We start from the raw sequence: 144,179 nt of genomic DNA, 5'->3' as shown, positions 1-144,179 counted from the left end.
AAATGTAGAAGAAATTTTGAATTTTGACGTCAATTTCTGAATCAGCTGTTCTAAAACTCCCTGGCATTATGTTTTCTTGTACATTAAATTATTGTTTTCTGTGTATGCTTCGATACCACCCCTAACGTTCAAAGGGTAGTTTCTACCCTTAAACCAGCACCATTGCCGAAATAAAAAATAAAAAAAGTATCGATTATTTTTCGATGTTCTACAAATGTGCAATGTTTCATTCAAATCGGTGAGTGACACTTCCGTAAGTCTCCTTGTAAGTGATTTTAATCGTGGTAGTGCTGTTATTCGGCTTGAGACAGGTAAGTGTCACAGAGTGTGCACATGTGAGGGCGTATTAAAGAGTCTTGATCCGACTTTATAAAGCTGTTGTCACAAAGAAACAGCTATGCGTGTACATGATTGAGGTCGTGGAAAGTGTACAAAAGTTCAACAGAAACGATAAAGATTTGGCTAAATGGAATCAATCAGCCATTCAAGTCCAAATTAGTCAGGCATTTGCAGGTGCTTCTGTTGTTCATGTGTCAAAAACCATTACACGACGGTTGAATAGTGTTGGGCTGCATATCTAAAAGTCAGTGAATTGTGTTCTATTAATCTCAGTGCACTAAGTGGTGTAGGGAACATCGAGACTTGGATAAAGAGTAAGGTTGTCAGATTGAACTAAAGGTAAGCCCGGAGACATTTGTGTAATTGGATACACAATGACTCTTGACTTCTGCATGTTATTTGCCACCGTCACTTCTAACACTTAAAACCACTATTAGTAACATTACTATTACTACAAAGCAAACCTATCATGTATGAAACTAAATTAAAATAACTTAAAACATTAATGATTACATATGCCTACCTTATTTTTGTGGAGCTCCTCATTACATGAAGAAGTGTCCTGTTTTCCAGCACCCATTTTACGGAAATTTTTACAGGGTATTTTCAAGTTCACTTGACCATAAAGCTTTCATCACACTCGTTCGAAATGTGTATTATTGACTGGTATAGCGAGAATATAATGCATTATTTTGAACATATGTCTGCTTTCTCGGAAAACGCACTCCATAATTTATAAAATATATTATCCCTCCTAGCAACTGTTAATAATATAAATTCCAAATCAGAAAATTTATTGTAAATTCATTTCCATCGAAACTAATTTTAAGTTACTAATTTTGTAGCTGTTAAAACATTAAATGAAAACATTGTTGGTGCCATGTGATAATAAAAACACAACAATGGAAATAATTAAACCCAAATATCTTTTATCTATATATTAAAATGCTAGGTTTATACGAGGTAGGTTCAATAATTATTGTCCCCGGCATATTTAAAATACTTGAGCTGGGGTGAATGATGGGGGATATTGTAGCCTAATGTCTTAGATGCCCATATGCTAAATTTCAGAACCATAGCTGCTATATTAATATTCTTTTTTGTCGTTTCAGGTGTGAGAGGTGGTACCTAGCTTGAAAAATGGAGAAAACCGAACAACAAGCTGTCATCAAGTACCTCCAGAAAAAGGGGTTAAGCCCAAAGGAGATTCATGAGGACATGATCAGTGTGTTGGGTGATAGGGCTTCTTCCTACCAGGTGGTAAAGATCTGGTGCAGCGACTTCCGTTGCCGCAGGGAAAGCTGTCAACAGGCCCCTGATGCTGGTCCTCCAACAACAGCATGCACCCCAGAAAACATTGATGCTGTGCATGATACGATTATAGCAGACAGACAAATCACGGTGCAACAATTAGCAGATATTATGCACATCTCTGTAGGCTCAGTGGAAACCATTGTGCATGAACACTTGGGATTCAGAAAGGTGTCAGCGCGAGGGTACCCAAAATGTTATCTCGTGAAAATCAGAAAGACAGAGTTTGATGTTCAAGGGCTGGTTTGGAGGTTATGGGGGCAGACCTGAAACATTTCTGTGATAGATTTGTGACAGTGGATGAGACGTGGCTCCACCACTATGATCCCGAGTTCAAACGACAGAGCATGCAGTGGCAGCACAGCAGTTCGCGGTGAGGTGATTTTGAGTTTAACGTCCCGTTCAGCAGTTAGGCTATATGAGACGCGGACCTACTGATTACCGTGGAATCCGAACCACATGTGCTCCCGCCGGGAATCAAACCCGGGTCGCCTCCCCCACGCAATTTCAAGGTGCAAGCATCAGCACGCAAGGTTATGGCCACGATTTTTTTGGGATGCAAAGGGTGTTCTCCTTATTGACTACCTGGAGGTTGGACACACTATCACGGGGACTTATTATGCAGCCCTAATTCCTAAGTTACGTAAAGCAATCAAGGAAAAACGGCGCGGGATGTTGCAGCGAACAGTGATGTTCCACCAAGATAATGCTACAGCCCACAAAAGCCATCTCACTGGTCCCACAATCCATTCTGCTGGTTTTGATGTGTTGGAACATCCTCCCTGCTCACCCGACCTTGCCCCTAGTGACTTTCATTTGTTCCCAAAGTTGAAGGAGCACCTCAAGGGAAACAAGTTTCACTCAAATGCAGCTGTTATTGAAGCTGTGGAGGAATGGCTCCGGCTCAGCTAGAGACTTCCTTTGAAGCTGGCACAGTGGCTTTACGGCATAAGTGAAAGAAGTGCATTACTATGAAAGGAGACTTTTTGGAAAAATAATGCTACTTATAGGTCAGGGACAATAATTATTGAACCACCCTCGATTCCAAATTTTTGTTAGATTGTCCAGTTCTAATTGAATATCTAAAAAAAAAAAAAAAAAACATGGCCGTTATTTCTTTACTACATTTTTAGGGGTACACTGGAAGTGTTGAAATTTAAAAAAAGTAAGACATCATATCCTACGTTGTTATACATTCTAACACCACATAGTTGTCTACAGCGCTTGTATATTTCTCAGGTGTTTGTTCCATGGGCAAATGATAATGAAAAACGAAGGATAACCATTTATTTATCCAGTCTAAGATGAATCTTTATTGTTTGGAGCGTTTTGCCCAATGAACATATATCACTGACATTATAAATAATTTTATGTATAATGTATTTGCTTATTACATACTGCATGCAAGAAGAAAAAAACACTGGTCATATATGAATTAGAAACTCCAACTGGAAGTAGGCTCAAATCTTGCAATCGGTGCGAGAGATTAAAAAAATAATCGAAAAAATTCCTCTTTATGGTACCCGTTGCCGATATTTTATCAAGACGTCTTTCACTTATATCTATAAAGGGACTTGTACAGATGTTGTGAGGAATGACAAAGGAGATTCATGCTCATATGTGAATGATGCGCTGTATAGAGAGCGCAGGTTCAGCTAGTTACAATAAAGATATAATGCTTCTAAATAAGAATGGAGTACAGTATACCTAGGTATAAAGCATAAATGGGATAAGTAGTTAATTAATGGGTTATTTAAGTTCGTTAGCCCGTAGTCTCGTAGAAAATATTTCCAACCCAGGTAGCCCTACCCGCTGGTCTAGTGGCTAGCGCATGTGCTGTTGGTACACATGGTCCCGGGTTCGATTCTCGGTAGCAGAGCACAACCATTTAATTTCACAATCATTCACTTTCATTAGCATATTTCTCATTTAGCCTTAAGGGTATAACCATGGTACGTTAAACAAATAATAATAATAGAAACTCGAACCCAGGCGGTGCCCGGAGATTTAGCAATCCCATCCAATCACGATTCTGTGCGACAAGAAATTGTAGACTTCACTTGATGACCACAGCATTCGTGAATATGAAAAAGATGGAGATCCTGGAGTTGAAACGAAATCTTTCAACTTTACGTCCCATGATTGTGCCGTGTAAGCTAAAGGAGATGGTGATGATGAGAATGAATAAAATGGTGGAATGAAGAAAGGAGGAGGAAACGGGAGAACACACGCACACGATGTATATCCACAACAAGACCCACTTGGCGCGACCTAGTATCGAACCAGCGACACCTCACACCAGAAGTGAACGGTCTAGCACTGAGCTATCGCGACCACGGGATCCTGCAGTTATGGGTGGATATAATGAAAAATGGAAAAACACTACTGTATATCGACGCAGAATCTGGTACTAGAGAACGGTGTCTACCAAGATGTTGAAAGAATTATGATGATATATTATGTGTTTTCTTATGAACGTATGCTTGGGATGATCTCGGAACACGAGTTTACAGTGAAACTGCCCAAATTCTTTTCCAAGATTAAGTTAACATCCAGTTTTTCGATGATTATTCCTCAATGGTATGGATTATGTGTGACCCACTTCCATATTCAGCGGTGCTCTGGAATCACCATATCGAATTTGGTTAAGTACGGTTCAGACATCTCGGAGGAGCTTCACTTTGAAATACTGTGTCTCCAGAACAAAACAAAAAGCGTTTCGCCCTATTTAATGCTGAAAATTTTATTTGTCATTGTTTACAATGAGAATTCTTGCGCCAAATGCCTTTCCAATGAGTACCCAGTTTTTTTTTTATGTGATTAATCCTCAGTGGTATGTCAGAAGTACGGATCAGGCATCTCGCAGATCCAGTTTTTCAGTGATTATTCCTCAATGGTATGTCCGGTCAGGACATGCGACCCTTTACGACACTCTCGAATGACCATGTCAAATTTGGTTAAAAACGCTTTAGGAATCTCGGAGATGCATCCGGATAAACAAACGCCCAAATAGAGTAAAGAGAAGCTTCGCTCCAGTAAATAAAAATATGGATTATTACATTTTATATACAACTAACAGGGCCGGATTTAGGGGGGTGCACCAGTGCACGTCCTTTCATTGTAAATATACACTATCTAGCCGTGAATGTAGCAACACTTTCCGAAACTTTCTGCCACCATGTGTCCATTTGGGGCTTAAAGAAGGCATAGCTTTCCAAAAGTAATAATTTAAGTCGATTTTCAAAAGGTTGATGGAAAAGGATTCACTAAGCAAAACAATATAGCATTTGTCAAGTAGGGAAGAAAACAGAAGCCAGGAGGAGAGGCGAACTTTTTTTTTTCCTGCATAACACTTGCGACCCACTTTAAAATACTTTCCTCCGTTCTATGCATCAGCGTTGTCAGGGATAAAGAATATTGTCACATATCACTTTGAAGAGTTTCAGTGTGATTGGTTATGTTGGTAGTTATTGGTGCCCCCCCCCCTCAGACAGTCCTGGATCCAGTCCTGATAACTAATATATTCTAGCAAGTTATAAGCTAACCGCCCTTTCACATTATCCGGCGATTTGCCAGATCCGTTTCCGACGAATTGCCGGACAAGGTAGAAAGACATTGCAAGCTCTTCACATATGTGCGGCGGTCGCCGGACATTTATCTGGCGAGCAAAAACAGCCGGATCTCCCTGCTAGAATCCGGTGCGGCAGATCGCCGTGTATAGCCATGCGGGACATTACAAGCAATGAAGTTCTTCATATATATACACGGCAAACTGCCGGATAGATGTTGGGGGAGGAAGCAAGTGTAGGGATGCGCTCGAGTCGAGACATGTCTCGAATCTCGACTCGAATTCGAGTCGACACACACTTTGTAAAATTCGAGACAAACTTATTTCTCGACTCGAATTTTCCAGTCGTGACACGAGTCGAGTCGAGACGGCTCTTAAAAATCTCGACTCGACTCGAATGTCTCGAAAATCTTTCTATAATTTTTAATATTATTTTGAAGAAAGTATTCACTCAGAAACAGCCTTGAAACCAATTCCAGCTTTTATTCCTTCAGAAAGGTACAGAACGCGTAAAATTAATAGTTAATCTTTAAAGATCAAGATTTAATTTTCAGGTCAATTCAGTTAATTAGAACTAATAGTTAATGTCGTTGTATTTGGTTGTACTGCAAGTATAATGATAATAATAATAATAATTGATTATCCAGTTTGTATAAAACTATTATCCGTAGTCTAAATCTAGTTTGTATAAAACTATTGCGATAAAGTGAACTTCATAAATTCTCTGAATGAGCAGTTGGTAGTCTATAGTAATTTAGCATAGTTATAATTATTGTGTTTTCGTTCCCATGAACGCAATAGGGTTACGTAACTTCTGGATTATTCGCTTTCCCAACTATTCTGAGGCTTTAATATGTTGCAGCATATCACGAGCTACGGATAATATATAATGTAACATTTGTTGAACATCACATATTATGATACGAGACTATTTTACATAGTATATCTTATCTAATATAAATAAAATAGAGTGTGTTTGCGTGTTTGTCTGTCTGTCTGTGTGCGACCTGGAGACCAGACGAGTGTACCGAGAGTTCCCAAAATTTGGTCACGGGTACCTTAGTCCAGGCCCCAGATCAAGACGAAGCGTTTTTTTTTTCGAACCAGGGGGGTCTCGGGGGGGACGTTTACTGGGACCGACCTGGGGACTAGACAAGTTGACCGAGAGTTACCAAATTTTGGTCACGGATACCTTGGTCCAGGTCCCAGTCTAAGGCGAAGCGTTTTTGTCAAAATTGGAACCAGGGGGTCTCAGGGGGGCGTTTAGCGAGACATGTAGTAAAAGTAATCCAAATTGATCGACATTAGTGTCAAATCCATAGTTTTCACGGTCGCTGAGATCAATGGTGACACTTCCATCAGCGATGACTTGCAAATTCAGCTACTACTGTATGCGGGCCGGGTGTCAGCGGGTGAGGAATACCGAGACATGTATAAATAGCCCATATTGATTGATACTAGTGTCAAATCGATAGTTTTCGCGGTCACTGAAATGAATGGTGATACTTCCACAGGTGTTGACTTCCAAATACAGCCCCCATGCGAAGAATGGGTATATTAAGCTAGTATTACAATAAATGGACTGCTTGGATGCCAAGAACTAGTACAGATAAGTACCATTCACTTCTATGAATAGGTATTTTTTTAAAGGATTTTTGTAAACACTAAGTTATAAAACAATGAACTACATACAGTAGTTAATGGTTTTGGTTCCCAACATGAAAGAAATAGGGATTGTTCATGAGATATTGAACTTCAACTTTCACTCCTGGAAAATTTCAATTTTGGAGTTAGGCCACTTGGCATCAAAGCAGTTCACTGTAAGATAAATACATTCCGCACATTAGTAACATAGTTGTTCAGGGGCCTTCGATTTCCATCCTCTCAAATGAAAGCTGAACGATTGCTTGATACATGCTGACTATATAGGAGAAATAGTGTATTAAGTTTTCGAGCTTTGGTGCGTATCCGTATTTACACTCTGATATAACTTTAAGTTCACACTCAAATCGAGCTAATTGTTTAATGCCTTTCGAAAGCTTTTGTTTTTATGCAGCTCATTAAGGAAAATCTATTTCATAATCGTAACATTTATGTACTAAGAAACTCAGGGCCTAAAATTCAACGAAATCACAGCTCCACACTGGTAAAAAATTTTATATAGTATAGAAAAACTAGTTTAGTCAGCATTTGTTTTGACATATAATCAGTGTTCTGTCCAGTACATCATGTTTACCTGCGACGAAATTATTATTATTATTATTATTATTATTATTATTATTATTATTATTATTATTATTATTATTATTATTATTATTATTATTATGTAGGAAAATTTTGGCATATTTAATTGTATTGTATTAAACCATAAAATACAGGAAACAAACTGGTAAGAAAAATAGTCACACTGGAAGAAAAAAGTCACTTTTTCTTACATAAGAATTTCACTGTCATTTTTCCGTGATCATCACGCTGTCTCAGTTTGTTTTCTGCAGAGGCAAATATACCGTTATACCAGGGCTGTTCCTTTGACTTCCTACCAACTTCAAAACGCCTTTCCTTTCTGGCCAGCCATTTCATAACAGCAGGGGTTGGGCTAAAATCTTTCAACGGACTCATATTTATATTAACGTGAAGGTAATTTTTCACATTTGTGGGAGCCAAAGAAAGACTGTTATCCATTTTCAATATGTTGTAGTCACTTATAAGTCTTTCAAAATCGGAAGAAAATGGTTTCGAAGCAACAACTCGGGCTAGACTTGTTGACAGAGCATGAAATGACTGATTTCCTCAGATTTTCATGAGAAGGCTTTTAGCGTCCAGACATTTCAATGTACTGCACGATGATGCCTCTCTATATTGCATTGCGAACTGCAAAAGATTTGTATCAGGACAAATAACTTTGTGGCGACTTAGGAATGGGTTTTCAGATTTGACAGGTATTATACTGTTTGCGATTGTATGTTGTACAGTCAAAAATTCAGATTTTTAACTGTTTATCATATAGATTTTAGTAATTTTGCACTTATTGTGTTTTTGCACTTACATTGATATATGTTGTTTTCAGCCTGTAAAAACACAGTAAGTGGCATTTTTTGAAGTAAAACCATTAAAAAACACGTAACAATATTTAACAACACTTGTAAACTCAACATGGGCCTATAATTTAAAAAAAATGAAATATATAAAATAGGCTCATAAAAGCGATACGGGGGGTCTAGTCTACAGCATTCTACTTACTCCCCATTATCACTGTAGCATACACAAAACGATGGAAAGTAATGACGAAGAAACAGAAACAGATGTTAAGTTTCTTATGTTAGTAGGCATACCTATTTTCAGGAATCCCTCCACGTGGGGAGTCGTTTTCCGCACTTAACATCGCCGGGACGCCGCCCCGCACCTTACCCGCACTTAAAATTTCCGCGTTAATACGTGAAAAGAATAAAAATACTCCGAGTTCGTGAAGTATTTCTCCACTGACAAGATGATGTACTCTTTTCCCCAACATGCCCAACTTGGCTCAAATTTACTGCGTTATAGGCTACTGCCTTCTGTACCTGTTCATACTGCTGTGAGCGCGATTTCTCAAAACCGGGTAATATTTAGTCAGTAGTGGGTGCCCACACTAAGAAATTCCTGGAGGGATCCCTGTATAATTTTACTGAGGCTTTAAATTTCAATGTTTCATATAAAAATAAATAGACCTAATGTCCAACGCTCAGCAACATGAAAAATTGAATACCCTATGCTGCTTGTAGGCACAAAGTACCGGTAAATCAACTAGATGAGAACCAGGTGTCGTGTCTGCAGGCATAAAGACGAGGAACACTGGCTTACTTTTTGTTTCTTTATTTCCTTCTTCTGTTCCATTTTCGTTATTGTTTCTAAAGTAATGAAATTACTTTACCGAAGACAACAATGCATCCAACACTGATCAATAGACAAAAGAATTAACCCGGGCCGCCTAGTGAGATTTTTTCCCCATGCAACTTACGAACGGATAATATTTCCTGTGTTATGATTGGTTGTTGAGAGTCTACGGTGCTTCGGCTAAATTTTTGGCGGTTATTGATGTATGTTATCTCTGGTAGTACATATTTCTATAACGGATTCAAAGGATCGTGTAATTTTTATCTACAAAACAACATATTTCATTATATCGGAAAAGTGTAATGTCCTATTGAAACAACAGATAAACGTGCAGTTAGTTGCATATTTTAAAACTATATGAATGCAAACGAAAACGTTTGAAAACTAAATATAGTTAAAAAGTTCCTTCACTTCAAAATTGGCAATGGTTTTCCCTGCCATCTAGGAGACACCTATACTTATTAACTCTGGCTTAATGTCATATACTGGCAGTTATATGGAATTGAGTAACCCATTGCATAATGAATGAATTGAATCAGTAAGACTTAGTTTGCCACACTAAACGCGTTTAAATACATAATCCGAGAAATGTAAGGTACTCACATTAATACCACTCCACACTTTAAGAATTATAGTTCCACACTCCTTTCCTACAGTTCCACAAAGTGTGGAGTACTCCACTCAATTTTAGGCCCTGAAGAAACTATGAACGTAAAGTAGACTCGACCTAGCCCCGTGGCCGCTGTGACTCAGTGGCACAGCTCTCACCCTTGGTGTGTGAGGACTCTGATTCTGTGTGTGTGTGTGAACTCCGCGGCTAGTGTACGCGTCTTTGCCGCGGAAGACTCGGGTTCAATTCCCGGCGCGAACTCATGTAGTTCGGATTCCACGTTAATCAGTAGGTCTACATTTCATATATCCTCGCTGCTGAAAGAGACGGTAAAGTCAAAATCAACTCAACAATATATATGTGTGTGTGCTTATGTGAATTTCCTCGTGGCTGTATGGTTAACACATACGCCTTGATCGCGGGTAGTGTTGCCACGAGACGAGACGAGACGAGACGAGACTTCAGGCTGTCTCGTCTCGTCTCGTGCAAAGCATGCCTCGTCTCGTGTCTCGTCTCGAAAAAACGTGCTCGTCCCGTCTCGTGTCTCGTCTCGAGAGGTTCTGTCCCGTCTCGTCTCGTCTCGTTTGTCTCGTCTTGTCTCGTAAAAAAATATAGCAGCATACCATGGGAACGAAAGTAAAATGTACCAGGCTGCACCATGCTAATCAAGATACAACTAAGTTATTACCCAGAACAAACAAGACAAGAAATGTCACGGTCATAGTTGGCGTGTGTCAATGAAAACTTGACCCACGACCCATTGACCCACCACCAACCGTGACCCACGACCCACTGACCCACTCTGACCCACCATGACCCATCACCCACGGTGACCCACCACCCACGGTGACCCACTCTGACCCACCAGCCACCGTGACCCACCACCCACCATGAACCACTCTCATCCACTTTGATCTAGTCTGACTCACCAAAATCTATCGTCATGAAGTCTGAACACGATCCACGGCCTCTTCTGAACTGACTAAAGAGTTTACACTTGTAATAAAACAAGACTGACATTGTCACTAATCGGAGTTTGAATTTCTAGTCAATTGCTCAAGCACCACTCTGTTACAATAACGGTGGATCTGACCTTTACGATATAAAAAGGTAAAGTGTTTGTCAGTGAGGAAACAGTTTGAGGTGGGGGGAAATTAGTGTGTGCCTAAAATATACTTGTACTAAGAGAGTATTGTTGCTATTCTTGCTAAGAGAGTATTCGTTAAATTTAAGTTACAAATATGCATAATTACAATTATTATGAATATTTATTGAAACGTAGTTTACCTAAACCAAAGAAGAGAGTTACTAAAAAGTAGGTACAAAGTTGAATAACACAAATAAGCCATTAGTAATACAAGTATACATTTTCCGTAACTCGTAATTTTCCACCTTAAAACAAATCTGAAATAGGATTTATTTCCTGTTGGTAAATTTCTGGCGGTAAATCATCCGCAGTGGAATGATGTTCATCCTTCAGCCAAGAAATAACTAGCTCGTCTACTTTGAGCTTGTCTAGCGGTGGGCCATTAACATTGATGAGCAACAAGTTAGACAATGTTTGAGCACTTAATCTATTTCTAATATCAGTCATCTGTAAATTCATAAGGGGAAATCCCCGTTCGCACTCTGTTGTGGAAATTGATAATACTTCTACCCGATTTCTGCAACTTCTCATCGACAATCTACTTGTTAGACTTAAGTCTGATAACGATTTTTCTCGGTCAGTTTTGAAATACTCAGCAAGAAGTATCATGTCTCTATCACCATACAACATCTTTTCCATATCGACCATGTCAGTTGGCAATGTCAACCCATGTAGAACAGAAACTTCATATACCACGCCTTTGATGGGGAATCTTGTGAATAAATTATCAATTAAAGCCTGATAAACTGATGATTTCTTATTTGTTTATAAATTTATTTTTTGTAATTTCACATGAAGGTTTGATACCATTACCAAGTTCGTTCCCCCGTCTAGAAAGCGAAAGGGAACGAGGTTTCTGGAAAGTATTCAGAGGTGAATGGGAATTTCCCTCCTTCTTCAACTTCAATTACCACACTGCTGTTTGCCATGTGCCAAATTACGATGAGTTTCAGTTAAATTATCATAGTATAATTATTTCCTTGTTGAATTATCAATACTTCTCAATGGAAAAAGGATGAAATTTCGAAGTTCCAAATCAAAGTAAGTAGACCAACGTAAAGGGAAGAAAGTAAAATTTTCCATACAATTATGCGTACAATCCAAATTTCAAATTTCCGTGTAATTAAGCTTACACTACAAATTTTATGCCTATTTTTCTCACAACTTTATGGGTTGATTACCCTGTGCTGTGAGCGCTCCATATAATAAACATAAGCTTCAGCAATTATTATAGCAGAAAGCAATTTATATATGAAGCCAAGCACTGTATTTTTTGTTTCTGATTTTTTTTTCCGAAACAACATCGATCGTTTTCGATCCTTTTTACAAACCAATTCACTACCAATTTTCCATGTATAGAAAGTGCGCCCCCCTCCCAGGCCCGTGCTGGTCCACCGGGACACCGGGACGTGTCCCGGTGCGCCCTCTGAAATATAACACTATAAATAATGGTACAAGTTTTTAGTAATAAATTCTTACAGTTTTATTGGTAAAGAACTCGTGAAAAGTACAGTGCGCCCTTTACATTAGGCGCCCTTCCGAGACCACATCAAAGATGAACGATTTTATTTACTCTTCTGTATAGCACAGAACTGTCAGCAGTAAATACAGACAGTTACTGTTGGCGAAGAACCCGTGAAAGGTACAGTGCGCCCTTTACATAAGGCGCCCTGGCGCCCTTTACATAGGATGCCCTGCGAAATAACACATTATTTTATTTTATTTTATTTTATTCTTCTGTATTTCAGTTTTGCATTATAAATTCATACAGCTACTATTGGCAGAGAACAGCTAAAGAGTATAATCACTTACAAAAATATTATAAAGTTATATAGCTATAAAACGAAACAATGTGATACATCAAGGATAGTTCGGATAATCAAACGTACGATGCATTCATGTAATACTATATTGACACGAGTCTCTAATTTACATTTTTACGGCATCGAAGCTTTCACAGTCTTAATATGCATCCATATATTCGAGCATATTGATTGTTCATGTGCGTTTTAAAGCAATGTTCGGATAATCAATACCTGTTGTATTTCTGAAATATAGCTGTATTAATTTCCGTAAAATGTGGTCTTCCTGTCACCACGGCACGGCGCGTCCTCAGGTTGTGGAACGAGGAGAAGGCCTCTGGGATATAGAGGTTAGCTGCGAATATACTGAGTAAGCAGTTGCGGACAGACAAGGGGTGATAATCCAGCTTTGAGAATTTGGTGTGGGGCTAACAACCTCATCCTGTAAAAAAAGGATTGTTCAGATAAGTTCGCAGAATCCTCGGATCAGAACTGATAACTTGGCACGAATTCCGCAAAGAAAAATCGACATAAGATTCGGAGCATGAAATGTAAGAAGTCTCTATAGGGCAGGAGCGTTAAAATTTGTAATAAATGAGTTTAGAAATAGAGGTTGGACCTAATGGGATATCAGAAAGTTAGATGAGAAGGAAATGGAGGAGTCAAGTCGGGGAACAAATTAAAAATTACCAATTAGAAACCGGGCTTTCCGTTCACAAACGAATACGTAATATCAGCAATTACATAGTTGAATTTGTTAATGATATATTTTCTTTTACTTCTCTTAAGGGTCGGTGGTGCAATATTATTTTAAATGCACATGCCCCAACAGAAAATAAGGATGGCGATTTAAAAAATACAGATTTTACGAAAGAACAGAACGGGTATTTGATCATCTCCTGCAATAACATATGAAAATTCTGTTAGGCGGTTTCAATGCGAACGTAGGACCAGAAGGTATTTTCAAACCGATTATAGGGAATATATATTTGCATAAGGAAGGTTGTGACAATGGCATTAGACTCGTGAACTGTGCAATATCCAGAAACCTTATCGTGAAGATTACAAAATTCCAACATCGCGACATTCATAAATATACTTGGACTTCATCAGATGGAAAAACACATATTCAAACTGATGATGTTTTAGTAGACAGAAAAGAACAGTCTAGCACAACTGATATTCGGTCGTTCAGAGGAGTTGATTGTGATAGTAAGAGAGAGACTATCGTTGAATAAAGGAAATATTCAATATCTGAAAACGAAGCGGTTTAATTTTTTAAAAAATAGAAGAGAGTCAGGTGAGACAGGAGCCAGATTGTAGTGTCGAATAGATTCTCGGTTTTTTAAGGTTCGGAGTGCACTAGTGTTCACGATACTTGGTTGAAATTAGAGATAACATTAAAATTTCAGCAGAAGAAATATTGGAGCACGGAGAAATACGCAGCACGCATTCATGGTTCAACCAGGAATGTACTAAAGTAGCAGAGAAGAGAAATCAGAAGAAACTGCATTGACTACAAAATCCGAACGAAATAACTACATAAAATTTAATTGTCATCTGGCAGTGACTTCTAAAACTTCTAAAACTTTTAGAACAAAGAAACGCGACTTTTGAAAGTTAAAATTAATTAGCTTGAAGATAATAGTGAAAACAAAAACATTCCGGACATGTATAAATGCATCAACAAACTTAAGAAAGGCTATCAACTTCGTGCTTATATATTAAAGAAACCTAAAGGAACAGTTCTCTCTCACTGATACAGATAGCATCTTAAATAGATGGAAAGATTTCTTTGACGATCTGCTTAACACATAGTCAAAAACTAATGCACGTGGAGAAAGTGAAATGCATGCAGCATGACCGTATATTCCAGAACCTAACCAGATAGAAATAGAAATCGCTATTTAAAAAATTAACACACATCTCCGGGTGTACACGAAATTCTGGTTGACATAATTTTAGCTGGAGGGGAAAAATTGTAGAGCAAGATACACAAACTCATTATCTGGAACAAGGAGGAACTACCACAAGATTGAAGAGAATCAATCATTGTTCCAGTTCAGAAGAAAAGCAACAAAACAGATTTAATAGTTATCGAGACATTTCTCTTCTGTCAACATCCAATAAATCCTCTTAAACATTGTATTAGCAAAATTGACTCCATACGCAGATGACATTATTGGAGATTATCAGAACGGATTTAGGTAAAATCGATCAACTATCGACCAGATATTTACCATTCGACTAATACTTGAAAATAAATGAGAGAATACAACATCCTGGCATATCAATTATTGACTTTAAACTCTGGTAGGAGGGAAACATTGTACAACATGCTTACAGAATTTGCAATACCGAAAAAGGTAGATTAATTAAGATATGTTTAAATGAATCCCAAAGTAAGGTTTGAGTAGAGAAGTTCTTGTTCACGAGCTTTGACGTTGAGAAGGACTTGAAACAAGGAAATGCGTTGTCGTCATTATTATTTAACTTTGTTCTGGAGAACACGATAAGGAAATTTAAAGACAGCAATCAGGTCCTAGAGCTGAATTGTATTTGCCAGGTTATGGCATATGCTGATGATGTAAATTTAATAAGTAATGATAGAATAATAGAAAGGAATGCAGAAATCTTAATTAACGCTTGCAGGAATATAGGCTTAAAAGTAAATGCAGAGAAAACTGAATAAATGGAAGTTTGTCGAGATCGTAATACTGCATTTTATTCATGCGTTAAAATACCAATTAATATTTTCTTTCGACAAAGTGGATACTTTCAAATATCTAGGATCATTATTAACAGACCAAAACCATAATCACTAAAAAAATTGATGTCAACTGTAAGCAGGGATTTCGTGCTGTTATTCAGTTAAAAATATTTTGTTGTCGCTAATTCTGTTCAGGAATTTGTAGCTTAAAATATAAAACGATAATCATACCTGTTGTGCTGTATAGTTGCGAAACATGGTAACTGACAGAGGGAAAATCGCAGACTGAAAGTATTTGAAAACAAGATTCTTAAACCAATATTCGAACTCCAAAATGAACGGGAATGGGGAAAGGGAAACTTCATAAGGAGGAACTGCATAATTTTATACCGTTTACCAAACATTGTTGGGGTCATCAAGTCTAGGAGACTCAAATGGTCATTTTATGTAGCCAGAATGGAAGATATCAGAAACGCTTTCGAAGTTGTAACTGGAAATCCAAATAGGAAAATGACCGTTAGGAAGACCGAGGCGCAGATGGGGGACAATATTAAAATGGTTCTCGCAGAGATTGAAATATAAAATAGAAACTGAGTTCAGTTTTCTAAGGACATAAATCAATGGAGAGCTTTTGTAAACGCGGCAATGAGCCTCCTGCGTCCATAGGCGTGCTATATTAAGTTGTTGATACATTTAGCTTCTTTTTATTTGACAGAAATGCTATTACAGGAACTAAAACTTTTTGTTTGTTTGTAGTAAAGAGGATTTCGATTCGACGTTAGCTATTTACGTTACTACTAAAACAAATTAGCACCCATACTTTCTTTCAAAGTCTCTGTTTCTCTCTCTCTCTCTCTCTCTCTCTCTCTCTCTCTATATATATATATATATATATATATATATATATATATATATATATATATATATATATATATATATATATATATATACTGTATATACTCCCGTTTGTATAGGCGCCCTTTTAGTAGACTTGTCCACCGCCCTCATTAGTATCCCAGCACGGCCCTGCCCCCTCCCCACATAAAGGAGCATTTAAAAAAATGCTAGGACACATTCTGTTTATTTTCAATAAAGAGTTAATACACTTAATTTCAGCTCCGTAAGTTTAACGGCTTGCGAGATACTCATTTTGTTTCGCAAAAATTCGGATCCTCACTACCTCCTTAGGATATTATGCATTATAATAAAAGCAGTATAACATCCTAATTTGGATTAAGGCCTAACTATATACCAAAAGTAATTTCATTTGACTTTGCATTTTGACCGTGATGATCAGGTACACATAGTTACATTCATTTTTTTTATAAATAATTTATATATTACAGTGATTCAAAAGTGATTTTTTCCAGTAGTTAGCTCTAAAAACCCACAGGTCTTGAAAGCCAAGTTGTAGTGTAAGTCCTATTGCTATTATTACTATTAAAATATTAATATCCAAAAGTGCCCGAAGTTCTTTTTTCACTTGGTTAGATATACTCACCTTAGGGAAGTAGACAGAAACAAGTGGAAAAGAAAGGGAAATGAAGGTCTTGAAAGTAAAACGGAGACAAATTTACCAGTCTTCAGAAGATACTCTCTACAATGCAGTGAGCAGAGAGGGTCGGTAGATCATACTGAGTCGGTAGGTCGCAGTGGGTCACGGTGGGTGGTGGGTCGCAGTGGGTCATGGTGGGTGGTGGGTTCGCAGTGGGTCACGGTGGGTGGTGGGTCACAGTGGGCCATGGTGGGTGGTGGGTCGCAGTGGGTCACGGTGGGTGGTGGGTCACAGTGGGTCATGGTGGGTGGTGGGTCGCATGCTGTTGACCCACGACCCACTGATCCATTTAGAAAACTTGACCCACTTGACTTATTGATCCACTCCATCTCTGGTCACGGTAGCTACACCGTGAAGCATTTACCTCTGGTGTGTGTGGTAGTCGGTTCGATCTCGGTTAGTGCCATGTGAGGTTTGTGGTGGACAAACATGGAGTGTGTGTGTGTGTGTTTTCTCGAAGTTGTCTTGTATCCTATCACTTTCTTCATTCCACTAATTTCCCCATCATCATCTATTCGGAGTGGGCCAAAGTTGCCTGAAGGTCTTAAAAATAAATTCAAATAAGCTGACAAAGTAAGGGCAAATAGTTTACAAGATAATATATCTCTGCTGTTAGTTGTCTGAGGCTTCTCGACCCTGGCCTTTTTTTTTTTTTTTTTTTTTTAACATTTTGAAACATTGAAATTTGTTTTACCAGTTTCAATACACGAATATATAGTAAATTGCTCATAGGTACGTGGAAGATGAAGACACTAATGTCAAATGATGTTTTCACGACAAGCAAAGTCCGATGTAACGGTGTCACCATCCCCGACACTACCGTATACTACCAACCACCATATAGAGGCCCACTTGCTTTATAGTGTCGGTATATATATATATATATATTAGATAGATAGATAGATAGATGTGTGTGTACACTTTGATTTCATATATTCCAGCCTTTAGGTTTCACAGTGTTAACCCATACCAATCCAAAAACTACTTTTCATTTTAGCATGTTTAGATTTGTTGCAATTATTATATATATATATATATATATATATATATATATATATATATATATATATATATATATATATATATATATATATATATATATATATATATATATTAAAAAGGCTTGGAACCAAATAATTTTATTGAGTAATGGAAAGTATTTAATTGAAATTTTATAGGTTACTGCACAGTAAGCTCTATTTGACACATCGGAGGAAAGAATGCTTGGGGCCAGTCTACACCTCCATGGTACAAATCTCTTCCCATACCCGCGGGGTGTGTGCCCCTATATGGTGGTTGCCCCGTTTGTGTAACAAACTCATGACAGTATACCCAGATTAGCTTGTGGTCTAAAAAAAGGATTTTTGGGTGGCCATTTTGGATTAAAGTTTCTTATATTGTCGTGATCTATTCGTAATCATACAACGTACATCTTCATACCAAACCGAGCAGTCTGCGGTGATAGACCATCGGCTTTAAAGCCACGGGTTGAGTCCCGGAAGGGTCATGTGTATGGATTTTAACAGCATTTGTTTTTCCGTATTGTGTCAGGGGGCGAAATCGTACGGAATAAACGGATTTCAGTCTGAAAAATTTGGAGAGAATATCCTGGCCAGGTTACTTTCATGGGAGTACGGAATTAGTAAAAATATAGGATATACATTTTATAGCAGGGTTAAAAATATGGTTTGGGTATCCTATTTCTTTTCTGTTAATTATGTTCTTCAATGTTCGAATTTTGATCATTGTCATAATATTTTCTGCTTTCAACGGAGTTCCATGAATATCATACCAAATGTTCTTTACATTTATTAAGTTCGAAAGGCTTAATGCGCCTGTAAGAAAACATTTTTGAAGATAATTCAGGTCCTAATGAATATTTTTCACTAGGAAAGTGAAGTATTCTTCTCCTCCCAACATAGAAGCAGAGGGCAATTTCGCACTCTGGTCAGATAAAACATTTCCGCGTAACAAAAGGAAGGCCCCCCTGTAAAACCTCTTCAGCTCCAGGGTTATTGTTACTATAGGGGTACCATAAATTTGCTGAAAGCAAACAATTTGAAGGGTTCGTCGACGATATGTTTGCTTTCTTTGTCCTTCGCCGGCTTCCAAACGAAGATGTGAATTTTTCAACATGACTGCTGTAAGCGGGCGATTGGTAAAACGGTAAAAGTGTATTTTTAAGTGTGTGTGTGTGTGTGTGTGTGTGAGGGAGGGAGGGAGAGAGAGAGGTCAAAATTTTAGTTGCAAGATGTACTTCAATTGCCGTTTTCAGTTCATTTAGTAAAAAGAATACCGCCGCGCCACCAGGGAATAAAGACAAGTGTTGTCTGTTTCTTTTTGCCACCTCAGCCAGAACTTTCAACTACAGCCTGTGATGAGTATAGACCTTACCCAGTTTTCAAATTGAATAGCTGGTGGTGGTAGTTCGGTTTCTTGACCTTGTAAAAATCTTCCCTGTCTTTGTTTCGTTTGTCATCATTCCAGCCAGAAACGAAAAAAAAATGAGAAATCCTTGGTTTACAGCAAGGAGAATTTGGGACAAGAGATTAAGGATGATATTCCTGGAAGCTCACGTATCACGATTGTTTCATTCAATAGACAGAGGACACTTTTCTATGAAGGCTTTTCAACATGTTTTCTCACAAAGGGGATTTTCCTTTTGCAATCTATATGACCACTGGCAATTTCAATCTTGTCCATTCCCGCCAGCGTTTTGATTTTCGAGACACGAGACGAGACGAGACATTTCACGAGACGTCCCGTCTCGTCTCGTGTCTCGTCTCGTGTCTCGTCTCGTTTTCGAGACGAGAAAAGTAGTCTGTCTCGTCTCGTGTCTCGTCTAAAAGGGTTCTGTCTCGTCTCGTGTCTCGTCTCGTTTACGAGACGAGACGAGACGAGACACGAGAAATGTCTCGTCTCGTGGCAACACTAATCGCGGGAGACTCTGGTTCGATTTACGGTGGAAGCTCATGAAGTTGTTACCGGTATCCCACTTTAAACTGTAGATCCATGCCTCATATAACCATAGATATAATATATATGCCTTTGATACACTTATTTTCCGACTTGGAAGCCATCGAAAATTTCCGGACACAGAGTCCTATAGACCGAAAATGAGAAACATGGGTACAGAGTAAAACAGCCATAGAAATTTAAGCTTTTTTAGGCTAACTTAATCCTTACATATAATGCAATAGCTTGGCCAAGTTATAATGGAGGAAATTCTATCATTGCAACACTCTGAGAATAGAAAATGTTCGTCAGGTATTACAATCCCCCCCTCTCCTGCAGAATGAAAACCCTGACTAAAACTCAATATATATATATATATATATATATATATATATATATATATATATATATATATATATATATATATATATATATATATATATATATATATATATATATATATTTTGTGTAATGTAACAAACAGTGGCGGATAGTATTCATGTTTCCTTGCAGAGGTCCTTACGAAGGTTCGCTTCCATCTTCCTCTCCCCAAGAACTAAGATAAATTAAAAAATTGCTATTACTTGTTAATCTTGTACAAAGGACGCAATTAAAGTCCCAGTGTAACACCCCTTCACATTTAGATTTTTCCCCTGGAAGAAAACCAGTTATTATTGTTTCTCGATTTCTCAGTCTCACCTACATAAACATACGAATAGAATTACAGGATAGGACATGTTTAGAGTGCTTGCACGTGACATCTAACTATATTTCTCATCAAATGTGTCACAGATGAAAATTTCCGTTTGTACTGCCTCTATTTTCTGGTACAGTGAAACCTGTCTATGTTGGCCCCCATCGGTTCCATCGAAAAGTGGCCAACTTAAAGAAAACAAGTGTGATTTGTGTATTTCTAGAATAGGATTTCTAGTATTACTTGCTTGTAAAATTGTAATAAGCAGTGGCACGACAGCTACTTATAAATAATGCATATAGAGTAATCATAAAAATATACAGTACTAGAAAATATTACTATAGTATGTTTAATATATATATGTGCATACTTTTCTCTTCCTGAAAATTAGTCTGATACATTGGATTATTCGGATTGAAAACACAATAACACAAACAAGCATGAAATAGAAGCGTATGTACGCAGTGTATTGAAACTGATATTATAGCACACTGAGTTATTCAGATTGTAAACAAGAAAAGCTAAGTTATAAATTGAGAAATTCATATGCAATTTATATTACTTCTTTTCAGTTGTTACTGAATGGTGGTTAATTCTAGATGTATTTGTTTTATTCTTTTGGCAAATATGTTAACTAACTAACTAACTAACTTTCTGGCCTATGGAACCCGGAGGTTCAATGCCGCGTTCACAAAAGATCTCCACTGACTTCTATCCTTAGCTAACTGCATCCAGTTTCTACTTTGTATTCCAATCTCTGCGAGATCCATCTTAACATTGTCTTCCCATCTGCGCCTAGGTCTTCCTAATGGTCGTTTTCCGATTGGTCTTCCAGTCAAGACTTTGAAAGCGTTTCTATTTTCTTCCATTCTAGCTACATGACTCGCCCACCTAAGCCTCCTAGACTTGACGACCCCAACAATGTTGGGTAGACCATATAAATCATGTAGTTCCTCGTTATGAAGTTTCCGCCATTCCCCATTCCCGTTCCTCTTGGGTCCGAATATTCGTCTCAGGATCTTGTTCTCAAATACTTTCAGTCTATGTTCTTCCCTCAGAGTAAGCGACCATGTTTCGCAACCATACAGAACAACAGGCAAATATGGCAAATATGCACATACTAATATTGTAGTTAACTACCTCTTGTTAATGAGCTAGAAGTGTTTCCCTCGGAGCAAAAGATGTTTTGAGAAAATTTTGAGGGAATTCATATCTCAAAAACTCCGCTATCTTTTGACAAGCCGATAGGTGCCAATAGTTGACAATTGAGATGGTTAGTTTTAACCTTGAGAATTTTTCGGAATTACTAAAGTTCCCCACTGATGAGAGGAGTTGATATAGCTAATGGTTTTACCAAAACAGACAGGGTAAACAAATACGTACATCCATTTCCTGAATTCCTGTACGTGATTTTTCTTATTCACACCTTCCTTCACCACCCCTTTATGAGGGTAGCGTTCTAGCCATTGATCTCCAAGAACAAATCGTGCGAATCTATGCTTCTTTGTGTCCAGTCACAAATACAGAACATCTGCCTTTCATATGGAATACGAAAGAGTTAAGAAAAATAACAAAACTGTGTTTTGCGTGGCCAAGATACGCAGGTAAATTTATCATTATCATCATAGGATAAACATTGCTTCAGTGTGGCCAACTTCCAAGATAGACAGGTGGCCAACTTATAGAGTAGTAACTAACGAATGTCTTATGGGAAAATGCAGGTTCAAGACGATCTAGGCTAAGATAAACATGTGGCCAACTTAGAGAGGTGGCCAAGTTGACAGGTTTCACTGTACATATGTTTCATTTATGTTATGTTGCTAAAATTCGTTAGGAAACAAGTACAGACTTCGCCTGTGTGCCTGACAAAGCGTAAATGTACTGGATAATTATTTCTTCACTTTCTTCCAAAAAAAAAGTAACCCATCTCATGTCGGCTAACCAAAGGAGGTAGCGGACCAAAGATAGCCGTTGTTTACCTAAGATCGTTACACTGCAGGGGTTTCATTCAGTCAGAGGGAAAAGAAAAAATAATTTAAGGTTTCTACATTTGTTTTGAACTGCAATATACTTCTTCCTTTTATTTTAAGAACCATTTCCTTCTCATTTATCTGCATCAGAAAAAAAATGCAAAAAAAATCTCTAGAATGTGCCTATTTACCCAAGTACGTACTAGATTACTAGTTCAATAGTAAAATCACTAAATCTAGTACGAAATCATAAATGTGGCATCCCTGGGTTGGAGCGAAAGTAATGGTTGGAGTAAAAACTAGTCCGTATTTCTACTGCGTTCTGTTGTTGAATTCACAGAAATGTTCAAAAATAAAATCAAGAAGTATAACACGATCCTACAAAAGACTGTTTACTTGCTTACTTTTAGTATTGTGAACTGAAACTCAAGTGCGCAGTCATGTTGAATACTTCTGTCCCTTTCTACTTTACAACTTGAGGTGGGATGAGTCGGAGTCGGAAGTGGTATGTATTGTTTATACTACTTACAACGTTACCCCCCACATAAAATATAAATTCACCCTTTCTCCCTTCCCTTTTTCGAATACAATGAACCGACTCTTTGCTGAAGAAAGATGCTAAAAGAAAATTGAAACATCTGTGTCTAAACTTTCTTTGAAGCGCAGTCTTTTGTATTTGTAAGGTTTTGCGAGTGTTTTCGAGATAGCCAAATCTTTTACCATGGACTCCTGCTGCGAACTGACCGTGAGTAAACACCCGATCTCGCTGTGCTCAATTTCTCTCGCACACGTGAAATAGGTTTGTTGTTTTCAGAACAAATAGGAAGTTACCTTGTGCTTTTGCATTTCTGCACGCACACAGGTACCATTGTTGTTTTAATGATCAGAAGAAATATCAAAACCATTCGATATATATGATACGAAACAGCTAACAGAGGGAGGTAAATATAAAAGTAGGCCTATACCAAGTTTTACGCGTGGTACCATTATGGAGAATAAATATTTGATAAAGTCACGTAGATGCGCTTAAACCTATTCCATCTGTCCCTATAATTTTTCTGGTCTCATCAGTTTCTCAGGAGAATACGTACAACATATGTCCAAATTCCATATATACTCTTTCTAAACTAATGAGTAAACTCATTAAGAACACCAACTGATATCAATAAACAGGAAAGAAAACAATACTTTATACTTCTATCATTTGGTACACATCTCTATGAAGCACAGCTTGTTTCTTTTCAAAATAGCTCCTTCGTGTCACAGCTGTGGCTAGTTTTGTTTTGTGTTAGGATGAAAGAGAGAAATGCAACATTTGCTTCGCGGTGAAGTTATATATATTATTAAGATGAGCGGTGATAAGCGAGGTTTAACAAAGAGTGCCTTTCGGATGCACAATTTAACGGGTAGTTGCAGTCCGTGTTGAGAATCGAACCAAAGCTATGTAAGACATGTTAATATTGAGCTCTTTTGTGGTAAAAGTGAACTTCAGAAACACACAAAAGACTTGAAACATCAAGCTAATGTAAAGCAATTGAAAAATAGCCTACCTATCGCTGCATCTTTTCTGTGGCTAGGAACATGCAGTGTGTAGCAACAAGAATCGTGTTAAGGACTTTTTTTCGAACATAACATTCCCTTCCACACCATAAAAGACAATTTAATGTTTGTTAAAAGAAAGTGCACATAATATTTTAAAATTTTGTTTGTGATCCTATCATGCATAATTATAAATAATGCCTTTCATGCTACGAGAATGAGTTCAACTATACGTCATGGCCCCTCTAAAGCAGGGCCGCGGGGGCTCAGTGGGAGATCGTTCACCTCTGGTCCTTGGGGACCGTGGTTCGATCCCAGCTCGCACCAAGTGAACTTTGTGGTGGACAAACACCGTGTGCGTGGGTTTCCTCGGATATCTTCCGTTCCTCCCACTTTCTTCATTCCACGATTTCACTAATTTCTCATCATCACCCCTCTCCTTTAGCCTAACCGGCATAACCGTGGGACGTAAAACTCAAAGGTTTCACTTCATTTTTTCCCTCGAAAGCGATATCTTTCAAAATTATTTATTGTTAGATATTGTAAATTTACGGTATCTATTTTAGTGGACGGGAAATTTTGCATCTAATCGGATAATTTCATGGCTTCTAACAGGAATTCGCAGTTACGAAATTTGCATCACTGTCTTTTGAAAGGATCCCTAGAAAAAATACTACTAGAAAATAACTGAAAACACAAAATGGATTTGATAGCCAAATTCACGTCATCTTGGTGCGTCATCATTTTTCTTTAAATATTTGTATTTAGTGTTAGATTAGAATTTAGTGTCCCTTTCAGCATCAAGGCTATATGAGACGTGAACTTACAAATTAACGTGGGTTCAGAACCACAGGAGTTCCCATCGGAAATCGAACCTAGGTCTCCCGCACCAAAGACGCGTACGCTAATCATATGGACAAGGGTGTTCGATATTTAGTAATGTGTACATAAAATTGTGAAATTGCGCTTGTATAATGGAATGCAATTCCTTCTACTGACATAAACCTTCACAATACTTAGCTGGACAAAGTATCTTTAAAAAGAAAATGTCACTCTTTATGTTTCAGTTCCTGGTTCGACTGAAGAATGGAACAAATTGCAATGAACGTTTTTGGATCCTACTTTGCGTAGTTGATTCATCATAAACTTGGTATTTGATACGGATATGAACTAAAAACGTACAAATATAAATTTAAGTCATTCAAATACCTTTAAACAAAAATTGAATATATATATGAAAGAGTCATGTTATTTCTTTAATACAAGTACATGAATACAGTTAGCTCCTCTTAATGAAAATAAGTGGTGGTTGGTCTTTAAAACTAGTGTGGAAATATTAGTAAAGAATCTGGCATAATTTAGAAAAATATATGGTAATTCAGGCCCGTGTTTGGCATCATCGATTGTCTCAAGAGTGGCAACCCTGACTTAAAGGTTTCTCTTCGAGAATAATGGATTATCTGGGATATATCAGATATACAACTCGAGTTGGAGCAGTATTCTCTATAACAAACTTTGAAGCAGGCAGCATATCTGTTGAAATAAGTTATTTCTGAGTATATGAGTGGAATTCAGAACTACTTTGAGTCAGTTCGACTTGTTTCTAGTTAAGGCAAGGTAAATCATTCCCCGGATAGAGAAATAGATTACTCTTATGTTATTTCTTTGTAGGGAACATCTAACATTTTCACGGGAGACAGTGTCTTTTTATGAATATTGACATTTCCACGTATATTTAGAATTGCTAGCAATACCTGGTTTCCATAGTAACGGAGCAAGTCGTAGGGATTTTAGAGTGAGAGCCTTATTTGAATTGTGAGCAAGAAGGATGCTTGTTTACGAGGTTCAAAGACTGTTTTTTAACCACAGTCTGACTGTATTCAACTGAGTGTGAACTTATAGAATACTGGACTAGTTCTCGATGCGAACCTAACCACAGACGAAGATTCTGCTGAAGGCACTTCACTTCTCTGGTGAGAGGAATTTTCTTATATTCAACCAACTCAATCCTATAAGTAACAGAATTAGCCTTTTTGATGGAGAGTCTGTTTATAGACCATTCCATGTTTAGGACTTTAGGCCAGACAGCTTTCTAATTATTGAAATTGTCTTTTAGATGTGAGGGAGTATGATGTAAGAAAACACATGTTCTGCTCACTCATGATTGAAGCACAGCTTAGCTGCGTTAAAGAAAATCGATTTGAAGTTATAGTTTCATGAAGGCTTAAGTAGGCGACTTCTTCTCCGGACTGAAAAGTTGGTCTTTTATTTCATGGCAGTTAAAGGAAATTCTTCTCAAATCAGAGCACCATTCTTAAGCACCAAAATATCCTGTATGGACTGTGGAAATGCTTTATTTATCAAAGTTTCCTTAAACATGTGGTATGTACTACTCTGTGCTTGTTAATTACCCTAGACAAACTTACCGGGCAGTTCAAATTTTTACAGTTAAAGAAAAGATTACAAGACTAATAGTTATTTACTATATGTTATTTTAAATGCGACACTAGTAGCAATAGAAGCCACGAACTCATTTTCTTTTCTTTTCTTTCTTTCTTTTTTTAATCGCACACACAAGAACACCTGTACACCAAAACGATCATGTTCGACAATGTTCCTGGGTTCATTGCGTGTTTCTATCTCTTGGTAGATGAATGTTTGTCCAGAATCACTATTGGAAATCGGGTTGCAGACCGCGAAATGCATGTTTAACCCTTTGAGACCTGGTGGTAACATTTGCGTACATCATATTTGCGAGCACAAAATACTACTTAGTAAATAACCAGTGGATAGTCTTTGTTACTACTTAGTTTATTATCTAAACAAATTAGATGGAGCACTATGGCTCAGTGGTAGAGCGCTTACCTCTGGTGCGTGGGGCTGTGGTTCGATTCCCGGCAAAGTAGTTTTGTAGTGGACAACATCGTGCTCTGGGTTTTCTCGGGATACTCCCGTTTCCTCCCACAATTTCATTCCAACAATTCTTCCATCATCATTCACTTACTTTAATCATTATCTCCCTTAGCCTAACAGACATAATCCTGGGACGTTAAACTCAAAGATTTCATTTCATTTTTAAAAAAAACCAATTAAATCAATTAAATTGAAGGCTTATTCTTTTAGTATGAGAAACATATTGACACCCATGGCCGTAATCAGGCTTGAAGATTAGGTCGGACAGACATCATTTAGGGTCAGGCTCTTAAGTATTCTTTTAATAAACAATGCTGAATAAACTAGACAATCGTGTTTTAGAATTGTAGAAAACGACCGTGAATTATGTTCAAACACAATTATTATTATATTTATTTCTCTGACGATTGGATCTTTATACCCTACATTACAGTGTTAAACAAAAGAGAATAATTGTTTGTATAATAGTATTCAAGAGTTTTCTCATCATGATTAGTTTTGTAAACAATTCAATTACACTTATTTGGTGTTTATTTCTAAATAATAAGTCCTAATACAATTTCATAAAGTTGTAATTCTTCTTAAGTTTGTATCACTTTACACAATGACAAATCCAAAAGGTGTGTTGTATCAGTGCAGTACCAGTTTTTCACGTTTTTCAAAATGTTCCAAAACCCAAAGAATAATCTTTAATTTCTGATATTTTAGTCGTCACAAATTACAATTTTATAGTGTAGTCAATGTTTATAATTACTGGGCAGTTGGGCGTTTAAACTAATGACATCATAATAAAGTCAAAACCATAATTTTGAGTTGAATTGATTCTGAGTTTAACGTCCCGTTCAGCAGCGAGGCTATGTGAGACGTGGACCTACTGATTAACGTGGAATCCGAACCACATGAACTCCCACCGGGAATCAAGCCCAGGTTTCCCACGCCAAAGGCAAGTATGCTAACCGTTAGCCACGAAGGAGCTCCACCATAATTTTAGTGGGCGATAAGAAATATCTCGCCAGTGCTTTTACAATAAATAAAATTTTATAAGTATTAAAGAATAGTGGTAAGAGATTTTATAATAGCTCTTTTATTTATGAGATATGAGTATTTAAAAAAAAAAAACTAAAGAATAGGTTGGCGGAACCACAAAAGACTCGTAAAATAAACTTTCTTATAAATACATACGCATCTTACTCACTTTTTATAATTGCTATGCTTACGTTCTCCATAAAAACAGAAATTCTCTTTTAGTGATACTTTACACAAGATCATGAAGTGGGTTCAAATTTAATTAAAGGCAAAATACAATACAATAATCCACAAATATTGCCTCAAGTGAGTTTAAAGATTTCTAAACACTAGTGCGAAACCGGGCTCTGCCGTTGCGATCGATTTACAGGTCTTGAGACGAAAGTAAGAAGGGACTTAAGCACATAGTAAGTAAAAACAATTAATATGCCTGTAACTTTCCACGAAATGGATGTATCTTAAAACTAACCTCACCATTGTTTTCCTAATTAAATTCTAGCCCGAAATTATGTATCATATTACCCTATCCCCATTTTGAAAACTTGACCTTAATTCAAAATGGCGGATTACAAGATGGCTGCCATCAAGGTCACATCTACCATACGACTTCCCCCCAGGACTTATATGTATCCACATGGTTTTTCTTCACTTTTCTTCATAAACGCTCCGTTTACAAAGGGTAGTAAGGGACTTCTGTAGTAATCTCTAATAACCACATCACAACTCTTAAAAGTCAATTTAAAAAAAATAGAAAACATGCACCATGGCAAAAATTTGTCTTCACAAGTAATGATGCATACATGCCTTCTATCAGCAAAAAAAAGTTTCATTGAAATTGGAGCCGGACATTTGAGTGATGTCCCTTGTGGGATGTGATTGAACGTGACGTCAGAACACATCGCCCCCCTTCCCGGAATTTACGGGAATTAGGTGACCTGAGTGAGCACATGTGGTGCCAGCTCTCTCCAGCGACCTATCAAGGATCATTGCGTGTATGCCAAGACGTGTCGCCGTTTTTATCCATGCCAAAAGTCGACATACTGACAATTAGGTAGGTAGTCATGATGGTCTGGCTGATGTGTGCGTATATTTTAACTCGTATATTTTGTCTCGACTCGAATTTCGAGACGTCTCGACTCGAATTCGAGTCGAGTCGAGACAGAGACTGTCGAGTCGAGACAGAAACATATTTTCGAGTCGAGACACGAGTCGAGACAACATTTTCTCGAGACGAGTCGAGACAGGCTTAAATCTCGACTCGACTCGACTCGAATGCATCCCTAAGCAAGTGTTGCAAGGAAAGAGTAGAGAGTGGCTGCGACAATATGGAGTGTGTGTGTGTGTGTATGTGTGTGTGTGTATATGTGTGTGTGTGTGTGTGTGTGGAGCGTGTTTGTGTATGTGGTTATGTTCTAGCCCAGTACACCTGGAGTAATTTAACCAAACTTTTTACATACAATATATGGGAAAAGATCACATGTAAAAATAATCGAAAACGACCGATACTACCGAAGTGTCGAATCCATAGGTCGTTGATTTAAAGAGTCCAAATCAACATAAATTATATTTTTCTATGTAATAGAAGATTATGAAATAAATGTTCAGGTAGCACTGGGCAAATGAGCTTGTAATTCTATAAATTTGTGGTGCCCCAAAATTGAAATATATACTATCAAATATTTCAGCAATATTATTTATTTAGTAATAATACTTTTATGTAATTTCTGAAAGCAAGAGAGAATTCATGATGTGATATTTGATAAATATACCGTACTTTATATATTTATAATTATCTTTAACACTTTTCTGGTTGTAATTTCTTGAATAGTCCTTTGAATACAGGGACTAGAGCAGTACTTTGAAGAGAGTTGAGTCAATAGTCGGAAGGCCTAAAACAAAAGAATAAAACCGAAATACTATAATAATAATAATAATAATAATAATAATAATAATAATAATAATAATAATAATAATAATAATAATAATAATAATAATAATAATAATAATAATAATAATAATATAATACCTACAGATCTGCCTTGGGCTCAGTGGTTGTGTTGACTTGGGATTCTGGTAGTGGCGGATCTAGCCCGGGGACGAGGGGCCAAGGCCCCCCAGTTCTCAGGGTGACGAAAATAATTTAAACTATTATTTATATATTTTTGAAACTTTACAGTAAACTCATGATATATTTCTCATAGTCTGGGATCTGGCAGCCCTATCCCCAGTTTTTACCTTCTAGATCCGCCACTGGATTCTGGGATAGATCTCAACCACCGACTATCCTGAAAGGACTTTATCTTGGTTTTCCCAATCACGACAGGTGAATACCGGGGTCGTACTTTAAATATCCAGAACCTGGCCGATATTTTGCTCATGGCTATCGATTGTGGAAACAGTATAAAAAAACATCCTTCAAGTTACCACTTCTCTAAAAGAGGGTGAACCCATATGTGTCTCTGACTATTTTTTTTCTGTCTTAACAAGGCGAGTAGAAGACACATTTTGCATCTGTCCATTGCAACTACCACAACACGACAAGAGTCACAAGGTTTTGTTTCTTCAGTTGCACAGCAACTCTGCTCGCATATTTTTTATCCACGGCAGAGCGCCGGATAATATGAAAGGGTACACTTCTGATCCGGCAAACTGCCGGAAACGGATCTGGCAAATCGTCGGATAATGTGAAAGAAGCCTAAATTTAAATATTTGCAACATATCCAGTAAAATATGGGCTCCAGATTATAATTCTTATACGGATTGGGCTTTATGCAGAGTCGTTCTGACGTGCGATTAATGACATACTAAAGAGTTCGACTAAATATGTTTCCTGCCGTAGTCAGCCTTTAGTATGATTCTAATACTGCATAAGGCGGATTAATTTTTCTGTGCTGTAGTTTTTTTTTTTTTTTTTTTGCATGGACATTATCTTTGTTGGTTTTATTGATAACAAGCAAATTAATTAATTAATATTGCTTTTAAAAATGAGCTATTGGACGTTGTTTAAAGTATAGCTAAACACAGTCAAATAGACCTCATATTGAATATGTTACTTACATCATTTTATACACTATTTATGTTAAATTTACTGTTTCAAGTAAAACTGAATTGTTATGGTAAGCTTTAACTATAATGGGTCTAAGAACGTCATTTCCTGTTTAATCAAAAAGAGAAAAATTGATGGATTTTTATCGTATACAAAAGGCAGGCACTTTTGAGAGGACTAGCTCAGGAAAATAATGCTCCCGGAAGTAGGAACGAAAAACACAGTTCTGATTGGTTGGAGTTATCCATTTCTTGCCACATTGCATTCAAATAGCAGAAATCAAACATTTGCTCCTGTTTGTCTTCGTAGCCGAGTGGGCTAGCGCTATATGTAACGAAAATCTCTTTTGGCGTGAGTTCAAACCCGGCCCGAGGATTTTTTTTTACTTTATAACACTTTTTAATTAAAATATGAAAATAATACTCAAAAAAGTGATTTACTTACTTTTGTGCAGATAAATAGTAGTAGTAGTAGTAGTAGTAGGAACAGGTTAGAAGCCCCGCTGGGCTCGTTTTGTTCCCCTTGTACTCCATGATATAAATTTTGTGACCAACTTAAAACAACTGGCTAGAATAGCGCGCGAAGAAATGTACTTCCGGGAGCACTACTCTCCCGAGCGGGTCTTTTTTTGAGGGTTATATCACCAATGGCTACATTGGGGATACTACCTACCCTATCTTCATCTATGTTCATAGCATTTAGCGGACTTTTTAAGGTAAATTCTAAAAGACCTACGTAATCAACACTAGTGAGCTAAGCTGTATTGACGGCTTTATTGAGTCATCACTTAAAAATATACAGTGAAAAGTATTTTAAATACTGAAGAAATTGATTAAGGAACGTTGAATGATTCTTATTCTTTACATAGTTCAGGGCATCGCAAACGTATTACAGCACAAAAGGTAGGAGGGGGGCACTGCAAACTGAACGCGGCTATAAAACATGAGTTGGGGAACGTCAAGAATAAGCGGGGAAAATAGTCAGGAAACAAATGAAATAAAGAGGGTAAAGCCTGTATGTTAATGCAAAGTTTAATAGAGCATTAGTTCAGAAACGGAAACACATCAAGGCTAGATTCTAAATTAAAAATATGTAAGAATGAACAGATTAGGAAAGTTTGTGGTATTATTCGTGTATATAACACTATACCTTCAAAAACTGTGAACCACTATGTACCAGGTACATACTTCAATATTTTTCATCCGACAAATCATGCACTTTTTATCCTCTGAGTTTAAGAAACATGTGGCTTATAACAAATTGTATACCATTGAAAATCATGAAACTTTTATGTTGATGGACAATATTACCCCTCTACAACTGGTAAATTCTGAAATAATACTACTGATCGGAATGACAGTTCCTTGGATTTCTGGATTGTTGCAAACTAAGGGGCCTCTTCTGTACGGGTTTGAGTCAACGCAATGCAAATTAAGCTTTTTACTTTGCGATAATCGCTATTGCACTTACAATTGCTTGTTCAGGCTTTCGGGTTGCGTTGCAGCTCACTAAATTTTGCGAAGATTGATGTGGAATGACTCCATAGATCTATCAAAAATGTGTATTTTTTTCTTTCTTTCAAATTCTAACAACGTTCTTCTAATTTCAACCATGTTTGTACTATAATTTTTATTCGTTGAAAAAACTTACTTCTTTGTTGTTTGTTTTTTCATTCAATTCTTGATAAGATATCCCAGAATTTTCCAGTTTCTTTGGGGTTATTCTTGCGTTGTCCCGGTATAATACACAATTGTGCATCAACGGAAACTATGACAAGAAGGTACATGAAAACTACGACATTCCTTTCTACCCGGTTTCAAGCATCATTTTCTTCTCGAGTTACGTGTTTTTTTTTTCGATAAATTTTTGACTATTATAATGGTGAAAGGAAGCTTTTTTACCACCTGGTCGGTCTTTACTTTTTGTCTTATCTTGTCAAGAATCATCTCCCAAACCTTGTCGATGACCTTTAGAAATATCCTGTATGATGGTAAACCAAATGCCTTACAAAATGATGATGCAAATATTTGAAATCTTTCCCATCTTTTAGTTCACAAAATGATGCTTTTGTGCAAGCGTGCCGACAATTGGAATCAAAATGGCGTATGTGACAGAAGTTATGTTTAAAGTTGTTTAAGCTTTTGAAAACAAATGGGGATTCTTGTAGTTAATTCGCCATTTGATGACAAATTCCACGCCGCAAAGTGAGACATCTAGCGGAGTATTTGTTAATTTAAACCCATTAATTTGTGTCATTAGTGTGGCTGTGGATCGAGGAAATGAGGTGACTGTGAGATGTTAAACCAATTTGTTACATGCAGCAGGACTGCATCCATGTATTATAAGTGTGTGGATTCGTTCAAGGAATTGTTTTAAAGTAGTCAATTTTAGAAGTGTGTGATATATGTATTTTAAGTAGCGTTGTGAATAAGGACTAGTCAAAGGTAAGTAAATCAAGCGCATAGGAATCTCTTTGTATTGGTTCAAGCGTAGTTAACACCCCAATCGTCTCTAGTGAGTTTACGTTTATATTAATTTGTTGGGTGGGAAGATGCCATTATTTTTCTAAAAGGTATTTGTGGGAAGTGTAAATATATACATTAACGGAAGAAAGGCGTACATTTTGAAAAATGGCATGTAATGCAACTTTTTATGTAGTAAATTTCATTTGAGTAGAAAGTAACAAAACACGTAAAGCATATTTACATTTTCGGAGTAGAACTGGTTAGAGATTGTAAGAATAGACCTGATGTTTTATGTGTATTTTGCGACGTCATTTGGCGTAGATTGTTAGTAGATGTAAAAAGAATAACAGATACGAATGTTTAGGTTTTCAAAAACATAAAATACGCTGTTGTTTATTTTGTAATATAAGAATAGGTATGCCAGTGTACGGAAAATTTGGGATAAAATTATTTGTTCACAAACGAGAACAAATGTCTTGAGTACCGTGTTTATGCAAAAGACTTATCTGTGGTTAAAATAATAAGGAAGAGAGATCATTGAAGCGTAATTATCATGTAATTGTGCGAGAGAAGTGTTGTGACTTGTATATGCATTAAAACATACTATTTTCGTTAATTCACTTGGGAATCGTAGTAAACACAAGTCAGTGCCCACCCTTATGCCTTATACCCAGTAATCTGTGCTCGTCTTTTTTCACTCTTCTGCTTACTCAGGTTTCCATACTGCAGATGATTTGATTACTGAAGTCGGACAGTGTTTAGCAGAAGGGGTTCAGCTATTTTTTCAGGAAAGTGTTACAATTTCGGAAGTTTCTGTTCATTTCAAGTTAGTTAAGGTTAAGTTAGTTTGTTAAATTATATTAGTGTAGGAATCCAGCATAATTTTCGAAAAAATAATAGAATTTAGCTTATTTCTGTTAATATTAGGTTAGATTTGGTTAGGTTATCTCACACCTAAGTACTTGCATCTTCCATTTCTTCCGTAAATTTTGCATTTTTTACGTACTGTACTTCTGGACCCCTTCTGCTAACCATTTAGCGAACAGTCCTCTGATGCAGGTATTTAATGTAGTAAAAATGGAAATTACCTAACACCATGATTTTCTGACGCGTTAAAAGTTAGTTTTTTTAAAAAAAATGTTTATAGTGAAGATTTACTGCTAATCGTGATCTTAATATGCATGCCATTTGTTTTCTATTAAGAGTTGTGATAATAGCTATATACTCTGTTCATTGATCAGAAGTTTGTGACTTAAAGAACGATGACCTTGCATGTTACTTCAATAATTCATACTTAGGCAAAAATAAATGATTCCTTTGTTGTCTTATGTGATGAAATAAATGAGCCTTTCAGTTGAGATTTGCGACTTTACAGATATTACAAACTGTTCCAGATATGTAGGCTAAACTATGTTAAATGTTAATTTGGCAGCAACAGATTTATTTAGGCCCTATCTACTTTCTTTAGCGGAATGCTGGGATAGAGTACGTTAGTTGGCATTCCGTTAAAATAAATAAAATTTCGGATGTTTATCTCAAACAATGATAATTTAATTATATTTCTCAAAGAAAATCTCCAAAATTAAAAATAGAAAGAGGTTCACTCAAGCAGATTGTTCTACCAAATGGAATATTTACGGAAAAATACGATGTAAATCATTTTTCGTGAAGGAATGAGAGAGTGAGTATAAGTAATTACTGTCAGTACGCGACATATTGAAATGAATTTTGAGTGATAGTAGAAGTATTGTATGTTTGGATGTGGTCTTCCACTATCCTAGTTTATGCGTATAATTCTCGTCGCCAACGCGCTTGCTTCCTACAGACGCATCCCATCGCTACCACTCGGGCCCTCCTGCTGCGTTCCTGTTCTGACTTTTGGATCGTGCTTTTTAGTGGCCACCCAGCACAAGTTGGTTCATTTTCTATGCCATACTTCCGCACTATATTTATCCTTAGCCCTCCTGAAATCAATCTGCAAGTAGTAATGGATCTCCTCATTTAGTGCATGCCCTGCTAAAAGAAATACAAAGCTCTAACCTAACCTGAAATGTATCAAAATTTGGTAGAACCGTCCGCTCAAGTAATGCAATAGAAAGAAACTAAATATTTCCAGGTAGTGCAATGCAAAAAGTTGTAACGCGGCAATGACGTAATCCTAATTATTTTCATTTTTATCATTTTCCTTTCAAACATACAACTAAAATACCACTATTTCAGTATTCAAATATCCAATTGCAGCTCATGCGCATTACGAATAAATTAATACATGCGTTAAAATGTGATTCACAATATTATATCATCCACTTGGGATAAGCTCTAAAAGAAAAACCACATGCTAACTGTATCCCTGACCGAGTAGCGCTAATAGTCAGCACATGCGCAACACTTCACATGTATCGTACAACAACAATACTGCGCCAACCAATCACAATGCTTAAAACCATAAGTTATAGTAGAGGTGTGCTAACAATTCATTTCAACCAAGACAAAACACACCCTCTCGATGTACATATTAACCTGGAATCAAAACATTCTGTGTAGAGTGACGGAAATAATACAGGTCGATGAATAAACACAAATCTGATCTTTATATTGAATTTCTTATGACACGAACAAATTGACAAAATGCAAACTGGTAATAAATAAATAATAAAAAAAAAAAAGACCTTCTCGAATTGCATATTCACTAGACAACAAAACATTCCCACATAATAAGAGGAGCAAGTGAAACAGTAGATTTGATCACAAGGTAAGGCAAAATTTAAAGTAAGGAAGTTAGACATTCCAATCCTATTCGAATGTGCGAAATTTCGTAAGACATAAAACATAGATGTTGCACTTGTAAAAAATATATTTGCCTTACAATGCTTTCTTATGAAATTCTTTCCAGCACGTGGCATCTCCGTAACATACAACCGCCTGGCATTGCATGCACATCAACTGCAAATCTTTTCTTTCCCCCTTCACATAACAATCTTGCATCTTCAGGAGACTTGTTGAGCAAGAGCGGGAAGCGACCTGCTCCAGCTAGCTCCCCATCCTCAGCTGAGACGGACATTCACTCTAAACTTTCCCAAATTCCACCAACTGATACAACTGGTCTTTCGGAAATAGATTGTGTTTAAATCTTTTCTTCATCCCATAGCTCATTATGAAACAATTGACGACTACGACGTCGAGCAAATGGAGGGAGAATTTGGTTGTTTATTTCATCGTCCTCCTTTTCATACCTTTAAAACTGCACATCTGATCAGCATTGCCAACATATCCCATGCACTTGCTATAGTCCTGAGTTATCATCGGTTTGAGATAATTGCTAAGTGAACGCGATAGTTTCCCCTAGCTTGTGATGGGTGCATATTCATCAGCATGTAGATCTCCCCCTTATCCTTCCAGCACATGGCGGACAGTTCACCTTTCTGGAAGGATACAACGTCGCCTCACTTTAGTCTCAATTGCTTGGGACTGAAGTTACTGCATTCCCTTCTGCCTACAGCTGACTGTCCCACAGTCCCGGATTCCCGATGACTGTAGTTAGTTACAGAGGGGAGGCAAACTTAAAAATAATTGTCAATAAAGATTTTATGACCAACACTTTTCAGCTCTTCGGCCAGTCTCAAAACTAGATCATGGGTGACTGAACATGTGGCATGCATGCCAATCAAGTCATATAATTTCCGAAAGTAGACAGACCTCCGTCATTAGGTATATCCAGCAGCATGAGTGACTTGGAATATCTTCCAAATCACTTTGGAATATACTGATTGCATGCAAGCCTTCCTTTGTACAATAACCTCATCGACAGATGTACATTGAGTTGAGTTGATTTTGATTTTGAGTAGCGTCCTTTTCAGCATGATAAGTACACTGCGAGAAAGGCTCACAGTTCTTCTACGGATATTGGGCTCTCATACTGCCTCATGGTAAACAGATTGAAGAACAGATCAGGTTGGTCTTACATCTTGCCGAAAGAGAGAGCGTTTCTTGAGTTCGCATGTACCATGAAAAGAGGGTTGCGATTGGAGTCAAGAAATTCCAGTTACCCTGATTAACCAATCCGTAGGGTGAGGGGCGTGCGTATTTGTTGATGGTTGAGCGGGCTTATTTCTACTTTATCAGTCAGACATATGCACTTACGCATCATTGCCTTTCTCACTTTCAACACCGCTAGCATCTTCCTGCTCTATCTCCTCTGCGCCATCGTCAAGTTCACAATAAAATTCTTCATCCATTTCAGCCTCTTCATCTGTCAAAAGATTGCAGCGCATCTCGAATGGCGGATGGAGAAAGATAAGCAATTTTTTAATTTTGGAAAGATACTATTGCACTATCAAATCAGAGAACAACCATTCAGTCCTTGATATAAAATACCACACCACGTCAAACAATAAATAATTAGAAAAAAAAAAATCTGATCAACGACCTAACAAACAATTTTTACAAAAAAAGAAACCTTTTTTCGTGCTAGGAAGGTCCACAAACACCACACGAGAAAAGTAGAATTCTTTCTGTCACAAAATTCTCTACACTAACAAAGACAAGAATGAAAGTTCCTTCTAGCGAGTACTAATACATCCTTCACAACGAATAGTTTATCACTTCGCTGATTTTTTTTTTCTCCCCAAACAAAGTCAACATATGCCTAGGATGGGGAAAGAGGGGCAATATGTTCAATTTTTTTTTTTTTTTTTTTTTTTTTTTTTTTTTTTTTTTTTGTATCTATGCTTATGAACCCATGCACACACAAATTTTCACCACTTTTTGCAACCAGTCTTTTCGGAATTAGTTATAAATAATCGCTCTGAAACAAGCAACACTTTTCAGCTCCTCGGTCAGTCTCAAAACTAGATCATGGATGACTGAACATGTGGCCTGCATGCCAATCAAGTCATCTAATTTCCGAAAGTAGACAGACCTCCGTCATTAGGTATATCCAGCAGCATGAGTGACTTGAAAGATCTTCCAAATCACTTTGGAATATACAGCACACAATTAAGTGTGACGTAATCGCCCACCCGACGCGAACACGTGTACAAATTACTTTTCTTTCGCTACTTTTTTCAAACAAGTTTGAGTGAAGTAGATAGCTGTTTCAGTTGATTGTAATACTTTATGACGCGACGTGTAGGTCATTCGCTTCGAAAGGGTTAAGGGATGAGTTGCGTTAATAAATGTAGATTCACTTAAGGAGGGATGAATACAGCTTCTGAATATATGGTATAAAAAGTACAGTACATAAATAACAAACCAGCTTAAAATCACAAAGCAACTTGTGCTAGATGGTTACTAAAAAGCATGAATGCTATCGAACGAAGTCAAGCAGGAGAAGGGCGCGCACAGTAACGCGAGGATGCGTCCGTTGGGAGAAAGCGCGTTAGGGTCAGTAGGCATACGCTTAAAAGAGGATGGTGGAAAAGACTTCATGTGGCATCTGACGCGACATGTGGGTCATTCGTTTCGAAAGGGTTAAGGGATGAGTTGCGTTAATAAATGTAGATTCACTTAAGGAGGGATGATTACAGCTTCTGAATATATGGTATAAAAAATACAGTGCGTAAATAATGAACCAGCTTAAAATCGCAAACCAACTTGTGCTAGATGAACACTAGAAAACATGAATGCTATCTAATCCAAGTCAGGCAGGAGAAGGGCCCGCACAATAATGCGAGGATGCGTCCGTAGGGAGAAGACGCGTTAGGGACAGTAGGCATACGCATAAAAGAAGATGGTGGAAAAGACTTCATGCGGCATAAAAGTACATGTCTTGTGTGTTGGGTTATTTCATAGTTCCTTCAGGAATAATCAAAGAGTGACTTTTCGACATCAAAGTATTGTCCCATTTCAGGCACATCAAGCTGCATTCATGAATTAATTCTTAACTACATTTGGTTAAGATGCAACTTCGAAAATGAGATTTCCTTCCGCTGTACACTTTTTATCCCTTCATTATTGCAGCAAATACGTCCTAGGTTAGTTACTGAGACAATGGATTTGAAACAGTCATATTACGCACTGTTGCCTCTTTACCTAATACTACAAATTCATATACTCCACTATTTAATTGCGTTTTTCTCAATAATTACTCACCGTACATTAATGACGTTTATTCCTTTTTTTTTTTTTATGCTGACATTTCGTCTGTTTCTCTTCATTTCTTCGTGTGTGTGTGTGTATATATATATATATATAATATTTCGAGACCGCAATCTGCAGCAGTAATCCGAAGTCTAATTTGACATTATTTTTAAGATAAGGCAAAAAGGGTTAAAACTTTCTTTACAAGAAGTTCGGAGGCCAAAGTAAAAAAAAAAAAAAAAAAAAAAAAAAAAAAAAAATCCTGAAAATATTGTAGAATTGGAGCTGTCCCCTCCACCGAAGGCTTCAGTTTTAGTCAAACCTTTAAAGAGTTAGAATCATTAAATAATAAACTATTTTAGCATATATGAGTAAGGAATCATTACTGACAAGAATTTGAGTGCAAATGAAGTTCGGCGTGCGGGAATGATGATTTCTTGCGTGTTATTCCTTTTTACACTGTTTTAATCAGTCGTGATCGATGTGTGAAATGATTTGGTGTTAAATAATGTGGCTTTGCGAAACTCGGAAAAGGAATTTCGAGTTTATCAGATGGACTGGCATAGATATTGTCTTGGCTGATGAGAACTTCTATTTATTTTTATTATTCTAGTAGAAATTGTGCATTATGATATCATGGAAATCTTACATTAAAAAGCTAAAGCTTCGGGTGAGATCTCTCTTCAGAAGTTCAGGTGTTTATCCTTGAAGATACGAGCATTTATGGACACTCACAAGCTTGCTTTGCTTAAGAAGTTACAAGCGTTACGTAATAAGAAACTGTAATATATGAATTTCATAAACAAAGCTATTATTGTGATTATGTTATTTTGTTGTGGAATTGAAAAAAGTTGTTGATTATAAAGTTTCGAAAGTCAGAAATAAAGATTTCAAATATGAAGTATCAAGATATGTTATGACGATCCATCTGAAATAATAAATTTAAACTTTCCTTATTGAAAGGTACACACCTGAAAATCTTACATTTATGGACATACATTATTTCATTCTTAAGTAAGCTATGGTATTGTGTGGGAAATTAGTTCGTGATTAGGTGTTCATCATGGTGCGATGGTTTGGTACTCTTTCGTATCTTCGTTTATAAAATGTAATAATCAAAATATTGAAAGAAATAAAAATTAGATGTGTGATCATCCTTGTTCGAAGGCAGTGCAACAGATAAAATCGGTATCATTTGAATGAAATATATTCTTCGCTTTTTGTGTTGCAGGTTTCCTCTGTTGAGATCCAACTGACAGCGTCATAAGTACCGTTCTTGCAGTCTGCATTTTGTTTTAATTTTTACAGGCTGGCGTCAACCCAAGGAGAGATTCGAGTGGGATCATCCCACCAGGCAAGTAGCTCTTTCTGTCTTTTTTATGTATTTATTAAATAGTATAATTCACAATGACAAGGCAGAAAAGTGAATTAAATTTTATAGCGTAACGCGGTCCCATGGTTATGTCTTTTAGGCTAAAGGAACGAATGCTTGATGAAAGTGAATGATCGTGAAATTAATTTTTTGTAGTCTCCCGCCAACAGTAAATCCCGGTACTACGTGCTACCCACTAGACCAGCGGGGAGGGCAATGAGAAGAAAAAGTAGCTTGCTTACGAGTTCACGTCGTAAATGAATGTATTGTTATCTCAAGTTACACGTTGGTCGTGTAATATTAGCAATTTACTAACAGTTAATTGTTTGCCGTAATAGGGGTCCGCCTGCGAAAAGTAACAAAGCCCTCCACACTGGTCTAGTGGCTAATGTGTGTGGCTTTGTTGTACGTTGTCCGGGGTTCGATTTCCGGTGGGAGAGCAAAAGAGATTAATTTCATAATTATTCATTTCAATTAATCATCTGTCTCCTTTGATATAAAGGTCGTAATCCTCGACGTTAAACATATATTTTCATTTTTCACTACTAAGCATTTTTTTAATAAATAAAAAATTGTTACTTTATACTTGCGTAGATATTAACTTCAAACACTTGCTTTACTATTACCGTCCTTTGGGTAGCCTTCTGTTCCAAGAGAGTGCAAATCTTCTAGATCTTCATGTTTGTCTCCTCTTAAGATATTACTAATAAAATGTAAGATCTAGGGACCGCAATAGTTCATTGGTAGAGTGGTCACTTATGATACGTGACCATATCATCACTGTCTCTTTTACCCTCGGTACATAATCGTGGAAGATTAAACTAAGGCTAAATATTCTTAACATGGTTCATTTCAACAAGCTTCTGTAAGGGCGTAATTTAAGAATAATTTACTGTAATGATCATTGTGTTATGATTGATCACCAGCTAACTTTCAGTGAACATACTATTGTTATTACAGAAAAGAATATGCGAATTTAGAGAAATTCAAAATGTGATAGCGTTAAGTTACTTGCTGCAAGGCCTTGATCCTCATGTACTGGAATACTATTCGCCGATTTGGCTTTTAGCCGGTCTCACACATCTTTCCAAGGTAGACACTCTCAATCTCTTTTTAGCTATTGTTCGTCATAGTGTCTGAGCTACGTAGGTTAAGTAGTGAAATTATCATGAGCTCTGAATATAACATCATACCGTACTCGTCAGACACACACACACCCACAAAAAACTGATACTTTGTTTCTTCATAAAGTAATTAATGAAATATTAAATTGCCACTTTCTACTTCTACATTTAATTGCAGAGCATCCATTTGCATTTCATGTAATACGAGTGTTCTATGTTCCGAAACCTTGATTGTAATATTCCAAAGGTCGCTCATATACAGGCTTCTTATCGAATTCAGCAGACTCCTATCTACCATATGTATCTTTACCCCTGAGGGTATTTTCCGATCCAAATTGTGCAAAGTTAAATTATGTAATTTTTCGTTATTATTTTATGTTTTTGCTTTTGTTTCAGTGTAAAGTGACCAACATTCTGTATGTAGAAGGAACTATACTAATATAGAGGGTGGACCATTCATCGTAACTTATAAACTGATAAAAAAAAATGTACCACACAAATATCAACACGAGGACATTTGACATACTCTGCGATGCCACCAAGCTAACGGTGTTGTCGACCTAGTATAGAGTTATGTTTTTTGAAATGACAATGTCAGGTTATTTTACATTTCAAATCTTTATGTCAAAGGAAAACTGATAATATTGCGTTTATTGCGCAGTGTTGCAAATTTAGGACAATACTGTATCACAAATATCCAAATTTTGAAAGCCTCTGCAACAGTAATTAACAAGTGCATAAGCTGAACGTCCGTGGGAAAGTTGGAATTTTCAAACCACTGACTACTAGCAACAACACTTAGCGCGAAGAAAAATGTGCCGAGAACGTGTGGAGTTGACCGTCGATGATTGGAAACGCGTAATATGGTTGGATGAGTCCTCTTTCACCTTATTTCCAAGAAGTCGCATTTATAAATGGCGGACGCCCAAGAACCTTATGCTCTAAATTGCGTCATCTCTACTGTGAGACATGGTGACGACTCTGTGATACCATGGTATTTAATGAGTCCTCGGATCATTAATACAATGATTATGTAAGCATTTTGGTAATTACATGCATTCTATGATTCAGATGTTCCCGGCAGGTGACTCAATTTTCCAAGTAACATTCAGCTAGTTCATACTGTTAGAGCTGTTGGGGTGCTTTTTAATGAGCATCGGGATTAACTACAATCCACAGGATTGAACATTAGTAAACCTGCAATCTGCTCTGGAACCCATAGTCCAGACCAGATATTCTCTTCCATTCTTGCTGACGAGATAGCCCAGTCATTTTAGGTTTGAACGTTGAGAAAAATCGTCTAAGGCTGAAAATTGGCAGATTTGTTTTATTGAATATCCTGAACAACATATCAAAAGTCCCCTAATCTGCCTTGCCGCTTCCTGGAATTCCTGACGGTTAAAGTCGGGAGTGCTGGAAAAGCAGAAGTTATCACTGGAATGGCTGTTACATATAAACGGCTAAACCCACAAATCTAAATTAGGTCTCAAATAAAAGATAAATAATAGGGCTTTAGTTCAAGTTGTATATTGTTTTAATTACATACCATCCAGAGCCGCACGGATCGATTGAACCCCTCAAAAGTCGAGAAACGAACTCTCTTTTTCTTTGCTTGGTTACGGACGTTTTGCTATCGCTGATATCGTACAACTATACGAATAAAAAGGTTTCAGTAAACTTTCATCTTTCCATCGGTATCTTTCTAGTGCATGTATGACTAATAGTTACGGAACTACGTGCGTTTAAGTGACGCGCGCTGCACTATTGCTCGTCATTCATGCGTCCATTGTGTGAGCACCTGTAGGCCAGATACTTTACGTAAGAATATTATAAATAATTGTGTGAAACAGAAAATTGATACATTTGCTCTACTTTGTCGTCTTGAACAACATGTTGAAAGTCCTCTAATCTCCCGTGGTCGCTTCATGGAATTCCAGGCAGCTGAACTACTGGAACACTGGAAAAACGCAATGAATCGCTCTTTAAATCCAAACGAATAGGCCTACGGAATTCAAACCGATCTCGAATGAAAGATAAAAGAATTTGCTTTATTGTGAGGTTTTCATTTGACATCAGGAGCTGTCGCACAAAGACATAAAACTTATAAGAGTAACTGAAATAACCCTTTTAGTCGTCCTTTTAAACTCTGGAAGCCTTAATATCGCAGGTATTGCACAAACTCGATAAAAATCCAATGACGTACCATTCCGATGTCATATATATTTTGTATGTACGATCAGTAGTAAGTGCATATAAACATTTAATCAAAACACGTCACGCTGTCACGTAATTCGCGTGACCACTGATCTCCCGATTTTATCTGACGGTAGGTTACGTTATCTTCTCCGCCACTTCCTCGTTTCTATATGTTATTGCTAAAGGGTATATTTACATTCATCATTAGGTAGTTTTTTTGTTATTAAGTATTGGGTGCTTTATTGTAATACAATGGGTGCTTACGGAGCACGATTTAAATTAAATATGATCTTTTTAAAGATAAGTATTTTCTTACCTTGCCTCCTTCATCTTCATAGCCCACTACTTTATTTGAACACAACTCATAACATCGTCCACACATTTTGGAGCATGGAAGTCCAGCCGTTCTGCATTTGCAGTTCCTTCTTACGGTGCAACCTCCCTTGCAGTTTCAGGATGTAATGTGTAGTAACTCCTCGGGTGGATGCGGTAATATGGTGAGCTGAGAAATATATTTGACATTTAGTATTCTCCATCCTCATTGTGAAGCGTCCAAGTTATTTCCTAGCCACTGTTGTATTTGGTGGTACATTCGGAGGAAATATTAGCGTGCTTCTTGGCAGAGCTGCTAAATTAATTGAGGTAGTTATTGCGGTCTTGGCCACAAGTGTAGTGTACTGGTAATCCCTCAGTTGATCTAATGATTTAAAATCACGGCCGTTATAAAGTTCAATAAGGAACTTCTCTGACGCTTCTGATACTCTGTCACAATCTGCATCAGTCGTATTAAATATATATCCACTGTTTCCTGTAGTTGAGGATTGTTTTCGAGTATACTCCAAGCCATTTTTCCGCCTTTCATTTAAGTAGTAGAACTAGTTTTTAAATTTCCAAAATTCTTCCCAACCATTCTCTACACAGGCTTTTCTCAAAGTTACCACGGAATCGCAGTTAACTAAAGCATCACTTCCACTCATGGCGTGCACAAAACGTATATGTTTTTTTCATACCGCCAATCTTGTTTTGGATATCTGAAATATTGTATAATCGGGCCGCATGTGACCCAACGCTGGGTATGAGGAGATTGATGGTTGTTTCATTAGGGATCTCGTAGCCACAAGCATTACCAGAATGTCACTGTCTGAAGCTACAGTCACTTTGCGACTACATTCGACTTTTTTCCGAAGCAGTAGCAATTATCAAGGTATCAGCATCTCTTTTGGCTTCCTTCACGTGGATTCCTTCCTTCTCAAGGCGAATTTTCGATTGTTTTATTAGTTGTATTTTGTTTGAGCTGTTTGACAGAAAATCCCCCTGACTACATGTAACCATTTTTTCACCTTCAACTAAAATATTTGAACAGTTACGTTTTGCCCTTTGGATTTGTTCTTGCTCTTTTGTGGTAGCATCACCATAAACATCGAAAACTATAATTGATGATTTGGTGTAGTGAGTTTTCACTTAATTCACATAGGATTCAAAAACTTGTTCGTACGTAGCTGAACTTGTTCAAACACCTTTTCGAGGCAGCGTACCTCCACCCACTGTAATTTCATATTCATGGGACAACATTTCTTTGATATCATCATCACTGGGAGTGCTATACTGTAAGAGATCACAGATTGAAGACTTGTTTGTTTTTCTTCATTCCGTGTTTCTGAATAACGGGCTAACTCTTGTTTAGATCTTTTGTTTTCATTACACATGCTATCCACATAAACAATTGAATCGTATCTGCCGGGGCCACATTTTAATGCACTTAATACAATATATATGCACCATCAATACAATACGTACGAAATAGGTTTTACTCAGTCAGATCTCTTCAATTTTAAATTTCCAAAATCCTTCCCAACCATTCTCTCTACACAGGCTTTTCCCAAATTGTCCGCGGAATCGCAGTTAACTAAAGCATCAGAAACAACTCCAGTCGCGGTAGAGAAAATAAAATTTTTAATATCAACGTCAAATGGACTATGGTCATTGAGCCATAGAACAAACTTCTCAAGATCCTTGTAGTCGCGTCGTTGCCGGGATTCTCGGAGATAGACATGTTGTTTGGACGACGATGAGATGCCGCTGAAGTTTTCGAAGGCTTCATACATCTGCGAAGTTCCAGGTAGGGAAAGCACCCACTGGGCCAGGATATTATTAGTTATACCTCGGTCTCTCGTAAGTCCTCCAGAGGTTTTAATTACTCGCATTAATTTGTTCCACAACCATATAACTTCATACTCCATTCCAGAATTTGTCACTTCATCTTATCGGGAAGTAAACTTGATTTTGAACACCAAGTTTTGCATCTCCTGAACGTACAAATGCTCACATTTAGCATAATTTAAGTGACCTGCAGAATATAGATGAGGCAACATACTTTTTACGCTATGAAGGTGCAGTTCCCAATCTTCAGTTTTTTCAGCTCTAATAAAGAGGCGAATCAAATTCGCCTGCCAAATTCAAATTGGTACTGTATCCAAAGTGCTGAAATAGGGCTGTCAGATGATAGGTCGTTGCATGCATTTTCCAAGATAGATGAAAGAGTTTATAGTTCTGCAACTAGTGGTCTTATATAAACAATATGGATGTCATTGGAAAGCTAAAGTTTGCTTCAAAAGATTTATATCGAGTTTTTGCAATACCTACGATATTAAAGAGTACGATATAAGGCTTCCAGAATTTAAAAAGGACAAACAAAAGGGTTATTTTAGTTGCTTTTATAAATTTTATTTCTTTGCGCGATAGTATCTGATGTCAAATGAAAACCTCACAATAAAGCCCTATTTTTTATCTTTCATTCGAGACCTGTTTGAACTCCGAGGCCTATTCGTTTGGATTTAAAAGCGGTTCCAGCGATTCATTGCGTTTCTCCAGTATTCCAGTAGTTCAGCTGCCTGAAATTCCATGAAGCGACCACGGGAGATTAGGAGACTTTTGATATGTTGTTCAGGACATCAAGTAGAGCAAATGTATCAATATTTAGCTCCACACAATCATTTGTAATATTCTTAAAGGTAAAGTATTTAGCCTACAGGTGCTTACATAATGGTCGCGTGAATGGCGGGCAATAGTGCAGAGGATATTAACGCATGTAGCTCCGTAACTATTAGTCATACATGCACTACAAAGATACCGGTGGAACGATAAAATTTTGCTGAAACCTTTTAATTCGTGTAGTTGTACGATATCAGCGATAGCAAAACGTCCATAACCAAGCAAAGAAAAAGAGAGTTCGTTTCATTTCGACTTTTGAGGGGTTCAATCGTTTCGTGCGGCCCTGGATGGTATGTAGTTAAAACAATATACAGCTTGAACTAAAGCCCTATTATTTATCTTTCATTTGAGACCTAATTTAGATTTGTGGGTTTAGCCGTTTATATGTGACAGCCATTCCAGTGATAACTTCTGATTTTTCAGCACTCCAGACTTTAACCGCCTGGAATTCCAGGAAGCGGCAACGACAGATTAGGGGACTTTTGATATGTTCATCACATCCAATAGAGCAAGTGTGCCAATTTTCAGCTTTAGACTATTTTTCGCACAGTTTGACCCAAATTTTGTCTAAAATGATTGGGCTAAGACTGAATGCTGCGTGAGAAATGGTACGCATTTCTCTTTAAACAATTCATGATAGCATTCCTCGTATACCTCCATTTCATGACGAATCAAAGCTGCTGTCCAAGCTAACGCCGGCCCACCCCTTATTAATCAAGGCAATTATATTTTCTTCAAGTGTTTCACTATTTTGATGACCATCTGTGTAAGTTATGCTTTGTTTAACTCCAGTAGTGTCTTCTTTCACAGTAGCTTATTTTTCCAGCTCTCCAGTCGAAGCGTACCTAACATGTGAAGCATTTAACTTATACGCAGCCAGAACATCTAACTCGAATATCGCGTTCATATAAATTTTTAAATCTTCATACTTTTACTTTCTTTTTTTATGGTTACTTTCGAATAGCCCAGACACGTGAAATAAGAAGCAGGATACGCAGAAAAGAACAAAAGTTCAGAAAATGTGTAATTTCCGCACATTCCGTGACCATCACCTCAGGGAGGAAGGCAAATGAAAAGTGGTGTCCAAGTATGGTTCTCATTTTGTTCTGGTTTTCAGTCCGTTGTAAATTTGTCATCTCAGCAACAGAGAATAGGTAGTTACTAACGCGAGCCGCGGAGGGGGCACATCCTCTGATCACAAAGAAGTTAGTGTAGGGCTTTAAAAGTAACATGCTTGTTACATGTTCTTGTATTTATACATTAATGATACGATTTTCTTCATCTGTTTCCAGTGCTTGTAAATAAATAATAGGGTGCAGAGAATCCTGCCTCAGTCTCCAGTGGGAAGTGTATGTAATTAGGTTTTATTCTAAACACTAAGTCCTTAGATCCGTGTCTTAGATAGAGCTGTCGCTGCTGAAATGTAGTAAACTAAAGAAAATTGTAAAAGAAATCATTAGATGTTAATAACCTTCTTTTTAATTTTCTTGATATTTCAGGCACGTTTGCCGGATTATCAACCCACTGTTCCTGTAGAACTTGATGCAGAATGTTGCAAGGAGCGAGAGGATTTGCGCTGGGTGCCAGGAATGGCCCTGGATGGGGATCTCCTTATGTACTTACGAGCTGCTCGTTCAATGGCTGCATTTGCAGGCATGTGTGATGGGGGCTCACCTGATGATGGTTGTATTGCTGCATCAAGAGATGATACGACAATAAATGCTTTGGATGTTGTAAGTATAAAAATCCCTGTTTGCCTTCTGTTAAAATGGAATACATTATTGAAGAGTAATTAACTGATGTGCACTTTTACAAACCTAGTCTTGTTTTCGTGATAGTTTCTGAGCTCGGAGGAAGAAATAAGACAGATGCATCTGTATCAAAGTTCATTTATATTTCGGGTTACCATACATTGACCTGAACATGTGAGCATCTGCATATGGGGGTATAACTTACTTACATGTGCTAAAAGTATCCCAGAGACGAAAAATAAATCCATCAGTTGGAATTCACATCCGCTTACGATATTAAATCATTATAAGGTGATATATAGAATCAGCAGTTCTTTGCATGAATGTTGTGCATCATCATTTCTTATTTTTGTCGTTTGTTTTGCGCGGCTAGTTCTTAATTTGGATGGCACTTACCGCTGTATCAAGATTTACTTTATCTAAGTATTATACATGGCTGTACAATGTTCAATTCCTGTCCACAATTTTGGGTTTAAGTTTACGCAGTGATTTGCTCGAAGAATCCTACTGTCAGCCTTTGTCAACTCTGATAACATCGTATGCTTACGAGAGAGCAGTAGTAACACAATAAAAACTGAGCGATTCTGTTCAGATATATTCAGATGCTTGAACAGCAGTTCACACAGGCGAAGTTTATATGTAATTTTATTGTGTTTTTTAGATTGATTGAGAATCAAATGACAATATGAAATTTGGAATCATGGAATCATTCCGCGTGTATTATATTTAAAGATACTATGAGAAGAAAATGATCGTCTCGAAGCATTTTTTATTGTAGAAGAATTTGAATGTTCCGTTTATAATGTCTTACGTGTGTAATTGACTGATTACTCAATAATAATTATCATTTCAATGACAGTGACCCATTTGCTGTATGATATTACTTAATGACGCAATAGGATACATATTAATAATTAAAAATTAAAATTGCGCTCTGTAAATAATAAGCGGCAATGGTTAATTGTGATTTTCCTCAGACGTGCTCCTTAAGAAGTTACACTGCTTACAATACTACATCTAACCGTGATCAGTCCAAATAATTAATAATTTTTAATTGTTAGTATACATCCTGTTACATCATCAAATAATTTTATGAATTGGTTGCACACAAAAGCAACTGTACAAAAATTTTAAAAAATTAAAGGTAGAGCTCATTAATCTTGACACTCAGTTCCTTAATACGTGAGCGGAAAAAGTCTAGTCAATGCATTGAAGAATGATGTTTAGTTGATATTCACAAATAAAACACCTCCCACTCGGTGTTGACAAAGGTAAAATTAACCCGATATGGAGCAGCCTCTTAACTGCATAGTGCCGCCATTTGGAAAGACATAATAGTAACCGTAAACTGTGGCTAGCTAAACAGTGATCAGTGGCGGTTCATTTGCCTTAATTTTCTGTGACGCGAAATTGTGTAGTTACTTCGAATTGCGTTTTATCCCCTCACCTTTTCTACTTTTTAAATCTTTTTCAGACTTATATAACCTTATAATGAGGACATGATTCTCGAAAGAGTTCCTTAGTTTTTCACAACCATTGCAGCGAGTGTAAAACATTTACTTCTATTTTACTGATTTGAGTTTCAGACAAAACTCTGTGGCAAATTTCTGGAGCTTCATTGTTTCATCCCATTATCCTAGCTGCGAGCTTTACAGCACACTTCATATCGTTTCACAAGGTACTACGTCATAGTTCCAAAGTATAAAGTTGACACCTAAGAGTTAATGGGAGGTGATGGTGAATTTTGTTAGTTCATAATATACCTAGCTAGAGACGTGATTTTATTGATTTTAAACCTATGAAAAATATAACAATTTCGCTGAAATAGACCTGAACCTCTATAGACCTTTCTCTTACGAAGACTTGGATTAGCATAAACATGGTATTTCTACGTGGAAATCGATAAACCCTTTGCAAATATATTGAATTATTTTTTTTAACAAACATATACTCGCAGAAACTATCGCCAATATGTAATAAATACAGAACTTAGATTATCTTCTTTCAGGTAATCAAGAATTTTACGCGCGCGCTTTAATTCTGAAGAAGTGTGTATTAAATCCCACTTTATGCCATTAGGCTACACGTAATGAAACGGAATTACATAGGTAGTTATTACTTTTCAAATATTAGAGTGATAGTTGTTTCCGAAAAAAATAAGTAAGTATTAAATGTTTTCATTAATATGGTTTTGTTCTTATTTTCGTGATTTTGAACTTTACTCTGTAAATTTACTTTACTCCATTACCTTTAACTTTACTTTACTCCAGTTACCTTCTGCAGTCTTTATGTAGATTTCAGTGAGGTTGAGAGTGAATAAAAATTATTCTACTTAACAATACTGGAGTTTATGTAAACTAAAATCCAATAATTTCTCAACTTGATTATAGCTATATTTACACATGAACTTGCATAGTCTTAATCACATTATTGACTGTAACCACGAACTTAAGAGAACATGACTCATGCTGCTGCACCTTTCGATTTTTCCAGTGTTGGTAAGTCTTGTAATTGAACAATCAGGATACAATTCTAATGAAACGTAGAGAACACATTGTACATAATACAAAATGGTACTGGCCTTTTTATATTCCTTGCGGGCTAATTTTGTTTATATATTTCGAGTATTTTTGTCGAATACTCTTTCTAAAAAGTCAAAGACAGCTTAAATCATTCTAGATGAAAAATTCGATACATGCTTGTGATGTAATAACAACTTTGGAATTATGAATTTAATAAATTTGGTAAATCGATATAGTGTTACGTATTTTAAACTCCCAATTGTAATTGGGGCATCCACTCCACAATGTTGATGCATCAAACCTGTGACGAACTTATTACCAAGGATGATTTGAGCTGTTTCCCGTTCCTGAGAAAGAGGTTTGAGGAAAATACTCGAAATATAGAAACATCATCAGCTTGGGAACAAATATAAGAAGGTCAGTACCATTTTATGTTATGACAGTTGTAGAATTTGTAACTGAAATTGAGAACTTTTTTTTGAAAATTAAAATTGTTTATAGTAATATCCTAACAAGTTGATTTATGTAAGATGAATATGTACCTTATATTGTACTTTATATTGATTGATGTAAGAAAATGAATGTTTGGACAGTAACTGTAGTTTCTTATTAAGCTTTAATACGTTCAAAGCTGAACAAAGATAAGCACACAGTTGTACTTACAAGTACACTCACCTCTGGAAGCACCAGTATGAAGACTTAGAGCTCCCTCGTGGCTACGCGCCTTTAGCGTAGGAGGCCCAGGTTCGATTACCGGCATGAGTTCGTATTCGGATCCCACGTTAAACTAGAGGTCCACCTCTTATATGACCTTGCTGCTGAAAGGGAAGCTAAATTGAAAATGAAATGAAATCAGACAAGTATAAAGGTAAATTTATGGTAATGGCTCAGAAACCACAATTTCTTTTCTCAGGGCTAGAAAATATCATTGTGTTTGGAAATTTCTTCAAGGCATCTTGTTCACAGTGTTCCGGCTTCTTTACTAAAAGATTGTTTTAGAGACATAGTATAAAAAGCAATTCATAATTAGCATGTGGACATGCAATTGCTTTTCACTGTAAATTTTATTCTCAAATAAATCGGTCCCTAAAAAATCTCCAGAAGTTTTGTAATTTCCAAGACGGAGACCTTGTTAATTTTTAGTTTACTTTGTATTCAGGGTAACTAAGTAATGCGAATGGAAAGTGGGTAACAGGTAATAGCAGCTTCATTAACAGCCACAATCAGTTATGATTTGAGAAGCTGACATGTGTCTAGTCTTGCTCAACGTGGATTATCAGTATTTTTGCAGTGCTACTTTCACCCTCTGTGTATTAAGAGTCTTCTGAATTCATCAGTGGCTACAAGATAGAAATTGCACTCGTAAAATTAAAATTAAAAATGGCTTAAAAGAAACGAATGTTGGTTTAGGTCAAATAATAGAAGCATGTCAGTCATTCACAATGGTGACTACAAAACAAATTATTACTAAAACCAGAAAGTACGAACTGTATAACTTTAAACTATAACCCATTACTGGAAATAATTGAACGGGAAACCACAGTAAACATTGCTTAATGTATGAAAAATTATAAAGTGTTTACATATAGTTGCATCTTCATATCTTATGTTACATAAATTATCTACAGTACTTGAAAATGAAGTTCCATTAGGATTCGACTCTTTCAGGAGAAGCTATTCGGTTTATTTATTGGCAAAGAAGTTAACCGAATATATTACTAATAGTATTGAAAAATTCAAATGTACTGAAAAATTCAATAGTTATTCAGTTAAAACGAAAAATGTATTGTTTGGTCAATACACAAAAAATAAACTCTATAGATATGCACTCTATAGTCTATATGCACAAGTTTCATACCTTTAAATTTAGCGATTATTTGCACATGAAATTAACTAAAAATTGTCAATTTCTCCGCCGTGGAAATTTATAGAGAAATAATGATAAAAATTGAGACTGGTGTAGAGATTCATTCAGGACAAGGATGATTGTCTATAGATAACCTCATGTCTACTTCGTTGGTAAATAGTAGTGAATTATTTTGTGACTAAAGTTCTCGAAAGTGGAGAACAAAAATACATAATAAATTCCCTACTATTACCAGATGGTTCCCTAATTATTTACAGAAGGATACAGCTATGATTTCTTTATACAGAATAGTAGTACTTGTAATGGCTTGACACTAGTAACCTCACACTTATAAGATATAGGCTTCCTACAATGTACAGAAATATTCCGCCAGTGAAAATTAATATCATAGACAGTCCTCTATCGTATGCACTCACTCATTTCAACCGTAATATTACCATTTTTTGATTATGTATTGTAAATCTGCGCTGTTTACTGAAGAATTAAAATCAAAAGTTGCGATTTTCTCGAACAGTTCTAAGTGTTTTGTTTATATTTCATTAGCAACTGGGGAAAAATCCGGAAAAGGTACTGCTATTTTTCTGGGAAAAATTCAAAAGGGATACCTTACTACTGGGGTGAGTTTTCTCGGACGATTTTCTTTGTGTTTTATAGATAAAAGATTTATTATTGTTAATAACTACAATATATGCCATAAGTTTGTTCATGAAAATGGTCCACAAGGGGTAGTTGACTTCTGGGGTCTTAAGGTTTCCTCGGAAAAAGCTTTCCGTAAACGCCGTGTAATTTTAGTTGTATTTCATTAATGATTATTTCAGTAATAACTCCAGCATAACTTGATTATTGAAGTAAGAAAATTTAGTGTGGTGGCCCGTACCTTTTATTTCGTATTCTTTTTCTATTTTATGTATACGAGAATGTTTTGTTGTAATGAAGCAAAATTAGAATAATTTGAATCCAAAAAGCAATGTTAAATGAACAAATGAAGTTGTGCGTACCTTAAAATAGAATAAAAAAAAAGAAAACCACGCTCGTGAAAGAGTTTGAGATATTAATAATATGCGGCAATCTTCCAGATTAGCGTCGTGAATTAGTTCACCCCGAATTACAGTTGTATGCATAAGTATCACGACGAATTTCTTGCTTTTTGGTGCTTGTTATTATCTCATTGCATAGTGAGACATAGCGTATAAATAAATGTAATCCTCCAGGGGTGTCATTCCTTCGTGTCAACAAAACCCAAAATTTGCCTTTTATGTTGCGATAATCGGCATATTATTTGTAATTGATTTTTACACATTTTGTGTTGCGTTATGATGCACAGTTTTTGCGTAGGCTGCCTAGGAATGAGCTCACAGGCATCAGTTTGTCTCTTTATAGTCACGTACTTTTAACTTCCAATACAAGTTATCAGTAGCTCTATTTCCCCTCTTGTAAAGTCGAAAGTACGTTTTTTTTTCTTTCTTTCTTTCTTTCTTTCTTTCTTAAGTTAACGCCAGTATTTAGTTCCATTTCTCCTCCCAAATAACAGGTCAAAAGACAGCACCGCTTATATACATTCACTTGCTTTAGTTAAGCTTCATGAAATAGCACAAGGTGGCAGATAAATTGAAAGGGTTGACATTACTAAAATGCTGAAGCTGCAGCATAATTTGGGAAACTACTACCTAGGTAGTTACGAATACATTGAGAAACCAAACTTTTTGTTAAAGTTCCGTTTATAACGAAAAGTTCCGTTACTTGTACATTAAGTTGAGATGGAAAACTAGCCCTAAACGTAGTATAAATACTAGAGTAAAGGAAACCATTAGAATTTCAAAAGCAGGAAATACAATCACTTCAAATTTTTCTAGTCACTTTTTTATTAATCACTGCTTGAAGGACACTTAAATAAATAATAAACAGAAAGAAATGTTTGAATCTTTCTACATCTGGCCAAAAGTTCCAGAACTCAAAACGGATAAAAGACGTTTAAATAAAAATTGGGACATTACGATCAGTAATTTATGTAGAGCAAATATTAAACCTTACAATTTTCGATTTCAAAAACTGGCACGATCTAATTCTTGGGCCAGATTATTCAGTTACAAGATCTGCTACAGAAAAATTTGAATGTAGAAGGTGCAAAAATGGTCATATTTTTTCCGTTGATTGATTGGTTGATTTGGAGTTTAGCGCCCCGTTCAGCACCGAGGCTATTTGAGATGTTGACCTACAGGTTAATGTGAAATGCAAACCACATGAACTCCCATTGAGAGTCGAACCCGGATCTCTTGCCTCAATGGTGCGTACGCTAACCATATAGGCACTAGGGACTTCGATATTATCTTAAGTTTGTTTTCATAATTAGTAATGTGTAATATTGTTATATATTTATTTCGTAAATATTTCTACAATCAAGGTAATAGTGATTGGATTTTAGTCTACATTTAAGTATTCCTTGTAATCCGAGTTTTGTAAGTGCAAATTTTTTCTCTTCACCTCACCAAATTCCAGATGAAGATAGGATTGAAATTATTAAGTAAACTACAAAATCAGGAACACACACTTATACACAAATAGATTTATTTGCTTGTGTGTGTAAATTTAACTCCCGCACAGTTTCTTAAATACAGACGTTGATTCATTTATATTGAGCCAAATTTGAATGTACAATTTACCTAGGAAATTTCGTGTTTCCACCACCTATTGTGTGCGATTTGTAGGCCTCTTCTACTGACTGTTGTCCGTCATCGGAATTTCCGTTGCAGGAGACTGCGTTGCAACTGGACTCCGGTTGTTGCATCCCACTCCTCTTTACTGGCTTTCCACAGACCGGGGACGGTGCGGACTCTTATGATGGGACAGGCGCCCTTTGAGGAATCCGAAAGCACAATAGTCCATTAGGCTGACTTCTAGACTTGATAGGAGTGTCAGAGAAGGGAGTTGCCAAAATTCTAGTTTCTTCTTCCATACTGTATTAGAATTCCAGCAATGTTTTCACCGTATAGCTGGATGCCTTGTCTTGGTGTAGTTCAACCTGGTTCACATCTTGTCTCAGTGTTGAGATTTCATGCTGGTACATTTCAGTCAGGACATGAATCTGATAGTACGCAGCATTGATTTTACCCTGTTCGAGACGCAGTTTGCCCTTTGTACGAGAAACCGACCACAATCGTGAAACCTTTTGGGAAACTGTTTGCGCACTGGCGGAAGAACGTACTTTGGCCCTTAGCGTCAACAGGTCTGTATGTAATGGCGTGAACTTTACCACAGTCTGTAAGGTGAATCAAGGGTAACAACAAACTTCCACCAATGATCTAAGAGATGATGTTCATACAGCCTCGTGCAGTTCCTTTTCGCTTAAGCACATGACATGATTTCAGGGCGTGCACACTGCTCTTGCAAACGACCGTAAGACGTAATTCTCCGTGAATGGCACGGTTGATTGTCGCCTGCGATGTGCAGCATTTGCTGACCATCGCACGCCGTGGTGGGGGCTTTTCCAGATGTCGCCATACGCCGAACCACACGCAATAGCGGCGGGGTTCTCTTCACGGGAGCTCGGTTCCTACCTGCGCGCGTCGGTGTAGTGAGCCCAGGACTCTGTGCCACTTATTTCCGTATAATATGATTCACAGTGGCACGACCTACATGAAAATTACGTACTTGAACACATTTCTACGATGCACGGCGGCGTAAACTTAACATCGGACAGAATCACAATGAACCCCTGTCAGAATCTGTTTAGTTTTGACGGCATCAGGCTACACTCCACCACAGTTCTTTACTGCGTGACTAACAAGAAACTGTTGCTTGTATCTTTGCCATGTCAGGCGATGAGTTGCGCATGCGCGGTACAGTTCCACATTGACGTCGGCTCAGTATAAATGAATCAATCTATACAGGGTGGTCAAAAGTAGGTATACAGTCCTACAAAGCATGACAGTCTAGTTTACTAAGATAATTAGTTTATTTGCTTCTGTTTGTTCCAAGCTTAAGGCATGAATGAAGAGAGATTAAGAACAAATATTAAAGAATCTAAGTCACTACCTGAATGGATAACAATAAGAAAATTATATAAAATGTCATGAGCCGGTTAGTATGGGTGTGTATACCTACTTTTGGGCCACCTTGTATATGTCCAAAAGCAATTACTACAGTTATGAAGAATTCGGATTAATAATGTCATGTGTAATGCGTAAAATAAGTAAACATTATTTATATGGATTTTACTTTTGTAGCTTCATGATTCAGGCTACGATCCAGGCAAAGCACTCCAAGCACTCGTAAAGTGTCCAGTGCCGAAAGGAATCGAGAAAAAGTGGTCTGAAGAGGAAACGGTAAGATTGCTTTTTTATTTTTCTTGTAGACAATATAAGTATGCATAAATTGTTACACCAGCATTGATCATCTCAAAGTCTTAAACAAACGTGTCCAAGGCCTCGAATCAGTAACTATTTTATCTATGCAAGATTGAAAGTAATTTTATTTCATCGACATTCCTTTAGATGAGTAATTCCCAACTTCTTGTGACAGGCGACGCACCGCCCACAACATTGCAACACACTTAGGGTAGGTACTGTACTACTGATTAATAATATCGAACTCGAGAGCCTCAAAATTGATTTTAATGTATTATTAAAGGTTTTTTTATGTATACAGCCTATAGACTTTTAAGTCTCTTGCATGGGATAAAATTTATTTTTAAATCCTAAAATTTCGCGACACAGCTGTTGGGAAATTATTATCCATATGTTCTAACTTTTATTCTATTGTAAGTTTTTACTTTTCATATTGCTGAGTATGTCATACTATTAGGAAATTGACAGGTCAGAAGTAGAAATGCCCTTCAGAATAGGTCATAAGGCTCAAGTGTGGGATTGATATTGATACGTTGAATTCGAATAATTAAAAATTATATATAATATAATGCATTGTGTCTGCTATCGACAACTGTTGCAATCTGCTTTATATCGTGTACTTCTTACAAGAAAGTGTTAAGCCTTGGTCGGTTTCGTGATTCTGTAAGCCAACTCCTTTGGAAGCGATATACTGTGAAGGCGAATGATCTACATTGTGATGATGGCCCTTGCCCCCGCCAACTTCACCCGATTCAATACCGGGTGGTTTTGAACTCACATTAATAGAAGGTCCTATCTTCCATAACTCCGTGTTGCATAAGAAGGCAAAACAGAAAGACTTGAAAATCGAAATAACTTCCTAGTCCTACAGCCCATGAAAAACTATGGTCGATCAAGTATGGTGCATTTTTAAATACGATCATGCGTAGTCATCGCATCAGCTTCCAGTGCCTGTATTTCGTCTTTCTACATAGAAGTTCGCTATTCTCAATTGAAATAGCTCCCAATTTGTTTCGCGATACTAGCCCAACACCCAAAATTTATGTCTCCGCCGGGAGTCGATCCTTGTCAATGCTCACTAGTCATTCGTCTATACTAGAGCTCACACTGAGCTTCTGGATTTCATCTAAGCGTGATAATCGTATGATGGCAATGTTTAAGAATATGGCGCCTGAAAATTGCTCTGATAAGCAATTCGATGCTGGATATAGACACTTGGAGATGAAGTGGGGCTTGACGTAATTTCTTCCTGTATGGGAGTGCAACAGTTGAACACGTCTCATCGCAACTTGATATGTGTTTTCTAAGTGTAGATTCGAGTTGTAAAATAAAGCGTATGTGGTAGCACTTAACTATTTCTTTATTTGGATATTCAGTTCTTGAAATAAGTATTATACTGTTAACTCAGTACTGTTCCAGATGACTTCAGGCATTTGCTAAATACCTCACCTCAAAATAAATGCATTATGTTTGTTATTTCCGTGTAAATGAGATCATAGTAAAAAAAAAAAAAAAAAAAAAAAAGCATACTTCCTGTAACTGTTTAGCATATACTATTCACAGCCTCGTGAATTTTTTTCCCGCTTGTTACTATTTTAATGATGTTTTATTTAGTTCTTAGTAACATATTGATTAGACAAAAAATTGGAAATTTGTACTTTTCAAATTTAACTGTTCGTTGGATCTTTATTTTTGCGTATTAAATGCTTCAGTATGACCAAATATGTTGTAAATCATTTTATAGGAGCGTGGCACAGTAAGGTACAATATCTACTCAAAATTTGTTTTCTTTTCAAATCAGATCAAAGAAAAACATACCATAAAAATATTCATTGTTATAGTAATCAGTGTAAATGGCTGGGATTTTCGATTAATCCTATTTCAAAAGCTAAATGAGTATAGAAAAAAATCCTTGTAATTTCATACTTCTTAAAGGAGGCGGAAAAGACAGATTAATTGGCGGGTAGGTGTGTAAAGTGCGGTAAGTCAAAAGTTAATGTTCTAGAGAAGTTACATTTGAAAGTTCAGATGTAAATCGTAAAGTCCGGTTTTGTGTTTCGAACATAAATCCAAAAAACAGTCCTATTAACATGAAGAGCTACAACAGCTAATCATTTTCCCAAAACCGGATTTTCGATTTATGTCCGAACTTTCAAAGGCGATTTCTCTGAAATACTAATGTTTGACTTAACGCATTTTACACAGCCACCCGCCAATTATTATTATTATTGTTATAGGGAAAAAACTTTTCCTACAGAGTTTTATGTAAATAACTTGTGCCTAAATTGAACTCTTCCACTTTTCCATTGCGAGTACTCGCTACCCAACTATGATTACCGACTGTACTGAACAGACTTTAGAAATATTTGTTTTTATTTTATTTTATATTTTTGCATTGATAATGAATATGTGAAAACTGAAATGATTCATAATGAAATATAGCAACTAATTATTTTGAAGATTCGTTATTATTATTATTATTATTATTATTATTATTATTATTATTATTATTATTATTTAATAATAATAATAATAATAATAATAATAATTAGAGCAAAATAAATTACATATTGCACATATTTTGAATTTCGTTATCACCTAACAGCTAATTTTACAGGAATGTGAAACATGTACGATTGTCTCATACCTTTTCCTATTATGTATAAAAAAAAATTCGAAGTAATTTTGGGATATTTCATTTTGTGTATAAGCTGCTAATGTATTGCATATTTTGAAAGTAGCATTTACTTTTCAGAAACGATTCGTGAAAGGTTTGCGTCAATTTGGTAAAAATTTCTTCCGAATAAGAAAGGACCTGCTTCCTCATAAAGACACTGTAAGTTGTTTAAATGTTGCTTTGTATAAAAGTGTTTACAAAACCTGAAAAATGATTTTACTTGTAGAGTTACCTTTGAAGCCTGTCAGTTCTTATGTAATTTGTTTATTCAAATAAATTTAATTATTTAAATGTGTACTTGAAAGCAAGGTTGGCTGGTTTAAACCAGCTTTTTTTTTTTTTTTTTTTTTTTTTTTTTTTTTTTTTTTTGTTTACTGGTTTAAACCGAAAAACCAAAAATGTTCGTAAAAGTTTGTTTGTAAAATCTTGATGAACACACATTTGTGGGTTATCACGTTTCACTCCCGTATATTACTCGTATTATATTCAGACTAAATTCCCCATTCATTACTCAAAAAGATTATACTATCAAATCAACTTTTTTTTTTTTTATAAGTTTATGAATGTTTGTTTTGTGATTTTTTTAATAGTTTGTTATTATTGTTATGTAATTGCAATCAAAGAAAAATTCTAAATATTGTTTCGTTTCAATTATGTTTACTATTGATAAAATACATCGAAATGCCGTACTTTTATGTGGCTGGGGGGTCATACAAATCCCACGAGAGGCATTTAGTGAAATGAGAAGTATCTTTGGTACCTATTTATGTATAAATGAGTCTGAGGCAAAGTGGACTCAAATAGTTCGTGTCTTTATTCACTTTTCTTACTGATATGCAAATTAAGTCGTTGTATTTCTTTAACTTGGACTAATAAAAGCCTTTGTTAACTAACTTGAACTAAATTAGTTGTTCTGTACTCTGTAGTACTTTGAAATTGTCCATATGTAATTCTGTATGGTTTCAGTTGTGCAACTGTTTATCTCTTTGTCCTTCTGAAACGACTCTTGACAATTATATTAACAAGTATGTAAAGATAGTACAACGTATTTTTATCAGGAGACCTTCTTGAGTGAGTCGGCAGACGTATCGCATTTGTGGCCAATTAGTCTTGGTTCCGAGTTCAAATGGAGGACAATTTCTCTCGGATGTAAGTCGAGAAGCGGTTTGAATTCCGCTTTAAGCTTATGTGACCCCTTCCAGCATAAGCCGGTTGTTGTATAATAACACCAAGGCGAAAGAAACTTATTTCTGTTCATATATGATATGAATACATAGAGCAAATTATTTAAACAACAACAAAACTGGTTTAAACCAAAAAAAAAAAACTGTTTTTTGGTTTTTCAATAAAAATCATGGTTTTTGCCAACCCTGCTTGAAAGCATTGAAAATGACGAAAACAAACACATTTATATTGTGCGATTTAGCTGGCCGATACAAAATGGATTGTACTGGATCCTATTCTTGAATCAAAATAATGCAATTTTCTTTTAGTAAATTCTAGTGGAATTTCCAGAATTCACCTATTATCTTGAACGCAAACATGGAAAATATGGAGATTTCTGATTTTAGTTATATATATATATAAAAAAAATATAATCTTATTTTGTAGTGTAGCACCGCATACCGTAATCGCTGACGCTCTCCCCTTTTGTTCGAGCGGTCCCAGCTTAGATTCCTGATAGGTACACTCGGTCGAACAAGTGTAAAAGCTTTTTTAGCCCAGCCATCGAGAGTGAAATTTTCCTGGATTTTCCTCATTCACACCAAGCATATGCCGGGATTGTACCTAGCACATTGGTCCTAGGCCTCTTCCTTCTTTCCCCATTCCTTTCTTTTTCTCCAGTTTCCCGGGTAGTGTTAATGCCGAGGGACGTCATCCCTTACATGTCACGGGCTAACATGGCCAATGCCGAAAGCCCAGTAATCTAATTCCTAAACCTAATCTTACTTTGTAGTTTCAACGTATTTTGACATATTTTAACAAAAAAAAAAAAATCTTGGTTAGGTTATCTTTCGTGTAAATTTATTCTGAGTTATAGAATTGGAACAGAAATAGTATTGTTGGTTAGGTGTTCTCTTTCTGTAACTTAGTGCTTTCGCATTTGCCTGCTATTTACTGGCTCATACTTAGTAAATGATCTATTTAATTCGTATACATCTTAACGCCAATGTGATCTCAAATTATATATTGGCAGTTGGTAAAATTAGGAATTAAAATATATATTGTAGTTAAAGGTTCCTCTCATTTCGAGACGGAGACATCCAAAATTAATATAGATATTTCCGTTTACATTTACAATTATTTTCATTATTGATTTTTTCTTCTTCAGTAAGTAGTAAGTTACGAGGCCTGTCTAAAAAGTATCCGACCTTAATTTTTTCCACGCAAAGTAGTGATTCTCAGGCGGCGCCACCGTGCACGGTGGAAGGAGGAACCTTAATGCGCATGCTTGAATTTTTTCACCGCGTTCGCGTGTGCCAGTCGTGAGCTGGTGGTCGCGAAGTGAGGTGCTGTTGGTAGTGTTCGTCGGATTTAGTGTTTCTCGCAAGATGACTGAACGAACTGAGCAAAGATACTGCATCAAATTCTGTCAAAGGCTGGGTGATTCTCAAAGCCAAACAATTCGTAAGATTCAGCAGGTGTTTGGAGAAGATGCGATGGGTGTAACACAAATTAAACAATGGTTCAACCGATTCAAAGATGGCCGCACATCAGTCGAGAGTGAGCAGCGTAGCGGCAGGCCCCAAACTGCTCGGAATGCAGCTGTTGTTGAGCGGGTGCGAAATTTGGTGATGGCAGATCGCCGTTTGACAGTGCGGGAGATTGCAGAATATGTTGGAGTGAGTAAAGATTCTGCACATGCAATTTTGCGTGACGATTTGAACATGAAACGAGTGGCTGCTAAATTTGTACCCAAGTTGTTGTCTCAGGAACAAAAAGACACCCGTTTTGACGTTGCACAGGACCTTCTGGACACCACCAACACTGATCCTGGGTATCTGAATTCCGTGATAACTGGAGATGAGTCATGGGTGTACGGGTACGACCCAGAAACAAAACAACAATCGTCTCAATGGAAGCATCCCGATTCTCCAAGGCCGAAGAAAGCGCGGCAGGTGCGAAGCAAAATCAAGGTGTTGCTGACTGTTTTCTTCGATGCCCGTGGAATTGTGCATCACGAGTACGCACCGGAAGGACAAACAGTGACAAAGGAGTACTATTAAGATGTTCTCAGGCGACTCCGTGACGCAGTCTGGCGCAAAAGACCAGACATGTGGACAGCGAAGAACTGGCACGTCCATCATGACAACGCCCCAGCACATTCATCCCAATTGATCCACACGTTCTTAGCCAAACATGGAATTACAACCGTTCGCCAACCTCCCTACTCTCCAGACCTGGCTCCTTGTGACTTCTGGTTGTTTCCAAAATTGAAGACGCCTCTGAAGGGATCCCGTTTTGAGAGTAGAGAAGACATAATGCGGAACACGACGACGGAGCTGAACAACATTCCAAAAGAAGACTTCCAGTGGTGTTTCCAGCAGTGGAAGGATCGGTCGGCTAAGTGTGTGGAAGCACAAGGGGCCTACTTTGAAGGGGATTAGGGTCCCAAATCTGTCAGGTATTCGCAACTATTTTTCTGGCCAAAGATCGGATACTTTTTAGACAGCCCTCGTATATTAAACTTTTTTTACGTTTGAGAAGAAGCAATAAAATTGGTTCTAGCGATACGTTCAGTAAGTTTGACAGAGATTCATTATCTAACAGTGCTTTTTTCAAGTTGGAACTCTGCTAAAGTTAGGTACTGGAATAATACTCCATTTGCTTAAAAACGGAAACACATCTTATCTTCACTCTTCCTCCCTGTCCCTCCACACATATATGATACAAGCAAAATTATATTTAGACTAGAAATTAGTATGCATTGTTGTATTTTAAAAAATGCAGAGTTTCGGAACTTTTGTCATTGTAATTGTTCTGAACGGAAATGTAATAATAATGAGATAAGTAATAAATACAAATATTTTAGGCGGAACTCGTGGAATTCTATTATTTATGGAAGAAAACTCCTGGAGCGAATTACAATCGAACTCATCGTCGAAATAGAAGACAAGGATCTCTTCGTAGAATACGAAATACACGGAATTCGCGAGCACCGAAAGAAGATTCTTGTGAGTAACTTGAACTTGTAATTCATTATGCATGTTGTATTCTAGTTTGTAGTGTTTTAATACAAGTAAATGTTCTTTTGTGTGTGAGTAAGGTAAGTAAAGTGTTTCGCATGTAGCAACCAAACATTCAAGAAGTTTTTTTTATTATTATTATTTATTTATTTATTTATTTTTACAATGAGATGCTGAAAATTCTTTCTGCAGAGATGTGCCTTAAAAATTCACATGTCAACGTAAGTATATTTGGTATGTGTAATTTTTCTTTTTCTCTGTTTATTTAGGGAAATGGATTTGGTTACCGAGATTCTTCCAAATATTTTATGAACAAGGATTTATAATGTGAACTGTATTTTATTGTCTTATTTTTTTGTATAATGTACTTTTATACTTCGCTAGCAACAATGGCTCTTGCGATAATTAGTAGCTTTATTCTTTAGGATAGCAAAATAAAGCACGAAACTGGGTTCAGGAACTCAAATGATCCTACTCATATATGGCTTCCGTTTGTTTATTTATTTAGTTAACTGTCATTATTGCTGTCACTTAAATGTACAGAGTTGGGCAGAAATAGTAGAGTTAATGAGTAACCGTTAACGTATGGGTATGCTGCAAGATTGTTTTCTATGCAGTTTCGTATTGAAAAAGCAGAGACAGATAATGCAATTCTTCCTTTTCCTCTTCAATGTTACATCATTTTTCTTATTGGATGAACATTTGATATCGTGGAATAATGGAAGATGGGAAGAAATTGAACATTTTTGGATTTGACATCTCAGATATTTTTCATACAGAATCTCTCAAAAGAACTCTCATGTTTCGAATTCTATCTTCAGTGCGGTATACGTATATGATTCGAATCTGATGTTAAACTCTAATTGCATATCCTTATACAGTTGACGATGAATGGGGCTGTTAAATTCAAATTAGCAACAAATTGAAGAACTCAGTTTGATCTACGATACCCTACTCCATTTTTTGAAATTGAAGAAAAGATTCTTAATGCTTGTTCCTCAAAATCAGAATTGATTCGTGTTATAAAATAGACTAGTGTTCTCAGATTTGAATTGAACTAAATATGTATGTAGTCAACAACTCAAACTCTGTGTTCAGTGAGTAAGCTGTATGTACAGAGATGTGAGAAAGGAATGCTTAATTTAAATTTTGTAAAAGAACGCCAAGTTGCTGCCCTATTATTTCCGGTCACCCTGTAATTATAGGTCGTGAGATATAATTGATGCTGTTAACTGAAAGAAATTCTGGTGACTTAATGTATGTTGAAAGTTATTTTTTTCTAATGTCAGATAACGATATTTTTTTCCTAATATCAGATAATGATCATGTTCCTGAAAGGTAGGTTATGTGCCCTTTTTTAAAGCCTATTGATACAGGTTCTGGTACGTAGACTTCAGATATCAAGACTTAAGAAATAAAGTATAAGAAAACTGTTTTATGGGATCTAATCCTGGAAAGACAATACAATAAGTGGGCAGTTTTTTTTGAACACGAATGTACATTATTTCCTTTAGTTCTTTTTTAAGTCCTGGTGTACTTACGCAGTCGTAACTAATAACTGAGTAATTGAAAATTATATACTTAAAAATCATGTTAGGTATGCGTGACGAATTACAAATATAGAAATTACTTTGCTTTATACCACATGCGATGACATTCCAAAATAATGCTTAAATTAAACGAAAAATTTTGTGCGTTGAATTGTTTAGGACCGCTACGGGTTTTGTTTTTGCAGCTTGCTTTGTTGCATGGCGTGAACCTGCGTTACATTTCCCAAACTGAACGTTGTATTTAAAAAAAAATCTTATGAGTAAAGTGCAATAGATAATACATATATATTCCGAATAGGTAAACATACATATAAACGTTTATATATATATATATATATAAGGAAGGAAGGAAGGATACAACATTCCATTTTTCGAAGAAGAAAAGTACGGAGATACTAGAATTTAAATAAAAATACAGTAGTATATAGACATTAAAGCTCAATCAAATGTATGTGCTTTTTGGGAGATTACATAAATTACAGTGTTTAATGTGGAAAACTTGTTGTTAAATATTATATCAAATGTTTTGTATTGTTGCTTTCATTCTAACAATGTACAAAATGACTAGAGTTTCTAACATGTGTATTTATTTGTGTTTTCTGAAATGTTGGGTAATTATTCTTAAAAAATATTTCATTCCAAGGAAACATTTAGGAGGAAATTACTGTGTTGTGAATGTTGTTTATTAAACAAAAATTGCTTATGCTGTTACTAAACTTTTGACAGTTGTTTAAACATTCTTATTATGATAGGCTGATGTTTATTATGTTGAATCATTAAAATTCGGGTATGTATTATCAGAAGTGGGGTTAGGTGGATATAATGTTGCTTGATTGTACGTTACTTGATGCGAGAGATTAAAAGACCGTTATTTCACCATATTAATCAGTCCATAATTACTATTTTAAATACTTTTTAAACTTAAGATTACAGTATTTAATAAGCATTGGTAGTGTTAAAAAATATAACGGAAAAGTATTTTCTTAACGTTTGCAATTAAACTGTTTTGACGTTCTAGTTTTGTAATATGAACAATAGATAACAAACAACTGGCCTATATAAAATTTTCTTCGATTCTTATTTTTCACACTTTTACTATATAGGTCTTACCTAATGATAATTTATTTAGCGCCCGTGATCTCAAGTAGTGTAATAGATTTAACATAAATAAAACCTAAACAATATATATATAGAGAGAGAATATTCAAACGTTTTGCTTTTGCTGAGTTGGATCGTTTATTTCCGTGAGCAGATCATATTTATTATCGAATTTTAGTGTAGACTGGCGTAACTATTTGCGTGGGAGATTAACATGAGCGAGAATTTTATTCGAATTAGATGTATCTTTATTAAAATAAAAATACGTAATTAGTAATTAATGGAGTTGGCATTTATCTCATTCCGAGATCGGTAGTGACACACATGAGTCGTATCTATTACACCATATTCTTTTTCATATAACGTATGTACTGTGTGTCAAATAGACATTACTTGTCCTATTTTAGGTACATTTTCTTGGCAAAAGAAATTATTTTGTATATATTTTCAGTTTTCCAAATGAACAGTATGTAAATATGGTAAATTTTATGAGTATTAAATTGCCTATATTAGAAATAGAAATAATAATATAATAAGACGTGAAGTCCCGTCAACCTGAGTAGATAGTATATATGATATGCTAGTTGACTGTCCGGAGTATTACTGTAAATTTAGCCAGCTCAGAAATACAGCTCTCTCTTTTCTAAAGTGTATGGTCACATATTTCGAACAGTTAGATTACACATTTAGTTTTGTACCAGTACATTCAGAACACTTGCTTGCTTTTATGTGAAGAAATCATTCATTTAAACTAATATGATCATTTTAACGACATAAACGCTACTAGAAACGTAATGAATTTACATATATATATATATATATATATATATATATATATATATATATAGTAACATTATATATATAGTAACTATGCAACATTATACGTAAGTCTCATCATTGCTTTTAGTTTTTAGGCCACAATGAGACACAGTGGTATTTCTCAGCACATGTGTATGTAAGAGCTTCATGTCTGTCTGTGTACATTAATTTATGTGTAATGGTAGTTTCAGAGAGTGTAAAGGAAAAAGAAAGAAGAAACAAAGCAATTTGTGAAGATAAATTATAAAATTGAGGGGTTGGCTGGAATAAGGGTGTATGAACAAAATTATTTTTATTTATGTAAGGGCGTGTAAACTGAGATATTTGCAACTGAAAATTCAAAAAATGAACAAATGAAATATTTGAGAGGTAGCTATTATGTGTCTGATATATTAATGCAGACGGCAAGGTTACGAACTAGTTTCTTAGGCTATGAGTAACATGAGACATATGGCAATTTGCTCAAAGTGCTGCTTTTAAGTGCGATCTGTGTATCTTTGAAGAAAACGAAAAGGATTGAACCTAATCAAATTTGTGTACATATTTTAAGTCCTACGCAGAATATAGTAGGCTGTTTAACATAGAATCAAACATTAAACCACTAAGAGTATACTAATTTAATTTTCTTATATGGAACTTTAAACAATAAAGATTATTTTTATGAAAACATTAAGATTAACCCGTCTATAGTATAGAATTTTTCTTTGCTACAGAATTTCAACGCTTTACATATAGTTTTTCTAGTATCTGATGATTTTTTGTAAATTCATTTCCTCTTCAACTCACAATAATCTTCCAACAAAATAAACCTATTATTGGGCTATGCCTACTGACTTTGCTGCTTTTGTATTTGGCAATCCTGTAAAGTAATGCAGAAGACTATATACATCTACCCTCGCAACACCTTCTTCGCCTTGTTACTCCACTTCAACACAACAGCAGCGACTCCACAAAACAAATACATCAACTCTTTAAATACATAGTACTAGGAAATAACTCACATTCAAATGAAAAACAACTAATTGCTTTCGTATTCGATATAAAGAGCACCATTACTATTGCTCTCCAAAATAAAACTAATCCTTATACGCCTTGCTTACATATAACAATTTCTTTGGACATTTCAAAATATAATTTATATTAAAATTTTGTATTATTACAAATACGAACCGAAACACTTGTGTAATCATAGCTGAACTAATTACAGTAAGTAGTTACGAACAAAAGTTCTTCACCACCTTAGATTTTTATTTTTTATAGTAACTAGCGAGCAAGTTGCTGGTGGTAATAAATCTAGGGCCGAGTTACATAATGAATTTGCCTATACCGTAGTAACGAATGAAGCTGTTGTAAGGTTATATACAGCTACACAGCAAGGAAAAACCGGCACTAAAAACAAACTTACTTTTTCCAAGTATTTCTTTATTACAATTTACAGAGTTTAGTCCATGTCACTATTACACAACCACACATACACATTACATTCGACAATCAACTTGCTTTTTGCATTAACTCAATTCTGTATCCAACGATATCCTATATTTTCAGAGTATCTTCTTTTTGTACAGTAACTATTTCATTCGCTCAATCTCTAAGCAAGTACACCAAGCTAACACATTTTCCGCCCAACCTCTTCTCCCTTTATTTGAATAAAACTACAACTGCATGTATAGCCCACAATTCTAGGAGAACACATCAGAAATAACTTTCATTTCTCGTTCGCCAAGAGCAGACCTCCTCCCTAATAGCTTCAGCGGCTGCGCTTAACCCAACGAACCTATCATGTCTCTTCTCCAGTTCTTTCTTAATGTGTATATACACCGTATCTCCTTTTGATTTTCTATTAAAACTTGTAACTTTGTTGTCATTCTTCTATTCTTCGAGCTCTTCTAATTTCCTGATCATCGTATACCATTTATCGACTTCCTTAGATAGCCACCTGCGTCACTCTTCTAACTTAATAGACTTAGTCTCAACAATTCCTTCTATCTTCTGCTTTTCGACCACAAGAATTTCTTCTCCAACCTTCTCATTTTCACGATGTTTCACAACTTACCTGGGTACGACCTGACACCGTTTGCTTTCTCTATCTGTAGATTCTCAGCATTCCAGTTTTACGTTATCTACTTTCTCAGTCGTTCCTTTTTCTCAGTTTTATGGACACTTTCCTGTTTGATAGTTACTAGATGCATCCCTCTGTATGTGAAGTCATTGAGCAAACTTCACTGACTGCTACCAGAAGTGCTTTGTCCGTTCTGGATGTTAACGTCTGCAGGATAACATCTATTGGAGGCTAGAGCACCCAAAACCATTGAAGTTTCTGTAAAATTGTAATAGCTATTACTCGAACCCAGATCTATATTCCTCTTTTCACACCTCCGTATACCGTTTAATTGTTCCAGAACCATACACACATATTTCTGAAACTACGTTCGACAGTCAACTTACTTTTCGCATTAACTCAGTTCTGTATCCAACAATATGCCAAATTTTCATAGACGATCTTTTCTTTGTAGCAATTCTTTCATTCTTTTAATCTGTAAGCAAGTACACCAAACTAACACATTTTTCGCCTAGTGGATGGAATATTGATTTTCTGCGTTCTTGGCGAAGTATACATGCTATTATACCAAGAAATATTAAAGGCCACTAGTATTGTTGAGCAGCCAAAAATGTACTGTCAGTTACAGGATAGAACGCTGTTACCTGAAAGGATTTTGAGCTCGCAGATACAAACTGTAGAAGTGGTTCAGATCCCCTTCCATAACAGGCACTGTTGCCTGAGAACTTAAATCATTGCCAGTAAAAGCAACCAAATCGCACGTGAGGTGTGGATGTTTTGTGGTGATTTTCACTACTAATTTTATGATTCATCTGTTATCCTATCATTTAGTTCTCAAGGCATAACAGGGAAAGAAACTTGAAAAAATAAAAGAAGTTGAGAATTCAGTTAAATCAGAAACGATAAAAAATATTTTCATCTTAACTGTTATTATACTTTTGTTCAAGAACACAGTGCTTTATATTGTAAAAAGAAGATAAACAGTAACATTGTTGTATAAATACAACAGCAGCAGCAGCTTACTAATTTGGTGCTGACTTTTCTCAACATACTACAACTGAAAGTTCGTTTTTACCCAATTTTGAAAATAATAAATGTTACATGAAAACATTTCGTAGTAGAAAAACGTTTGGATGTACTTAATTCTTACGTACATGAGCATAAATGGAAAATAAAATAGTAACATTGAAACAAAATCTGCATAATGTAAAATCATACTGAATAATAATAAGAATAATTTTCACCTTGGGATTGTTGTACATAATTCTGTATACGGAAGTAATATATATATGCTAAGGACCAACGTCAGTTCGAAAATATTGATAAACACGTGTTTTTCAACTATTTTCGTAATTTGTGTCGTATATCCGATGAACAAATTAAGTAAAACATTATTTATCATTTAAAGTGTGTTACCGAGGAAAGGCGTAGAAGCTCTTCTCCCGGCCAACGCCTCAAATTATCTTTTAAGATTCTGTGGTATAGTTTGAATAGTTAATAGCGAGTAGTAAGTAAAGTATAAGTATGTTTCTTGTTAGGTGCAAATAATTAAATTGTTGTGTTGCGGTTAAATATTATTCTGTGAACAATGACAGACATACGTTAAATTTTACTATGCGGTCATTATGTATTAGTTATACTTTATATTTTAGTGGTATACCCCCGAATCGTAACAGATTTACTGTAATAACGAAGTGAATTATATTGTCCAACGCATAAAAGTATTTAGACGGAGCAGTAGTGAGATTTGTCTTAAGTTGACATTCCACTTATTGAATAGCTTGTACTTGAGACTGGTTACACTGCTTTGAATCCTAACATTATTTTCTCTGGTTTCATAGCTGTGGGATCATCGAGACCAAATTCCAAGGAACAGGGTAAGTCGGCTTGAAAAGAACTTTGGACAGTAAATAGATTTCGAAATGTGCAGTATACAGTAGAAGGCATTGTAAAAACCCATAGGAGGAGGGGACTATTCTGTTTTTGCACAAAAGTGTTCAGTAGCTAGATTGCACCACTTTCGTATACAAACAAAACCAAAGAATATTCGTTAAAAAAAAATAAATAAAAAGAACAACTTGGAGGCTATGTTGTATGCATGAAATCAGCTGATAAGCACAACTTGAAGGCTGATAGACAATAGGAGGCTGGTATTGCAAATAGCATGTCTGTAAGCTAAAAAAAAAGAGATAAGATACATCTTTTCTGAGGTCAGATAAGTGAGCATGTTGATGGCTAATTAATAAAATTTCAGTAGCAATATTGTAGATGGAATGTATATTACGATAAATCCAAACCTGTTTCAGGCACAGGCCATGATAACGAAGTACAGTTAAATTGGTGCGATTACCTGAAATAGAACCTTTGTTTCTTAGGGCTGTACGCCACTTTCTTCTATTTCTCTTATTAAAAGAAGTATCTTCAGATAAGCAACCCACTTGTACAGAACAAACTGCATGCATTTGTAAATAGTATAAAGTTGAGTATGTTTCGTAAGTACTATACATTATTTAAAAGGAAGAAAAGGAACCTCAGATAAAAAATGTTTTCTACATAATTATATTTGTTCATATTTTGCGTCCTACCCAATTTCGTATGTTCATCCCTTTCTTGCTTAGCTTCTAGAGCTTTTATTTCAACACAATTGTCATAGTATTTGTTGCTTTTCATTGTGGGGGTGATAATGGGAGTTACTATATTTTTGTCGTGTGTTTTCTTAACAGGATAAGTACATGTGATGTCTACATTTGAAAGTCTTGTTGGTTACATAGATCCCCTCATTAAATGTTCGAATTCATAACCTACTGCTTTAAATTTTGTTGATAAATTTTATTTATTCAGTGTTTCCACAAAGTAACCAACAGAAGTTACCATTCTGTTCAAACTTTATATCAGTGACTTTATATATTTTTATTTATAAATTTGATTGAATCCTTAATCAGAACTTAACGAAATGGAAGAGAGAAAATGGGGAGGGAAGGTAGAACTGGTAAGTAAGGACAGTTTAAAGGATATAACATCGAATACCTCGCAGATTATTTTAATAAAGACTACGTAAAAATGGTTTTTCGTTACTTCCATGGATAATCAGCGGAATCTTTGTTGTATTCTTGTAAGTATCTTAATTACTAGTTGTCTTTCTCACTGACTTTACAAAAAAAAAATAAATAAATAAAAATAAAAAAATAAAAAAAAACTCCGTCAGAGTTCGAAATAAAATTTAAACAGACCGATAACTTCAAATTTACGCTGTTTCCCTGTAGATTTTTCACGTCATAGTGAATCTGACATGAAGGATGTACTTCAGAAGTGCATAATTTCTGGTGGAATAAAGGTGGTTTGAATTGCGAAAATTAATGTTTTTTCAAGAAAAATGTTTAAGGAATTAAGTTTGTGTATAATGCTGTTGTGCCTATCGTGAAGATATTTCCGAAATATCAGGGAAAAGATTGGAAATAGAAAGTTTAAGTAAAATATAAAATAAAGGCGAAAAAATGCATCCGTATATGAGGATATGTATCCAGAGCTGAGTGAAGAGATCCAATGCCCGACATTCTCATGCGCTAATACATAGACGTTTTCATCTGTTTTATATTTTATCTTAAACTGCCCTGTTTATATTTTTTGTGTCTTCAAATATTGTAGGGACAATAAACGAAATACGAATGTTTGTATGAATATGCAATCAGTTCCTCACACAATTATTAAGGAAAGACTATAGCGTTCTCGTCGCTCTCAGACTAGAACGGAAGGTATAAGCCAATTACATCGAGAACTTTACTAATAATAAAACAAAGAGTGTGAGTGGCCGTGTCTAATTGTAAAATGTTCTTTATTCCTTTATAAATCTAACTTTCTTCAATATTGCTTGTATAATGATATTTATACAAAAGCACATTTCAGCTCTTACGGTTCACTGTACCGGACTTTGGTCAATGCGGATGTTATCAATTATTGCTGTTCGTTTTGCCATGCACACGTCTTGTGTATTGTCGCCTTAAAATTGATACCGCATCCGCATGCACGTGTCCTTGATTTGACAGGTGATACGAATGGAGGTACGATTTTATTTCTGTCTGTTCGGAAGCCTTTGATTTTTTTCCAGAGTAACAACGAACAGAAATGACTTTGATTAAGCAGTTCTCATGCTTCAGGTTGCATCTTGTTTAATTAGTTGATAAACAAGGAATTGAAACCGAAAGCAATAGTAAATTTCACTCTTGAATTTTAAATTTATTCGAGATTGGAGGAGTTTTGTAGTGTACAATTAACACTTCTCTGTGGATTCTAATGAATTCTGCTCGCAGGGGAAATTACAAGTCTTTCTTCGTTGGTCTAATAACTGTGCGCCTTCGGTACGTGTGATTCTGGGTTCGATTCCCGGTGGGAGCGCATTAAAAATTTTTAACTTACTACGGTGGTTTGAATTCCATCTTAAATTGAAGATCCACGTCTTACAGCCACGGTTCTATAAAGGGGTACTAAACTTCAAGACACAAAGAAAGAAAATATACAAAAGAATGAAAGACGAATAAACAGAAGAAAAGAGGGTGTTACAGAACGGATAACTCCATATTATATATTGCGAGTACTTAGGTTGAGGCGTTTAAGATGGATATGACACATGTCTACAAGATATACGAGCATATAATGTTGATAGGGAAGCCGTAGCTGTCTTTGGGTGGGCCGAAGACATGATAGAATAATATAAGATAGGGAAAAGTGGCTAATAACAAACCTAACTAGCAGAGGATAAGATCTAGTAGACTTTTATTTCTACCGTGTTATACTTGCGGATATTTAAGCCATAGGTATAATTATCGATATCACTTAATTCCATTGTAAGAGTTGACAAACCAAGCCGTTCCAGAATTTCATTTTTTCCTTCTTTCTTTCAATGAGATTCGTTCTTTCTCTGGCAGACATCTTTTACAAGCATTGAACCAACTAAGTAACATCCAAATCGTTTCTTTACCATAATTCTGTGCACAGAATTTTTCTAGGAGTTTATTTCTAGAACTCTCTCCTTCCCCCCTTTTCTTTTACTGCCTTCAGCTTGAGAAATTAGAATGTTTTATTAGATAGTAAATAAGTAGCTGTCATGAATCAGTTGTAAGCTTGAAGTTCTTAGTTATTGATTCCACTTAGGCTTATTTTTCAAAAAATAAATATAATAAGTACAGTACTTAAAAAAAAAAAAAAAAAAATAAGTTTCAAATGCAAAGTTATCAGAGCATTTGAAAAATATCTCGAAAAATTTTGTTCCGGGTTGGAGTATAGTTTCAGTACCACCGTGGAAGACGTTTCAGCAGGTTATATATATATATATATATATATATATATATATATAATCAGGTATATACTATATATTTCTGTCTCACATGACAATCTAAGTCGCTGAAGCCAGAAATATAAAAATGGAAATTAACTATGAACAAATAACGTTTTACAGATATGAATGTTATTGCAATATCATTATCCAACTTTTTTTTTAAGTTTGTAGTTGTTAGAAGTAGTGTAATTACTCTGAAGAATAAGATTAAGTACTAGCTGTCATAGTTAATATCTTGTTGATACGTGCGAGATCTTTTATTATATATATAAATCAGAAATGACTGTTAGTGCAAGATAACGATTGTTTGGAGATTCGATTGTGAACCTGGATCCCAAATCACATTCCCACCGTTTTTCTCTCCGTGTATGGTATTGTTACGTATGATAGCAATAATGAGGGTGTGCAGGAAGAAAAAAAAATGAATGAAAATAAACACACGTCACCTGCCAATAGAGAGAATAAGTAATTATTTATCTACAAAAACATGTATGTTCTAGATAGAACAAAGTGTTCTTCCAAGGAGGTAATTGAGTATCAATATATTGCTATGTTGCAGACATATTGTTCGGCAGGCGAAAAATGTTACGTCTACCTTACAATATACACTGCTGTAAATTTTTGAGTGAATTTAGTGTAATATTTTCAGTGCGGGCGCCATTTCGTAATGCATTCGGTATTATAGGTAAATGAGCCTAACATTGATATTCATGCTCTTTGAATATTATTCCTTCCATCACTGTCCCTGGGAAGTAAAAGAAAATGTTGTGAATGGCGTTATTTTGCTCTTACCAGATCGAATGTTCTGAAATGGTAATAGTGTTTTTGCTTCTCAGTCATCACGTTAGTGGTTCGTTCCTAAAGTATGACCGTTCCCAGATTTTTACCTTCGATGGAGCAGCATACCTTTCAAGTTAAAAACTTAAGCTAAAGCGATTACTTAAGTTTATTAAATAAATATTATTCTTCCAGCCTTACCACTAAAATAGAAATCAGAATTCCAATTGGTGATTTAAATATTAGTTTCGTGAACAGCTATTATTTATGTCTTCCTATTTCGTAGATAAACAGGTGTTAATTATTTTAAATAAAAATTTTGGGGAAATTGTAGCTGGTGTGAGTGTATATATGTGTGGCAGATTGTGTGTGTATGTCCGAAATGTTTTGTCAGTATATGTGTGTGTTTAACTCTTCCAGAATACTTTCTTTTAGTATCATGTAGATACATCCATTGGTGTGTGAATATTATGTTCGGTATGCTTTACGGTAGTATGTGTGTGTGTGTGTATATATATATATATATATATGCGTATCCTTCATTAATTTACATTTACTGTACTCAGCATGCAAGGAAGTAGTTAATTTTTGAAATGTAGAAACATATTAGCATTAAAAAACAATTATTAGAAAATAAAAACGTTACAGGTAAAATGTCATTTGATAAGTGGGAATATTTTGGTTATTCGATATATAACAAAGATTGTATAAATATTGATACAACTGAGAGTCAGTACAAATTGAATACATAGTGAATGTACGATCAAGATAGTGAATGCATTAATCTTAGTTCCATATCGTATCTAACCAACAGTAACATCTTTGTTCCAGAATTTAGATAAAATTTTTATTAGACAGTAGTTAGCTTCACAAGATAATAAATGATATTGGATAATTGAAAAGTCACAGAACTCAAATTTCAGTACGATCTTTTTATTATTTATTTATAATTTATGCTGCATTACACTATATTTAAAAAAAAAAGAAAGAAAAAAGAGAGAGATTAGCACTTTGCAAACGTATAAGTGCTGAAAATGTTCATTCTGGCAAGTGCATACATTAACTTGTTTTATAATGTTGGTACAACTTTTCGTAATGTGACTGCATTAATACACGAAATTGTATCGTTAATCTTGAGTTTATAAAGTGTACATGGGTTGTTCGAATATAAATTCTAGTTTTTCACAAATAAAAATCAGAAGAAAGATCCGATAGTCTAGGGGCTCATATACTCAAGAAATGTTGTAATCATTTAAGTAATCCTCAAAATTTGCGTACTTCATGATGCTGTTGTTCACCTTAAATCCAACAATGACAATCTTTCTGTAGTAAAGTTGGAAACTATGAAATTAAGTTGTTGGTAGTGGATGGCTATCAGTCTCCTCAAGAGAGACAAAAGACCGTATAGATCTCGATTTTCAGAGAGGCTGATTAATGTTTGGTTACCTCAAGGTAGTTCTCCGAAGACTATATTCTGTAAATATGACTGTTCATACATTTACTCGTGTAAAACTAGACTTTGTGTGGGGGAAAAAAAAAGTACAAAAAGAAACTGGCAAGCCATGTTACTCGTACTTCAAATAAAAACTCTAATCATAGCATTCTTTCGTCCTGTGGTTTTTGAAGTTACCAGGTTAACCCGGTATGGATGTAACTGTAAAGAATTTTTGAGCTTTATGAACACTGCCGCTTTAAATGATGAGAAAGTTTTCAAAGAGACGGAGAATGAAAGTTTATTATTATTATTATTATTATTATTATTATTATTATTATTATTATTATTATTATTATTTTGTAAATCTCATCCACTCTACGGTCAGATAATGCAAAAAAAAAGTGAACGACGCTAGTGGTAACGAACGGTATCATACCCTTCCCCTAAATTGCATATAGTGTATTTCTTTGATGCCTGGTATTTGGAATGGAAGAAGATAGCAATTGAAATTTTGTCTGTGATTGTAATTTGAAGTAACAGCCAACAAGGAAGACGAGTTGTTCTTCCGTGAATGATACCTGTACACAAACTAAACACTGTTTATATACACTCTGCGTACTAATGATCTAACAGAACTGTCAAATATACTAATGCAGCAGAAATAAACCAATTTAGAGAATTGTTTTATACACTGAAAATGTTTACACTGAATTGTTTAGTGTACTGAAATTTGAGTTGCATTAACTTTTTAGTTACTCTAAATAGTAGGCATAGGAAGAATAGAATTTAGATTCATAAAATAATTTCCGTGCATTTGCATAAAGGAGAAATAACTCTAAAGTAGACAGAAGTCTTTACAAATAAACTATTGCGAAAGTGATTTTGATGATTACATTAATTGTATTGAGACTATATTTGATTTATTTTTAAATGAAAAATGTTAAAGTTAACCTCTTCGACATTTTCATAGAGTTGTTGAAAATTTGTTGTAAGAATAAGTACGTTACATGGTCTATAATTTACATAGTTACAGTTTATAATTGACATTTACTAAATGTAACATTCACAAATTCAGAAGTGTTTTCATATACTTTCTTGAAACTCGCAGAATTTTTTAAAATTCTAAATTATTGTTGAAATTATTTCAACACAGAAAGGTGTTCTTTGAAAAAATATATGAATTTTTAAAGTCTTATATACAAATTTTCATATTTTCGTAAAAGAAAACAATGGGAAAATATGTTTATTCATGAAAATTCAGTAAATTATTTTAATAAATGGTTTTCTTTTAACGGAACATTAAGCACATATTGGCAAAGTCGTTTTATATTCAAGATTCTTATATCAAATGTAATAAATCACTTACAGTTTATGCCGATTTTACTTTTATAGGTGAAGCGAGTTCAGCGAGTGAAGATGAGAATTCAGAAGACGATTCTGATTCACGGGATAATGTCCAGTACCAGTGTCAAAACTGCTTCACTACAAGTATGTACTGTATATTTGATTAATATATTCTTTTAAGTAACATGTGATGAAACTAGTTACCATAATGCTATGCGTGATATTCCTTCTGTTGCTAAGTAGAAAGTAGTTTGAAGCAGAAGAAAATGCTTTATTTAACGAGTTCATTTTACTTATAGTGTTGTTACTGTTCAGTAAATAATAATAATATTCCATATACTCTTGTTTTCAGCTTTTTCATGGATGACAAGAGAATAGTCATCACCTTTTCTATGTATGATAGTAGAAAAATGAAATTTTACGTCCCACGGTTATGCCGGATAGGCTAAAGGAGACGGTGATGATGAGAAATGAAAGTGTTGGTGGAATGGAGAAAGTGGGAGGAAACGGGAGATCTCCGAGAAAACCCACGCACACAGTGTTTGTTAACCACAAAGTTCACTTGGTGCGAGCTGGGATTGAACCAAGGACACCAGGCGTGAACGCTCTACCACTGAACCACCGCGGTCCCTGGATGACAGGAAAATAGTCATCACCTTGATTTAGAATCAGTAATTATACACAGAAACTTCATAGTTAAGTTTAAAAATTAGGCCTCATGCATTAACTTTATATATAGAGCTCACTAATGTAAAACACCTGCAGAAACCCGTTGTATGTATGAAATACATTAATTTGCCATTACTCTCCCGTCATATTGTAATGACCCATAATTTAAGCATATAGAACATATGTAAATGTGCAATTTCATTTCTTTCAAAACAACTGAGCTCTCCATTTGCTCAAAGGAATATATGACACGTGTCTATGCTGTATTTCTTCAAGGGGGAAGAGCACTATAGCTTACGAGTTGTAAACAAAAACCAGTCAGAAGGTGAATGCTGGATAGGCATTAGTTAAATGTACAAGAAAATAGCATGTCCGTTCCCAACAGGCTGGAACCCGCACAACGGAGGACGTCATTAGAAACCATTATCATACTATTTATTAGGTATTAAATAACCTATAACAATACTTGACGTTCATTTTTTAATTGCTGTATTATCAGAGTATCGGGGCTAATTCTGTTAAGATTAACAACATCCAATTCAAGGATATATATGTCAGAAATCCTCCATTTTACAAGAAAGTCTGTGTGAAATGCACCTGTACCATAGTAACTTATTTATTCTATTCTTCAATAATCTAAATATTCATAGGAAAAATATTTACTCAAGTACATGGTACACTCATGTCCAAAATGATTGTCGCATATCTATAACTGTCTTCTTGTAAGAATATAATTTGATAATGATTTTGCAGGGTACTTTTAATACTGATACTATGTGTATAATCGGGAAATGTAAATTTGTGGTAAATTTCATAGCAAAAGAATTATAAATACGAAAATTAGAATGAGTAAAATAAAATGTTGCAAAATAGACAAGAAAATTTTATTTTCGTTTTATTGTTCTTATTTACTGCTCTTTTGACATGAAATTTATCACACATATGTCTTTGCCGATTATACACATACTAACATTATAAGAAATACCGGGCGAATTCGTTATCAAATTGTATTCCTAGAACAAGATATCTATAGACATGCGACAATAATTTTGGACATGAGTGTACATGCATATTAGAATCAAATCTCATTTCATAAAACATTATGATAGGTACTATTATTTTCAGGTTAAAGATAGAACTGACTAATATTAATAGCAACGTTGTTTTGCCTCACATAATTGCCTAAAGCAATATTGATTATTTCCTGATATATAGCAGTGATAAAGTCTCTGAATGCACAGGGCATAGCTCCGATTGAAACCCATCGTCAGCTGTGCCAAGTCTATGGGCCTAACATCATGAGCAAGCAGATGGTCCGTTGCTGGTGTAGACAATTTGGAGCAGGAGGTCAATCGTCATCACAGACGACCTTGTGGGGGAACGCATCATGCAGAATCGTCGCTTCAGAATAAAAGAACTCAGCTGTCAGTTCTCGCAGATTTCCCTCTCCTTATTGCACACCATTGTCACGGAGTGCCTGTTATTCAAGAAGGTGTCTGTGAAGTGGGTGCCGAAGCAAGTGACTCCAGAACACAAAGCAAGGCGCGTGGGGTCAGCATTGACATTTTCGCAGCGATACAGCTGACGATGGATTTCAATCGGCACTATGGCCAGTGCATTCAGAAACTTAATCATTGTTCGCACTTCATCCGCGGCGGGAGCTGGAATACGAATGTCTATCTTCAAGCACTGCCACGACGCTTCTAAGAGCACTAGAGAAGTTCCACTGGCGCATGCGCCATGGTAGGACCTTACTCTTTCCACGTGCACGCAGTCGATTCGCGCAATATACGGCTTCCTAGCTATGGGACGCGTGGGAAAATTACTTTCTGGATGCACCTCGTAAAATAACTAAATAAATTTTCTTGAATGATTTAAGTTCAAGTAACTTATTAAATACGTTTAAAATTGTTAACTCTTAGCGTTCTGTACCCTTTCAGAAGAAACTGCTGATTTACAGTTAAATACTTGTAGCTTCAGCTGTATTTGTTATTTGTTGTTTTGACATAGATTATATATATGTGTCATGCCCTCCCTTCTGAACCAGTGGCTAGCGCACACGCATTTGTGCACAAGGTCCCGATTTCGAATTTCACGTGAAACTGTAGGTTCGCATCTCATATTGTCTTGGTGCTGAAAAGGGTCGCTTAAGTTTCAACAAACAAGTTGTGTATCGTTCGAATTACAGTTTACTAAGATGTGTTTGGTATCTGTAAGATACATTTCAGTTTTACACGTGGTAAAGAAGCAATATATTTAAAATTATATTAAATTTAGACAGGCCATATTTCTTTGAGACAAAAGCGGGATGTTGGGAACGAAAACCACCAACTACCATGGCACAAAACTAGTAATTGCTATACAAAGCTATGCTAAGCAAAATAATAATAATAATAAACCTGGTATGAGAAGCGGAAGTATTTTAACATGTATCAGTTTCTGAATATATATATTTGAACAATTCAACTCTAGTTATACAAATCACTTTTATCCGTGTTATTGATACATTTTAGAGTACGGCTTATCACTAATATAAAGCTTATCAGGAAGATAAAGATACAAACACATTTGCACATTAGGAGAAAATGTGTACCAAAGTTGGCATTTGCAGTGACCTTGATCCATACTATGAGAATTGGAAATGATTCGTCAGTATTGGTACTGGATCTTGTGCATGGAGCACACGTTGGAAATAGCAAAGTGGTGCCATGCCTTCGTAGAAGGTTCTGTTTCTTTACCTTTAAAAGAATCATTGTGGAAAACACTTTGACGATGGCAATGAGATCAGGGAAGAAGTTACAACGTGGTTACAGATGCAGGCACCTGATTTTTACTATTCTGAGATTTAAAAAAAAAAAAAAAATCTTCGTTTGGACATTTGCGGTACTTCTGTAGAGAGGTAGCCTCAGTACCAATATAACTTTCTTTGTACCCAATGCATTTCATGTATATCTTATTTTCGTTTGTATCTTTACTATTCTGACAAGCCTCGTAAATTCAAAAAAATATTTGCTTATTTGCTTAACCTCAAATTGTGATGAAAATTTTTCTCCGTCAGGATTTCAGAATCAATTCGGATTCCATCTTGAGGACACCAAATGAGATGAGTGCTTGTAACTTGTTATTTATGTTTATTCTTGAAGAATAAAATATTTAACCACTATTAGAAATGTAAGGAATGTTATAAAGATGAAATGTCAATGGTTATGTGATCAGAATACTCAGTTCTCTTTTTATAGTTTATGTAGAAGTTATTTAGCTATTAAGTGTAGCTTCCAAGTTTCTTGATCACTTTTGCTAATTGTGCTGGTATTGATTCTCTTGCGAAGCAACACTGGCATTGCTGAAGCAACTGAGCAAGTACTGTTATTGTCACGTCTACTCAATGTTATGAAGCGAATATTAATTTTCATTTCACTATTGATAATGTATGACACATTACATCCGAAAACGATTAGTTAATACATCGCATTAAGAATGAGCTGGTGAATTGTGGGAGCAACTGATCTACTTTGCTACAACATATCACTTCTCCGCTTTAAATGAATGATAATGTTGCCTAAAGAAAACAGTTTGAACATGTATTGAGAGATATTCAATAAAAAAATTAGAAACAATATATTTAAAGTTTTTTTTAAAGTACGTGTTGGTCAACAAAACTGAATTAAGAGGCCTATTACAAAAATTAACATTCTCAAGATCGACTTTCATATGATGAATAATTATTTTAATTTGTCGTTTTGTTAGACTCGCGGGACTGGCAGCATGCAGGAAAGGACAAAACACTATTGTGTACAGATTGCCGCGCTCATTATAAGAAGTATGGAGAGTTGCCAGCGAAAGACGTACGGGAATCACCTTATATGTTCCGACCTGTGCAAGTGGAAGAAGATGGACGAATGCGCACAAGGACCCGAACAAAAGAGTTGGTGAATTCTGACGTAAGTATTGATTCATTGACCCATTTCTTCGCTTTAGTCACTAGTTGTATATACAGTGTTTTCATGTATTAAAAAAATTAAAAATGTATTTCTAATAAGACGATGATATTTTACTCTTCATCATGTATATTACTTAAAATTTATGTAAAAGCTTTATTTGAAATACGGTGTTACCTCTTCATATCAGTGAATCTTCATTTCTTAGAGAAACTGAAGAAATTTCATATTTTTTAGATAAATATTTACCAATATAGAGATAGAGTTCAACTTTGTTCACTTGAACGAACAGTGTTTGTTCATTTATATTGTGCTTTCAGCTTTCATTTTTAGTTAATTGAAAAACTGAAAAAGCTGATGTCTAAATTCTGCACACATATACGTCCATTGGCGACATCTCTGAATTATTTCTCGTTGAGGAATAGTGACCCAGAACATTTTAAAGTTCCTTAACATGGAATATTGCATTAAACACGTAAAGGTTCGCTGATGAATAAATAAAACATTGAGAAAGAGAGAGTGAGTTAATTTAACTACCGCAGGTGGCACAACAGTAGGGAAGCGAGACCGAAAGTGGGAAAGTCGTTTTTTGTACACTGTCATTAAGGACAAAATAGAAAATACGTGAAAGATCATTAGTGAATAAGTTCTAAGTAAATACAGTAGATGTAGAACGCTAGCTTTCTTGAGATCTTCTATTCAGGTCGCCCAACACGTGACGAGCGCACTACTCTTGTGGGAGTACTCAGGCACCTTTCTTTCAGCAGTAGTACTAGCTCAGGAATTATAACACCACGTTCCTTCGGGGAGGAATGAAAATAGTACTGACAAAATACTGATAGAATGTCGCTAAGCACGGTCGGAGATATTCACCGAGGGAAATTTTGTAGCTTCGTGAGAGATAGTAATTTCCCCGGGCCTTGAAATCATCATTAGTTCAATCAACTACGAAAATATAAAGTAGAGAATCTAATATCACAATTGTACCTGAACCATTGGTCACTTCTTTCCAGAGGTGTGTGTTCCACACTGGATTGAACTTGATATCACGTGTACTGAAACTATGTTCAGCATTCTGCTATAAAAAGAGAGCTTGATTGTTTAAATAAAGCCGTAGCAGATTTTAAATTGTGTTAGCTGTGTATAACGAAAAAATCTATTGCATATTTCAATATCGATTTTTTAAATGTAAGGGTGTGCGTGTCTTTGATACACTCTTTTTTTTTAAAAAATGCGTGTCTTTATGATACACCCTTTTTTAAAAAAAAAGTGCGTAATCATAGTCAATTTTTGTTATCAATAGGTTCTTCTCGTTTTCATATAATACTGCGCTCAGTTGGTGCGGATATCTTAAGCTTCGAAAAGTGAAGAGGGTATTCGCTTTCATTTTATTATGCAAAACGAAACATAACTGAACACATAAACCAATATGACGTAGCATACCCAAGTCGCGATCACTAATGTTTCCCACGAGGCGAGAAAAAAGGTTGTCCCGTCTCGATTCTTGGAAAGCTTTTGTCGCCTCGCTTCGGAAACTGGCTATTCTCGTTTCGTAAATTTATGTATAAAATCTATACTTTCCGAGAATAGTATAGATTTTTCTTTTAATTTTATCTTGAAGTTACAAGAAGCCTTCCGCGTCACGAGAGGTCCACAAAGAGTGTGTTATAATACATTGAAACCATATTTATTATTGGAGTATTCTGGGTAATGACTTGCATATTTTTAAATATTGACAAATGTTCTTTATTATGTTAGTAAATCATTTTACCTATTTACATTTTTATAAATGAATCATAGTGTTTGCTATCTAAGAGTTTAATGCACTAGTTTTGCCTACAAGTCCCGAGAAGCTACTTGTCTCTTCTTAAAAAGAGACGAGAATTGTCTCATGTTTCTCATCGTCTCGAATTTTAAAATGTACTTCTCATCCCGTGAGCAACACTAGTTAAAACTAACCTTATTATTATCATCATCCTGTTTTAGAACTGAAGAAAGCCTGAACAGCGATTCAAAAAAAAAAAAAAAAAAAAAATCCTGTCCTGTTTAAAACGACAGCTTCAGCGTCGTCAAAACAATTATAAGGTATTAAAAAAAAGTTTCAAAATTTAGGGAAAAAAAGTCCTGCTGTTCTATGAAAACTTATACTGTTTCTGAAAGAATGTCCTGCATTTGATAATGTTTATTTGGTAATTCTAGCTTGCTGATTACTATTCAATATGGCTGGTTCCAGTGAATAACCGGCTAAGTCGGGAAAAGTAAGTTTTACAGGAGAGCAGTTTAAAGGTAAATTTTTACAGCAGTTGCGTGGATAATTTTGACATAACTGGTTATGCAAAATGCTGTAACTTCCTCAATTTTATGAATTCGCCGCAGCCGCTTCTACACAATGTAGAACTTACCAAAAGAAGCTTATACATGTAAAATCTTAATTTTCAAAAATAAGTCAACTTAGCCGGTTATTCACTGGAACCAGCCATATACACTTTGTAGTGACAAACATTTCGTTTGGAATAATGTACTGAAAGGGTACTTCCAATTGCAGGCCTTCGTATGACCGTTGTCATTGGTAAGAAAGAGATTCTGCTAATTTTTCGCTAATTGTTTGTCTAATGCTGAAACTGCGCTGGATCTGAAGCACAAAGAAAGGAGAAACAAACAGGATCAGTGGAATTTACCTGAAAGTATTAACTTCCTCCCTCACAACTGAAAAACATATGTGAGGTGTGTGCCTTCTTCAGGAAAAGGCATCTGGGAACAAAAAAGCCTACCCTTATACAAAACACTTATTTTGTAATAGTAACAAAAACAAAATGTGAACAATGTTGTATGATAGTAGTTTATGAAATCGTGTCACTAAATGTAGATGTTGGAATAGGCCTATCACGCAACTACAGTTGTAACTTTCTTAACGTATTATTATTAGCACTCGAGGAGGGAAGGGAAGCTGTCTGCTGGGTCGGTTCTCAAGAATTCTTCTCCATAATACTAGTTGCAGGGAAACAGACCTTTTTCTTCCAAATGGTTTTAAAATTTCGAAAATCATCCCAACTTTATCAGTAATACATTTACTTTACTACATTTATTATTTTGTTTGTAGGGTTCTCGAAATCGTCCAAAGCGAGGCAGTGGAACTGATACACCAGAAAGTGAAGCAGACAAGAAGTCAGGCTGTAAGTCTCCTGGGGCGCTGAGTAATTGTTCATCATCTCCAAGTGACAAGAACAAGAAAAAGGTAAAGTGTCCAGAAATGTTTAATGTTACCCAGTTATTAATTCAAATTAATTCTGTTTAACATTCAAGAGTGTCCAAAGTCTCCATCCGATTTCAAAATGTTACAGTTTGAAAACAGCTAATTGTATTTGAGCGAAATGCCTGCAATTCGAAAGAGGGAGTGTTAAAATTACACACATGTATTGCGTTCATACATATACATTATCCGATTTTAACGTGCTTACGAAATGCAAAATAATTGTAGTTACATCAAGTTTTCAGTGAAATGCTCACAGATATTTAGTGTGGCCTCCTTCGGCCGCATGATCCACATACAATCGGTAGTCGAACTCTTCTCATGTAGCATGTCTTCCGTCACAAAATTAACTGCTGATGGGAATTGAATTGACGGGTGGCGGAAGATGTCACTAGTGTACGTCCCGCCAGCCAAACATACAAACTGTAGGCTTAACACTGAAATCGGATTAAAACTTTAAAAGACATCCTGTATATAAATATTTTATGGATGTAGTGATTTTATAAGTATTCCATAAACTTTTCTTCGCTTATGAAATAAGGCTTCTGTTGTAGATTGATCCTTGATTGGTTGTAGCCTGTTTATGGATTGTTCGTAAATATATGAATGTAATCGCATTAAGTCGAATTATCATAATTAAAAATGAAATTTCATCATTTGATTAACGGACGTGTGAACTTTGTTTCCTATTTTGGCTACTAACATCGATCTCCTGTACCCGGTAGAGACGAGTGTCAAAACTTCAAGTTTTTCATATTAAGAATTCTTAGAACAGAGAAATGTTCAATAAAGATAGTAAAGGATATATTAAAAGCCATATCAAATCGAGCCCACGTCAGTTTTGAGTTGATGGCTTATTTTTTGCGTTTATTCACATTGGTGCTGTCAAAATTAGAAATATCAAAATTCATCCGTTTGGTCCTCTCCTGACATACAAATATCGTCTTCCATTCAAATTACTTATTTTGTGCGTTAGAACTTCAGATATTATAATCGTTAAATCAGAACCTTAATAATGAAGAGTAATTTGTATTAACCTTAAATATTTAAGTTGCAATTAATTTTCGGTGTGCAACTCAGTGTGTGTGATGGAGAAAAAGATCTTTAATGCCGCTACGGTTATGCCCTTTAGGCTAAAGGTGACGGATGATAAATGAAAGTGAATGATTATGAAAATGAGGAATGAGAATTAGAGAGGGAAAGGGGAGAACGCGAGAAAATTCACAGGCACAATGTTGCCCGCCACAAATTCATATGATCTGGAATCGAACCAGGAACGAAATGTTGAACTCTACCACTGAACTACACTGCCTCCCTTCAAATTGTATGATTCCCAAAAGAATCAGCGTACAAGTCACTCCATTCTCATCAGTCAACTTTAGAAGTGAAAAACTGTTTTTCATCCAACCATGTGAAATTTTGAATATTATCCAGTATAAATAAAAGTATTCTAGATGAATAAGTCGTTATCAATAAAGATTTTATCTATTGTTTACGTAGTTGCTTAATTTCTTGTGCTATATTTCACTCACATTTGCTGCTGTGAGCTTCTTTGAGGGAACCAATTTGCTGAGATAAAATCTTGAACATCGTTCTACTCTACATCCTTGTTTTATTCTTTTGTATAACAGTAATTACGAATACTCTTATTTAGTTCTGAATTTATATAAAATAAGATTTTGTTGCAACCACTGTTAAAAATAACACATACGTACCTCTACGAACCACCATCGGAAATACGCAGTATGGTTTCTATTATGCAGTGTTGGCAGCTATCAGTATTTCTTGATAGTAAAACTTGTTAGACAAGAACATATTTCGAGGTGTAGTGTACTGATCGGTAATAAATTAATGACACAAAACTAACTGGATGTAGGTTTAGTTTTGGGACATAGATTCTGATTAAATACTATTCATAGAAAAGTCTCTGTAGTAGCGATGAAGTTTGGTGTAGAATCTTATTATGTACAAATTGAGGACTAAAAAGGAGTGTTCGTACTTGCAAGTACACCGAATAAAACAAGGATGTAAAGAAGAAAGAATTCAAGATTTGATCGCAGGAAATTAGTTATTACCCGAAGCAGCTCACAACAGCAAAAGTGAGTGAAATAAGGACAAGAAATTAAACTATTACGTAACTGTTATTTATAACATAGTTGCGTAAAACATGAAATCCTTAGTATAATAAAGTTATCAGTTTATAGTTGAAGTTTTCGCAATGCTTTTCCTGCAGTCGAAGTCTGATACCTCTAAAGGACGAAAACGGATCCATAATGAGCAGACGGATGTAGAAAATGAGGAGGATAAGGAATCTTTGTTCAAGAGGAAGAGGAACGAACGGGCCGAAGTGAGAATCAACTGTTATTAGTTGTGATCTTTGCGACACTGCTTGGTTTTAATCCTTACTCTTTGTGATTGTCTGCCAGAATAGCTTGTTGGTATATTCAGCTTCCCTGTGTAGTCCAGACTTTGGCCCTAGTTTCTTTATTGCTTTATGCTCTTACAATTACTTCCCGCTGATATTGGCTACATCTGCTTTAATGTTGCATGGCAGTGCGGTCTTGTTTAATAAAATCCGTCTATCCATTTATCCTAGTGAAGATCAGCTGACATAGTTTCTGTCCCATCAATCTTCTAATGAGAATAATGAAGTGAAATCAAATCCCTACGCAGCTTTCTCAGGTTTGAGAAATGTCGAATGTGTTAGACGGATAAAACCTAAAATTGTATTCATGCCTATAATTTGGAAAATTAACACCAATTTACTCTTAAAGTATGGAATTACTTTATGTTGTAGCTAAAGGATGCGATTTTTCGCATTTTATTAACAAGACTGTACAATTGCTGCTGCTTGGAATTTCCTTTTTCACAGAATCAGATTTTAACTCATTCTGTCTTTGATTTTAATGTGGCCTGCATACTTTATGTCGCATTGATATGTATATGGCATTCTTACAAAAAGAAGAATAATGCAGCGATAATTTTTAAGGAAGCGGTTTATTTCTAAAACTAATGATCAAATGAATAGTTTTAGAAGTATATATGCGAAAGCGGATCTGTTTCGCTTAGATCGGTAGTAATATTGTTCATCCTCATTTTACTCTTTTACATAGTTGATAATTTTTTATGAAGAAAAATGTTTTTCATCTTCATGCTATTACTTCACATGTATCCTAACTGATATAAAGTTAAATACAAACTTATAATTTTGCTGAGCAAAACAATATATTTACATTAAAAAACTAAATACTTGTGACAGTTTCGCCAACTAATTCTTTGGCTTTATCAGACACTATGAGATACGGGAGATAATGTACATTCTTATATACAAACAATCGCTGAGACATCTTGCTTCTCGTTTAAATTCAGCCTCCAATTTATTAACTGTTGAAAATGAAGGAGCAGACTCATTATAAACCTTCACAACTTTGGATGAGTTTCGTTGGCGAGAAACAGCCCAAAATGTCTCAGCGGTTGTTTGTGTATAAGAATGTACATAACTCCTGTGTCTCATAGTGTCTGATGAAGCCAAAGAGTTAGTTGGCGAAACTGTCACAAGTATTTCGTTTTTTAATGTAAATATATTGTTTTACTCAGCAAATAAGAAGTTTGCATTTAATTATATACAAAGCAAAGCTTCTAATTATGGAAAATATTAAAACTAATGTAAAGAAACAAAATTGTGGAGCTCGAAAATAGGTATAATGTTGAATACAGCTTATTAATATAAGGTGGACATTGATCTTAAAATGTTCTTGTAACTTATAAACTAATAGATAAAGCACGATAAAGGTTTGTACGATTCAAATATCGACAGGAGGAAATTATTTGACACATTCTGTAATACTACCAGGTTAACCATGTTACGAACCCAGCATAAAGTTGTAGTTTTTCAAGTAGCATTACGTCAGATTATTATGTATTTTAAATCAACAATTTGAACGAAAACTTACAATAGCACATTCATTTTTCAGTGTTGTGAACTAAGAACGCCACAGTATCATAAACATCCAAATTTTGGAAACCTCTACGACATAAATAACGCAAGTGACGCAGTTTGCATCCAAAATACCTTAGTGTCGAATATTATGATCATGATTCGATGTATTTCGAATAAGTAGGAATAAAGTCACAAGAGATTGGCTTTTTTTTTTCCGAAAAATTGTAGATAAGTATCATAGTGAATAGTTTTCATCAGACAAAAAGATCATAATGCCGTTTGCAACAGTTTGTTTTATGTAATAATCTCACGTATTTCCATTTGAAAAATTACTTCATGTGGGGTAGGCAACACTGATAATCTAGTAGTATTGCAAAATATTTTAAACTATTTTTTCCTGTTTAATATTTGCTTCGTAGAAAATAACAGCGTTTTTTTTTATTTATTAGTTTAGAAGTTAAGGGCGTGTTAATAGAAGTGGATCATCGTGGATACTTGAGCAAGGTAAAAAGTTCACGACCTTGCACAAAGATGGCGTTGATATCGATAACATTTTGTTATGGTTGTACATGTTTTGCAGTAATGTAAGTGAAGTGTCAACTTGCTCTACCTAATAATTTTGTTTATACGACTTTTGAAAATAGACGTGTTGCTTGTTTCGTTCACGTGGATAAATTGGAATACCGTGCTGTTACAAAATTCTTGTTTTCGGCTGTTTCTCGGCAATGAAACTCATTGTGTAGGTTTATAAGGAGTCTACTTTTTCATTTTCAACAGTTAATAAATTGGAAGCTGAATTTAAACGTGATCGTGCTTCTCTTGATGATTTACGTAACTAACGTCTCAAAACTGCAACCACAGGTGAAAACATCGAGGAAGTGGACAATATAGTATTGACAATCGGCGATTAAAGGTGCACTGTTCTTCGCAACATTGTAAGATTATTTTGAGTAATGGGAGTGATAAGTTTGATTTTTTAAAATATAACTGGTAGATATGTGAAATTATATATTAGAGGTACTTACCAGTTTAATGGGAACATCTGAAAAACGTGCAACTTACCAGGTTAAACTAGTATTGGACTGCCTTTCCCCCACAGAATAGCCCTTATGCGACTTCATATGCAGTCATAGAAGTCGTGAATGATAGCAAGTGGAATATTACACTATTCCATGTGCAGTGCATTACACAGTTCAATAAGAGAAGATGGAGGTGGCAATCTGGGCCGGATTCATGTCTAAAACGGACCAAATATGTTCAGTTATGTTCAAGTGCGGGGATTGATGGTCTAAGGTGGGTGTTCAACTTTATTCAGATGTTTCTGGAATATGGCGTCGTTGCCCGGAAACAAAATTTGAACCATAGGATGCATATGGACCCCTAAAAAATGGCGCCATAATCACAAGCAGTGATGCGACCGGTAATGGTCAGCACAGGACCCACTGAAAACCAGAATATTGCGGCCAGCAGCATCAGAGTTTCACAGTTGGGCGGGGACACTGCTAATCATACACTTTTCAGGCGCCCACCACACATAAATCTGGACTGTGACTTGAAATAATGTGAACGATGATTCATCTGACACATCACACGTTTCTAGTCACCAGCGGTCCAAATGAAAATGAAATGAAATCTTTTAGTTTAACGTCCCACGTTATGCCCTTTAGGCTAAGGGAGACGACAATTAAGGCAAGTGAATGATGATGAAGAATTGGTGGAACAAGAAAGTGGGAGGAAACGGGAGGACTCCAAGAAATTCTACGGAGACGATATTGTCCACCACAAACGTACTTGGCCGGGGATCGAACCAGGGATCCGCTCACCAGATACAAGCGCTCTACTACTTAGCCACCGTGCCCCACCCATCAGCGATCCATGTCGTATGTACGCGGCATCATTGACGTTGTGCTAAAGTGTTATGATCCCGTATTAGCGGTTTTGTCCGTACAGCCCCAACCCCATATGTACACTTCATGTAACTTACGGCAGATTGTGATTGTCGATACAGGCTGTGGGAGGTGCTACTTAAATTCCTGCATTACTTGCACCGCAGTCGCGCGATGGATCTGAGTGACAGCCTATTTTAATGCTTAGCGTGACGTGTCACTTGAGGTTTTTTTATCCAACCACTGTTCCTCTTTGCCGTAAGTTTGGGATACTTTCTCTTACGACACACTCAACGCACTTGCTACTATAGTTAACGCTCGCACCTTGTTATCGAGCACCAACAATTGGCCCTCTTTGCATATGAGAGAGGTTACCCTTTTACACTATCACCATCTGTTAAGTCGATGCACAATGCTGTTCTGTTGCTCCTCGTGTAGTGTGGAATTTTTCCTAGCAAATCATCAACAGCCTGGAGCTGTGGTCGCCGCTTGACCGTTGCCAATCCAAACATTTGACTTGTTTCCAACTTCAGGTATTCTCATTAAATGAAAAAGTATCTATGTGTTACATGTCGATAAAAAATTAAACAAATAAAGCTCAAGTTTTTGTATCTTTCCAAAATCTTCCTAGAAGAAAATTCTTCGAAGAGCCAAAGTTTTAGTATTACGCTGTGATTCAATGTGAAAATGTTTAAGCGTAATTGGAATCGAATGGTTCACAAGATATTACAGGGTGGAGATCGTAGGGGTATTTAGGATCGAATTTTCGGTTAGCGAGAGAATAAAAGCAGTGGTCGTGAATCTGGCGTACTACCTGCATGTTATCCAACTAAAACCCATTTGCACATTGAAGTCGGTCCAATTTTACCAGCTTCTTAATTGATAATATATGTTCATTAGCAGGCGCTAATATTTTTCACATAATGACTCTGCGATTATTTTATTACCGGTTTTGGTAAAGGAATAGTAAGTAGTTTTTCTATATAAGCACCCTGTTACACTGTAGACAGCGACAAATGGTGTGCGTCAGTCACTATCATTTTTCTCAGTGTAGATTGAGAACGAACACTAACCTATTCTTATTTTCTTCTATATATATATATATATATATATATATATATATATATATATATATATATATATATATATATCAAAAAATAATAAAAGCTTATTAATGTCGAAAAAATTCCGCTTCATACATTAATTGAAAATTCATAGTAGACTTGTTTTGAGAGTACCTTACATTTTCGGAAAATTGAAACCAGGATATTTATAACCAAGAAATAACCTAAATCATAAATTATCCTATAGTACATTGATACTGAAATATTGAATATATACATATATATATACACACAAGGTTTATTCGGTAAGTAATAAGACTGATTTTCTTTAGCCGATCAGAAGGGCTGGAAGAAGGAATCTCCGAACGTAACGGTTGGTGGGGGATAATGATATGTTTGTTACTTCGGCAAATTTTAACTGTACTTAAGCATATCTTAAAATAAAGGAATATTTTTGGACTCAGTCTCGTTACTTGTTGAAGAGATCTTGTGTAACATTGCATATTTTCTTTTTAATTGTATAGATCCTAGTGGGAGAAATGCATGGAATTCTGGTATTGTCAAAACTGTCGGCTGTATAATTCAAAATCAAAATACATTGATTTCTTGACAATATTTCGGACACTAGTTGCACTGTGTTCTTCAGACTAATGATGGGATAGGAACGATTTTATAAGTCAGAGGCTTAGGATTAAGAAATCTTGCTACATCCAAAACTTAGTTCTTTCATGGTATCTGTTAATGTAATATTTCTGGTTTAGTAATTTTTTATTTAATATTTCAAAATGAAATACTCAACAGTAACTACCTACATTTTTTAACTATACATTATTATGTGACAACAGTACACTCATTCTCTATCATTCTTTTGTTCATCGAAGGAAGTCGGTGAACCTCGATTTTTTTTTAGGTACAACACGATGACTCTAAGCACTTACTATTGTCATCTTATCGTTATATCCTGTGGAAGGATACAGCAAGAGTAGTTTTTGAAATATTAGCCAGGAAAGAAATGCATGTATGTGTTAAGCAGTATTTATAACTTTTGTCCCATGTGTAGTATAACTAATTTCATGTAAGTTTAGGATTGTTTGTGTCTGTAAATATCCAGTTCACTAACTAAAGTTGTACTTAAACCAAAAACACTCAGATTACACATCTTACCTTGAACTTTTTTAATAGTTAAATTACTTTCTTGCACAAGAATCATTTCAGAAAACAAATGTTGCTAGATGAACTACATCACTGTTGTTTAACATTTACTATAAAGAGTGCGGAAAAAGTCCCAGAACGGTCTAATATCTCTCGAAATATACAGATCAGCAAAATAAACAAAAACACATTATCCAGTGATTTCAAACATAACCCCCTATCCCCATCCTCTTTGGGGATACGGGGTAACTAAAATTTTAAATGAAAACCCCATTTCTTATTGCATATTTGGATTCTTCAAAAAAAGGATAGTAATTTAACCCAGAATTGAAAATAGTTCCTTCATGGATGGCGCTTGAATCGACACACACAAAAGGGTGGTACCAAAACATTATGAAAATTCAAATTGTCAGTTACGTACTTTGTGACCAGACGGTTAGTGTACTGGACTGTGGATTTAGAGGTCTTGAGTTATATCCCTGCTCAAGGCAACCGCTTTTCTTTTGTTACTTCCCCAAATAATAAGTCCATACGTTTAAACTTCAGTTAGTACTTTATTCAAGTTACATAATATACAAATTTCGATAATTGATATGCAAACTAGCTTTATGAAGTCGTTCTTAGCAAGGGTTAGAGTTCATAGGGTTATTTACAACAAAAACAAACCATTTTTGTCGCAGTTTGTATTTTCTTGCAAGTTAATAAATTATGGGCAAATACATTTATTTTTATCGAAGTTAAAATGTATGAATTCATTACTGGGTTTTAAAAAAAAAAAAAAGTTACTCTGTTCGGGAATGGAACTGAGGACCTCTGACTCCGTAGTCCAATACGCTAACAGTATGGACACAGAGTACGGGACTAACAATTTGCATTTGCATGTTTTGGTATCCTTTCCCCTTTGTGTGTGTGTGTGTGTCGATTCAAGCGCCATCCATGAAGGCACTGTTTTCAATTCTGAGTCAAATCTCTGTTTCTTTTTCTGGAAAATCCAAATATGCAATAAGAAATGGGGTTCCCATTTAAAATTTTATAGTTACCCTCAAACCCGCAAAGGGGTAGGGATAGGGGGTTGCGTTTGAAATCATTGGATAGCTTTTTAAAAACTATTTAACACGTGTTTTGGTTTGTTGTGCTGGTCTGTATGTTTCCAGGGTTGGCAGAAACCATGGTTTTTATGTAAAACAAAAAAACTTTTTTTTTTTTAAAACCAGTTTTTGGGTTTAAATAATTTGCTCTATGTATTTATATCACATATGGACAGAAATAAATTTTGTTTCACCTTGGTGTTATTATGCAACAACCGGGTTATCCTGGAAGGGGTCACTTAAGCTTAAAACTGAGTCCAAACCGTTTCTCGACTTACATCCGAAACAAATTGTCCTCCATTTGAACTGGAAACCGGGACTAATTGGCCACAAATGCGATGCGCCTGCCGACTCATCGGTCTGTATGTAAACTTACGCACTTCCAGTAGTAATATTCCAATGAAAGTCACAGGATATAGAAGCTACAGGAGCTCAACCTCAAGGAGGTTTCATTGAAATATTAGTATTAGAAATGTGGAAGTTATTGTACACAGTAAAGGTTAATACTGGTGCACTGTAGTTCGTCTAACAACGTTAGTTTTTTGAAAGGATATATGCTGAGAAAGGCAATAATTATGCTGAAATGTTCACGATAAGATGTGTAATGTGGGTGCTTTTGGTAAATACAGCTTTAGTTAGTATTTCGTATGCATCTTGCCAAATCATTAAGCAAATTCAGTTCGCTATCATTAATTTCCTATATTATACAAAGAGCAGGTTTTCTTTTTTTATAATAATTAATGATGAATTTTTGTCCTTTCAGAGTCCTTCAGAAAGCATTACAACAGACAGTGGTTCTGTTGATGAAGAAAATAACGAAGTTGACCACGAGCCAGGAGAGGAAGTAGGTCAAGACGCTGAAGGTGTTAGTTCACGTTCTACTTCACCTGTTTCCAATCTTCCTTCAACAGAAGAGAAGGAAGTACCGGAGAAAATAGCGGTAGAGGAACCGAATGAGAAGGAAGAATCGGAAAAAGAAGAAGAACCGGAAGTTAAAGAACCCGTGCTGAAGGAAGAATCCGAAAGCAGTGAAGACGTGAAGGATGAGATGTTGATTCCACCACCGCCTCCGGCTGCTACTGTTCCTACTGTAAATGAAGTTAATTTACAAACATCTATCAAAATAGAGCCTGGGATAGAATCGGAAGCAGTACCTGTTCCTCCTCCTGTAGCTGCTACCGCTGCCCCACCAGCGGCGCCTGAAAACATGTTGTGCTCACCGGTTCCTCCTGTATCTAGTGAAAGTAATCATCAAGAATCTCCGGATGAAATGCCCGAGGAAAAGGATGTGAAACCCGTTATACAACAACCATTGGCACAGAATATAAACTTCATGTCGAGTTCTCCGTATTGTTCAGGATCCGTGCCTCTTCCGCCTACCACTAACGTGGTTTCTAGCAGTGTCAGTAACCCAGCGAGCATGTCTAATTTGATTCAGAGTGAACCACAGAATCTGAAAATAAAACAGGAGATTATACCTCCATCAGAAATGACAACTGACCCGTTACAGTCACTAAAAGAAGTGAAAGTTCCAGGTTACCCACCATGTGGAGTATCTCAGTCGTTACAGAGTAACACAGAGACTTCCTACTTGGGACCAATGATTGAAAATATTAAGAAGGAACCTGAATATAACTTAACTAAATCTCCGAAAATGATGGAAAATGTGAGTTCACCAAGACTAACACCTTCACCTGCAGTGTCCTCTCATAGCAGTGTAGTAGTAGCGTCAAGTGGTAGCCAAGGGTCTATACCTCAGCCAGTTATTCAACCGTCTCGTCCTCCGGGTCAGCCATCTCCATTGCCTTCCAGTTCACATCCATCTCCGTATATTTCCCATTCATCTCTTGTGCATCAGAGTACGCATGCGTTGTCGTATGCCACACATGCTCCTCACCCTTATCCATCGTATACTTACCCCTATTCATTCCCGTATCCATACCCTCCTCGGATGCAGCCAATACCACCGTCTACAAGTGCTGAAAGTACTACCTCTCTGTTGTCGTCACAAACTACAAGAGTAATTTCGGTACGAGAAACGGAAGAAACATTACAACAAGAATCTCATCAGCATTCATTGCATCAAACTTCGTCACAGTCTCAGGCGTCGTCTAGTTTCTTATCAAGTCATTCTGTCACTTTATCTCATTCGAGTAGCACCATTCATAAGATTAAACCTAGAGTGTCTAGTCCATCGCATCTGGCATGCACGTCGGCTTCCATGACACAACCTACTCACTCAGTACTTACCCATCAACCTGAAAGACTCTCGCCAGCTCAGTCTCTTGGCCCTATGATGCCGATTAGTCTGAGTAGAAACCATGTACAGCCTTCGTCTCATATTAAACCACCACCCCAGTCTTCATCTTCATCGTCGTCTTCGTCAGCAACTGCAGCAGCACCTCATTCCAGTATTGTTGTTCCGCAACAGCTGGTGCCTTCAAATCAACCTCAACCTTCTGGATTAGGTCTGCCTTCAACTCCTCCTTCGTTAGACCCCTTGAGGTCCTCTCATCCAATGCAACCACTGCCTCAGTCTCCTTCGTCACCGCGTCCTTTGCAACCTTCAATGCAGCATCCTGTTGCAGGGCCTTTGCCACCCAGGCACCCTGTACTTTCGGGCTTGCAGCCAATTAATATACCGGAAGAGATAAAAACAGAAGTGATAAGTGAACCGGAACAATCACAACCGACAATGTCACAAGATGATGATGAAGTGCCTAGTCCACCTCATATTACGAGAGGTCCCAGTCCAGAACCAAAGATTGAGGATACGGAGTGTCACCGGAGTCAGAGTGCAATGTAAGTATTTAGTTGATTGTCAGTATCTGTTTACACTAATTTTGTGCTTACAGTACTGTATGATGTAACCGAACAGAAGTGTTATGGGGAAGAACATATTAATACAATTATAAGTTGTTTCTAGTCGATTATAAATGGAATATCTTCTGATGTAAAACCTAACAGATTTCAATAGATATTTTCAAAGATAAATAAGATAGGAAGATGATTACCCAAGATAAGAAGTAATTCCATTATCATTTTCGTGTTTGCAAATAAGTAATAGTGAACATGACGCACAATACCTGGTAATGTTCCAAGTATTCTTGTAAGCTGCCTCGGCATGTATAACAAAAATAAAAGAGAAAATGGGAAAAGTAAACCATAACTATTTCGCGTGCTACAGTGAGTTATGTAATTCAGTGATTATGGTACAAATAGAAGCTCAAAATAGCGCGGTTCAAAATACATCTGTGTAACGTGGGAAAAGTATATCCTTCAAGAAAAAGTACCATAATTTTTCTGTGCAAAGAACAGGTCTGCATTACAATTTTACCGTTACAATTGCTTTCAGTACAACTTCTAGTTGACGATACCTTCGGCATTCCATGTAGTACATTAGTCCATCAAACAAAACTTTTTTAAAGACAATTCAAAATTAGGTTAGCGTAAATTGTGTTCAGTGTAGTGTAAATTGAGACCAGTTCGAAGACTGGAGTGCATAGCATAACTGTTGAGTAACTTTTAAAAGTACTGTGTTTTATATTACTATATAATATTGTAATTTATTAATGGAAGAATGTTTTTCTTCTTCACCTCCACGGAATCGATTTTTTTAAAATCATTATTTCTACGGTCACATTTCTATATACCGCGGTAAGCGTAAAGCATGTCCAGCAGCAACCGTGTTACAATAGTCTACTATACGTTTAAAGAGAAAATAGTTTCAACTATTTAGTTGTCAGTTGTGTGTAACAGTTAGAACAATTTTACTAATTTCCAGGGTTAGCAAAAACCGTGGTTTTTATAACCCAAAACAAAACTTTTTTTTGGTTTAAACCAGTTTTTGGGTTTAAATAATTTACATCACATATATTTATATCACACATGGACAGAAATAAATTTTGTTTCACCTTGATGTTATTATGCAACAACCGGGTTATGCTGGAAGGGGTCATTCCCGGGTTATGCCGGAAGGGGTTATGCCATTTTTCGACTTACATTTGAAACAAATTGTCCTCCATTTGAACTCGAAACCGGGACTAATTGGCCACAAATGCGATACGTCTGCCGACTCACTCACGAAGGACTCTTGATAAAATACTGTACGTTGTACTGATCTTTACATACTTTTAATATAAGTGTCTAGTTGTCAAGAGTCATTTGAGAAGACAAAAAGATAAACAGTTGCACAAGTGAAACCATTATACAGAATTACATATGGACAATTTTAAAATACTGAAGAGTACAGAAGAACTAATTAAGTCAAAGTTAGTTCACTACGACTTTTATTAGTCCAAGTTGAAGAAATACAACGACTTAATTTGCATATCGGTAAGAAAAGTGAATAAAGATAAGAATTATTTGAGTCCACTTTGGCTCTGACCCATTTATACATAGATAGATACCAAGGATACTTCTGGTTTCAGTAAATGCTTCTCGTGGGGTTTGTATGACCCCCCCCCTCCTCCAAAAAAAAAAAGGTACGGTATTTCAATGTATTTCATCAATAGTAAACGTTATCAAAACAAAACAATGTTTACAATTTTTCTTTGGTTGCAATTGCATAACAATAAAAACAAACTATAAAATGTCACAATAGAAACATTCATAAACTTATAAAAAAAAAAGAAAAAAAAGTTGTTTTTGTAGTATAATTTCTTTGAGTAATGAATGGGGAATGTAGAGCTGAATATAATACGAATAATGTGCGGGAATGACACGCGATAACCCACAAATGTGTGTTCATCAAGATTTTACGAACACTTACACTTTTCCAATAATTTTTCGTTTTTTGGTTCAATTTTTTCTTTCTTTCTTTTTTTTTTAACAGCTGGTTTCAACCAAGGTTTAAACCAGCCAACCCTGCTAATTTCTATAAGTTTTGTAAAGAATAAGGATTTTTTAGTGTAAATATCCGGCTCTGAATCCTATTTAAATAACAAACCCCCCCATAAGTTAAATTGTAATTTTGAGAAAAAGTGATTCCAGAGATTAAATTGGAATGCATGAAAACGTACGGTTATAATTAGCGTTAATTAACTTATGCTATTATTACTGTATTACAGTTTTACCCATTAAATACCGTCGGATGTTGGAATGTCACCATTGAATAAAAATAATTTTAATGAAGTATACAAGAACTTTATAGTGGCTAGTTTGGTGCTGTAAAGCTTCAGAGTAATAATTAATTAGGCTTTATACATTTCACCAAATATTACTCGTAAAATACTGAATACACCTAATAAAAATATAAATTGTGCACAATTTACTTATGTGCAGTGTTTCCGTGTTTTTTCTGGTAGTGCAAATATCTAGGTAGTAGTACTTGCTTGACCCACGCTCATCGTACTATATTCCGGTTAGTTATCAAATCAGCAGTAATGCGCATGCTGTGCTTCATGCAATGTTACTGACAATAAGTTCGCATTAACAATGTCTAACATACTCCAACGAAAGACCACAGACCTTAAGGTGAAAAGCACGCTATGTTGTAAAATACTGCAAGTTTTGTACTGCAAAGGTTCTTGTTTCTTTCTCTTTCTGTTATGTGGTCGATGACAAAGGAGGTGGGTAAAGATATGTCTTTTCTCGCCTATGATATTCATAACAAGTAAAAGTATTCATAGAAGTCAGTATTTCGTATGAATATCAAATTCAAACATTAAATATTACATCTCTGTAAGGTGTATATGCAAGATATTAAAAATAAGTTAACAAGTAGCATAAAGAACCCCGCAAAGGAAGTATGGTTGTTGATATTTTGCCAGTTTAAGACTATTTTTTTCCGGACTTGCAACAATAATTTTATTAGGCGCTTCATGAATTACACAACACGAGTGCTTGACGATACTCCTATTAACTCTGGTTTTCAGGAAAACAAGAAGTATAATGGTTCATGAAGCACCTCATACTAAAATTGTTGTTGCAAGTTCGAAAAAACATCTAAACTGGCAGATTATCAACAGCCATGCTTTGTTTGCAGGATGTGACTTCCTACAATATGTTTCATATGTATCGTACATAGATGTAACGTTTAATGCCTGAACTTCATATTCATACGATATGCTGGCTTTTATGAACACTTTTTACCTTTTATGACTCATAGGTGGGAAAATACCGATCTTTACCCACCCCCTTTGCCAACGCGAATATGAAAATTGCGCGATTAGCATAAACGAGTGCATACACTAGGGTTTGAATTACAGCATTTTAAAACTCAGTGAATCATTTGTAATAATTACGTATATGTGTAAGTAGCTGGCAGAATGTTCTCTTAGAATATTACAATTTTCTTTCATCTTTGCTAATTGCATCTTCTGGGGATTATTATTTTTCAATATAGTTTCTCTTTGCACTAATGCATTTGATTCCGGGATTCTAAAGGCCTTATTTTATTTCTGGAATCATAGAAAATACTGTTTGCTGCAACCGCAACTAGTATTTTTAGTTTTTCACCTTATAGAAATTGGTGTCCACTGAGTATTTTTTTTTCAGTTTTGGCAAGAGATGGAAGTTCTGTGAGCCAAACCGGGCGAACTAAGCAGATGTAGCAACAAATCCTATCTCAATTCACTGATTTTCGTGACACCGATTTCATAATGGGGCGGTTTTTGATGAATGATGTTTTTTAACAAAACCCAGTTTTGTTTGCTTGTTCTTAATCTAAAAAGTGAACATAATACCTTGCTATATTAGTTATAATAGTAAGTGTTAAGATAAGTGTTAAATAGCAGTGCACCCCCCCCCCCTTCCCTTCATCACTAATTAGTTTGATTTTCCGTGAAAAGGGGTTCCACGTTCCTTACAAGTTTCTATTTCGATTTGTAAGATTAGGTGTCAGCTGCTGTAGCACCTTTTACAGACAGTTTTTTCCCGTCAAAATATAAAATATTTATTCACTTGATATTCCTAAAGCTTCAGCAGTTTCAGTGATTTTTACAATAATGTCTAGTATAGTGACAGATCTTGGTTGTTAACTACACATTTACCTCTCAGAATTTTCTTGTAAACTTGAGATTTATTTGGAAACAGTTGAAAATGATGGAGTAAGATTCTTCACAGTATTTCTTATATCGGTACAAACTTCTGTTGCCTCCACACTTCTTTTCTATATTAAATATTTATTTACTGCTTCATGTTCGAAATTAACCATTTTCGAACACATCAGAACTGAAACTGTTGCTGTTCTTCACAAATCCAAACATAAATGCTCACAGATGTTTATGCGAGTGACTTTGTAACGTAGTTGGTTTGGAACTAGTTATCATCTATGGGCCATTCTGATAATTCTTTAAATTTTGATCGTAAATTTATAATGCTTTAAATATAATTTGGTTAATAATGTATTCGAATTTATTTTTTTACTGCTCATAAAATAATATTTGGTATTTCTGCTTACTACTCAACGTTTCACTACCGTTCTAATGTACATGCAAACTTCTTGACTTTTTGGATTGAAGATAAGTGGAAGTTTAACATTTATTATTATTATTATTATTATTATTATTATTATTATTATTATTATTATTATTATTATTATTATTATTATTATTATTATTATTATTATTATTACCACCAAGCCTCTATGAAATATGGACCTACGCGTTACATGAATTCCTACCAGGAATCGAACCTGCACAAGAAGGAGATAGCGGTACTATTAAACCACGATGGAGTTTGTAACCGGTACTTGTAAATTTTGTATGAAAATATTGTTTTTTCTTTATATAATTATATATTGATTTTTTCCGTAGATTTCTGCGACATTGGAATCGTGGAGACTTCAATTCGTGTACTCGCACTGATCTCACTTTTAAACCTGTGCCTGATTCTAAGTTAGCTCGTAAAAGAGAAGAGAGATTGCGGAAACAAGCAGAACGTGAACGAGAGGAAAGGGAGAAAGCAGCGGCTCAGGCGGTAAGTATTAAGTTTATACATGGCTTAACAGAGATTGAAGTGAGAGTATTTCAGGATTTATTTTAAAAAGGAACAATATCAAATACGTAAATATATCATAAAATCAATTAGAAATTTTTTTACTAATAACACTAGTTGTTGCGCCCAAGCCTTCGGTCCTTTGTACACTATGGGTTAAAAATCGTGCTTAATTAAAAGCTCTAATTCTTTACTTGTCCTAATAATAAACGCAAAGCACTTTTATGTTTAGGTCATCATTATCTATTTTCAAATAATTAAAACAAAGCAGTTTTTGAAGCTGTAATTAAATATTCACAATAACTTCAAATCTGTAAATTGCCTGGATGCTAGCGGCATGTTTTGGCTTCTGACAGTTGTGTGTGTACCGACACTTCACTGTATACTTTTAGGAATTAGTGTCATACAGACTAGACATGTTATTGTATTACAAATAAGATTCCCATAGATTTTTACGTATTGTATTGCTTTTTTATACTGGATAAATTTGTTACTCAGTTCTAAACATGTATCAAGAAAGTACATGGATAGTAATGATGTTCAATATTTGAGCAAAAAATATTCCATAAAATGCTTGTGTTCATTAATTTAATAGATTATATTAATACAGTTGTATAGTCATATATAAGGTTTGCCAAAGTGAAAAAGAGACTACGGTTATACTAAAGAATAGTTCATTACAGAATTATAGTTAATGTATAACACGATACTTACAGATAATTGCCACTGATCCCAGCGCGTAGGAAGAGAGTGAATAGCTTCACTGTAGGAACTCGTACATTGCTGACGGACTCATTGTTTCATGCTTTTCTGCACTTCCTTGTCACAATTCCCTTGCTTATCGACAGTTCAGCAACTGTTTCACGTGTTATGATCCGACTATTTTAACGAGTGAATTCATCCACAGCTGCAATCGTGGAAGGGTTCATGACAGTGTGCGTCTGCCCAGGTCGTGGTTGGTCCTTGAACTTTCATGTCACCTCATAACGCTGACATCAACGGAATATTGTGCAACGTGCGAGACACTGCTCGCCGTATACCACCTGCAGCCTCGATAAATTTCTAGAGCATGCACACCTTCTGCACGAAGAAATTGGTTAACAGGTACTTACGTTGATCTGGAAGAATCTGTTATGTGCCTGACCATTCTAAACAGCTTTTCCCGGCTGAGGAAACACCACGCGATGCTGTTCTCTAAAAATGCAAACTGGGAATTACACCACATCTGTCGGCAAACATTTCCCCACTTCAATTAGATACAACGCCGTCGCAGTCAGTCTCCTTGTCACTTGGTCAGTTCTTATAATTAGCGACTGGATTGTTAGGCACTAAAAGCAGGGAAAATAGGCAAATAAGCAGGTATACATCTACACAGTCCGTCACAAGCAGTTATTAGTTGGGATTCCATTTAATAACAGGGATTTTTTTTCTTTCAAATTGTCAGTAGATAAATTGTCTTCGATAGTATAACATAATAATAGTAATGAAATCGAAAACGGCCTTCTTATTTTTCTATTCCCATAGATGTAATCGGGGTATATTTAAAGCATGCAGGAATGTGCGGATTAGATTAACTTGGTATGTTCCACTTTAGGTTACTTGTCCAATTATCCTTAACTTGCTCAAGTCCTTGTTAGCCGCCATAATTTGCACAAACTTCTCACGGTGGCATTTATTTCATGTATCGATGTAAAGTCTGACTTGAACAAAAGTTAGTTTCTGTTACTTTTAAATTGTTTGGAAGCAACAAAATCTTTTCTTGAATCAAGAGATCTACGAAGTTTACCGAAATACAGCTCTGATTATGAAAGAAATGTAAAAAATGGACAATATTCGACATTTAAGCAAGTAATACGGACAATATAGAACGAAATAGACAAAATAAATGTTGCTACAATTGAAGCAAAGACGCTCTCCCTCACCCAATAATAATAATAATTTCAATGCGTTCATTTGTATCATTCCGCTAACAACAGAAATACGCATATTGGCTACAAATATGAGTTAGATTTCAAAATTGCTTAAATTAGTAGTTTGTTGTTCTATTTTTCAAGTTAGAAAAATATATGAACATAAAAATAATTAATACTTTTCGACCAGAGTATATACTTATTTATTAAAATTAAAATAAGTTGTAACAGTTTCAATAGCTTAACGTTATCTTCATCAGATGTTAACTAGCAGATCTATCTTCATAAATTAAGTTAATATTGTTGTATAATTTCAATTGTTTCATTTTATAAATTTTAATTTTTAGTATGTAACAATCAGGTACTGTTATAATTTACTGTTTCATTTTAAGTTTTTAGTACAACTGCATTTTTATAATCATTACCGTAAAATGGGGGAACATTGGCACCCAGGGGTAACATTGGCATAGAGCGGGGTCAATTTGGCAACGTTGTTCTAAGCAAAATTTTCTCTCTCCGTTTAGCTCTTTTTTTCTTTAATCGGGTTTCCAACAATTACTTCAACATTGACCAACAATTAGACAAACACAGTACCGTACATTATTATTATATTTACTATTGCCAATACGAACGATACCGCCATTTTACAAACTCTAGCCTCTTTCGAGGTTCATTACAGAGTGGACTGGAGTCACAGTCAGTTGTGTGCTGTATTTCTTCCTTTCTTTCAAGATGGTCAGAACTTACGAGAAAGGAAATGGAAAGAGAAGATATAAACCTTATATGGTGAAGATCCACAGAGAGCGGTTCAGGATGTTAAAAACGGCATGTCACAAAATGAAGCGAGCAAAAAGTATATTATAAGCAGGGGAACAATCCAAAATCACTTAAAAGGCCAATGTACTAAAACTATAGGAAGGCCCCCAAAAGAGGAAGAGGAAGAAACAGAGCTTGTTAATACTATGGTGGAGGTTGCTAAATGGGGTTATCCCTTGACACCATTTGATATGAAAATAATGGTTAAAAAGTATTTGGATAAGAAAGGGGTAAACCTTATTTTTCTAAAAAAATCTGCCTGGAGACTATTTAATATATTTCATTTCTCAAAAGGAACGATATTGTATTGAGAACTGCAAGTAATACTAAGAAATCTCGATCATCCGTTACACGTACAGCTGTGGCAGATTATTTTACCAGGATAAAGAGTGCGCTAGATTCAGTAGAGCCTTCCCTAGTGTACACTTTTGATGAAACGAACTTATCGGACGACCCTGGTTCGAAGCAAGTGTTGGTACCGCGGGGTATGAAAAGAGTGGGTAGAGTGCAGGATCATTCTAAAATGAATTTATCTCTTATGGTGATCATCACTGCAGGCGGAGAACTGCTAGCGCCATTTGTTGTGTACAAAGCCAAAAATTTTTATAAAGGCTGGACAGTGGGTGGCCCTGTAGGAACTTTCTACGATTGTACGAACACTGGTTGGTTTGAATCCAGAATATTTGAGCGCTGGTTTTTCACGATCCTTTTACCACACGCCCAGAAGACGGACAGAAAGAAATTGGTAGTTGGAGACAGTTGGAGACAACTTGGGGCCACATTTTTCATCTACTGTAATAAAAGCCTGCAAGGAGAATCAAATCTACTTCACGACGTTACCTCCGAATTCTACACATATTACACAGCCTCTAGACGTGGCTGTGTTCCGTCCCATGAAGATCATCTGGAGGAAGATCCTAAGCAAATGGAGGAAGGAGAGCAGGGTATCAGGATGTTTACCCAAGGAGCATTTTCCGCTGCTGTTAAGAAGACTGGGATGAAATGAGACCTAAGGAGAACATTGTGCTATCTGGATTTCGAGCTACTGGACTATTGTGCTATCTGGATTTCGAGCTACTGGACTTGTTCCGTGTAATCCGTCAGTTGTTCTGGAAAACATGCCGGATGCAGAAGAGGGACAATCAATTAGAAGTTCTCTGGACAAATGTCCTCAAGAGATGCTACAGGAGTTAAAAGGTCAAGAGAAGGAACCGCGAAAGAAACGAGGAAAGAAGATTATTCCGGGTGGAAATTTAGGTGCAGAGTTTGCTTCGTCAGGAAGCCAAGATGATCCTGGACAACCTTCTACTTCGGCTGCGAAGACCTCCTCAAACGAAGACAAATGTCACGTTTGCTCCTGTCACTGGAGTACTTTTTCAGGCCCGGATGGGTTCAGTGTGTGAACTGTTTAAATTGTGTGTGTGGCAATTGTAATGAGAACACTACAGATCCCTATTATAAATGTTCAATGTGCCTCTCTGATTGAGCACTTCAGATTCTGTTCAACACTCTATTTTTGTAATTTTCTTCACTCAATTTTTGTAATCTATGGATATCAGTTTTCCTATGCACAATTAATGGTTTTAATAAACCAAAAAATATTGTAAAATATTTTTAAAAATACTTTTAGGTGCCAATGTTGCCTCTATTTAGTACAAAATTCGTAAAAACGAGCCTTATAAATTACTTGCCAAAGTTACCCGTATTCGGAGTAAAATTGGCACCCAAAAGAATATATTTTTATACAGGTACAAATTAGAATTTTAGAAAAGACTTTCCAGATATTTCAAATGTCATGTTGACTTTTTTTTTTTTTAATGAATCTTCAATAGTTTCTGAAAAATCTTGAAACAACCTTAAAAAACCTGCCAATGTTACCCCATTTTACGGTATTATTTTCACTTTTCTATTATTATTATTATTATTATTATTATTATTATTATTATTATTATTATTATTATTATTATTATTATTATTATTATTATTATTATTTTAACAAATTATTCCAAATATCAGTTAATTTTGAAGTTTCCTATGAATGCAATGTCTTATCATATAAATTCTATTTTCATTCTCTCTTAATAGTTTAACAATCTATCCTATAATTCAGGGCCGCCCACAGGGGGGATGTATGGCGCAAGCTGCGCCATTGAGAAAAATTTTGGGGGAGATTGTACTCTACTTTCGAACTAGCAATTTTACTGTCGGAATAGCATTAAAACACGATTTTTAGAAGCTAATTTTCAAAAATTTTCCGGGGTGAACCCCCGTACCCCATGCTTCGATACTCGATGAATGAAGTACCGCGCAAGTAGCCGTATGAAAGGAAAGGTTGGTTCGTTTTAAGAGAGAAGGGCCGCCCACAGGAGGGATGAATGGCGCAAGTTGTGCCATCGAGAAAAAAATTGGGGGAATAAAAAAAATTGGGGAAGAATTTTACTCTAATGTCGAATAAGTAATTTTGCTGTCGTCAGAATAACATTGGAACACGATGCATTTTTTTTTTTTTTTTTAATCTCGAGAATGAATCCCCCTACCCCCTGCTTAGAAACTCTATGAGTGAAGTACCGCGCAAGTTGCTATATGAAAGGATGGCGCCAAGTTCTGGTGAACAACAGTTACAAACATTCAAGGAATCACTTTCAAATTTAGATTTGAAACTTGCCTATGTTGTCTGTTGAAAATTATAAAGAAGTTTGACATAATTGTGAGCTAGTGGTAACCATACAGACAACAGCCAAGTTTCAAATCTAAATTTGAAGTGAGCCAGTGAGTGTTTGTGACTGTTGTCCACCAGAACTTGGCGCCTATTTTTGTGATTTCAATTCTTTTTAAGGTCACTCGTACTTGGATCTTTTACAGGAATGTTTTTTGTTGGACATCACTTCTTTTTGTAGGCTAATGTCGAGGATAACATTTTCTTTTGGTATCAAACTCAATAACTTGTAACTTGCGTCTTACTTTTTCATGTACAAGGGAATTATATCAATATTTTGTAAAGAAAAAAATAATAATACTAATTGTAAAAAAAGAATACCTGTGCCATACACAGTGTGTAGAAGTTTTTATACCCTTCAATATCCTTATAGAACATATTTAGTATTGTACACTACCAAGACTACTAATAAAAGTAATGCCATTTTTATAATTACTACTGCCCCTACTACTACTACAAGCATTCTATAATACTACTACAGGAAATAAAAACAACAAAAATAACAATTACTAGTACTATAAAAACTACTGCTACACTGGGCAATTGTTTTTAGAGGACTTGAGTTTTGAGGAGGGAAGAGATTATTAGTTTTTGGGGGGAGTGCGCCATCAGCATTGGGGGGGATGGGCACCCCTGCTATAATTCATGTATTTGAAGTCCATGTGTCCAGTTCATTAATCTTCCACCTCTCTCTCTCTCTCTCTCTCTCTCTCTCTCTCTCTCTCTCTCTCTCTCTCTCTCTCTCTCTCTCTCTCTCTCTCTCTCTCTCTCTCTCTCTCTCTCTCTCTCTCTCTCTCTCTCTCTCTCTCTCTCTCTCTCTCTCTCTCTCTCTCTCTCTCTCTCTCTCTCTCTCTCTCTCTCTCTCTCTCTCTCTCTCTCTCTCTCTCTCTCTCTCTCTCTCTCTCTCTCTCTCTCTCTCTCAAAATCCTTGACGCGTCTTCCCATTTTCGTATTATTGTTCTATTCTCTTTTTCTAGACTTCGAACCCCTTCCCACCCTTCCCAATTTATATTATGTCTAAAGCGTTTTTCACAGTCCTTTGCACCCTTCAAAAACAAACCGCGTAACTCGATGTTGTATCACTGCGCGCACGACTATTTGCTGATTGGTGAAGAGCAAATTGTTTAGTCTGTTTCCCGCAATATTCCCGCTGCAGCACGTGCATGTATTTCTGCTACTGCAATGTGCATTACTCGTCTCATTCTCACAGCATTGCCGCGATATGGGGCAAAATACCCAATACTATATAATCCCCCCTCCTTTAAGAGCAACTGAACATTGTTATTGTTCTCCAAACTGTAATTATAGATAAAACTACAATGAGTTGTGTCAAATTATCAACTGAACGATAAAGAGATGGCGCTGATATGTAACAGCAAGCATATTTATCATTATGGGAAATTATTTCTTCACCTATTACCTAAATCATTACGCATATCCACGAAAACAGATGGTACTTTCCCCCTTAAGTTCAATTTCTTGATGTGCTTTCTTACATTGTATAGCACGCGAACATACAAATAGTAACTTCAGTACTACAAAGTAAGTAAATAAATAATGTATATATAGGGTCTACTATTCTATGAGAACATGAAAATTAGCCACTTAAGGTCTTAATTTTCTTCAAGTGAATTGAACAACGTTGATATTGTTTGATAAACTATTTGCTTTTCTTCTGCACTTACGGGTTTGCCTTGTTTATGTTTAACAGAGTAACTCGGAGCAGCAGGTAACCTTGGGTGACATCTTTAAATTGTGGCGCGCACTTCGCGTATTTTGCCATTTGTTGTAACAATTGTCTCCTACAATTTTGATTTTGGTTCAAGATTTCGATCCCATATTAATACATACTTTGAGTCGGATCCTAAATGTTCTTACTATGCCTTAAAAATAGGAAATAGTCGTTAAAAAAGAGAGAGGGGGTAGAGAGAAGTGAAAGAGGATAAAACTTGTTTTACTGATTCATTACGAACTAATATGAGGTTAATTTTTTCAGTTATAATTCGTATATCACCTTTTTAAAAATGCGCAGATTAAATGACTATTTAAGATATGCAAAAGTAGAATATTCGGTGACAGGATTGACTAAATGTACAAAAGAATCTTCAACATTTATGAATTTTATAATATTAGATAGGAATGTTCATAACTTTCGAGTCTCTTTTTTTTTCTGGCTGCAGTGAAATTAAGAGGAGGTACTATATGCATATTAAATAATGTCTTTATTTCTATGTGGAATCTAAAAAGTTTCTTGGAATTTGATGAATAAGATGTCGATAGAATCTTCGTACTTTCATAACTGATATTTGTTTATGGCGTTACTTTTCTGTTAGATTTCAAATGAAAGGATGTCACGAGGATTCAAAATATATTTTATAAGTATTTTATTACATATAACAGAGGAAATAAGATAATAAATTCTCTATTCAATAAATAAGTAAACTCAATAGTTTTCAAGTTCTTGAAAAATGAACAATTGCTTGTTCCAAACACTCGCTCGCCTGTAATGGAAACGTACAAGGAGCTCAATTTTGAAATGAAGTGAAATGAAATAGTTTGAGTTTTACGTCCTACGTTTATGCCGGCTAGGCTAAAAGAGACGGTGATGATAAAAAATGAATGAAATGGAGAAATGGAGAAAGTGGGAGGAAACGAAAGAACCCCGAGGACACCCACTCACACGGTGTTTGTCCACCACAAGGTTCACTTGACGTGAGCTGGGATCGAACCAGGGACCCGATGCGCCAGTGGTGAACGCTCTACCACTGAGCCATCGCGGCCCTCAAGATCTCAATTTTGAATAGAAGCGGCGAGTACAACTGCACATGTTTCTAGATCCGATAATTAACTTCTTTGTGGCTATATGATTCGCGTACGCGTCATCGGTCGGAAGACCCGTGTTTGAAATTCCGGAGAAAGTTCAAGTAGTTCGGATCACTCGTTAGGCTGTAGGTCCATATCTCATAGAGCCTAGCTGTTGAAGGGGACGGTAAACTTCGATCCATCTATCCAATCATATATCTGCTACTAGGACCACGAAGTCATTGGCTCTGAATCCTAACATAGCAGCTAGAGAAAACGTTAGGAATAGGGATAGTAAGTTTTAGTTGAAATTTACATTGGTAGAAGAAATTTAACTTTCTGTCTTTCTTCCTCCTGGTGCAAGTCTACGTTTACACAGTATTCGAAGATTCAGGAGAGCAGTGCGTACTCAAGGAGATTTCAGGTTTTTAACTATTCTTGAGCAAAGGTATTATGCAGAAATAAACAATCACGATATTGACACACACACACACACACACTTGAAATTAGAACAGCTTCAAAGATTGAACTCCTTTCTCTTCAGAACTTCCGCGTACGCCACTGCAAACGAGAGAAAATTGTTTCTGACTCTCCTATCAGAAGCTCATGCCATTTCATTTTTAATCTCATTGTCTCCCCCCCCCCCCTCCCCTTCAGTTTGTTTATTCATTTCTTAGCACAAAAGTACATATAACATTTTTCGTTTAATTAGTTGGCAACATTTCTGCATTGCAGTCTGCATTGTTTACAAAGGGTGCAAAGCTTCGTGAAATTCAAAATAGATTGGTCCAGAAATTGAAAAAAGATTGAAAAGCACTGAAATACAATAACGATGTCAGTACTCTGTAGATTCTAATTGCATTAGCGTGGCGTCCGAAAATTCCAGGTTTTTACTTATATTTCTTTTGTGATCGTGTATTTAGAAGGTATTGATCTCTTATTGTATTTTGCTTTTCAGAGAAAAGTTGCTACTCCAGAAAAACAAGATGCTCCTAAAGCGCCATCTGGGGGACCTATTGAGACTATCACTTCTCCATACGACAGATTTACTCCTCGTCAGGGTTATCCTGATACTCCTGCCTTGAGGCAGTTGAGGTAAGTTTTGATGATTTATTCATGTCGTTTTGTCTACGAATGATATTTGATAAGCTAATTCCTTTCCCTTACATAATAATAATATATAATAAGAATGGAAATAACAAATATTTGTAAAATAACGAAAGAAAGTATAGATATATTCTGAGTTGGTTATATTCTAGACAGAATATTGTTTTTATTAATTATTGTATAGTAATTTTCAAGAAAAACATTTCGAAAATTCAGCAGTGGCAGCTGTAAAGCGAATAGTTGTTTGAAGACAAAGTAAAGAAAGAACTTCGTGTTTATGTGGCACGGATTAAATGATTTGAGTTTGTTTATAAGTAATGGGGGTTATTTGATGCAGACCAGTTGTTTATAGGAAATATTTAGTTTGTTGACCAGATCACATAGTAAATGTGTTTTTACCAGAGAGTTGTAGAATAACCACTAAAGGTACAATTAGCGCTGCAAACTGCCTGCTTTTTCAACTGCATTGGTGTATGTCGAAAGCGCACTTACATGATATTGTGTATTATCGATGACTTAGTTTGGACGAAGAAAATCTGAGTGTCTTGTGCAGCTTGTCGCTGTATATAGAAATTTAAGAGAAAATGATAACACCATTTCACCCTTAAGTTACACGTGTCTTTAAATATAAGAAAATTATTTATCCGCAAAAGTATTTTAATGAGTAAAATCAAAGCTATTGTCATGGCCCACTTACTGGTTCCTCGAATTGCAGCGAACTTGTTCAATTGCCTTAAAAGCTAAAGTTCGTATTATTTTAATCATATATGAGAGAAGGTTTATAATTCTTTAGAAAACTTTAAAGCAATTGATAACTTATCTACTGAAGATGAGTAATAGTCAGGTACGTACGTAAGGGGTGGATCCTGGGGTTTAGACCCCCGAAATCTCGACTTTTTTGTAAATTTAGTCTAATTTCAGCGGTAATTTTACAAATTTTAATATAATTTATCCTCATTGAATTTGAACCCTCCGAAATGCTTTGGACCTCCCAAAATAGGTTCCTGTGTACGTCCCTGGTGACAGAGGCCACATGAAGCTGCAGAAAGTGCAAGAAAGGCCACAAGTTGATTATACCTGTAAGGTTGCAGAAAGAAATAAAGATGAATAATATAGCGATCATTGTGTATTGTTAATTAAAGCATTTTGTGGATTTTTAAATATTCACACATCACAAAGTGATTGAAACCATATGACACATCGAGGTGCTACAGCTAAAGTAAAGTTGTTGTCACTTTCTATTTTATTCCAGTGGATCTAGATAAAAGTAGATCTAGGTAAAATATATCTGTGTGTCAGACAGCGTCTGTGATATATGCATTTTCAGTTGATTGATTGGACTTCAACTTTCTTTCAACTCCGAGACTATATGAGACAGGACACTTTCTACAGTGGAATCCGATCCACTATTCGGGTTTGTACGTATTAGAGGCAAGCACTCCACCGAGCTCACACCGAGAACCGAACCAGGGTCTCCCATACCATAGACCAAAATAGTAACCAAACACAGAGCTAAAAGTAGCTATGCATATATGGCTATCATATGTGTCTTTAGTGCAGGAGACCTGGCTTCGATTTCTGGTAAGAGCTTATGTGGTTCGGACCCCATGTTAAACTGTATGTGCACGTCTTATATAGCCTTGCTACTGACACAGATGCTAAACTTAAATCCAATCGTAAGCAAATGCTTTACCAGGATGTCTGTTGGTCACGAGTCACGAAATTTAGCTTTTGGGTCACGATTTTTTTATCTGCACAAAGATAAGTAGAGACTGGAAAATTTTATTCTACAAAACGTCAAAATTCACTGCCAAAAATGTCTGTGGTCGGCTTCAGACGCTACCAAATGCAAGCAAAGCACACTTCTATTGTATGCATGAAAAATTCAGTGAGGAACAAGAAAGACAAAACAAAATCAAGATGGAAGCAGGATACCTTAAAGAGCTGAAGAAGAAGGAAAGGAGATTGTTATAACAGAGCGAAGAGGAAGTTAAAACACTTCAGAAGGAGATCGAAAAAGCTCAAAAAAGGTAAAACAATATTAGCGAACTTAAAAGAGAGAATCAATCAGTACAACTGTTTACAATCAATGTGATGTGTTTAAAGGATCGCTAAGGATTTGTCAATTATGTGTATTTAGATATGTAATTTTTAAGATTAGTGGACTTTTGCGTGTTTTCTGTTGGTTAATTACCGAACAAAACAGACTATATACAGTGAATATACTGAAAGTGATGTGAGAAGACACCAAGTTTTTATCGCTCCAGGGAATAACCTTTGAAAGTAGATATAAGATAAATATAATTGCTAAAGAATATAGGTACTGCTATTAGCTTTTGAATATTACGAAATTTATGGTTTTTTAAAGAAAAGGTCAAGAAATTTCATTTTGGAATTTCAGTAGACACCCTGTTTACCTACTTGACCCAAAAGTTGAATATATCCAAATGTCATGAGTGCTTTAATCATTGTTGTGTGTTGTCAAACGTTTTCAGTGTACTATTTTTTGATTTTACTAAAGTAACCTAAAGTAAAGTCACTGGAGTCAAAAGTATATTTATAGATTGGTTAGGTGTCTGGTAACAATAATGATCCCGACATTAATTTCTTTCAGATGAAAATGTAACCTTGGAACCTAATGTACAATTACAAATCACTCATTAATTTAAATTATATCATGTAAAGAAATAATCCTAAACAGTGATGATTTCAGGGGGTGGTCGTGGGGAAAATTTTGGCCCCGGAGCAAAGAATTTTCCCTGTTATTTCTGTTTGGTCTTAACCAGGGTTATCAGTATTTTCGTAGGTTTAGATTCGTCCACTGTTTATTTCGAGTTCCTCTCCGGTTGAAACCTGAAACCATCACTCATTCTATGTGGCAAAGAAAGAAAGAAAAAGAAAAAAAAAAAAAAAGATTTCATAATTTTCCTCCGATCAAGAACTTGAACACAAAATTTCTTATCAATGTTTCGAGAAACATGAGCAGTCCCATTTTTTTACTCTAAATGACCATACACTTGATAGTTATTTTCCCGAAAACCATTAATCAAATTTGTAGTTAAGGACCATTCATGAGTTTCCTAATCAAATTTGTCATTAATTCCTCCAATCAATCAAACCTGAAGAGTCATTCCTTCATGAACTCAAGTCCCAACTTTGTATGTTGATAACAGTCTAGATGCTGAAATACTGATTTGGTTTGGTTAACATGTATCAAGGTAATTTTACTCGTATTCTTAATAATTAAATTACGAGTAAGTATGTTAAAATTTTACTTGCGCTTCTTTCAAAGACGTTTCATTTTTTGAACAAAATATAATTACTATTTAAAAGCGGAAGTTATTGTTAATTTGTAGAACTCTTTGGGAACTATATTGTATAATAGAAATAATTATTATTAATTACAAAGAAATATTACCACTATCGTCCAGGTAATATGCACATTAAGCTGCTCTTTTAATGGATATTCCTTTTACTTAGTAGAAGTACGTATTTTTATTTAATTATTTATAGATAACATATTTCGCGTAGACACAACATATTAACATACATATTTCGCTTAGGCACAATTAAATATGTTATTAATTCGTTTTATCATGATTAACTGCGCATCCACTCTGGTCCTAAAAAGGGTATGTACCTGGGGCATCGTGGGAAGGAAGATGGCCGGAGCAGAGTACTGACAACATAATTTCCTTAAGTGCCAAAATCTTGGAAATGGGGAGACTTACGTGGTCTTTACTATTCATTGCTATTGAGATTAAGGTAACGACATTTTTACTTGCCCGCCATTAGTTTTAGTTTATGGCTATATATATATATATGTTACTGGTATATATCGCTGATTTTATATACAACATAATTGAATCTCGTTACTTTATAAGTTAATTTCATTTCAGTGAGTATGCCAGACCTCACGCAGGATTTTCTCCAGGCACTTTACCACGATCTGGTTTGGCACTTCCGCCACAATGTATCGACCCAATGCTTCATTACCAATTGAATAGCATGTACGGCCCTGGTGCTCGAGAAAGGTATGTAGCTAAAAGAACTAATTGTTTTTGTGTGTTCTATAGTGTTAATAATTTTCTTTATTAGTAAAGCTGTTGCTGTACTGCCTGATTTTCTATAAATGATTTGAAATTTGATTTGAAAAAATATAATTTTCTGTAAATGAAATTGACATTCTCAAGTGAAATATTCAGTGTATTTTGTTTTTAGGTAATTAATGGTTTAGTTTTATAGTGATCTTTGAATTTAAAAGGAACAATTGTAAAAATGTCAGGAAATTCTTTTCCACAAGAGCTAAAAAAAAAAAAAAAAAAGAAGAAAAAGGAAAATGCGACAAAAAGCGAAACGCGAAATTTCCAAATTATAGTGCGAAAACCTCGTGTCCCTAATGATAACATTCAATTGAACAACCTTGTATTACTATGAAATTAAACATGAACTAGTGTGTACGAGCATACACTGTATATATTAGACAAGATACACAATAAATGACAGCATACTGATACAATTTGATAGAGTCTACAGATAAGTACCCACATTGTTAAGCAACTGTCCTAGCGCAGTATAAATTTCTCTATAACCTCTGCAAAATAGTACGCTGGTTGCTGGTTGAACCACTCTTCCAGAATATCATGAACTACTTGATCAGGTTGAACTCTTACCCTTTGGCGCCTACTTCAACAGATCAACGATATGATAGTCCATGGGGAGAGATTTGTGATAAGAGGGCGATCCATAAGAACACAGGAAAAATGGTGCAATGTATCCACTTGTGTGTTTCTAGAAGCGGATGAACTTATTTTGGAGCGTAAGCATGCCTCGAAACATTTTTTACCGGCCGTTTTTTTTTTTTTTTTTTTTTTTTTTTGTAAGGACCCCTTTTCGAGTTTGTGTCACAAAACTTGTTCGTTGGTCGTGATACCAACTGACAGCCACTCCGGCAGCAGAGCTTAGCGACATTGAAAAACATGGTCAATATGACGTTGTTAGCCGAAGCAGATGAGTTTATTTCTTTATAGTCTTGATGACAAAGGATTTTCAGTTCATCTTTTCGTTACCGGCTCGAAATGGTAGCATCATCAATGAGATGTTTAAGGCATATTCCTATCCGTACGATATTCTATTCTTGGGAGAGGTATGGGATATTCTTTGTAGGTGAATTATTATGAAAAATTTGATAAAACGAGAATGTGAGAGGAAGCGGAAGAATCCTGAGAAAACTCACGGACACGATATTGTCCACCATACACTCATGTGACCTGGGTTCGAACCAGGGACTTTTCACATTAGAGGAGAACGCTCTACGACTAAGTCACCGTATCCCCCTATCCAATCTGACTACATTTAGAGTGTGAACATGCCATATATTTTTTGGACTAATGGTCATTGGACCTTACTTTGTAAGATCTGAACAGTAACTAATTGTACATAATTTAAATAGGGAAGATAAATTCTGTGAAATCAGAGTAATCTAGATAGTTATTAAATATAATATATTTTAATTGATCTTTTTGTTTGTTTATTTTCCAGACTAGAACTTGAACACCTGGAACGTGAAAAGAGAGAACGTGAGCTACGGGAACTGAGAGAAAGAGAATTTAAAGAAGAACTAATGAAGAATGCAGGTGCGGGTCCACGTGTACCTAATCCATTAGACCCGCATTGGCTGGAGCTGCATAGAAGGTTTGTGTATGTAACTGCGATTTAAATTCTAGATGTCAGTCAAGTGTTTTGTGTAAATGTGTTGTCATCATAACTCATAGAGAGTATTATAACACACAATTGTTGAGATGAATGTTAACAAAATGAGTGTAATGGTGAAATTCTGCTGTACTCTTTTCAAAATCAAAATATTAGGTTCAAATTCTAGTATCCCGACATCCTGACTGAAAGTTGTCCAACTTTTCTTCAGCTCTATTAGATATGAACTACTTTAGGGACCAATGTTTACCCTTTCCATTTTCCCGGACTCCTTTTCTTTTCAAAGCAAAGGATCTCATATGGTTGAAAGAAGCTGAATACTTTAATCGTGTCAATCTAGAAATGTAATTTAAAAACAAATAATGTGTTGCAAGAAATACTAAAGCTATGCCTTCAGTTATCAGGCAATACAGAGTTAATCAGGAAATTTTAAAAAATGCATTTATATATATATATATGCTATATCAAATGTATAATTGTATTTTTGTGTAGGGGAGGAGGATAGTGCATATACTCCTCAAATTCGTGGTAACATATGCTCTCGAATTCATAAATTCGATTCCCAGCACCATTCATTCTGTGCTCCTGTAGTCACCAAGGCAGATGTCGGTGTATCATCGTGAAATTAGGCTCTGGGGTAAATTGCCACAATTTCAAAGTAACATATCACAGTAACGTTACAGAATTAAAATAGATAGTTTTCGTTGTGAAGTTAATAATCAGAATAATATGGAATGTTTTTGTTTTACATTATGATAGTAGTTGTTGGAATTCAACGTCTCTTTTCGGCACCGACGCTGTATGAGACGTAGATCTGCAGTTCAGTGTGGTATCCGAACCAGATGCACTCAAATCAAGGATCGAACACAATTTCGCGCAGTAGTTTTATAAAGTGAGAACACAGCTAAATGCAATGAAATTTTTCCAGTAAATGATTAAAATTTGCAGAAAGTAAATAATGAAGTAATTTGATGAAACACAATAGAAATAATAAGAACTACTATCAAGTTTGCTTTGTAACAACACACAGAGAGAGAAAGCTGCTGTGACCCCTCCCCCTTCCAAAAAGTTCATGTGAATTATTGGGAAATTCTTTCATAAAAGAGACTTGCTTAGCTTAACCTTATCGTGCTTAGGTTCTTTTTAAATGTGTGGATACGTTCAATTTACAGAATTTATGTTAAGAGCAAAGCCTGTTTAATAAAACTTGGTATCCTATCCTCTGTGAATACTGTACGATTCAGCCATCGTAATCTCTATTGTGAAGTCTAGATAAAGAAATGGCAGTAGTAAAAATATTATCGGTCAGAAAACTATGCGTGAGAACTTAAGTCGTGAAAATTATACATTGGAATGAGGTTTTAACATTTCTTGCTGGAGCATGCTGAGTGAAAAGCTCTGTAATGTATCACTATTTGTGCATTAACCCTACTAAGCTTTTTAAATTTATGTTTATGTATTTATTGGTTGAAAAAAGTAAATAATATTGACCAAAATTCTCATTAAGGTCCCTATTGTATATCAGCATGCAATTTCGATTTTTGTTCATGTTAGTCAATTAATCTGATACTAGGTATATTCTCTACCGCCAAGTTGAATACATAGATGGCCAGAATTAGTCTGTTTCTGAGTTGAGTACATGTATACTCGATCTGTTCGTAAAGATGTGGATGCTGGACTGTTCATTAGAAAGAAAAAGTATTATAGTTCAGAATATTAGAATACAGGTATCGACTTAATTAAGGTAGATGTACCAAAGAACGTATATTCATGAAGAAATTAAATGTCGACTAAAACCAGGGAATTCGTGTTATTATTCAGTTCAAAATCTCTTGTTATCGCGAATTATATCGAGAAATGTGAAGTTTAAAATATATAAAACGATAATCATGCATGTTGCTCTGTATGGTTGCGAAACATGGTCGCTAACTCGGAGGGAAGATCGTAGACTGAAAGTATTTGAGACCCTGAGACGAATATTCGGACCCAAGAGGAACGGGAATGGGGAATGGCAGAAACTTCATAACGAGGAACTACATAATTTATACGGTTTATCAAACTTTGTTATGGTCATCAAATTTTAGGTGGGCAGGTCATGTATCCAAAATGGAAGAAAGTAGAAACGCTTTCAAAGTCTTGACTGGAAGACCAATCGGAAAACGACCATTAGGAAGACCTAGGCGCAGATGGGAGGACAATGTTAAGATGAATCTCGCGGAAATAGGAATACAAAATAGAAACTGGGTCCAATTGGCTACGTATAGAAGTCAGTAGAGAGCTTTTGTGAACACGGCATTGAACCTCCGGGTTCCATAGACCATAGAGTTAGTTTTTAGTTAGTTAGTACCAAAGAACGCATTTCAATGGTACTGAGAATTTAGAAGAGTATTGTCTTCGAAGATTCAACTGCCCACGGGAAATCTATATGTAGTTTGTGGTTTCTGTAGTTTTGGAAACTGTTTTCCATAATAGAGATGCTCAAAAACTACTGCAAGATACTATGAAATGGATTTACTATATTCTTCTAGCACAAATTAAGTAAAAGGTGCAATAATGTAACGAACACAACCAAAATAATAAAACGGGTTGAAGCATTCTTCTAGCTTCTTTCAATCATGATTTGTTTTTATTAATTTTTTTTTTATTTTTTTTATTTTATTTTTTTTATTTTTTATTTTATTTTATTATTATTATTATTATTATTATTATTATTATTATTATTATTATTATTATTATTATTATTATTATTATTATTATTATTTTACTTCTTCGTACATAACTTGTGTTACATGAGTATGGTCAATGCATTACTTCGAAAGGTGATAAGTAATGAAATATGTAGAGCGTGTCGTGTTCTGAAACATGATATTTTAGTAGTGCGCGTTAAGATCTGTGTAGACAAAAGACTGGATTTAATATGCTTCTCTCCTTTGCGAAATTCACACTATTTCACGCTCACCTTTAGTATGTAGAAATAATTTACTATTCTCTATAGTGAATGACAACGTGACCCACCAGACACAAAAAGAAATGTACTTTCTCCAAACATCTGACCTAATGTGGAGCATTGATTTAAATGACCATGATAAAAGAGGCATTAAACTTATGTATGCAAGTTACACATAAATATTCGAACGTTAGTTCACAAATTATCTACTGTAGCGTAGATAAAAGATTAATAGAATCACATTTTTATGTCGCCCCTTAATTACACCCAATATACTAAAAAAGAATTTAAAAGAGTAAATTCTTATGTTGCCCATCTGTTAATGTTGTATATATCACAACAGAAAACGCATATGTTCTGTGTAATTTTGAGAGGAGAGAATGTAAAAGTAACAAAATGTTTTTCTTCTTCTTTATAGGTATGGATTGGCCCCTGGAGCTCCGCCTCAGGGTGCAGCACTTCACCAGTTTGGTCTATATCCAGCTGCAGGCCAAACAGCTCTCTCGCAGCTGGAAAGAGAACGGCTGGAGAGATTAGGTAAGTTTTCTGAGGAAAATCTGCTGCTATCACACTGTTAGTGGTGAAGGTGGGGTGCTCCTTGGGAAATTCTAACCAAACGTATCCTGCAATATTTCTGATGTGTTGTGCTTTATTCTTGACCCATACGTCAAATACTCCCAACACATCAAAATCAGTTGTGGTGATAAAGTAGGTTGTAGTAAACCGAAGATCCAATCAGTTTCTTAAATTGCAGAAATTAATTTGACTTCAGTTCTGATCGAACAGTTTAAACCTAATTTCTCTCATTCGTTCGTTAACTTTAATTCGTTCATAATATCTCTATTTTCATTCAAATATGGCTTTTTAATTTTATGATTTATGTGAGGAGAAATCTAAACAAAGATTTTCTATTCTAATTAACGATATTCTCATTTTTATGTTTCCTAACGAATTGTTTAATGTTTTGTTAATTCACATTGCTTAAACGATTCGTAAGACATATTTCTCTGTTCCAACTTCCACGTGAAACATTTCTTCTGTAGTAATATTCTTCTGATGATGATGGAGTCCAAATGAGGCACAACACTTATTCAGATCATTAATACGCTTTCCTATCAATTATTAACGATAACCACGTAATGTAATACTTAGAACACTAAATGCTTTGTTTTAAAAGTGAAAGAACATACTTTTTCCGTATTTTTAACAAATTAATTGCATTGAAATCTTTACTAACATAACCTTGATAGCCAAAAAAAAAGTTGTCAGGATACAACAAGATTGCTATGTTAGTTGCAAGAAGCAACCGTGAATCAGATTTTTCACAGAATCTGAACAAATTTCTTTATCGGAACTTTCCTATTATCTATGTAAGGCAGAAGATATTGTCAGAAATCCACAACTATAGCTTGCTGTATTTATTGCAGGAATCCCCACATCTCTTGGCCCCCCACTTCATCCTGGAGATGCATTGGGCTCATCAGTTGAACGACTGTCAGCAGAACGCTTACATGCAGAACGGATGGCCCTTGCCACAGATCCTATGGTTCGCCTTCAGATGGCAGGCATTAATCCTGAGTATCATGCACACACTCATGCCCACACGCACGCACATTCTCATACTCACCTCCACCTCCACCCTGGTCAGGAGATAGCAGCAGCAAGTTCTGGTTTTCCTCTTCCAGGTAAACTATTAAGTTTGGAGGCTCTTGGTGTATAAGGTCTACTTAAGTTACTTTGTAGTGAAATCTGATCGTAGCATGTGACTAATGTATTTGCTTATCTGATGAGATATACAAAATGCTTGTGTTATCAAATGGATTACCCAATGGTCGTCTAATATATGAATTGTTGCTTACGGTAAATAACCGATCCCTTCTGCATTGCAAATAAACTATTGCAAGTCTGTAAGACGAGTGTTAACTGATATTTTAAATCGAAGTTGATGACCAGGCTCTTTGGAGCTAGTTGTGATTATGTTAGTGTTGTGCACTTATGCTGTATGACTACCACCTTATTTGAGGTTTTAAAGTGACCATTTCCCAACGTAAGCTAGTATTATTATATGGTAAATGAAGGAAACAATCGACTTTTTTCCCATACCAGAACATTTTTCACTCTGAATTTTATTAGTATTTCTTTAATAATAAAAACTTAAGTTGTACTTTATATATATATATATATATATATATATATATATTACTCTGTTACAGATTTATTCAAAAAGTCATCAAACATCAAATTTTCGCTGCATTCACTCGTAGCATTGTCAAGACAAGTTATGAAAGATGGTTTAGTAGGGATATGGAGAACAGGAAAGTGCAGAGAGTATTTTTAATGAGTTGGAAAATTCAGCGTACAGAAGTCTATAATTGAACGCGGAGAATCGAACCGCCCTCCGGCTGACCATTCAGTTGCGCTCTTTTAATTTTCGTTAGAGAATATGATGTAAAGAAAAATCGATTGTTTTGTTGCTTATAATATTTTTCATATATTTAACGTAATACTAACCCTACGTGTTCCAGCAGTGATGATTATTAATATCTACTTTTGAATTTCTCATCAATATTTCAGGCGTAAACCTCTAATGTCTTTCATAGGGAACTACTAAGCTAAATTCTCACGGTGTTGACTGTTCACATTTCATAAATAGTGGCTTCAGTATCATTTATTAATTTAAAATCTAATCTTATCACAAGACAATCTATGGCAATGTAATCTTACTTTTTTCTAAATAACATATACCCAGTTATTTTATAAATATTGTCAGAGATTTTGAACGCCGTTTGATCATGCTGGGTTGAGTGAGGGCTCCCATTTGGGTATCGTGGGCGAAGTGGATCTCTGAGCTGTTCATTCCAACGTGTAACAATGGAGTGAGGCGACTATGAGGATCGTGTTGCAGTCATAGCGCTACACAAGATGGGCATGTCACCACCATGGATTTTCTCCACTCTGATACCCTGCCAAGTAGGGAACGATTTGTTCACCACATCATCCAGCGTTACACTGAGACGGGAAGTGTCAATGACCAGCAGTGTAGTGGGAGATCGCGCACAGTGAGGATATCACAGACAGTTAAAGGTGTAGCTGCAAGGATTCGGCGAAATCCCGTCAAGACTTAATCAGTGATGTCCCGAGAGATGTCCATTTCGAGAACACCTTGTCACAAGTGCTCAGTTAGGACGTGGAACTGAGAGCCTATAAACAACTTACAGGTCACTTCCTGACAGATCACTTGCGTCAGCATAGAGTGATAAAAGCTAAACGTCTCCTTAAGAGTTACGCAGGAAATGATCACAAGGCAATACTCCTTTTTCGACGAGAAGCTGTTCACAGTTGAACAGTCCTTTAATGCTCAAAATTACCTTGTGTACGTTATCACCATCAATGCAAGCTGCTGAACGTGTTTCCAGAGTGCAAAGTTCCCATCACCTAGTGTAAATCATGGTATGGTGAGATGCTGGTTTCAGTGGTACAATACGGCTCCATTTTTGTGAACAACGGATGAAGATATCGGCTACCGTGTACCAAATAACTTGGTGGAGCCCATTTGTGAAGAAAACAGTACTACCATGTTCCAGAACTAACAGTGTACCTCCAACAGGATTCTGCTCCCGCGCGCAAGATACGATTAGCACCGGAGTGGCTATGGGCCAACGTCCCAAACTTCATCTTCACGTCAGACTGACTCTGGTAGCTCAGTTCTGAAGTCGCTCGACTACTAACTGTGGGGAATGCTTCAACCAATGGTCTGCAAGAATAGATACCCTAATGTGACTCCTTGAAGCACGCTCTGCTTAAGGCAGCCCACTACTTCCCGAACAACACTGCTCGTAATTCCATTGACAAGTTCAGTGGTAGAGCGTTCACCTCTGGTGCATGGGGTCCCGGGTTCAAATCCTGCTCCCGCCAAGTGAACTTTGTGGTGGACAAACACCGTGTGCGTGGGTTTTCTCGGGGTTCTCCCGTTTCCTCCCACTTTCTTCATTCCACCATTTCATTCATTTCTCATAATCACCGTCTCCTTTAGCCTAACCGCCATAACCGTGGGACGTAAAACTCAAAGATTTCATTTCATTTTTTTCCATTGACAAGTGGCCCGCCAGACTTCATGCTCCACATTTCCATGTATCATTTTGCAAAAGGGTATTAATATATCATCAGCACTGTTTCTGATTTCCAAATCTCTGACAGTATTTATGAAATAACTAAATATGACTCAAAGTGCACTTATGAATCAATATGAAATTAAAACTTTTTCAGTTTATTGATGACTTGAGAGAGATACCTACGTCTGTAGAGAAACAAAAGTGTTGTTAGGGATGTGTTTACATTGGGGCAAAATATAATGGAAGTTTTTCTTTCACGCAGTGATTCTCCCAGACACATAGTACTATTATGGGCTTTGCACTCCCAGAGTTGACCAAAGTATTAGATTCATATTGGTTTATAAATACACTTTGGGTCATATAATTAAAATATATATATAGAAAATGGTTACGTTACATTGCCATAGGTTGTCTTGTTACCATTTGAAGACCCGTGATAGATTAAATTTAAAATTAATAAATGTCACTAAAGTGATATGTGAAATATATATATATATATAAAATGTGAATAACTAACCCTCTGGGAATTGTTTACTACATCTCGATGACAGGCGTTCGAAATTTAGTCCTAAAATATTGATGAGTTCAGGAGTAGATACTATTCATGACTGCTGGAACACATAAGGTTAGTATTGTGTTAACTTTATAATGTATTTTAAACTTTCAGTTAGTTATTATTTCTCATAGAATGTTTCGCTTTAGATTTCATATTCTTTCTATGCAATCATCATACATCTTTCTATGATCATCTTTCTATGTGGGCAGTTTTACTCTCCAGTCAATTTCAATAAACTATAATGTTAATGTTATTACTGTGTTTTGTGTGTTTTTTATTCTTGTTGTCATGATGCGCTTCTTGGGTTAATAAGTAAAACTGGAAATAATAGTATAAAAAATACAAAGATATTGGTCAAGACAGTTCCCGGCTGCACGTGTATATTCTCGTTCATAAATATCTTACGTATTATACGCAATAACTTAGCCAAATTGCAGAAAGTGTTAATAGCTGTAAGAGTTGCTCTACGTATAACTCGTACCATAGTTATTTTGGGGTTAAAATTGTTTTTAAAAAATGCTAGTTATGCGTTCGTAAATTTGATATTTTATCTTCTACAAATTAGTCATTTTTGGTACTGGATAAACTTTTTTGTATCATTAACGCAAGTTACAAATGATTTTCCCGGTTAGAAATTTCATAGCTAACGTTTAATGACACTCATATGTATAAAAGTGGTATTAACGAAAAGGAAAATTGAAAAGGTTTTCATTGTCTTTTAAAGTTGCTGCATAGTTTCACTGTTGTCCGCTAGGGGTGATATAAAAGAAAATAGGAGCGTGAAGACAGGAGAGCATTTTGTGTACTCGATTTTTTGAAGACCAGTCTTATATTAGTCTGCAACGTAATTTTCGAAGAAAGTTTGAAAAGTCACCCGTGGACACACAATTCGTAAATGGTACTTCGATTTTAAGGAAAAGAAGTCATTTTTGGTACCAGTGAGCGAGAGTCATCCGGCCGGTTATCATCAGTGAGTGTTAAACGCAACCATCATATAGAGTTTACAGAAATCCATCTTCAGAGCGAGCAGAGAATTGGATAGAATTCCGCAGCAGACTCTTTGAAAGATTGTGCGTAAATAACTGCGATTTCCTCCCAACCAGTTGCAATTGTTCAGACTCTGAAAACCGGCTGCAATTTGAATCGTCTTTCTTTCTGCGAGAGTATTTAAACTAACCGATGATCTTATGGAATTATTAATATTTAGTGATGAAACCATCTTACATGTTTCGAATAGAGTGAAGAAACATATTAGAAGTTGAGGGATGGGAATCCCACATGTCTACCCAAGGCATTAATGTGTTTCTTTTTCGATAAGAAAACAGTCATAGATGTTCGGTATCCAAGTGTCATTTTCCCAAAGGACGTGTGGATTCCATTTTATTTATTTATTTATTTATTTATTTATTTATTTATTTATTTGAAAAGTGAAAGTAAGGGATGTCGGGCCTTCGCGGGAATAAATGGTTGCAATGTATGTAAGTGTCGTTCAACGTGAATTAATGGGAATGGTCATTTATTATAACCTTGTTTTCAGCGTTTACTGTAGATTCAAATTTTGCTGGGAGAATGAATGTAAAGTACATTGCAAACTGCTATTGAAGGTTGGTAAATAAGTTTTGTTTAAATCAGCAGTTTGAGATGATATGAGGAAAGAGTGGATTAACACTAAACTTCTACGTAGTAAAATCTCTGCAAAAGTGTACGTTTCAGCGTTATTTCTAATGCTCTTGATTTTTCTTTTTTAAGTAGTGCAATGATCTAATTTAACAGATTGGATAATAAAAAGCATGGAATTCTATCAGAAAACTGAAAGCTACTTTCGAAGAAAGAAAAAAAACGCGACCGAGCATACATGAAAAAGATAAATAATTTTAACGATAACTGTTTCAATAAAAAAAATATACTTAAAAAAAAAAAAACAGTATCTTTATTGATGGAAGTTAGTAGTAAAATTAATTTCGTTCTTTTAAAGCTTCAGCTGGTGCAGCGTATCCAAGACCTGGGTTGCTACCACCTCGAGATCCAGCCCTTGGTTTGCATCATCCAACGGATCTCTTGGGACGGCCATATGCAGATCAACTAGCTCATCAGGTATAAAAGATACACTAGCATTTAAGAATTGAGTTTCTGGAATAAATTTTTTTAAAAAGTAATTAATATGAAGTCTGGAAAGTAGAAATTCTGTCAAATGTTACGGTGAGAATATGTACTTAAATAGGGTATCAGGTAATATGTAATATTTCACTCAGAAGATACACACGAGCAATATATTAATAGTAAAGTAGACGAAGCGTAAAAAAATCTTTACATCTTTGTACTTTTATCAACTAACTGCATGATCAGGAACAAAAGAATTACTTACGGTAAATGTAAACAGAGGAATATACAACCATATTTACTTGCATGTACAAATAATTATCAAAGTAATGGAAACCTGAAGAAAATGCAACTTATCTGCATCATACGGGATTGGACCACTTTTAGAATGCAGAACAGCTCTGATTCGCCGTGGATTTGAGGCATATAAGTCATGAATGGTTTCGAGAAGAATATTGTACCATTCCTATGTAGTGCAACGTTCAATTCCATCAGAGTGATGTGTGTATCTGCTGAGGTGTTCAATAATGTTGAAGTCTAGGAATTGGGCGAGGCAGGGGAGGTGTAGTTCATCACGATGTTCATGAATTTATGCCTTAGCAGTTCCAACTGTTTGAATTGGCGCATTGTCATCGTGGAAAATTGCATTATTGGGCATCTGGACAATATGATGTATCGATTACTCCAAAATATCTACATAATCTATGCCAGTAATTCATCGTGTAAACGTAATCACAGTGTCCACAGAATGCCAGAAAATTCAGACCCACAGCATCACAAAGCCGCCGCCATATGTTACGGTAGAGAGGAGACAGTTTGAAACATAAGCTGCTTTGGGCGTCCGCCATATAAACATATGGCCTCCTGTTAGAAATAAGGTTTAAGATGACACATCGGACCATATTATAGCTTTTGAATCATTGATGGTCCCCTTCGCATGTTGACGGCACTATTTTCTTCGCGGTAAAGTGGTGTTGCTGATCATCAGCGGTTTGGAGATTGCAATCCTACCGCGGGTGTTAGGTTATTATGAAACTTGCGTCGTACTGTGATTAGCTGCTTTAGTCGAAATAGGCTGTTTCAGTGCTTGGCAAACCCTGTCACTGAGGCTTCTCGTCCGTCTACTATCACTCTTCGCCGATCTTGTTTTGTTGTGAGTTTTGTAGCTTATCATTTCCTTGGACAGTTCCTCGTTTTGTTGTGAGTTTTGTAGCTTATCATTTCCTTGGACAGTTCCTCGTAACACACCTAATATACTCTCCTATTTTGCATCACCACTGCCTGTCTGCTTAAACACACGCTTCCGTTCTGCAAACGATCATTTAGCGCATTAGTAGCAACGGCTAGGTGTGGTACACACATCCTTTGTATTACCATTGTACACATCTTACGTATTGCAAACTACAGGTGTTTCCATTATTTTGATAATCAAATTATCTATATATTTGTGAGATGGTTTCTTTTTAAAACGTAATACTTGTTGTTCATACATTTAGAAAAATAGTTTTTCTCTTGCTATCTGAATCCAAGCCTGGATTAATCACTTACATATTTACAGAGAAGAAGGTTAATTGTACATGACAGTTTAGAGAAAGGCTACAACAGGCAATTATTACGTTCTTCTTTAAAACTAAAAGTAATATCTAGAGGCACGAGTTTTTCGCAGTGCGCGATTAAACGAAATACGTCAGAATTAAGTAGTTTCTGCGTAACGAAATGCATCAGTTTCTTGACGTTTTATGATATTCTGTATTTTCATTGGTTTCCGTTGCGCGATGAAACGCAAAATTGGCACTTTTGCGCGAAATTTTAAAACTACGTTTTCATTAATTTAAAAACGCCAGTTTTCCGCTGACGAAATGATAGAACGTGGCACGAACGATACATTTTGGGTGATTCGGACAAGGCTATAGAGAACATGTTGCGCATTAGGTATCACCATCACAGCTGGATGGGGAGAAGCCGTTTTAATTAGCTAGCTAATGGCATGAACTAGTAATAAGTGACAAACGTACAACAATGGAGAAGAAAAATGCGGAAACATGTAACGTGCTTATATTTAATGCTTAAATGTAACTTGTGCCCATGTGTTTTCAGAAGGCAGCAAGACTTTCTTACTCATAATAATTTTAGTTACTGATTTTCCTTCAGTTTAATTAAAGAAATATAATTTTCCATAAGTGAAATATTTGGTGTATTTTAGGTAAGTAATGGCTTATTTTTATGGTGATCTATGAATAAAAGGAACAATTTTTAAAATGTCAGAGAACATCTTTTCCACAAGAGCTACAAAATGTGAAACTTTACTTGGGAAATGCGAAATATGAAAAACGATACGCGAAATTTTCAAATTCTTAGTGCGAAAAAAAAAGTCCTATTTTTTTTACAAATCATTAACAATTTCCACAAAATGTAGGAATTATAAATTATAATACCTGTATATAATCCATGCTTGTTTGAGAATCTCAGCTACAAAGTATGATAGGAAATTCATGTCAACTGTTTTTATTATTATTAGTAGTAGTAGTAGTAGTAGTATTAATGTTCAGTGTAAGAGGATCACAAGGGTATGCCTCGAGGAACATCTGTGATCCGCGGACAAGAGTTTAAAAGACACTGGTATAGAAAAACATTCTGTTATATGAAAAACGTTCCGCTGCTGTGGTGGAATAAATTATGTATTTAAATAGGAGGGATACATGATAAAGCAATTACGTTAAACTTAAAAATCTGGGAATGATCTCAACCATACATTGCTTTTTCTAGTTGTCTGCTCAAGCAGCACACGAACAGTTGCAGCGTCAGATGCTTCTTGAAAGGGAGCGATTTCCTCATCCATCTGCCCAGCTGCATCCTATAGTTGCACAACACGAGGAGTACCTGAGGTAAGAATTAATTTATTTGGCTAATACTAAAGTTTACTCGATACGGTCTATGTTTTCACGACCTTCCGTCCTATTCAGACCACTTTCTCGGTATATTGCCGTACGGTTTTTCTCGATAACAACAACATATAGCCTTGTATTTGGTATTTGTGTTCTCAAAATCAGTTATTTATTTTACAATTAAAAGTTAAAACATTAGAAGTGTGTAAATATGTGAATTGCTTCTTATGCTGGGTACTGGGCCTGCAGAAAAACAGACAAGATCAGCTTAAATCTTCCCAGACTACGAATTATGTCAAATAATGGCCGTCACCATGTATTCTCAAATATTATAGTGTTTATAAGACCAAGAGGGTACCAATGTACAGTATCAGTTTTCGACACTACGCTTTATTTATTTATTTATTTTCTTATTTGTCCAAACGTTTGTCATAAGGAAGTTATGAATACAGTCATCATCAGAAAAGTGAATACCCGTGTTCCGACGAAGCTTCCATCCGCGCGCGCACCATGTTATGTTGCATGTTTTTATTCAACTTGCATTCTTATGTCAATTTTGATCAGATGTTTAGTCAATTTTCATCCACTTGTCTGAGCTAATTTTAATTAATTACGCATCCATCCTTACACTCCAATGGTGCGAAATCTTGGGTGGTTGTAGACTTCGGAGAGAAACTAATAACTTACTGCGGAGTGAATAAAATGACACTGTAGTCAAAAGTTCGCAAATTAATTGCAATGATTCATAGTATGTAATTAAATAGTGAACTAGTAGTATCCTTAATTTTAGATAGTTAAATAATTATGGATGTTAAAAAAATGTGAACTTTTGTCGTAATATTCCAGTGCGAAGTGCTTTTCTTTCTTTCTTTTTATTTCTTTCTGCATACTCTTGTCTTCTCTACCCGCCCCCCTTCTCCAACACATATACTTAACTGTTATACTTTCGCTCCCTGAATATAATACAATATTCCATTTCTAAAGTAGGCTGTACAATAATTACGTCAAAAATTAATTTTTGACAACTGTTAACAAACCAAACTCATAACAGGATCACGTGTCATTGTACAGAGGGTCCTTGGCTCCAGAAAGTTTCATTACTACATAGGTCAAAACAACAAGGGTGCAAGCGTGATAGACAAAAACGACATTGGATATTTACAGCAATATTGTGTTTGCTCGAGGTTGTTTTTCGGTATCAAAGCGTGGGAGTGCATGTACACTGTTGTGTATGGAATGTTGAATAGAAACATTGTTAGCACAGCGTTGTTTAGGGAAGTCGAAATCATGAAGGGTCATATTCAGAATGACAGTACGGCAGACACAACAGGTGTTTGTGTAGCGAAAGTTCGTGGTGCATATCAGTGTCATTTATCCGACTGAGAGGATTTTAGTGTGACTACAGTTATATCGCACCAAGAGGTACTGTAGCAGAGGCCATTGGTACATTCCTGGAACCAGAACGAGGCCATATACAGCAAGGCCGACATGTATTTAATGTTAGCAACTTATCAGAGCAACTGTGTTTCTGCGGAAAGGTGACCTCTATGCATGGAGGCTTTCAGAATGTGTTCCTTTGTTTTTACGAACACATATAAATGTTTTACGAAATAAGGCATGAAATTTTTAGTTCTCCCTATGTTGGAATATTACTTCACAAAATAACGGTGATAGCAACTTTGAACTCTGTTACAGGTGGAAAAACGATTTCTATGATGCACAGATGATGCTGCTGGAAATCGATCAGTCGCAATATTGGCCGAGCATATGTAGAAATGAAGTGAAGTCTTTAACGTCCCACAATTGTCATTTAGTCTGAAAAAGATGGATGATTATAAAAGAATTCGTGGAATGATAATGTGCAAGGAAACGGGAGAACCTCGAGAGAACCCGTGAACGTGATGTTTCCCATGTTAAACGCATGTTAATATTACCTTGTGTTTGACAGTACCAAAGGGTTTATTACTATTCATGACCTGTCCCTCGATCGGAAACAGCACCACGGTCCACTAGTACTGAAAGTGCAGGAAAAAATCACTTAAAAGATTCCCCTTACTTTCACTTCACAAGCAAAATAAAACACGCCCGTTATTTTATTTCCAGTACAAGGCTGGGATCATTAGAATAAGGGAAGAAAGGGTATTTAAAAATCACTGTAATTTGACCTAAATGCTTCAACATTTGTGTTTTTCTTTTAAGGGTCTTCTACGATTTTGTGAATAACTTGAGAGCGATAAAGAATAACACATTAAATAATAATAATAAAAAAAAAAACTCCAGTATTTATAAAATGATATTGAATAAGCTGTTTCCAGGCCTTTTCTTGTAGCATAAACATTTGGGTACGCGCGGGCACTCAAAATTATCTAATTTTAGTTCAAAGGTCACGGTGGCTCGGTAATGATGAGTCCGTGGTTCGATTCCAATCCAGTAGAGTTTGTGGTGAACAGCATCGTGTCCGTGGGTTTTCTCAAGGTTCTTTCGTTTCGTCCCACATTTTCACCACACCGATTATGTCATAATCATTCACTTTCGTTAGTCATCTGTTTCCTTTAGCGTAAAGGGCATGGCTTGAGTCGTAAAACTAGAAATTTTGTTTATAATTTCATTTTCAACAAAAATTATGAGTGATAATCAAACAAATTCCCGGAATTTTGTTGTAGCTCTTAGTTACCAAAATATCAGCACACAGTTACGTAATCATCTTCAAAGTAGACACCTTCAGAACACACATATACTCCACCACCCCTGCTATTATTAGAAACGCCGAAGAAAGTCTTCTTTTGGTATCTTCCGAACTTATCCGTCGTTGCGTTAGTTTTGATCCCACTTTTGCCCACCTTTGAGGCTCATTTTCACCTTTGGGAAGATCCAAATATTCAATGGTGTGAAACTGTTTCTAAGGCTGTCAAAGTCTCTGAAGCAGATTTCTTCCCAATTTCCACATGAACTTGATGTTTTGGACATTGGTTGAACTGTGACACTGCACAAATTGATCACCACACTCCTCCGTTGAGCTACACTACTCATACACTGTCTATTGTGGCCTGTTCACGCATGTCAAATTCATATTTAGGCGTGGAAGATCCGCTTCAATTCGCGGAGGGAGCTCATGGGGTTCGGATTTCACGTTAATCAGTAAGTCCACGTCTCGTATAGCTTCGCTGCTGAACGGGACGTTAAACTCAAAATCAACTCAGCTTATAATTAAGCAACCTAAGGACTGTACTGGATAAGATTCATTGGGATTGCATCACAAATACCAAAACTACAACAACATTCCGGGAACTTTTTGATTGCCCCTCGTATTTCATTTGATTATTTTTTCAAAATAATTAAATGGTTTAGTCCAAGATCGTCATATTCTTCGTTGTTATTGAGTTTTTTCTTTCTGTTTTTTTTCTTTTTCAAAATATAAGAAAGATTGCTGCGAATATAGGAAGACCGTTAATTATTATTATTATTATTAGTAGTAGTAGTAGTAGTAGTATTAGTATTATTGTTATTTGTATTATTTGCGTTGGTTTCACGGTAAATACAGCCATGTACTTGAAATACATTGAGTGATTACATGTGTATTGATTGTGATAGTAAATGTGGCAATTAAGAGTAACTTTTTTATGGCGTGTAGTTTTGAAATATTCATGTATACAAATAATAATAATTTTTTGTTTACAGGCAACAGCAGCAGCGTGAGATGAAAGTAAGGGCATTGGAGGAAGCTGCCAGGGACTTCAGACCGTAAAAAACAAAGTGGTAGTAGTTGCTCTCATGCTTTACGTAAAGTACAAACTACAGGTTTCAGGGTGGATTTACTTCTCCTTTATAGAAATTGACTATAGTATGCTCTTCAGAGTGTGTGTGGCAGTAGTGGTATCTAATATTTGTTACCCGTCGCTGACAAAACAAAGGAAAAATAACCTCTATTGCACTTAACAGTTCTGTAGAAACAAAATACTAAGTTAGTCACCTGTCGAGCATACACTTGGTGAAGGACTTGCCTTTTCGTATTAGGCTTTGTAGAAAAATGTATTATTTATTATAGATGTATTATTATAATTATCCAGTGGGAAACATATCTACGTATCATTATTAACATTTAAGTGTGGGTAAGAACATGAAATCACAGGATCAAATAAGAAGATGGTATATAATAATTTGGAAAAAAAATAAAGAAGGAAGGGATCTGCGAAAGTAAAGTCCCCGTCGTTAAATTGTACGCGTATACTTTGGTACAATTGGTTTTAGTAATGATCGTGTGAGTGAAATTTAACTGCTTTTTATATAGTAGTCTAAAAAAAAATGCTGTAAAGAAATGAAGAAGCTGATTTTTTTACTTGGAAAAAGGGTTTTGTTAATGTATAAATTCTTTAATGCTGCCAGTTGGTAAATATGTAATTTTATGTTGAACTGCCATAGAAGAAAGAATAAATATATATATTAAGTGTCTTACATTTTTTTCCTTTTATTTCGATCTTCATAATGTCAGTGATTTGGAATTCTGTTCCTCAGGAATTAGGTAAAGCTTGAAATTTTTAGAATTTAAAAAAGTCGAAAAATAGTTCATTATTTGGAACTATGTTTAGGAAGTTTAATATAACATAATCTCACGTTGTAAAGAGAAATTTATTTGTGTACATTCAAAGTAGTCTGCGAAATGCAACTTATTCTTACACTTTGATTCTCTGGAAACAACTAGTAATGTGAAAGGTAGGACAATGTATGCGAAATCTGACATTACATGAAATACCTTTTACTCTTAACATGTTAATATGTCTACAGTTGAATATAAAACTCGTTGACCTCCTGGAAACAACCAATAGTAGCGTAAAAGTGGAACAAGGTTTGCGAAAACTGATATTACGTTGAAAATTTGTCTTTTTAATGCTTGTTGAATATAAAACACGAAATTTAGTGATGGTTAGCTTTATATCGAATCGATTTTGAAGGATACTTGAAAAGAAATTTCGCAGCCGCCACTGATGGTGTTCTATTGCAGAGGTTCCCAACCGGTGTATCGCACAGTCCCGTAAGAGTATGTCGCAAAATTTAGGATTTAAAAATCATGAAGCATTTAATAATTATTGAAATCAATTTTGAGACTAACTGTACCAATCAACAGTCAACGTCTCCAGTGGCAACAACATGTTCAGTACTACATGAGAGTCAGGGTTGGATTTACATTAGGCCTGTGCCTAGCGGCACATATTGGTCGAAAACTTAGTAAGAAATACGAAAACAATTGCGAAAGTTGAAAATAATAAAATGATGATGAAGAGGAAGAAACAATTCAAGTCAGAGAAACGCCGTCTAAGTCATAATTTAAGTGTCTATTATTAGCTTCAATCATTAGTAGGTAAAGTTGAGTAGAATTTTAATGTACTTGCAGTAGACAGTTGCATAGAGGCGGGTGCGTAACACTGTTGTGCTTATGCGCAACGCGTTCCCGCGTATATGCGACTCACAAGACCCTATCACCAAACCATATATAAGTTTTAAAAAATGTGTAAAATGTTTTGTTCTCGAGATGAGAGGCGGCAAGCACCTTTCGTTCTATGGGCGGCAAAATATTAAATCCGGCTCTGCATAGAATCACTATTTTATAGAAACTTAGTCTTACACTATTATAATTTATACAGAGGTTGGTTAATTTATATTTAGTCGAATTTAAATATGCCACTTACCTAGGAAACGCCGTGTTTCCATCACCGGTTGTGTTTGATCTGCAGGCTACTTGTAATGACTATTGCCCACCATTGGAGTTTCCATTCCGGGAGACTGCGTTGCAGCTGGGTCGTGGGTATTAAATATCACTCCTCTTTACAGGCTTGATAGGCCGGAGACGGTGCGGACTCGACGATAGGACATGCGCCACTTGAGGAGTCTGAAAGCGCAATAGTATATTGGGTTGGCTTCTGGACTCGTGACAGGGATGTTAGAGAAGGCAATGTCCTGTTCCATACGGCGATAGAATTCTAGCGATGTTTTCACCGTGTGGCTGGATACCTTGTTGAAGCTGGTTCACGTCTTGTGCGTACAATGCTGAGATTTCATGCTTGTACATTTCAGTTAGGACATGCGTCTGGTAGTACGCAGCATTGGTTTTGACATTTTAATCCACCTTTCGGAGATGCAGTTCCCCCTCCCGTCCTGTACGAGAAAACCAGCCACAATGATGAACCCTTTTGGGAAACTGCACATTGGTGGACGAACGTGTTTCAGCCCTTGGCATCAACATGTCTGTATGTAATGGCACTAACTTTATCAGTCTATAAGGTGAACCCACGCCTCTCAAGGGTAACAACAAACGTCCATTGATTACTCGCGAGATGACGTTCATCCAGCCTCTTGCAGTTCCTTTTTCGCGTAGCCACATGACACGGTTTCAGGAATTGCATACTGCTCTTGCAAACGACAATGAGGCGTACATCCTCGTCGATTACACGAGTGAATGTCTGCGATGTGTGGCATCTGGTGGCCATCGCACACTGTGTGAGGGATTCTCGAATGTCACAATACGACGAACCACGCACAATAGCGACGGGGTCCTCATCTCGGAAGCCCGGTTTATACCTGCGCGCGTCGGTATAGTGAGCTCAGTGCGCCACATATTTCCTTATAATACGATTCACAGCAGCATGGCCTACACGAGAATTACGCACTTTACACATGCCTACGATGCGCAACGGCGTAAACTTAGCGTTTGAACTGGTCACAATGAACCTCTTTTAGTATCTGTTTAGTTTTGGCGGTATAAGACTACGCTCGGCCACACTTATTTAACTAACGTGCGTGATTAATGAGATACTATTGCTTGTGTCGTTGCAATCTCTCAGTGGTGAGTTGCGCATTGACTTCGGCTCTATATAAATGAATCAACTTCTGTATTTTTATTAGTAGAAAACCAAACAAGTGTGTCGCGATGGTGTGGGCGTTCTGTATACTGTGTCCGCAGTAAAATTTAAAAATAAATAAATAAAAATGGGAACCACTGTTCTGTTGGATTGCCAGTACTGTATATTATCGTTCGACATCGAAGTTTCCATTGGAGCGAACTCCAGTGAAGCAGGGCAAAGGAATTCGACCCCTCTTCTCTCTACAATCGTTTTAGAGACCAGCGAGGATGCATAAGACGTCTTTTCAGCAAGTCAAACCGTAGAAACCAATTAGACTAGTATCAGATCTCTTGACAGGAAAATGTCTTAAAGTGGAAAGACACAAATTCCTAATTTCCCTTCCATTTCTGGTAAAAACGCCGAGATGTTCTGGCGGTATGACTTGAAGCATTGTCCATATGAATCCTTACCTGTTTGGCATTCCACATCGTACAATTCTAGGATATCGATCCGAAATATAAGTGTAATGTAATGGATTTCTGAAAGTACTTTTTTTTTATTTTTTTATTTTTATTTTTTTTTTATTTAAAGCCTTTATAAACCTGACGTATCAGAAACTTGCCCACATAACTGAATCCCATAACAGCCACAAGTCATGCGGAAAATTCTCAGCCATAGCGAACAAAGTTGCAACGGCTCTTGACATTGCTGTCATGGTATCAGTACCTGAATGTGATTACCAGCAATGAGATCGATGCATGCTTCATCCATTTGTCATAACTATCTGCCATTTGGATCTCGCCAGGTGTTTTTCGTACAGTTCCGTGTAGTTCACCTTTCGTTCTGCAATTTCCGTTGGAGCAGGTGGTGAACTTATGCGTTACGGACCCACTTCAGTCGGAACCGCTTATGAATGATTGTGTTTACAATTGAAGGTGCCATCAGTAGCCCATTACTCATTGGGTCGGTGGATTTTTTTAGCCACGTCAATCGGCGGATTCCATGCAGCATTGTGTCTGTCACTTCTCTTGAACCCCTCCTCCTGGTGATTTCCGTGGACAATTGTTTCTGCACGGGCTCCTGCTTTGCTTAACAGGTCACCACAGCTTTTGTGCTGGTCACCCTGAGTGTGAATTAATTTTCCTAATACTTTACTATGCAAGTGTAGGTAAAACAAGCATGGAAAAGGACCATGAAATAACGTTTTAAGTAACAGTTTAATATAAGTGTCATTTAACGACACTCACCTACCTACATCTTCAGACATGCTATTGCTCACAAATAGACGCATTGTTCTAGCATTCTCTTATGCCAGTGACGTTCTTAATGGTCCAATATAAACGAAATAATGGTCTTCACATAATCCAGAGAAAAACGGGAATAATGTCACTCACTCCGATGAGAAGGAGCATTATCTTGTAGAAACCTAATGTAGAGTGTGGATGTTATAAAATACATAGCAAAATGAAGCTGATTACAGAAAACGCTTCATTTTGCTATGCGTTGAGTCGAACTAGTCTCAAAAGTTCCCCACTAGATTCGCTACTAGGGTGCACAAACTTAAGATTACAATCATTTTAATTAGCTTTCTGGGAAATCTCCACTGCTATTTATGCCTTGGCTTTTTTTTTTCTGTCGAATTCAATAGAACATGCTTGTAAAATATTTATATTTAGTCCATGAAATGTATGTACAAATAATTACCAGTTTAATGAAAAGACGTGGAGTTGGAATCACGTCAGATAACTGTTTAACAACGGTCAGGTGGGGACAATGGCCGAAGTGCTGTTGGTGGTGTGTGTGAAGCAAACTCCGTACTACGAGAGGAGTAGTAGAGCAACACAGCAGGTGATGGCAGTGTAAAATGGCATTTCATTATGTAGTGTGAGCGTGACAAGGTGGCGAGAGTGTTGGATGTCTCACGAGACAGTCTCCAAGGTAATAATGGTCTACAAACTCATGGTAAAACTACATCAGCGAAGACGAACATTAGTAGGAAGAAAACCCTTAGTGGCAGGTCTCGCCGAGCATTAAAGCAGATCGTCACTTAGAACCGTCGTAGTCGTTGAGCCAGAATCCAAAAAATAGGTTTTTGGTTTCATCTCTAAGGACTTGATGATATACATCTTTTTGTATTCACAGTGGTCCAAGGTGTTCATCAAATGATGATACCCTGAAATTTGTGGTAGCTTAAAGCCGCCATATTGAAAAATGGCTGCCATGTCTCTACATTTACGAGGTTTTGCGCATTTATCTCATAAACGGCTCCTCTTATCGAGAAAATGAAGAGGAATGAAATTGAAGAGGATAAAATTTTGCACATATTATGTTCAGTAATATTTTTTATTAGAACCAATCGATTAGGAGATATTTGCGATTAAAGGAGAAACGACCTTGTTTTAAATTGTAAGACTTGTTATTTTCCCTGGAAATATTTTACCGAGATACATATTTCTGAAGTATTTAATATTTGTACTAATAAGTTCCTTCAAAAATTATTCATGTTAGTCTTCATCTTCACTGCTGTCGTCATCAGATGACAGTCCAGCGTCGAAATCAGTGACTTTTTCATAGTTGGCACAGGTCTTTATTTTGCACATGTCTATACATCGAGGCTGTTGGAAAGGCACACACATGAAGGCATGGCACATTTTCTTGGGCAAGAACATGACATCAGTTCCAAAACAGCTTCAGGGGCAGGAGAGTCCATCCATTGTACTCCCAGACAAGATCTTTCCTCACTGTCCGTTGTAGAAATCCAGCCATGGTCCACTGGGGATGGAAGCTCTGGATCAGCTTGTAGACATTTCTTCCAAACGAGGGCTTGGTAGTTTGCTCTTCTTATATGTTGATAGAGCGTGTTCCGACATGGAGGAAGGCTATGAGGTTCAACAGACCCCTTTTTAGCAGAAAATAGGGTTGCTGTAACGCAATTCATTGATGACGGTGAACTTTTGCTGTCTAGAGTAGAGCTAGCAAACAAAGAACTCAAGCTGCTTCTTTGTTTCCTCTGGTATTTCAGCTTGAGTTCCAAGAATACTTAAAGCGGTTCTGTCTAGAATTTTGAGTCATTATCTTGTAGGCTGCAGATTTCTCCTTGCCTACAAATGCACTTACTGCATCGCACCCAGTAAATGAATGAAGTCCGGGCAATACTTTACACACTTCTTGACCTAGAAAAGCATTCATCTCTTATGTTGTAGTACTTTACTCTGTCACTAGATCCACATTTTAGAAATATTGATCCCTTGTACTTTTTCAACTGTTCTTCTATAGCAAATAGTGTAATAACAGCAACATCTGTGTCAACGGAGTTAATAATTATCTTTCTAAATCCCGAAAAAAGAGCATGTTGTACGTGAAGAAGAAGTCGGGTATCCGCCTCTTGGAAACATGTCAACTCAGGAGCTTCTTGTGCCAGTTTGCTTGTAATTTTATGGCACTTTTCTTCACAAGTAACATACATAACTCATGTATTCAGCTGATTGAGATACTGCACGCCCTGCCACTCTTTACAAATGAAACTTATAAGTTCTTTTTTGTTCTCGTCATCAGATAAAAACTGCTTCCATTTTCGGACTGAATGGGCAGGAGTTATATGTTTCACTTTTATAGAATCACCGACAGCTCGATGTTTTCGTTCGCTACTTTTTATAGACACTTGTCTGTACGTACCAAAGACAACGTGAATTGTCTGAGAAGATACGGATTCTTGTAATATTCTCGAAAAGAGCTTGTCAGCTACTTCGCCAAATATTTGTAGTCCCTGTGGCAGCTTTTGAACAAGACACATTCCATCAAAGATGTTAACAGCGTCACTAGGAATTTGCCCATCAGTTGCAAAGTCTTTGGTCAGGACTTCCATCAGTGTGGTCTTAGCAGTTTTTCGAATCGAACTATTACGAGTAGCCAAAGACCATGGAAGAGGTCCCAGAGGGGAAAACGAACTCTGTGTTATTCATCTTCATACTCTCTTTCTTTTTCAAATCAGAGAACGTCTTCAGCTTCAGCTTCTTGAGAGGCTTGAAAAATTATTCTGGTTTTGAGTCTTCAGTCAGGTGATCTTTCTTGAATTTTTCATAAGCTTTTTGGCCTACTTCATGCTGTGACCATGTCTTTAACAATGTCTGGAGTTGGCACAGCTCCAGTAGATAAATTAATCATATCTATTTCTTCAAACGGATTTATCCATTCATGGGTCATCAGGTTTTGTAACGCTGAAACATCACGTTCATCTTTTTGGATCCTAGGCAAAGAAAGATCTGGATGTAGCACAGATTGTCCTGAAGAAGAATTGCAGCTTGTTCTTTCTCGAACCATGTGAAGAAATGCTGCTCTCATATCAGAGTTTAAATAGTATCTTTCAACTGCTGCAGGTCTTTTGCTGAACATCGTTGTACCTTTTGTGCCCTGTGTCTCTTTATTTATAGTTTCTTCAATATTATTTTCAGAACATTTTAAGATCAATAACTTTTGTTAATTTTATTCCGTTAATTTGAGTAACTATCAACAAGGAAAAAATAAAATAAGTGTAAAATTAGCGGTCATTTTCCAATATGGCGTTCATTAGCTACTCTGTAGCTGACAGTATCATGGATAAAAGCCATTCTGGTATTGTGTAGCATCAAAAAATGTATAGTACACCAAGTCCACGGAGATGTAATCATGCAACTCCCTTGTTAACAAATGGTCTCAAAAATTGCAATATTAGCGGCCATTTTCCAATATGGTGGCCATTAGCTACCCTGTAACTGACAGTATCATGGATAAAAGCCATTCTGGTATTGTGTAGCATCAAAAAATGTATAGTACACCAAGTCCACGGAGATGTAATCATGCAACTCCCTTGTTAACAAATGGTCTCAATAATTGCAATATTAGCGGCCATTTTTCAATATGGTGGCCATTAGCTACCCTGTAACTGACAGTATCATGGATAAAAGCCATTCTGGTATTGTGTAGCATCAAAAAATGTATAGTACACCAAGTCCACGGAGATGTAATCATGCAACTCCCTTGTTAACAAATGGTCTTAAAAATTGCAATATTAGCGGCCATTTTTCAATATGGTGGCCATTAGCTACCCTGTAACTGACAGTATCATGGATAAAAGCCATTCTGGTATTGTATAGCATCAAAAAAATGTATAGTACACCAAGTCCACAGAGATGTAATCATGCAACTCCCTTGTTAACTAATGGTCTCAATAATTGCAATATTAGCGGCCATTTTCCAATATGGTGGCCATTAGCTACCCTGTAACTGACAGTATCATAGATAAAAGCCATTCTGGTATTGTGTAGCATAAAAAAATGTATAGTACACCAAGTCCACAGAGATGTAATCATGCAACTCCCTTGTTAACAAATGGTCTCAATAATTGCAATATTAGCGGCCATTTTCCAATATGGTGGCCATTAGCTACCCTGTAACTGACAGTATCATGGATAAAAGTCATTCTGGTATTGTGTTGAATCAAAAAAATGTATAGTACACCAAGTCCTCAGAGATGAAACCATGAAACCTCCTGGCTCAACGACTACCGTGCGACTGCGGAGTGAAACTCAAGCTGCACTTCTCACAGTCTGTATCAACAGTAAAAATTCACCTTGAGTTGCTTGACATGGATATACTGGGTCAGGTTGAATGGGTGAAAATGCTGATAAGGGACTGGTTGCATGTTCGCGGCTTTAGCACAACGCCAATG

At 36.0% G+C, this 144,179-nt stretch overlaps 1 protein-coding gene across 7 annotated transcripts; it reads left to right on the top strand.

The window, feature by feature from the left end:
• The first annotated feature begins 33,210 nt into the window (after window positions 1-33,210).
• Window positions 33,211-136,090, top strand: Gug (arginine-glutamic acid dipeptide repeats grunge). Of its 7 annotated transcripts, none has more exons than XM_081739837.1 (21): window positions 33,211-33,502; window positions 40,910-40,955; window positions 48,784-49,017; window positions 57,648-57,746; window positions 60,523-60,603; window positions 64,478-64,619; window positions 72,002-72,037; window positions 79,097-79,192; window positions 83,465-83,658; window positions 86,756-86,890; window positions 89,139-89,252; window positions 96,799-98,837; window positions 103,793-103,955; window positions 113,176-113,312; window positions 117,224-117,358; window positions 118,866-119,024; window positions 122,402-122,520; window positions 123,411-123,668; window positions 128,627-128,745; window positions 131,518-131,636; window positions 135,315-136,090. In XM_081739837.1, the coding sequence occupies exons 3-21, from the start codon at window positions 48,874-48,876 to the stop codon at window positions 135,379-135,381; spliced, it is 4,356 nt and encodes a 1,451-aa protein (XP_081595963.1). In that variant the 5' UTR covers window positions 33,211-33,502; window positions 40,910-40,955; window positions 48,784-48,873; the 3' UTR covers window positions 135,382-136,090. The 7 variants fall into 7 exon arrangements, with proteins under 7 accessions (XP_081595963.1, XP_081595961.1, XP_081595965.1 ...); XM_081739835.1 differs by having other exon boundaries at window positions 40,833-40,955; XM_081739838.1 differs by having other exon boundaries at window positions 33,214-33,502; window positions 40,833-40,955; window positions 118,866-119,018.
• Window positions 136,091-144,179: the final 8,089 nt, after the last annotated feature.

This window comes from Thermobia domestica, chromosome 15 (genome assembly GCF_964235325.1).
Source record: "Thermobia domestica chromosome 15, izTheDome1.hap1.1, whole genome shotgun sequence".
NCBI lineage: Eukaryota > Metazoa > Arthropoda > Insecta > Zygentoma > Lepismatidae > Thermobia > Thermobia domestica.
This window is presented reverse-complemented; position numbering and strand designations above follow the sequence as displayed.

Bases quoted from the DNA above. Each gene is read 5' to 3' on its own strand.
- Gug (XM_081739837.1), top strand. From the start codon at position 48,874: ATGGCCCTGGATGGGGATCTCCTTATGTACTTACGAGCTGCTCGTTCA. The intron at 57,747-60,522 runs GTAAGATTGCTT...TTTACTTTTCAG, and splicing joins AGTGGTCTGAAGAGGAAACG to AAACGATTCGTGAAAGGTTT. The intron at 86,891-89,138 runs GTAAAGTGTCCA...CTTTTCCTGCAG, and splicing joins GTGACAAGAACAAGAAAAAG to TCGAAGTCTGATACCTCTAA.